Source organism: Budorcas taxicolor, chromosome 13, assembly GCF_023091745.1.
Source record: "Budorcas taxicolor isolate Tak-1 chromosome 13, Takin1.1, whole genome shotgun sequence".
Taxonomy (NCBI): Eukaryota; Metazoa; Chordata; class Mammalia; order Artiodactyla; family Bovidae; genus Budorcas; species Budorcas taxicolor.
Genome location: NC_068922.1, coordinates 900,648 through 1,044,826, shown reverse-complemented (window position 1 = coordinate 1,044,826; position 144,179 = coordinate 900,648). Strand labels below are relative to the sequence as shown.

At 39.9% G+C, this 144,179-nt stretch overlaps 1 protein-coding gene across 1 annotated transcript; it reads left to right on the top strand.

Annotated features, from left to right (window-relative positions):
- The first annotated feature begins 73,485 nt into the window (after positions 1-73,485).
- Positions 73,486-143,661, top strand: TMX4 (thioredoxin related transmembrane protein 4). The gene is made up of 8 exons (XM_052650971.1): positions 73,486-73,734; positions 92,718-92,833; positions 112,149-112,194; positions 113,963-114,091; positions 121,551-121,596; positions 128,647-128,748; positions 137,673-137,736; positions 139,359-143,661. The coding sequence occupies exons 1-8, from the start codon at positions 73,556-73,558 to the stop codon at positions 139,721-139,723; spliced, it is 1,047 nt and encodes a 348-aa protein (XP_052506931.1). The 5' UTR covers positions 73,486-73,555; the 3' UTR covers positions 139,724-143,661.
- The last annotated feature ends 518 nt before the right edge of the window (positions 143,662-144,179 follow it).

The following is a 144,179-nucleotide window of genomic DNA, read 5'->3' as shown; positions in this document are numbered from 1 at the left end:
TACTTTACAATACTGTATTGGTTTTGCCATACATTGACATGAATCTGCCACGGGTGCACATGAGTTCCCAAACCTGAACCCCCCTCCCACCTCCCACCCCATATCATCTCTCTCGATCATCCCCGTGCACCAGCCCCAAGCATCCTGTATCCTGCATCGAACATAGACTGGTGATTCGTTTCTTACATGATATTATACATGTTTCAATCCCATTCTCCCAAACCATCCCACCTTCTCTCTCTCCCTCAGAGTCCAAAAGTCCGCTCTACACATCTGTGTCTCTTTTGCTGTCTCGTGTACATGGTCATCATTACCATCTTTCTAAATTCCACATATATGTGTTAGTATACTGTATTGGTGTTTTTCTTTCTGGCTTACTTCACTCTGTATAATCGGCTCCAGTTTCATCCACCTCATTAGAACTGATTCAAATGTATTCTTTTTAATGGCTGAGTAATACTCCATTGTGTATATGTACCACAGCTTTCTTATCCATTCATCTGCTGATAGATATCATGGTTGTTTCCATGTTCTGGCTATTATAAACAGTGCTGTGATGAGCATTGGGGTACATGTGTCTCTTTCTATTCTGGTATATTTTTGGAATATTCTCCAGGATTGACCACATGCTATGTCACAAGGCAAGGTTAAGAAAATGGAAATCATATCAAGCACGTTTTCTGAATACTACATTATGAGATTAGAAATAAACTACAAGAGAAAAGCTCTAAGAAACACAAACATGTAGTGGTTAAACATTATGCTACTAGACAACCACAGGATCACTAAAGAAATCGAACAATAAATAAGAAAAAATGTCTAGAGACAAATGAAAACAAAAGCACAATGGTCCAAAACTTATGGGATGCAGCAAAAGCAGTTCTAAGAGAGGTTTATAGCAATATAATCTTACCTCAAGAAACAAGAAAAATCTCAAATAAATAATCTAGCCTTACACCTAAAAAATTTAGAGAAAGAAAAACAAATAAAATCTAAAGTCAGTAGAAGGAAGGAAATCATAGAAATCAGAGCAGAAATAAATGACATAGAGACAAGGAAAACAACTGCAAAATCAATGAAACTAAAAGATGGTTCTTTGGAAAGATAAGATTGATAAACCTTTAGCCAGACTCATAAGGAAAAAAAGGGAGAGGATTCAAATCAGTAAAATTAGAAATGGAAAAGGGGAAGTTACAAATGAATCCACAGAAATACCAAGAATCATAAGAGACTACTATGAACAACTGTGGGCTTCCCTGGTGTCTCAGATGATAAAAAGTCTGCCTGCAGTGCAGGAGACCCAGGTTTGATCCCTGGGTCAGGAAGATCCCCTGGAGAAGGAAATGGCAACCCACTCCAGGATTCTTGCCTGGAAAATCCCATGGATGGAGGAGCCTGGCAAGCTACAGTCCATGGGGTCGCAAAGAGTTGGACACAACTGAGTGACTTCGCTTTCACTATAAACAACTCTATGCCAATAAAATGGACAACCTAGAAGAAATGGACAAATTATTAGAAAGGTACAGTCTCCCTAGACTGAACCAGGAAGAATAGAAAATATGTACAGACCAATCACAAGCACTGAAATTGAAACCGTGATTAAAAACCTCCTAACAAACCAAGGTCCAGTGCCCGACGGCATCACAGGCAAATTTTATTAAACATGTAGAGAAGAGTTAACACCTATCTGCCTGAAACTGTTCCAAAAAGTCGCATGCCAAGGAAAACTTCCCAATTCATTTTATGAGGCCACCATCACCTTGACAGAAAAACCAGACAAAGATACCAAAAAAAGAAAACTGCAGACCAACATCACTGATAAACATAGATGCAAACGTCCTCAACTAAACACTAGCCATCTGTATCCAACAATACAGTAAAAAGATCATACATCCCAAGGATGCGAGTATTTTTCAGCATCTTCCAGTCAATGTAATACACCATACCAACAAATTGAAGAATAAAAACCATATAATCATTTCAATAGATGCAGAAATAGCTTCTCACAAAATTCAGCACATATTTATGAGAAGGGGAAAAAAAAAAAAAAAAACACTCACCAGAAAGTGGGCAGAGAGAGTACAAACCTCAACATAATAAAAGCCATATATGATAAACCTAGAGCCAGCATCATAATCAATTGTGAAAAGCTGAAAGTGTTCTCTCTAAGATCAGGAAAAAGACAAGGATGTCCACTCTCACCACTTTTATTCAGCATAGTTTTGGAAATCCTAAAAACAACAATCAGAAAAAAAAAAAAAAAGAAGAAGAAAAGGGAAACCAAATTTTAAAAAGTTAAACTGTCACTTTTTGCAGATGACATGATACTACACATAATGTAATTAGCCTCCGATTAAAATAAACTAATTTAAGAAATAAAAATTAAAAAAAAGAAGATCTTAAAGATGCTACCAGAAAACTACTAGAACTTACCAATGAATTTGGTAAATTTGCAGATTAGAAAATTAATACACAGAAGCCTGTTGTATTTCTACACACTGACAATGAAAGATCAGAAAGAGAAATTCAAGAAGCAATTCCACTTACCATTGCATCAAAAAGAACAAAATATCTAGGAATAAACCTACCTAAGGAGACAAAAGAAGTGTACTCTGAAAACTATAAGATGCTGATGACAGAAATCAAAGAAGACATAAACAGATGAAAAGATATATCATGTTCATGGATTGGAAGACTCAATATTGTAAAAATGACTGTATTACCCAAGGCAATCTGCTGATTCAATGCAATCCTTATCAAATTACCAATGACATTTCTCACAAAGCTACAACAAAAAATCTCAAAATTTGTATGGATATACAAAAGACCCCAAATAGCCAAAGCAATCTTGAAAAAGAAAAATAGAGCTGGAGGAATGAGGCTCCATGACTTTAGACTATACTAAAAACCTACAGTCATCAAAACAGTATGGAACTGGCACAAAAACAGAAATTAGATCAATGGAGCAGGACAGAAACCCCAAGAATAAGCCCATGCACCTGTGGTCAATAATCTATGACCAAGGAGGCAAGACTACACAATGGTGGAAAGATGGTCTCTTCAATAAGTGATGCTGAGAAAATGGGGCAGCACATGTAAAAAAAAGAAAGTAGATTATTCCTTAACTCCATACACAAAATAAGCTCAAAATGGATTAAAGATCTAAATGTTAAACCAGACACTATAAAACTCTTAGAGGAAAACTTAGGCAGAACACACTCGGACATAAATCACAGCAAGATCTTTTTAAATCCATCTCCCAGAATAATGGAAATAAAAACAAAAATAAATGAATGGGACCTACTTAAAGTCAAACGCTTTTGCACAGCATAGGAAACAATAAACATAGCAAAAAGATAACCAACAAGTTGGGAGAAAATATTTGCAAATGATCTGACTGATAAGGGATTGTGAAGTCACTCAGTTGTGTCTGACTCTTTGCGACCCAATGTGACTCCAAAGACTACCAGGCTCCTTAATCCGTGCAATTTTCCAGGCAAGAGTACTGGAGTGGGTTTCCATTTCCTTCTCCAGGGGATATTCCCAACCCAGGGATCGAACCCGGGTCTCCTGCACTGCAGGCAGACGCTTTACCATTTGAGCCACCCGGCTCAGCCAGTAAAGAATCCACCTGCAATACAGGAGACCTGGGTTCGATCCCTGGGTTAGGAAGATCCCCTGGAGAAGGGAAAGGCTACCCACTCCAGTATTCTGGCCTGGAGAATTTCATGGATTGTATACTCCATTGGATTGCAAAGAGTTGGACACGACTGAGTGACTTTCACTTCATCACATTGATTTGCAGATATTGAACCAAACCTGGGATGAATCCCACTTGATCTTGGTATATGATAAGGGATTAGTCACCAAAATTTGCAAATAGCTTATGATACCTAATAGAACCAAATGAACAACCCACTCAAAAAATGGACAGATGATCTGAGTAGACATTTCTCTAAAGAAAATAGATTTCTTTATGGCCAAAAAGCACTTGAAAAGATGCTCAACATAGCTAGTTGTTAGAGAAATGCAAATCAGAACTACAATGAGATATCACCTCACACTGGTTAGAATGGCATCATCAAAAAAGCCACAATAAATGCTGGAGAGGGTGTTGAGAGAATGGAACCCTCCTGCACTGGTGGTGAGAATGTAAATTGGTACACTCAGGAAGCAACAGTTAGAACTGGACATGGAACAACAGACTGGTTCCAAATAGGAAAAGGAATACGTCAAGGCTGTATATTGTCACTCTGTTTATTTAACTTATATGCAGAGTACATCATGAGAAACGCTGTGCTGGAGGAAGCACAAGCTGGAATCAAAATTGCCAGGAGAAATATCAATAACCTCGGGTATGCAGATGACCCCACCCTTGTGGCAGAAAGTGAAGAGGAACTAAAGAGCCTCTTGATGAAAGTGAAAGAGGAGATTGAAAAAGTTGGCTTAAAGCTCAACATTCAGAAAATGAAGATCATGGCATCCGGCCCCATCACTTCATGGCAGATAGATGGGGAAACAGTGGAAACAGTGGCAGACTTTATTTTTCTGGACTCCAAAATCAGTGCAGATGGTGATTGCAGCCATGAAATTAAAAGACACTTACTCCTTGGAAGGAAAGTTATGACCAACCTAGATAGCATATTAAAAAGCACAGACATTACTTTGCCAACAAATGTCCGTCTAGTCAAGGCTATGGTTTTTCCAGTAGTCATGTATGGATGTGAGAGTTGAACTATAAAGAAAGCTGAGTGCAGAAGAATTGGTGCTTTTGAACTGTGGTGTTGGAGAAGACTCTTGAGAGTCCCTTGGACTGCAAGGAGATCCAACTAGTCCATCCTAAAGGAGATCAGTCCTGGATGTTCATTGGAAGGACTGATGTTGAAGCTGAAACTCCAATACTTTGTCCATCTGATGCAAAGAGCTGACTCCTTGGAAAAGACCCTGATGCTGGAAAAGATTGAGGGCAGGAGGAGAAAGTGATGGCAGAGGATGAGATAGTTGGATGGCATCACCAACTCGATGGACATGGGTTTGGGTGAACTCCGTGAGTTTATGATGGACAGGAAGGCCTGGCATGCTGCGATTCATGGGATCACAAAGAGTTGGACACGACTGAGTGACTGTACTGAACTGAACACTCACTATGGAGAACAGTATGGAGGTTACTTTAAAAACTCAAAAGAGAGCTACCATATGACCCTGCAGACCCGCTCCTGGGCAGAGAAAACATGGCCTGGAAAGATCCATGCACCCCAATATTCATTGCAGTACTGTTTACAATGGCAGCAACTAAATGTTGGAAACATTGGAAACAACCTAAACGTCTATTGACAGAAGAATGGACAAAGAAGATGTGGTGTATATATATACAATGAAATATTACTCAGCCATTGGAAAGAATGAAATAAGGCCATTTGCAGCAACATGAATGGACCTAGAGAGGGTCATAGAATGAAATAAGTCAGACAGAGAAGGAGAAATATCATACAATATCCCTTTTATGTGGAATCTAAAAAGAAATGATACAAATGAACTTGTAAAACAGAAAGAGACACAAATACTTAGAAAATCAATTCATGGTTTGCCGGGGGGCAGGGATAGCTAAGGACTCTGTGAAGATCATGTACACTGCTATATTTAAAATGGATAACCAACAAAAGTCTATTGTATAGCACATGGAACTCAGGTTAGTGTTATATTCCAGCCTGGATGGGAGGGGTGTTTGGGGGAGAAAGGATGCTTGTGTATGTATAGCTGAATCCCTTCCCTGTTCACCTGAAACTATCACAACGTTATTAATTGGCTATATCCCAATACAAAATGTTTTTCTGTTATAAAAAACAAAATTTAAATAAAATAAAATAAGATACAAAGATATACTACAAAGATATGTATACTACAGAGAATATAGCCAATATTTTATAACTTTAAATGGAGTATAATCTATAAAAATATTGAATCACCATGCTATAGACCTGAAACATAATATTGTGAATCAACTACACTTTAATTATAAAAATAAAATGTATGTAGTTATACTACATAATACTCAATGAGCTATAACAAATTAAAGAATTATAGGAAAATTAGACTATATGAAAAGTTAGTCTATAGAGGAAAAAAGACAAATGTGCAATAAACATGTGGAAATAATGCTCAACTTTCCCAGTCCCTTAGAGAGTAGAATTATCAGTAAACAGCAGATAAAACTTTTTATCTTTCAGACTGGAAAAGAATCATGACACCTGCTTCTGGCATAGTCGTGGAGGAAGGGTATCCTCTCCATTGGCCGATGAGAATGTGTACTGTATAAGGGACTTTTGGAATGCAATCTGCAATACTTGTTCAAATTCAAAATATGCATGTTCATACTTCCTAAAGTCTTTCGAAAATATATCCCATTGAAATGAAAAGTTTGGTACATCTGTGTATATACAATGTGCATTATATATACAAGTATTTTCATTGCAGCAGTCTTTGAAATGCTAAATGATTGAAAACAAAAATTCGCATAACAGGAGCAACTGATCAACTGAGGGACATCTATGCCAGCAAATGTTGTGCAGCCGTTAAAATAACAAGTTAAATCTCTAAGGTGGACCTGGAGCCAGAGCCACACTATCTTAAGTGGCAGAAGCAAATGAATAGAATTATATGTGATACCATCATAGTTTTTAAACAATACTAAACTTTCTAATGTGTGCCTTTGTATAAAATTAGGTGAGTTGGAAAAAATAGATATTTTTGTTCTGTCCACTGGGAAAGAGATATTGAGATGGGCTAAGAGTGCAAGAAGTTTTGTGGTGGCTAGTGTCTGTGAAAGATTGAAGTGGGGGAAATGCAGGATAGGATAAAGCAAGCCATGGATTATAATTCAGCTCTGTCAAAGCCTTGACCAGTCCAATGGGAAACCCTGAAACTAAAATTGCCCACTGAGGAAGTCCCACATAGGACACAAATGGCCAGTCATTGGCTGACTTCTGTCCCAAGCTGTACAGCATCAACTCAAAAGCTGAGGGGGAGCTTGAAGTTCATGGCTTTTAACTAACTATTCCTTGCAGCTCAATGTCCAATTTTTTCTTGAAAGGAGACCCAAGCAGCACATGTCCAAGGCTGCACATATACTGGGATTTTGGTAGGGGTAAAAACATAAGACTAGAGGGTGAAGATGAGGTAGAGGTGATGAAACAAGAAGACTGTGGTGCTTTATCGTTCTCTTGCTTTTGTTCACGGATTAACCACATATCCCTAGATAAAGTTGAGTTTGTTTGTTTATTATCTTTATAAGAATGGAATTATGTGCATTCTTTTCTAACTTACATTTTTTTCTTTAAAAATTATATTCTAAAATTTATGCATATGAGGAGTCTAGTCTATTCATTTTCACTGCTACATAATCTCCTAGTTATGATTATACCACAATTTCTTTTTTCTATCTCTGCAATGAACAATTGTGCTGCTTTCTCTCTTTGGGAGTCTATTGCAATCATCCCAGTCTATGTCTGCTGAATTTCCCCATCATGTATACACCTTAAAGCTTGAATTGCCAGGCTATGCATATGGTTAGCTTCATAAGATAATGACAAATAATTTTATAAAATGGTATATAAAAAGTTCTTATCATAGATTTTACATAAAAGTATGTAAATTAATAGTGAGGCAGAGTGGTGAGATTTCAGATGATCTTTATTTTTCTCCATGTAATTTGATGTATCTTCTGAATTTTTCTAAAGCAAGCATTATTTATGTAATCTGGGGGGAAAGCTCAATAAAGGTATCTGTTTGAGAAAAACCTTAAATCTTCAAAAATATAGTAGCCATGGTAACACATACTGTAATAAGAAAAGCAAGCCAGGACATCTCATTAAGAAAACTAAACAAAACTGAACCAGCTCTCCTAGTCTGTTATCTGGGAAATGTTACAGATAAACAAAAGCTATCAAAACAGATAAGAAATCATAATCCTTGCATCTTAATCCAGCTCATTTAACTTTCCTTTGACAGAATTCCTTCCCCATTAAACTGGGGCTGCCCTTTGAGAAAGGCATGCTGTTGAATAAAAATGAAATATCTGAATGGTTTCTTTTGACTCTGAGAAGCAAGATGTATAAAACACAATGGGTTGAGGTAGCTTTGTAGACAATGTAAAAGCCAGAATTACAAACATATCCAGTTTTCTTTTACTGTTTTATGGATACAGATGTTTCTGTTTCCTGGTCAAAGTGCCTTTCCCATTTTTGAAGTTGTTGAACTATAATTTTCCAGTCAGTTTAAGTAATAATTGCATTTTCAAAGATGCTTTTGTTGTAGAATCCAAGTATACACTTTGCAAAAGTAGCATTGCTAGATGCCTCTTTGGATTTTTTTCTATATTGCCATAAGCAATATCTCTCATTTTCATTTTAGGATACAGATGAAAGTTTGCTAAGTGTTACTTCACGCCTCATTACCCTGGATGAGAAATTTACCAAATTTTCAACAGGGAAGATTTGAAATATGCTTCCAACTGACAAAGGGGTTATTGGTCAGTGTCTATTCCGGGGACAGAAATCATGCCAGTTTTGTTGACAGTGAGAAATCAGTACAAAGAATGATTAATGTGGCACAGAGAAAAGGAAAAAAAAACTATTACTCAACTGAAAATTGCAGGAAACAACTAGCACTCATAGGGCTAAGGGAAGAAAAAGAAAGTGTTGGACTAATCGAAACTAGACATTTAAAGAAGGGGTTCTGTAGACCTAATCCTTGGGTCTCTGCATAGAAGATGCTGGTGAATTGCACTTGGAGGAGGGGTCCTGTGGGCCTGCCACTCAGACTTGTGTGGAGGAACAGGGCAGCTGGTGGTGGGGTCTCTGGGCTCAGAAGAAGGGCCCCAGAAAGTGACAAAAACTTGGGTGCATATTAAAGTTCACTCTAAAATTCAGGACTGGATCAAAAATGACCTGGTCTCTGGGGTGGAAGACAATGTAGGGAAAATATAGCCGAGCAGATGTGGAATTCACTCTGTCTTTCGTTTATAGTCACGTGGTCCGTTTCAGCTGCATTTGATTTTAGACCCTCAAAGAAGGATAGTTTTTTTTTCCCCTCTCCCTGTGTGTTGATTACTGTAACAGGAAAACTTTTAAAATAAGCAAAGGAAAATACGATTTTTTAAGGAGATGCAACGAAGTGTTGTTTCACTGTAGTAACTGCCCACTGTCAAATTCAATAGTCATTTAATTGTGGTTTTAAAGAAATAGCATATTTTTGAAGTGATATTTATTAGTGTAGGTAGAATGCAGAAGATGAGAGCCAAGCGACTACATTCATTCATTCAACAAATATTTATTAGGTTCTCGCTGTTTTCAGACTCAATAAATAGTGTGAACAAAAAATTTCTTCTTCAAATATGAAAGCCAGCAAGTCCTTATTTATATGACGGTAACAAAGGAGTGTGTGCTTCTCTGGTGGCTCAGTAGTAAAGAATCTGTCTGCCAATGCAGGAGAGGCTGGTTTGATCTCTGGGTCGGGAATTTCCCTTGGAGAAGGAAATGGCAACCCACTCCAGTATTTTTCCATAGGAAATGCCATGGACAGAGAAGTCTGATGGGCTACAGTCCATGGGGTCACAAAAGGGTTGGACATGACGTACAACTGAAAAAACACAACAAGGGAGCATATATTGCTATTTAACACCTGCCTTTATGTTACAGATTATATATTTATATAATATATGGCATATATAATTTACATACTAAATATTTTGTTTTGTTTGTTTAATCACACAGTCACGTCTGACTCTTTGCAACCCCATGGATTGTAGCCCACCAGGCTTCTCTGTCCATGGCATTTCCTATGGAAAAATACTGGAGTGGGCTGCCATTTCTTTCTCCAAGGAAATCTTCCTGGACCAGGGATGGAATCCAAATGTTCTGCATTGGAGCTGGATTATTTACTCCTGGGCCACCAGGAAAGCCCATAGTAAATATTGTTGTTCAGTTGCTCAGTCATATCCGGCTCTTTGTGGCCCCATGGACTGAAGCACACCAGGCTTCCCTGTCCTTCACCATCTCCTGGAGCTTGCTCAAACTCATGTCCATTGAGTTGGACTGCAAGGAGATCAAACCAGCCAATCCTAAAGAAAATCAATCCTGAATATTCATTGGAGGGACGATGCTGCCACTGAAGCTCCAATACATTGACCACCTGATTCGAAGGGCTGACTCATCAATCTGATTTTGGTATTGAGATTCTGGTAATATTCATACGTACAGTCATCTCTTGTGTTGTTGGAAAAAGGTGCTTACTATGACCAGTGTGTTCTCCTGGCAAAACTCTGTTAGCCTTTGCTCTGCTTCATTTTGTTCTCCAAGGCCAAATTTGCCTGTTACTTCAGGTATCTCTTGACTTTCTAGATTCCAGCCCCCTAAGATGAAAAGGACATCTTTTTTGCTATTAGTTCCAGAAGCTCCTGTAGGTCTTCATAGAACCGTTCAACTTCTACTTCTTCGGCATTAGTGGTTGGGGCACAGACTTGTATTACAGTGATGTTGAATGGTTTGCCTTGGAATCGAACTGAGATTATCCTGTTGTTTTTAAGATTGTACCCATGTACTGCATTTCAGACTCTTTTGTTGACTATGAGAGCTACTCCATTTCTTCTAATGGATTCCTACTAAATATATCTTATTTAAAAAAATATGTACTACCCAGGTGAAGTATTAAAGATTACACAAAGCTATAGAGACAAGGCTTCTGTCATCTAGAAATTCAAGTATCTGAGTAACAATTATGTTTGTATTATAAAGAATAATCTAAAATAAGTAAATCAAATGCATGAATAATGGAGCTTTGTAAAGATCCCACAGCAAAGAAAGGACTGTATACTTATAGACTCTATTGCCATCTTGTGGTGCAAATCTTAAAAGCTAGCTAGAACCAATCTACAGAACAGTCAGGTTGCCACCTGCCTGGGAGCACAGGGCATTGTTCTCAAGAACCAAATGCCCTAGAATATGATCTTCTTTTTTGCTCCCAGCCAGTATGCAGGTTTGGAGAGTTACCATATGAACTATCGGTTCCTTATTTAGATTCTAAAAGAAGGGTTCAGAAGGAAATTGTATCAATGGAATACAAAACACATTTGCAACATTTCACTTAGCATAAAAGCTAAGTCATCATTTTAGGAAAATTTTTACTTTTCCTCTTATATGAAAAGTACATGTGGCTTCAGAAATACTGCTTATAGTATTTTCTTTTAAATAAAGATATGAGAATTATCCATGATTTTTATTTAAACTGTTTGAAGGTATGACTTTTTTCTAAACTTTGTTTTCCTGATTTTGATAACAGATGAAAATCAGATTCAAGGAAATGATCAACTTGAAAAAATAAAGGTAAACTCTTTGTTTAAAAGGTTAGTGTAGCATTATATTAAGAAAACAAACCAATTAAGCTTTGGAAGACCCATAACTTGACCTTGGGGGAAAGACCATGTGTGTAACTGAATAAATATGTCTCAACCTGGGTTTCCTGATTTATGTAAAAATGGCAAGCACTTGGATCAATGATTATAGTAAAAATAATTTAAACTTTTTTCTGAGTGTAAAAACAGGAGATGTATAAGATATAAATTTGTTCGGGTTGGGATATGGCTTTAATGTTTATCTATCATGTGGTGGTGGTGAGTCACTTCTAATTCATGTCCGGGTCGTGGACACGACTCTAAGTGCTGTCCCAAGGACTCTAGCCCACCAGGTTCCTCTATCCAAGGGATTTCCCAAGCAAGAATACTGGAATGGGTTGCCATTTCCTTCTCCGGGGGATCTTTCCAATCCTAGGATTGATCCCAAGTCTCCTGCATTGCAGGCAGATTTTTAAACCAACTGAACCCCAGAGAAGCCTGTTGTCTATCAATTATGTAGTGGAGAAAACTTCAGAAATGTTTGCTTTTGCTTAGCTAGTTGCCCAAGCACACAGTTCTTAGGATGCTATCATTATTTCATGCAAAACTTCTTTCTCATTTTATTTTACTTTCCCCTCTCTTCATACCACAAGTATCGTGCTCCAGATATCATCCAGTTCTTCTTTTCATGCCAACCTCTTTTTAGAATCCTCCTTTTGCTTTTTCTGCTATAGCTCTTTGCATCTAATTACACAGTATCCACCACTTTTTTGTCTCCCTGTGTGTCTAATGGTAGCCAATAGGATTGCCTCAATGCTTGGTACCACAAATAAGACATCACTGAGACCTTAGATAAGCATCCTTTCATATGACCTTTATGCAGGTTTTTCTCTGATTTATATTTGCAAAGGTATTTCATAAGGATATTGCAAGAATAATTTCAGAAAATTATCTTTCTTCTGAATGTTGCACTGTCCAAAGTTGTACCTGAAGTCAAATATGACTCAGATTTTCCTGTAGCTTTGCTATCACTTGGTATATCACTGGTGTTTTTTTCTTCTTTTTTTTCAAAAAGATAGGGTCGTTATTGTAACATTCCATTAATCTGATCTTTAGGGTGATAAACTATCTCTTCATAGTCTTTCTAGTCATTTTTGTTTTTACTAAGAATGGCTCAGTCTTATTTTTTGCCTATTTTTCTATGGGTTGCTCATTCTTTTTCTAGTGTCCTTGTATATTATTGATATTAATAACTTATAGATTTTAGTGCATTTCACTTCCCTGACTGTGTTTATGATTCCTACACTGAACAGGAATTCTGAATTGTGTTTGTAAGTCTAACCCATCCATAGTTTCGCCTTATGATTTGTGCTTTTTTTTTAGTGTGTTTTTAAAGACATTTTTACCCACCCAAACACTTGTTGAAGGTATAGTGTGAGGAAGGTTTATTTTTATTTGTTTATCCAGTTTTCTCAACACTACACCTTCTAGTAAACAAGTCACCATTTCCCTACTGATTAGAAGTGCCACATCTATATTATGCCAAGTCTCCATATACACATGTGTTTGTTTTCTGACTTTTCTATATGGTTCCAGAATTTTGCCTTCAGTACAATGGCTTTGTAGCATTTCTTCATTTCTGGTGAAACAGCATTTTGCTCACAGACCGGAGTCCTAGCCCTTGGGAGGCCTTTGGTCTAGAATGGGACCCTTTTTGAAGCTTGACATATGGCTAGTTTAGCAAACTCTCCCTCATATATCATATCAACATAATCATTTATATGTGTCCTTTCCCAAGGCTGGGAAGAGAATGTCAACATCTGTGTCATTAGTTCTTGGTGACAGGGGATCAATACCAGCTCCAGAGCTTAGAACTAGAACTTCAAGGAGAGACTGAAAGAGAAATGGGGAGGGTGACAGCTAACCAGGCTTAGCTTTGCAACTGATAAGGAAAAAATTTTGTCCCCTCCATCATGTTTTTATGAAAAAAATTTAAAAGGAAAAAAAGGGATCAAAGTATGTTCTATCTCAGAGAAGAAACTACACAAATGTAATAAATCTTATACCAAAAGAGCTTGAGCAATAAAAGACTGGAAATTGAGTTTTGTAAATTTTCATAAGAATTTTATGTAAAGTATTTAATTTTTTTAAAACTGCAGATTTTCTATTTTATTGTGTAAGATAATGATGTTTAAGTATTTAATTTTAATATTATAAAGTGACAAAATGTTATATAAAGTCAAATATGAATTGCTTTTTTAAAAAAAAACATCATTACACCTCTTGTTTTCATTTACTTTCTCCACATTTACTGTGCTTTTTTTAAAATTTTTTATTTTACTTTACAATACTATATTGGTTTTGCCATACATCAACATGAATCTGCCATGGGTGTACATGAGTTCCCAATCCTGAACCCCCTTCCCACTTCTCTCCCCATATCATCTCTCTGGGTCATTCCAGTGCATCAGCCCCAAGCATCCTGTATCCTGTATTGAACCTAGACTGGCGATTCGTTTATTACATGATAGTATACATGTTTCAACGCCATTCTCCCAAATCATCCCACCCCCTCCCTCTCCCACAGAGTCCAAAAGTCTATTCTATACATCTGTGTCTCTTTTGCTATCTCGCATAAAGGGTTATCATTACCATCTTTCTAAATTCCATATATATGCATTAGTATACTGTATTGGTGTTTTTCTTTCTGGCTTACTTCACTCTGTATAATACACTCCAGTTTCATCCACTTAGTTAGAATGGATTTAAATATATTCTTTTTAATGGCTGAGTAATATTCCATTGTGTATATGTACCACAGCTTTTTTATCCATTCATCTGCTGATGGACATCTAGGTTGTTTCCATGTCTTGGCTATTATAAATAGTGCTGTGATGAACATTGGGGTACAGGTGTCTCTTTCAACTCTGGTTTCCTCAGTGTGTATGCCCAGCAGTGGGATTGCTGGGTCATAAGGTAGTTCAATTTCCAGTTTTTAAAGGAATTGCCACACTGTTCTCCATAGTGGCTGTACTAGTTTGCATTCCCACCAACAGTGTAGGAGGGTTCCCTTTTCTCCACACCCTCTCCAGCATTGATTGCTTGTAGACTTTTGGATCGCAGCCATTCTAACTGGTGTGAAATGGTATCTCATTTTGGTCTTGATTTGCATTTCTCTGATAATGTGTGATGTTGAGCATCTTTTCATGTGCTTGTTAGCCATCCATGTGTCTTCTTTGGAGAAATGTCTATTTAGTTCTTTGGCCCATTTTTTGATTGGGTCGTTTATTTTTCTGGAATTGAGCTGCATAAGTTGCTTGTATATTTTTGAGATTAGTTGTTTGTCAGTTGCTTTATTTGCTATTATTTCCTCCCATTCCAAAGGCTGTCTTTTCACCTTGCTTCTAGTTTCCTTTATTGTGCAGAAGCTTTTAATTTTAATTAGATCCCATTTGTTTATTTTTCCTTTTATTTCCAGTATTCTGGGAAGTGGATCATAGAGGATTCTGCTGTGCTTTATGTTGGAGAGTGTTTTGCCTATGTTCTCCTCTAGGAGTTTTATAGTTTCTGGTCTTATGTTTAGATCTTTAATCCATTTTGAGTTTATTTTTGTGTATGGTGTTAGAAAGTGTTCTAGTTTCATTCCTTTGCAAGTGGTTGACCAGTTTTCCCAGCACCACTTGTTAAAGAGGTTTTCTTTTCTTAATTGTATATTCTTGCCTCCGTTGTCAAAGATAAGGTGTCCGTAGGTGTGTGGATTTATCTCTGGGCTTTCTATTTTGTTCCATTGATCTATATTTCTGTCTTTGTGCCAGTACCATATTGTCTTGATGACTGTGGCTTTGTAGTAGAGCCTGAAGTCAGGCAGGTTGATTCCTCCAGTTCCATTCTTCTTTCTCAAGATTGCTTTGGCTATTTGAGTTTTTTTTTTGTATTTCCATACAAATTGTGAAATTATTTGTTCTAACTCTGTGAAAAATACCGCTAGTAGCTTGATAGGGATTGCATTGAATCTATAGATTGCATTGGGTAGTATCCTCATTTTCCATATATTGATTCTTCCGATCCATGAACATGGTATATTTCTCCATCTATTAGTGTCCTCTTTGATTTCTTTCACCAGTGTTTTATAGTTTTCTATACATAGCTCTTTAGTTTCTTTAGGAAGATATATTCCTAAGTATTTTATTCTTTTCATTGCAATGGTGAATGGAATTGTTTCTTTAATTTCTCTTTCTACTTTCTCATTATTAATGTATAGGAATGCAAGGGATTTCTTTGTGTTGATTTTATATCCTGCAACTTTACTGTATTCATTGATTAGCTCTAGTAATTTTCTGGTGGAGTCTTTAGAGTTTTCTATGTTTTAGAGTCATTTAAAATTTTTAAAAAGTCTTTCTCTTTTTTCCACTCACTCTTTTTCTCTTCTCAAGTTTATCTGTTTTCTTAAGTATCATTTGCATTTCTCTTCTGTATTTTCCTTCCTTCCTTTTCTCTTACAACCTACCATCTTTTTACTGTATGGAAATTAAATCACTTTTCTTCCAGGATAATTATTTGGCTTTTGTAAATCCCAGTCATTTTTATTAACTGCATGAAAATTTTTTTTTATTTTAAATAAAAAAAAGGAGAAGTTCTCATTTTAAAATTACAAAAGGAGCTAAGAATCTCCTTTGGTGCCAAAAAATTAGAAAGTGATCAGAAAAGGATGTGGACATGTTGAGAGGACATAGGCCTCAACTGAAAGAGGCCAAAAGTTACATCATTTTGAGCAAAAAAGTAAATAATGAGAATATGTATTGGCTTCTAATCCACAGAATAAAGGAAATATCCCTGTATTCCTCCTGATAGAACAAATAGATAAATAAATAAATATGTGGGAGAGAACAGAAAGCTCTATCTATAGAAAGACTCTAATATAGAAGGAATGAGGGAATAGGTCATGACAAGGCAAACACCGGAGAAATAATTTTTGCAGGCAAGAGTCACCAACATAAATTCTGAAAATAGTAGCCAAAGTTTGACAAGCAGGTTTTGTGCATAGTTTCAAAGAGTCTTCCCCAGGATATTAATTTTAAAAGGAAAATGGTAATTGTATGGAGCAGAAGCATAGCAGACAACACCTCAACCAAGAGAACAGGGATAACTGATAATAATACATATTTTCGTTTCACCCTCCTGATAAGATGCCCTGAGCAGGGTACAGCATCTCTTGTGTGCTGTTCTAGATACAGATGCAGAACTTCAAGATAACCCTGAGAAAATACCAAGTCAATCCAAATCAAGAAATATTCTGCCTGCCAAGGTCATGAAAAACAAGGAGAGACTGTAGTATGGTTACAGACTGGAGAACAAGCAGACACGGCAGCTAAATAAATATATTCTAGTGATTTCAATTAGATCTTGCAACAGAAGAATGGACATAAGTGGGAAAAGTGGTGAACTTCAAATAAAGCAGCATAGCCAATAATATTGCACCAATTGTTTATATCCTGGTTTTGATGGAGGCCCAGGGGAGAGCTTGCTTGCCTCCCATGTCCACAAGTGTCAATGTCTGCAAGTTTACAGCCCCTGGTCTTGATGCTGCCAAAGTCAGGGTATCTGGAGTCCCATCAGCTCTTGAGGTGGTGAGGACAGAATCATTTACGATGGGCTTCACGTATGAAAAGCCAAGGGATGGGAGGACCCATTCAGATCTGGGAGCTCAGGGATGTCACAGGCTCAGTGCCCCTCTCCACCTCTGTTTCGGCTTTCCTGGAGTGATCTTCTTCTCAGGGTACCCCAGAACCTTTAGACTCCTTCCCTTCTTCCCCCGGCTCAGCTGCAGAAAAGAATTGTCTCATAACCAAGTTCCATCCAAGGGGCTTCGCTGGTAGCTCAGATGGCAAAAAATCTGCTTGAAATGCAGGCTACAGTCCATGGGGTCACAAGGAGTCAGACATGACTGAGTGACTAACACAAGTTTGATCATTGTTAGGTGTTAACATCAGGGAAATCTGGATAAAGGGTGAATGGGAACTGTCTTCTTTTTATAATTTTTCTGCAAATCTAAAATCTTTTCAAAATTAAAAGTTATAAATTTTGATGTACTATATGTATGTGTCTATATTAAACATTAGTTTCCTCTTTCTTGGACTTACATTCTGTGCTTGTGTTAGCTCGTATTATTTTTTATTTACTAAAAAGAAAAGACTTCTCAGTTTTTTATGTACCTTAAGCTGAACTCCACATTTGTACTTTAAAAGCAACAGCAACAAAACACAGACTTTCTAAATAGCTTATATATTACCCATAAATGCACAATATGTTTTCTTGCTTACACCAGAAAACCAAGAGGTTATTATTTCAAATTTTTATGACTGCCTTGACGTTCTATTGACTTCTCAGAAACTGATAAGAAAAATAATGAAAGAAATTTCCCATCTCTTCCTGAGCAGGGCAAACTGCATTCTCTTCCCAGGGTGATTTATTCTATGACAGTGGTACTGTTGCGCTGGTTGGTATGATGGGAGAGGGATGGGACTAAGAAAGTGAAGCTAGAAATTAGAGTACAAAAGCCTCCAGGGAGGAGGGAAATTCTTCACCTAATCACTATTCAGTGGCTATGCTTGGTGGCTCCAAAGACTACCTGTGTTTTCAGGCACCTGCTATCTACTGCTGCACTTAGGATAACAACTCCTTTGCTCCGAGTAGTTAAGCATTTCTCCTTAGCATTTCTCAAAGGCAGTAGTTCAATTATGTAATATGAGAGCTCTAGTTTGAATACTATGTATATTTATTATTATAAATGAGTTAAGATGTACATACCTGTATTACAAGCAGGGGTTCTCAAGCAGAGGCAATTTTGGCTCCCAGGGAACATTTGGCAAATTTGGAAATATTAATAATTGTCAGCACTGGGGGAGATGGTACCCTCCTCTAGTGGATAGAGGCTGTGGATGTTGCTAAATGACCTGCAGTGTACAGGACAACACTGCCTCCCACCCCAAAAGAATTGTCTGGTCCAAAATGTCAATGCTGTTGAATATGCTAAATGTATGTTTTTTAAGGAACTATTTTAAGTACCAAATCAGAGTTTTTAAGTCATAAACCCAGCTGGCTTTACACACACACACACACAAAAAATCATCATACTTCTTCCTTCTTAACATGTTTATGCTAATGACGTAAGCTAATCAACTACTCAGCCTTATTGTATAATAATAATGATAATAATGAATAATTTTTATACAGAACTTTAAACTATTCTCAAGATTTTTTTCACACATTACACCATTTGGATCTTGGCTGCGGGGTTTTATAATGTGAAGTCATTCCAGGATAGAGTCTATTAATCTTTGCTTCAAATTCATATATCTAAGGGGTCTTAGCAACAGTCTGTACTACCACAGAGGGCAAGGGGGTATCTAAGTAAGATAGTTCCAGAATCAACCTTCAAAAGCCCATGGTTCTAGAATAAAGACTATTAATGATCATGGATTATGTATCTAATTAAACTTTTGGCAGTAATCAAAAGAAGATCAAATTAGGTTGTTGCTATGAAGTAGTATAATAATATTTACTCTGATTTTTTCCATTCTGAGAACAGTTGAGAAAAGAATTATGATTGTCATTAAGAAGGAAGCTGTTTTCTATTAGTTTTTTTTCCCAGTAAAATGTAGTAATATTTATGAGACTAGAAGAGAAGCTTACGTTTTCCTGAAACTGTCTCACGTATTAATTATCATGTTATTTTTGTCAGCTACCACTAAATGATAATGATTTCCAAATAGTCATTTCTCCACTGTACCATCTCAAATTCAGCATCATCAAAATGCCAGATTCTTTGTCATTTCCACAATTCCATCCCTCTTCTTTCTATGGGTTCAGTTTTGATAGCATGAGTAGCCTCACATCCCACGAAATCTTAGGGTGGTCACCAATTCCTTCCCTTCCTTCACTTCCTAAAAACCAATTTTAAGAACTGTATTAATACTTTTTTTTGTTTTTTTTAATATATTTTAAAATTATACTAAAATATATTTTAAAAATTTTTCTACTTTTTTTAAAGTGTATAATTCTATGCTATTAGTAACACCAACAATGTTGTACAATCACTACCATTATCTATTTCCAAAACTTCATCATCAGAAATAGAAACTCTACACATTAAACAGAAGGTAATGCACAAAATCCTCCAAGCTAGGCTTCAACAGTATGTGAATCGAGAACTTCCAGATGTATAAGCTGGATTTAGAAAAGGCAGAGGAACTGGAGATCAAATTGCCAACATCCGTTGGATCATAGAAAAAGCAAGGGAATTCCAGAAAACATCCACTTCTGCTTCATTGACTACACTAAAGCCTTTGACTGTGTGGATCACAGCAAAATGTGGAAAATTCTTAAATAGATGAGAATACCAGACCACCCTACCTGCCTCCTGAGAAACCTGTATGCAGCTCAAGAAGCAACAGTTAGAATTGAACATAGCCAACAGACTGATTAAAAACTGGGAAAGGAATATATCAAGGATGTATATTGTCACCCTGTGTATTTTACTTATAAGCAGAGTACATCATGTGAAATGCTGGGCTGGATGAAGTACAAGCTGGAATCAAGATTGCCAGGAGAAATGTCAATAACCTCAGATAATGCAGATAACACCACCCTTATGGCAGAACATGAAGAGGAATGAAAGAGCCTCTTAATGAAGGTGAAAGGAGAGAGTGAAAAAGCTGGCTTAAAACTCAACATTTGGGGGGAGCAAGATGGCAGAGGAGTAGGTGGATATTGAGTACATCTTTCTCCACAGATACATCAGGAATACACCTTCAGGCACAGAAGTGCATGCAGAACACCAGCTGAGAGCAGACAGGAATACCTGACCAGTGGAAAAGAATACATAGAATCACGCAAAACTCAGTAGGATAAAGGAACTAGGGGTAAAACAAGAGTGTTAGTAGGACTGGACCTGCCCTCAGTGGGTTGGGGGAACTGAAGCAGAAGTCTGATCCCCACATCAGGGGAGTTGTCTAAGTCAGAGGAGAAGTCATTTAAGACTGAGAGTGAAACAGCCGATTTGTGGGAGCCTAAATGTAATGAGAATCAGATAGCCCTTGCCGCAGCCCTACATACCCCAGACAGGGATGCAGGTCCCCTGGAAGGTGCAGCAACTTGGAGCTGGAGTTTGGGGATTGTGGAGTGATCCCAGGGAGAGGGCTGCTGTTGACTGTGAAGAGACAGATCGAGGGGATGTGAGGGAGGAGACTGTGATGGGAAATGCCTGTGGAGGAAAGCCAGGCAGCCATGGAAGCAAGGCTGCTGAGTCACATGTAGGAGGTGGAGCCATCACCATAGCCTTTCTCCCTACACGCCAGCATTGGCAGCTGAACAATAGAGAGGCTGGCCCTTCAAACGCCTGATGCACTGAACCAGAGAGTAGGACCCCACCCAGGGTGCTCCTTTAAGTGACTGATGCATCGATCTGAAGGGTAGAACCCCACCCAGAGAGTAGGTCTCTATGTTCCCAATGGACTGAACAATAGAAAAGGACACCAAGCAAGGGAGCCCTTTAAGTGCCCGAACTGGCAGAGTTATGGAGAAAGACTGGCCAAAGAGGCCTTCTGATTGCCAGCTACAAGAGGCTCAAAAAAAGACCCTGATAGGGGCATAACTCCTGTGGCAGAGGCAGTCCGTGTCCCTGCACACTAGATTCCGCCAGGGTCCCCACAAGCTAAGCAGCTGTGCCACCTTCAAACTCAACCCTCACTGGGGCAGAGCTGCCACAGGCAAAAAATGTCTTGCATCTATGTGCACAGGGTCGCTTCAGTCATGTCTGACTCTTTGCGACCCTGTAGACTGTGGCCTGTCAGGATTCTCTGTCAGAGACGGAGTTCTTCAGGCAAGAATACTAGAAAGTATTGGCCAATACTGGTTGCCATACCCTTCTAGAGCACTGTATTTTCTGCTGCCCTAGCCCCCAACTCCCCTGAGTACCTGGTGCTGCCAGAAATGCTGCAACCCAAGCAGCTGCACCACCTCCACACCTAGCCCTCACAGGGGCAACCCAAGTCCTCCAGGGCAGCCTCAGGAGCAAACCCCAGTGGATGACCCACATGAAGAGGTGGAAATAAAACCACAATTGAAACCCACTTCCATGGTCGTGCTGTGGGAGGCCCCCCCAAAACCTGGCCAAGGCCAGGGGACACCCGCGCATCCCCATGGGGAATGCCCCTTCACAGGAGTGCCCCAGCAGCGGTAGGCGCTGGGAGGAGGGCGAGTGTGGCAACAGGTCTGGCTCTCTTAGCCCCAAGATTAGGGGAGCACTGCTGATGGGGGCTGTAACACTCGGGGGTGGGCCTGCCCCCACAGTACCCCACCCCCCACTCCAGAGAGAGAAGGGGACAAGGGGACAATGAGGCCCCTAAGCCACCCTCCCTGCTGGCTTTCCCAGCCGTCCCGGACTGTGGCTAAGGAAGAAGACCCAAAACCTTCCAACCAGCTGCACAAGCTGCAGATTAAATTCACATGATCAACTAGGCAGACTCTGTGTCTATGGAATATATAAAAGGTCATTGAGAGCTCCCACAAAAGAAAACACAGTAGTTCTGATTGCTAGAACACAGAGGAGTAGGACCTGATTAGAATCTGAGCTGCCCCCACACAGCAGGTCCTGAGACCAGAACAGTGGTGGAGGACATCCTAGGGAGGTGAGGTCGACTATGACTCCCAGAGAAGGAAAGGACTCTGAGAGCAGTGACTCAAGAAAAACCTTTATTATTCTTATGTTTTGACTTGTTCTGTATATCCTTATGCATTTTTTCCTTTTTCCCCCCTATTATTCCCCCTTTGTTGTAGTTGTCGATTTTATTGGCACTGTGAAATCCAATTAAGTTTTAAGCTTTTTTTTTCCCCCTCAGTCACATTTTTAAAAAATTTTTTAATATAAATTTATGTATTTTAATTGGAGGCTAATTACTTTACAATATTTTATTGGTTTTGCCATACATCAACATAAATCTGCCACGGATGTACATGTGTTCTGCATCCTGAGCCCCCCTCCCACCACCTTCCTGATACCATCCCTCTGGGTCATCCCAGTGCATCAGCCCCAAGCATTCTGCATCATGCATCGAACCTGGTCTGGCAATTCGTTTCACATATGATATTATACATGTTTCAATGCCATTCCCCAAGCCATCCCACCCTCGCCCTGTCCCACAGAGTCCAAAAGACGGTTCTATATATCTGTGTCTCTTTTGCTGTCTCGCATACAAGGTTATCATTACCATCTTTCTAAATTCCATATATATGTGTTAGTATACTGTATTGGTGTTTTTCTTTCTGGCTCTGTGTAATAGGCTCCAGTTTCATCCACCTCATTAGAACTGATTCAAATGTATTCTTTCTAATGGCTGAGTAATATTCCATTGTGTATATGTACCACAGCTTTCTTATCCATTCGTCTGCTAATGGACATCTAGGTTGCTTCCATGTCCTGGCTATTATAAACAGTGCTGTGATGAACATTGGGGTACATGTGTCTCTTTCAGTTCTGGTTTCTTCGGGGTGTATGCCCAGCAGTGGGATTGCTGGGTCATATGGTAGTTCTATTTCCAGTTTTCTAAGGAAAAAAAAAAAAAAAAAAACAACTCCATAGTGTTCTCCATAGTGGCTGTACTAATTTGCATTCCCACCAACAGTGTAAGAGGGTTCCCTTTTCTCCACACCCTCTCCAGCATTTATTGCTTGTAGACTTTTGGATCGCAGCCATTCTGACTGGTATGAAATGGTACCTCATAGTGGTTTTGATTTGCATTTCTCTAATAATGAGTGATGTTGAGCATCTTTTCATGTGTTTGTTAGCCATCTGTATCTCTTCTTTGGAGAAACGTCTGTTTAGTTCTTTGGCCCATTTTTTGTTGGGTCCTTTATTTTTCTGGAATTGAGCTGCATAAGTTGCTTGTATATTTTTGAGATTAATTCTTTGTCAGTTGCTTTATTTGCTATTATTTTTTCCCATTCTGAAGGCTGTCTTTTCACCTTGCTTCTAGTTTCTTTTGTTGTGCAGAAGCTTTTAATTTTAATTAGGTCCCATTTGTTTATTTTTGCTTTTATTTCCAATATTCTGGGAGGTGGATCATAGAGGATCCTGCTGTGATTTATGTCGGAGAGTGTTTTGTCTATGTTCTCTAGGAGTTTTAAAGTTTCTGGTCTTACGTTTATATCTTTAATCCATTTTGAGTTTATTTTTGTGTATGGTGTTAGAAAGTGTTCTAGTTTCATTCTTTTACAAGTGATTGACCAGTTTTTCATCACCACTTGTTAAAGAGATTGTCTTTTCTCCATTGTATATTCTTACCTCCTTTGTCCGTAGGTGTGTGGATTTATCTCTGGGCTTTCTATTTTGTTCCATTGATTTATATTTCTGTCTTTGTGCCAGTACCATACTGTCTTGATGACTGTGGCTTTGTAGTAGAGCCTGAAGTCAGGCAAGTTGATTCCTCCAGTTCCATTCTTTCTCAAGATTGCTTTGGCTGTTCGAGGCCTTTTGTATTTCCATACAAATTGTGAAATTATTTCTTCTAACTCTGTGAAGAATACCGTTGATAGCTTGATAGGGATTGCATTGAATCTATAAATTGCTTTGGGTAGTATACTCATTTTCCATATATTGATTCTTCTGATCCATGAATATGGTATATTTCTCCATCTATTTGTGTCCTTTTTGATTTCTTTCACCAGTGTTTTATAGTATTCTCTACATAGCTCTTTAGTTTCTTTAGGTAGATATATTCCTAAGTATTTTATTCTTTTCATTGCAATGGTGAATGGAATTGTTTCCTTTATTTCTCTTTCTACTTTCTCATTATTAGTGTATAGGAATGCAGGGGATTTCTGTGTGTTGATTTTATATCCTGCAACTTTACTATATTCATTGATTAGCTCTAGTAATTTTCTGATGGAGTCTTTAGGGTTTTCTATGTAGAGGATCATGTCACCTGCAAACAGTGAGTTTTACTTCTTTTCCAATTTGGATTCTTTTATTTCTTTTTCTGCTCTGATTGCTGTGGCCAAAACTTCCAGAACTATGTTGAATAGTAGTGATGAAAGTGGGCACCCTTGTCTTCTTCCTGACTTTAGGGGAAATGCTTTCAATTTTTCACCATTGAGGATAATGTTTGCTGTGGGTTTGTCATATATAGCTTTTATTATGTTGAGGTATGTTCCTTCTATTCCTGCTTTCTGGGGAGATTTTATCATAAATGGATGTTGAATTTTGTCAAAGGCCTCCTCTGCATCTATTGAGATAATCATATGTCTTTTAATTTTCAATTTGTTAATGTGGTGAATTACATTGATTGATTTGCATATATTGAAGAATCCTTGCATCCCTGGGATAAAGCCTACTTCATGATGGTGTATGATCTTTTTAATGTGTTGTTGGATTCTGATTGCTAGAATTTTGTTGATGATTTTTGCATCTATGTTCATCAGTGATATTGGCCTGTAGTTTTCTTTTTTTGTGACATCTTTGTCAGGTTTTGGTATTAGGTTGGTGGAGGCCTCATAGAATGAGTTGGGAAGTTGACCTTTCTCTGCAATTTTCTGGAAAAGCTTGAGTAGGATAGGTATTAGCTCTTCTCTAAATTTTGGTAGAATTCAGCTATGAAACAGTCTGGACCTGGGCTTTTGTTTGCTGGAAGATATCTGATTACAGTTTCGATTTCTGTGCTTGTGATGGGTCTGTTAAGATTTTCTATTTCTTCCTGGTTCAGTTTTGGAAAGTTGTACTATTCTAAGAATTTGTCCATTTCTTCCACGTTGTCCATTTTATTGGCATTTAGTTGCTGATAGTAGTCTTTTATGATCCTTTGTATTTCTGCGTTGTCTGTTGTGATCTCTCCATTTTCATTTCTAATTTTATTGATTTGATTTTTCTCCCTTTGTTTCTTGATGAGTCTGGCTAATGGTTTGTCAATTTTATTCATCCTCTCAAAGAACCAGCTTTTGGCTTTGTTGATTTTTGCTATGGTCTCTTTCGTTTCTTTTGCATTTATTTCTGCCTTAATTTTTAAGATTTCTTTCCTTCTACTAACCCTGGGGTTCTTCATTTCTTCCTTTTCTAGTTGCTTTAGGTGTAGAGTTAGGTTATTTATTTGACTTTTTTTCTTGTTTCTTGAGGTATGCCTATATTCCTATGAACTTTCCCCTTAGCACTGCTTTTACAGTGTCCCACAGGTTTTGGGTTGTTGTGTTTTCATTTTCATTCATTTCTATGCATATTTTGATTTCTTCTGTGATCTGTTGGTTATTCAGCAGCATGTTGTTCAGCCTCCATATATTGGAATTTTTAATAGTTTTTCTCCTGTAATTGAGATCTAATCTCACCGCATTGTGGTCAGAAAAGATGCTTGGAATTATTTCAATTTTTTGAATTTACGAAGGTTAGATTTATGGCGCAGGATGTGATCTATCCTGGAGAAGGTTCCATGTGTGCTTTAAAAAAAGGTGAAATTCATTGTTTTGGGGTGGAATGTCCTATAGATATCAATTAGGTCTAACTTGTCTATTGTATCATTTAAAGTTTGTGTTTCCTTGTTAATTTTCTGTTTAATTGATCTATCCATAGGTGTGAGTGGGGTATTAAAGTCTTCCACTATTATTGTGTTATTGTTAATTTCCCCTCTCATACTTGTTAGCATTTGTCTTACATATTGTGGTGCTCTTATGTTGGGTGCATATATATTTATAATTGTTATATCTTCTTCTTGCATTGATCCTTTTTCCTTCTTTGTCTCTTTTCACAGCCTTTGTTTTAAAGTCTATTTTATCTGATATAAGTATTGCTACTCCTGCTTTATTTTGGTCTCTATTTGTGTGGTATATCTTTTTCCAGCCCTTCACTTTCAGTCTGTATGTGTCCCTTGTTTTGAGGTGGGTCTCTTGTAGACAACATATATAGGGGTCTTGTTTTTGTATCCATTCAGCCAGTCTTTGTCTTTTCGTTGGGACATTCAACCCATTTACGTTTAAGGTAATTATTGATAAGTATGACCCACTCCAGTGTTCTTGCCTGGAGAATCCCAGGGACAGGGGAGCCTGGTGGGTTGCCATCCATGGGGTCACACACAGTTGGACACGACTGAAGCAACTTAGCAGCAGCAGTATCAGCATGATCCCGTTGCCATTTACTTTATTGTTTTGGGTTCGAGTTTATACACCCTTCTTGTGTTTCCTGTCTAGAGTGTATCCTTTAGCATTTGTTGGAGAGCTGGTTTGGTGGTGCTGAATTCTCTCAGCTTTTGCTTGTCTGTAAAGTTTTTGATTTCTCCTTCATACTTCAATAAGATCCTTGCTGGGTACAGTAATCTGGCCTGTAGGTTACTTTCTTTCATCACTTTAAGTATGTCCTGCCATTCCCTCCTGGCCTGAAGAGTTTCTATTGAAAGATCAGCTGTTACCCTTAAGGGAATCCACTTGTGTTATTTGTTGTTTTTCTCTTGCTGCTTTTAATATTTGTTCTTTGTGTTTGATCTTTGTTAATTTGATTAATATGTGTCTTGGGGTGTTTCACCTTGGGTTTATCCTGTTTGGAACTCTCTGGGTTTCTTGGACTTGGGTGATTATTCCTTTCCCCATTTTAGGGAAGTTTTCAACTATTATCTCCTCAAGTATTTTCTCATGGTCTTTCTTTTTGTCCTCTTCTTCTGGGACTCCTATAATTCTAATGTTGGAGCATTTAACATTGTCCCAGAGGTCTCTGAAATTGTCCTCACTTCCTTTAATTCATTTTTCTTTTTTCCTCTCTGATTTATTTATTTCTACCATCCTATCTTCTACCTCACTAATCCTATCTTCTGCCTCCATTATTCTACTATTTATTTCCTCCAGAGTGTTTTTGATATCATTTATTGCATTATTCATTATATACTGACTCTTTTTTATTTCTTCTAGGTCCTCGTTAAACCTTTCTTGAACTTCTCAATCCTTGTCTCCAGGCTATTTATCTGTGATTCCATTTTGTTTTCAAGATTTTGGAACATTTTCACTATCATTATTCAGAATTGTTTATCAGGTAGATTCCCTATCTCTTCCTCTTTTGTTTGGTTTGGTGGGCATTTACTGTGTTCCTTTACCTGCTGGGTATTCCTCTGTCTCTTCATCTTGTTTATATTGCTGTGTTTGGGGTGGCCTTTCTGTATTCTGGCCGTTTGTGGAGTTCTCTTTATAGTGGAGTTTCCTCGCTGTGGGTAGGGTTGGAGAGGTGGCTTGTCAAGGTTTCCCGGTTAGGGAAGCTTGTGTCGGTGTTCTGGTGGGTGGAGCTGGATTTCTTCTCTGTGGAGTGCAATGAAGTGTCCAGTAATGAGTTATGAGATGTCAATGGGTTTGGAGTGACTTTGGGCTGCCTGTGTTGCTGGAGAATTCGTGTGGTATGTCTTGCTTTGGAACTTGTTGGCCCTTGGGTGGTACTTGGTTTCAGTGTAGGTATGGAGGCATTTGATGAGCTCCTGTTGATTAATGTTCCCTGGAGTCAGGAGTTCTTTGGTGTTCTCAGGATTTGGACTTAAGCCTCCTGCTTCTGGTTTTCAGCCTTATTTTTACAGTAGCCTCAAGACTTCTCCATCTATACAGCACCACTGATAAAACATCTAGGTTAAAGATGAAAAATTTATCCACAGTGAAGGACACCTTAGAGGTTCACAGAGTTACATGGAGAAGAGAAGAGGGACGAGAGACATAGAGGTGACCCAAATGAGATGAGGTGGAATCAAAAGAGAAGAGAGCAAGCTAGCCAGTAATCACTTCCTCATGTATGCTCCACAGTCTGGACCGCTCAGAGATGTTCATGGAGTTACACAGAGAAGAGAAGAGGGAGGAAGGAGACAGAGATGGCCAGGAGGATAAGGGGGTGGAATCAAAAGGAGAGAGACAGATCCAGCCGATAATCAGTTCCCTAAGTGTTCTCCACTGTCCAGAACACACAGAGATTCACAGAGTTGGGTAGAGAAGAGAAGGGGGAGGGAGGAGATAGAGGCGACCTGGTGGAGAAAAAGGAGAGTCCAAAGGGGGAAAGAGCAGTCAAGCCAGTAATCTCACTCCCAATTAAAAATGGGTACTGAAGATTGGGTTCTTAAAGGTACAAAATTGATAACAAATACCAAAAAGCAAAGATTAAAAATCTAGAGTAGAGGTTGGATTTTCAAAAATACAATATTAGAGGGAAAAAAGTCACAAAAATTATAAAATATATATATATATATGAATTTTGCTTTGAAAAATAGGGTCTCTCTTTTTTTTTGAAAAGTAATACTAGGTTATAAAAATGAAAATTAAAGGATTAATAGAGGACTTAAAATTAAGAAAAATCAAGAATGATAGTAAAATTAGTAAAAAAAAAAAATATATCTAGGACTTTCTCTGGTGGTGTTGTGGGCAGTTGTGGGATCAGTTCATTTTTGGATAATTCCTTGATCCAGCTTATATTTCTCAAGATCTGTAGGCCCCTTCCTACATAGTAGGTACTAACTACAGGGTTTTAATCTATTGCACCTGTCACTTCCAAGGATGTTCCCTCTGTTTTAGCTTCTTCTGTTTGCTGGTCTCTTCAGTGTCTAATTTCAGCCCTGACACAAGAGGGTGGTGATGGACACTTTTTTAGGCTCACTTGTTCAGTCATGCTGTGGGGAGTGAGGGATGCCGCCAACAGATAAAACTAGCATGTGCTCACAGTGACTTGGGCACCCTGGGTTTGCTCCTGCTTGTGGTGTGTGTGCTTTCCCTGTCTACACTGCTTAGGCTCTAGGTTGCTCTGCTGGGAACCATCCGAGGCCAGCTCTGGGTTGTATGCACTTTCCAAGTCTAAGCCGCTCAGGTTCGGGTACTCAGGTACTCCTCAGAGGCACAGACTCCGTTGGCCCCGCGTTTTGTGCCCTTCCCAGGTCTGAGCAGCTCAGGTGACCAGGTGTTTGGCAAGCATGGTCGCTGCGACTTATCGACTCCTTGCTGCTCAGTTTTCTGGGTGTACAACTGGCGCACCTTCTCAGGCAGATGTTGACTGTCCAGAATCCCAAGAAGTCTTAGTTAGCAATGAAGTCTGCTTGTGGTTTGGTAGATAATGCCGCATAGATAACCTCTGGGGCCACGATTGCCCTCTTCTGGCTCTGGCTGCCTGTCACCAGAGGGGGATGGTCTGCAGCTGGCTAGCTCTGCTCAGTCCTTTGTTCTGTGAGCAGGCCTGGCGCTTTTCGCGTGGTAGATATCCCACAGTCTGGCTTGCTAGCCCAAGTTAGTGCCCTCAGATTTCCATCAGGGCATTCAGACCCAGTCCTTACTCTAAGCAATGCAGCACGTGCCTCCCTGCCCAGCCCCTGCTTGCTAGTGGTGGGTGCAGGCGGGTGCAGGCATCTGCGCTTCTTCTCTGCTAGGGGAGCTACCGTTGGGCTCCTAATCTGTGGGTTTTAATTATTTATTTATTTTTCTTCCCTGTTATGTTGCCCTCTGTGGTTCCAAGGTTCGCCACAGACTCGGCAGTGAGAGTGTTTCCTGGTGTTTGGAAACTTCTCTCTTTTGTAAGACTCCTTTCCCAGGACAGAGCTCCGTCCCTACCTCTTTTGTCTCTCTTTTTGTCTTTTATATTTTTTCCTACCTCCTTTCAAAGACAATGGGCTGCTTTTCTCGGTGCTTGATGTCCTCTGCTAGCGTTCAGAAGTTGTTTTGTGGAATTTACTCAGTGGTCAAATGTTCTTTTGATGAATATATGGGGGAGAAAGTGGTCTCCCCATCCTATTCCTCCACCATCTTAAGACCGCCTCTCAGTCACATTTTGTATTGTTGTTATAAACCTCTGCCTCTACGTTGAGCTTTTGCAGTTCTGTGGAGTTTTCCTTTTCTTTCTTTTAACTTTAATTTTTTAAACCTATTATTATTTTTTCTACATTTATTCCTTTGTTTGCTTTTCCTAATGTTCTTTTCCCCTTGCAGTTAATTTTTAATGGATACAAATCTTCTTTATCTACCTCTAAATTTGCATATCTATTCTTTCTTTCATTTGTTTCCTTTCCTTTCAACATATTTGTTAGTTTTATTTTCATTGCTTTATTGCCCAATTGGCACCTTGCTTTAGTTTTCTTTTCCAGTTTGTGTTTTACTTATTCTTGTTCTGGTAGGTACAATTTTTCTCTCCTTTGTTCACTGGGTCAATATAGTGTACTTTATTTTTGTTTGACTGTTTTGATTTTGCTTATGGGTGTATATGTATATGTATATATTCAGTCACACTTTCTATTCTTGTTATAAACCTCTGCCTCTACATTAGGCTTTGGCAGATCTGTGGCTTTTTTTTTTTTTCTTTCTTCCATTTTTTCTTTTCTCCTTTTTATTATTTTAATTTTTAAAATTCTGTTATTCTTCTACATTTACTCTTTGTTTGCTTTTCTTACTGTTCCCCTTAGAGTTAATTTTTAATGCATATAAATCTTCTTCATCTAACTCTATTTAACTTTGCATATCTACTCTTTCTCTCTTTTCTTTCTTTCCTTTGCTCTCAACGTATTTGTTAGTTTTGTTTTCAGTGCTTTATATCCCACTTGGTACTTTGCTTCAGGTTTGCTTTCCCATTTGTGCTTTAGTTAGTTTTGTTCTTAACTGGTAAATATAATTTTTGATTTCCTTCATTCACTGAATCAATCTACTGTACTTTATTTTTGTTGGACTGTTTTTACTTTGCTCATTGGTGTATACGTATTTGTGTATATTCCATTATTTTAATTATTATTTGCCTGATTTTGTAACTGCTATTTGTCTGGGGTTCATCTTTGATTATTTGCTTTAATCTCATTTAATGCCAAAACAAACCACTTGTAGAATCTTCGTTTTTGACCAGAGATCAAGCCCTGAAACTTTGGAGTGGGAGCACTGACTCCAAGACCCTAGACTACCAGAGAACTAACCCTGGGGTGTATCAAATAGTGAGAACTCACACAAGAGAAACCACTTGAATACAAAACCCAGCATCACACAACCACCAGTAGTACCTTGTGCAGGATGCCTCACCTGAACAACAAACAAAATAAAAATACAAGTCCAATCATCAGCAGACATGATTACCAGCTCACTCAGCCTTGCCCATCAGAGGAAAAGCAAACAAAAACTCAGCACAAATCTCACCCTATACAAAGCTTACACAAATCACTGAACCAACCTTAAGAAGGCAGAAACCAAAAGGAAGAAGGAATTCAACTTTCCTTGAAGCCTGGGAAAAGGAGACCTCAAACACAATAAGTTAAAAACAAACAAACAAACAAACAAAAAAGGCAGAGAAATACTACACAAATGAAGAAACAAACTAAAAACATAGAAGTTCAAGTAAATAGAGAGGAAATAGGTAAACTACCTGGAAAAGGACTCAGAATGATAATAATGATGATCAAAAACAATGAAAACAAAATGGAGAAAAAGCAAGAGTCAAATAACAAAGACCTAGAAGGATTAATGGAGAAGGCAATGGCACCCCACTCCATACTCTTGCTTGGAAAATCCCATGGATGGAGGAGCCTGGAAGGCTGCAGTCCATGGGGTCCCTGAGAGTCAGACACAACTGAGCGATGTCACTTTCACTTTTCACTTTCATGCACTGGAGAAGGAAATGGCAACCCACTCCAGTGTTCTTGCCTGGAGAATCCCAGGGACAGGGGAGCCTGATGGGCTGCCCTCTATGGGGTCACACAGAGTCAGACCTGACTGAAATGACTTAGCAACAGCAGCAGAAGAAGAATTTAAAAATAAACATACAAGCAACACAATTACTAAAATTAAAAATACTCTAGAAGTAATCAATAGCAGAATATCTGAAGCAGAAGAATGAATCAGTGAGCTGTAAGATAAAATGGTGGAAATGACTTCTAAGAGCAGAATAAAGTAAAAAGAATGAAAAGAACAGGATAGCCTCAGAGACCTCTTGGAAAATATCAAGTGCACCAATATTTGAATTATAGGCCTTCCCTTGTGGCTCAGATAGTAAAGAATCTGCCTGCAATGCAGGAGACCTGGGTTCGATCCCTGGGTTGGGAAGTTCCCCTGGAGAAGGAAAAGGCTACCCACTCTGGTATTCTGGTCTAGAGAATTACATGGACTGTATAGTCAGTCCAACTGAGTCAGGCACAACTGAGTGACTTTCTCTTTCCTTTCACTTTCAGAAGAAGAGATGAAAAACAAAAGGTATGAGAAAAATTTTGAAGAGATTATAGTTGAAAATTTCCCCAGCATGGAACAGGAAATAGTCAATCAAGTCCAAGAGGCACAAAGAGTCCTATACAGGATAAACCCAAGGAGAAACACACATACTAATCAAACTAACTAAACATAAAGAAAGAATATTAAAAGCAACAAGTAACATACAAGGGAAACTCCATATGCTTAACAGCTGATCTTTCAGCAGAAACTTTGCAGGGCAGAAGGGAATGGCAGGATATAATTAAAGTAGTGAAAGGGAAAAATCTGCAACCAATATTACTGTACCCAGCAAGGACATCATTCAAAATTGATGGAGAAATAAAAAGCTTTTCAGACAAGCAAAAGTTAAGAGAATTCAGTACCACCAAACCAGCCTTACAACAAATGTTAAAGGGACTTATATAGTCAAGAAATACAAGAGAAGAAAAATAATCTACAAAATCAACCCGAAACAATTAAGATAATGGCAATAGGAACATATATAACAATGATTACTTGAAATGTAAATGGAGTAAATACTCCAACCAAAAGACACACACCGGCTGACCTGATGCAAAAACAAGACCCATATATATGCTGTCTACAAGAAATCTACTTCAGACCTAAAGGCACATAGACTGAAACTGAGAGGATAGAAAGATATATTCCATGCAAATGGGAAGCAAAAGAAAGCTGGTGTAGCAATCGTCATATCAGACAAAATAGACTTTAAAATAAAGAATATTACAAGAGATAAGGAAGGACGCTACATAATGATCAAGGGATCAATCCAAGAGGAAGACATAACAACTGTCAATATCTATGCACCCAACATAGGATCACCTTAATACATAAGACAAACACTAACAGACATAAAAGGAGAAACTGATAGTAAAACAATAATAGTAGGAGAATTTAACACCCAACTCACACCAATGGACAGGTCATCAAAACAGAAAATTAAAAAGGAAATATAAATCTTAAATGATACATTGGATGAGATGGATCTCATTGATATCTTCAGAACATTCCATCCAAATGCAGAAGAATACACCTTCTTTCAAGTGTGCATGAAACATTCCCCAGGATAGACCATATCTTGGGTCATAAATCAAACCTCAATAAATTTAAGAAAATTGAAATTGTGTCAAGCATCTCCTCTAACCACAATGCTATGAGACTAGATATCAATTACAAGGAAAAACTGTAAGAAACACAAACACATGGAGATTAAACATGTTTCTAAATAACTGATAGGTTACTGAAGAAATCAAAAGGGAAATTTAAAAAATTTATAGAAACAAATGACAACAAAAATATGACAACTCAAAACCTATGGGATGCAGCAAAAGCAGTTCTAAGAGGGAAGTTTATAGCAATACAATCCTACCTCAAGAAACAAGAAAAACGTCAGATAGACAAACTAACTTTACACCTAAAACAATCGGAAAAAGAACAAAAATCCCCAAAATTAGTAGAAGGAAAGAAATCATAAAGATCTGAGCAAAAATAATGAAAAAGGAATGAAAGAAACAATATTAAAGATTAATAAAACTAAAAGCTGGTTCTTTGAGAAGATAAACAAACTGACAAATCTATAGCCAGACTCATCAAGGGAAAAAATGAGAAGAATCAAATTAAAAAAATTAAAAATGAAAAGAGAATGGTTACAACAGGCAATGCAGAAATAGGATTAGAAGAGACTATTATGAACAACTATATGGTGATTAAATAGATCACCTTGAAGGGATGAACAGATTCTTAGAAAAGTTCATTCTTCCAAGACTGAACCAAGATAAAATAGAAATTATAAACCAAAAAAAAAAAAAAATCAGAAAGGGAGAGAAATTAAGGAATCAATCCCATTTACCATTGCAACAAACAGAATTAAATATCTAGGAATAAACTTACCTAAAGAGACAAAAGAACTGTACACAGAAAATTATAAGATACTAATGAAAGAAATCAAAAATGACATAAACAGATGGAGAGATATTTCATATTCCTGAGTTGGAAGAATCAATATTGTGAAAATGACTATACTATCAAATGCAAACTACAGATTCAGTGTGATCCCTATCAAATTGCCAGTGGCATTTTTCACAGAACTAGAACAACAAAAAAAAAAATTCACAGTTCTTTTGGAAACACAAAGACCGTGAATAGCCAAAGCAGTCTTGAGAAAGAAAAATGAAGCTGGAGGAATGAACCTTCCTGACTTCAGATTATACTACAAAGATACACTCATCAAGACAGTATGATACTGGCACAAAAGCAGAAATATAGACCAATGGAACAAGATAGAAGGCCCAGAAATAAACCCATGCACCTAATGGGAATCTTATTTTTGACAAAGGAGGCAAGAATATGAATGGGGTAAAAACAGCCTCTTCAATAAATGATGATGGGAAAACTGGACAATTATGGCACCCCACTCCAGTATTCTTGCCTGGAAAATCCCATGGATGGAGGAGCCTGGTAGGCTGCAGTCCATGGGGTCGCTAAAAGTCAGACACAACAGAGCAACTTCACTTTCACTTTTCACTTTCATGCATTGGAGAAGTAATTGGCAACCCACTCTGGAGAATCCCAAGGACAGGGGAGCCTAGTGGGCTGCCGTCTATGGGGTCGACCAGAGTCAGACACGACTGAAGTGACTTAGCAGCACATGTAAAAAAAATGAAATTAGAACACGTCCTAACACGATACACAAAGCAAACTCAAAATGGATTAAAGACCTAAATGTAATACCAGAAACTATGAAACTCTTAAAGGAAAACATAGGCAGGGCATTCGATGACATAAATCAAAGCAAGATAATCTATGACCCACATCCTAGAGTAATGGAAATAAAAACAAAAGTAAACAAGTGGGACCTGTTAAACAGAAAGCTTTTGCACCACAAAGGAAACTGCAAGCAAGGTGAAAAGACAACCCTCAGAAGGGGAGAAAATAATGCCAAATAAAACAACTGACAAATAATTAAATTCAAAATATACAAGCAGCTCATACAACCAGGAAAACAAACAACCCAATCAAAAAGTGGGGAAAACACCTAACAGACATTTTTTCAAAGACATACAGATGGCTAACAAACACAGGAAAAGATGCTCAACATCACTCTTTATTAGAGAAGTGCAAATCAAAACTATCATGAGATATCACCTCACACCAGTCAGAATGCCCATCATCAAACAATAAATGTTGGAGAGAAAGGAATGCTGTTGCACTGTTGACGGGAATGTAAATTGATACAGCCACTATGGAAGACTGTATCAGTCAGTTCAGTTCAGTTCAGTCGCTCAGTTGTGTCCAACTCTTTGAGACCCCAATGAATTGCAACACGCCAGGCCTCCCTGTCCATCACCAACTTCTGGAGTTCACTTAAACTCACGTCCATCGAGTCGATGATGCCATCCAGCCATCTCATCCTCGGTCCTCCCTTTCTTCTCCTGCCCCCAATACCTCCCAGCATCAGAGTCTTTTCCAATGAGTCAACTCTTCGCATGAGGTGACCAAAGTACTGGAGTTTCAGCTTTAGCATCATTCCTTCCAAAGGAATCCCAGGGTTGATCTCCTTCAGAATGGACTGGTTGGATTTCCTTGCAATCCAAGGGACTCTCAGGAGTCTTCTCCAACACCACAGTTCAAAAGCATCAATTCTTTGGCACTCAGCTTTCTTCACTGTATGGAGATTCCTTAAAAACTGAGAATAAAACCACCATATGACCCAGCGATCCCACTCCTAGGCATATACCCTGAGGAAACCAAAATTGAAAAAGACAGATGTATCCCATTGTTCATTGCAGCACTATTTGCAATAGCTAGAACATGGAAGCAAACTAGATGTCCATCGACAGATGAATGGATAAAGAAGTTATGGTACATATACACAATGGAATATTACTCAGCCATAAAAAGGAATGTATTTGAGTCAGTTTTAACGAGGTGGATGAACCTAGAACCTATTATACAAAGTGAAGTAAGTCAGAAAGAGAAAGATAAATATCGCAATCTAACGCATATATATGGAATCTAGAAAATTGGTACTGAAGAATTTAATTACAGGACAGTATTGGAGAAACTGTTTCACTGTTTCCCCATCTATTTCCCATAAAGTGATGGGACCAGATGCCATGATCTTAGACTTTCACTTTCATCAAGAGCCATTTTAGTTCCTCTTCACTTTCTGCCATAAGGGTGGTGTCATCTGCATATCTGAGATTATTGATATTTCTCCTGGCAATCTTGATTCCAGCTTGTGCTTCTTCCAGCCCAGCATTTCTCATGATGTACTCTGCATATAAGTTAAATAAGCAGGGTGACAATATACAGCCTTTTCCTATTTGGAACCAGTCTGTTGTTCCATGTCCAGTTCTCACTGTTGCTTCCTGACCTGCATATAGGTTTCTCAAGAGGCAGGTCAGGTGGTCTGGTATGCCCATCTCTTGAAGAATTTTCCACAGTTTGTGTGATCCACACAGTCAAAGGCTTTGGCATAGTCAATAAAGCAGAAATAGATGTTTTTCTGGAACTCTCTTGATTGTTTGATGATCCAGTGGATGTTGGCAATTTGATCTCTGGTTTTTCTACCATTTCTAAAACCAGCTTGAACATCTGGAAGTTCACAGTTCACGTATTGCTGAAGCCTGGCTTGGAGAATTTTGAGCATTACTTTACTAGTGTGTGAGATGAGTGCAATTGTGTGGTAGTTTGAGCATTCTTTGGCATTGCCAAAGGGTTTGGAATGGATTGGAATGAAAACTGGCCTTTTCCAGTCCTGTGGCCACTGCTGAGTTTTCCAAGTTTGTGCATATTGAGTGCAGCACTTTCACAGTATCATCTTTCAGGGAAATAGATGGGAAACAGTGGAAACAGTGTCAGACTTTATTTTTAGGGGCTCCAAAATCACTGCAGATGGTAATTGCAGCCATGAAATTAAAGGACGCTTACTCCTTGGAAAGAAAGTTATGACCAACCTAGACAGCATATTAAAAAGCAGAGACATTACTTTGCCAACAAAGGTCCGTCTAGTCAAGGCTATGGTTTTTCCTGTGGTCATGTATGGATGTGAGAGTTGGACTGTGAAGAAAGCTGAGCACTGAAGAATTGATGCTTTTGAACTGTGGTGTTGGAGAAGACTCTTGAGAGTCCCTTGGACTGCAAGGAGGTCCAACCAGTCCATCCTAAAGGAGATCAGTCCTGGGTGTTCATTGAAAGGACTGATGCTAAAGCTGAAACTCCAATACTTTGGCCACCTGACGCGAAGAGCTGACTCATTGGAAAAGACTCTGATGCTGGGAGGGATTGGGGGCAGGAGGAGAAGGGGACGACAGAGGATGAGATGGCTGGATGGCATCACTGACTCGATGGACATGAGTTTGAGTAGACTCTGGGAGTTGGTGATGGACAGGGAGGCCTGGCATGCTGCGATTCATGGGGTTGCAAAGAGTCAGACACGACTGAGCAACTGAACTGAACTGAACTGAACTGAACTGAATGGAGAAACAGACTTAGAGAATAGATTTATGAACATGAGGAGAAGAGAGGAGAGGGTGAGATGTATGGAAAGAGCAACATGGAAACTTTTGGAAACATGGAAATCTATTTCACATTATCATATATAAAATAGAGAAGCAACAGGATTTTGCTGATGGTTCAGGAAACTGAAACAGGGGCTCTGTATCAACCTAGGGGTTGGGATGGGGAAGGAGATAGGAGGTCACTTCAAAAGGGAGGGGATATATGTGTAAATATGGCTGATTCATGTTGAGGTTTGATAGAAAACAAAAAAATCCTGTAAATCAATTATACTTCAATAAAAAAATACTTAATTAAAAATTTAAAAAAACCCTCAACATTCAAAGCCTAAGATCATGGCATCCAGTCTGAATACTTCATGGCATATAGATGGGGAAACAATGGAAACAGTGAAAAACATTATTTTCTTGGGCTCCAAAATCACTGAGGACTGTGACTGCAGCCATGAAATTAAACGATACTTGCGCCTTGTAAGAAAAGTTATGACAAACCTAGGAGTGAAAGTCACTCAGTCGTGTCCGACTGTTTGCAACTTTATAGACTATACAGTCCATGGAATTCTCCAGGCTAAAATACTGGAGTGAATAGCCTTTCCCTTCTCCAGGGGATCTTCCCAACCCAGGGATTGAACCCAGGTCTCCCACATTGCAGGCGGATTCATTACCAGCTGAGCCACCAAGGAGGCCCAATGACAAACTTAAACAGTTTATTAAAAAGCAGAGACATTACTTTGCCAGCCAAGTAGTCACATATTGATGTGGGAACTGAACCTCAGAAGGATAAACACCATAGAATTTATGCTTTTGAATTATGGTGTTGGAGAAAACTCTTGAGAGTCCCTTGAACTGCAAGATCAAACCCAGTAAATCCTAAAGGAAATAAACAGTGAATACTATAGTAAGGACTGTTGCTGAAGCTGAAGCTCCAATACTTTGGCTACCTTATGTTAAGAGTCAACTCATTGGAAAAGACCGTGATGCTGGGAAAGATAGAAGGCAGGAGGAGATGGGGACGACAGATTACAAGATGGTTGGATGGCATCATTGACTCAATGAACACGAGTTTGAGCTATCATTGGGAGATGGTGAAGGACAGGGAAGCCTGGCATTCTGCAATCCATGGGGTTGCAAAGAGTCGGACATACTGAGTGACTGAAAAACAACAGCAACCCATTAAACAATTACTCCCTTCCTTCCTCCTCTGCTTCTGGTAACTTCTAATCATTTCTGTCCTTATGAATTTTCCGATGTAGATATTTCATAAAAGTGAAATCATTCAATATTTGTCCTTTTGTGTTTGGGTTATTTCACTTGTGTATCCATGCTCAGTTGGTCAATCACGTCTGACTCTTTACAACACCATTTACTGTACCCTGCCAGGCTCTTCTGTCCCTGGGATTTTCCAGGCAAGAATACTGGACTGGGTTGCCATTTCCTTCTCCTGGAGATCTTCCCAACACAGGGATCCAAGAGCCATCTCTTGCATCTCCTGCATTGGCAGACAGATTTTTTTTTTTTTTTAAACCGCTGAGCCACTTGGGATGTTTATTGCTTTTAAAGTTCACAGAACTGCATTCCTTTTATGGCTGGAGAATATTTTATGGCATGTTAATGCCATCTTTTGGTTATATATTCATCTGTTGATGGACAGTTGGGTTGTTTCCATCTGTGATTCTTTGAATAATGATTTTGTGATAATTTGCATAAATATCTATTTTAGTCCCTGTTTTAAAATCTTTTAAGTATATACCTATAAGTGCAATTGAGTCATCTGATAATTTTCTATTTAACTTACTGAGAAACCATCCAGCTGTTTCTCACAGCAACTGCATTATTTTACATTTTCAACCACAATGTACATGTGTTCCAATTTCTTGGAAATTGCATTTGTATTTATTTCATATAATTATTTAAATTGTAATAAAATACATAAAACATGAAAGTCATCATTTAAAAATTTTAAGTGTGCAGCCCTGTGCATTAAGTAGAGAATTTTCATCTAGCAAGACTGAAACTATGCAGCCTTAAACAATAACCTCTGTTTTCATTCTCCCCCAGCATGGACAATCACCATTCTACTTTTTTACTCTATGAATTTTACTGCTCTAGGTACCTCATATAACTAGAATCATACTAATTTGCATTTTTGTGACTATTATTATCACCCCCACTGACCTAGAGCCAGACATCCCAGAATGTGAAGTCAAGTGGGCCTTAGGAAGCATCACTATGAACAAAGCTAGTGGAGGTGATAGAATTCCAGATGAGATATTTCATATCCTAAAAGATGATGCTGTGAAAGTGCTGCACTCAATATGCCAGCGAATTTGGAAACAGTGGAAGCAGTGTCAGACTTTATTTGCTGGGCTCCAAAATCACTGCAGATGGTGATTACAGCCATGAATTAAAAGACGCATACTCCTTGGAAGGAAAGTTATGACCAATTTAGACAGCATATTGAAAAGCAGAGACATTACTTTGTTAACAAAGGTCCATCTAGTCAAGGCTATAGTTTTTTCAGTAGTCATGTATGGATATGAGAGTTGGACTATAAAGAAAGCTGAGCACCGAAGAATTGATTCTTTCGAACTGTGGTGTTAGAGAAGATCCTTGAGAGTCCCTTGGACTGCAAGGAGGTCCAACCAGTCCATCCTAAAGGAGATCAGTCCTGGGTGTTCATTGGAAGGACTGATGTTGAAGCTGAAACTCCAGTACTTTGGCCACCAGATACAAAGAGCTGACTCACTTGAAAAGACCCTGATGCTGGAAAGATTGAGGACAGGAGGAGAAGGGGAAGAGAGAAGTCACTCAGTCATGTCCGACTCTTCACGACCCCATGGACTGCAGCCTACCAGGCTCCTCCATCCATGGGATTTTCCAAGCAAGAGTCCTAGTGTAGGGTGCTATTGCCTTCTCCAGAGTTAGTCTTGAAACATAGCTATATGACTTGGGCTACCTCAAATGTTTAGAAAGAAATGCTATGTATACATATAAATGGTATGTATGTATGTATATATATATATTTAGAGACAGAGATTGAACTTTTCAGCATTCTAATGGGATGAAATCTATTTTAGAGAAACAAGAAAAAGTGTGTATTCAGTCAGCTATTTCGAAATAGCTTGAAAATATAGCAAAGTATTTATGAACTGTTGAGAATTATTTTTAAATGATTTTACTGTTTTAAAATAAATCATAGCAGACATTTCTTATTCTTCAGAGATAACTAAGTTAATGTATAGACAAATAATTGAAAGAATTACATCAAAGGCCTACAGAAAAACTTGATGGATATAGTCATTTTCATTATTAATAGCTTATTTTTATAGAACACAGCTGGGCCGTGAAAATGTATAGATATTGGGCTTAATTATGATGGTAAAGCCATAGGTTTTTTGATATAATCTAATAATATTTCTCTCACAAAACACTGAATTTCATATCTTATCTGACTTGATGTAGGAGAATGGAGAATAGATATCTCCGAAAAATATAACCTGTGATGAAATATATAATTTGTAGCCAGGCAGGCCATCTAAAGTTCTGATTCCTCCAGACACTTGAGGATTTTGATAAAATATTACACGACAGGACTTGGGCTACAGCATCCCAAGAGGCAGCTGAAAGGGCCAAATGATGCCACTTGGCAGTGAAGGGCATTGAAGTCCATTTTATAGGAACTTTTTCCAGTGGGAAAGAGGAGATATGTGACACCTAGCCAAAACATCCCTCTTTTTCCTCCTTCTGAAGAACTCATCTGGTGCAAGGGTACTCTTTCCTATTATCCAAGATATCTGTGCCAGGTGGACTCATCTGCTAATGACTCTGTACCTCCTGACTTTGTACTGTCTCAGACTTTCATGCACCCAACACATTAAGCATCATTGCTTTTGATCTGGCCTCAGGCTTTGTTTTCTAGGGATCTGGGATGAGACAGTTGTCATTGACTTTCCCATTTTACAGATGGGAAGAATATTAGTGAAACCTGTAGAAGCTGAATAACTTTGAAGTCATATAAATAAGAAGTGGCCCAAATTCTAGGTCTGTAACATATTACATCTGCATCTAAGGCAAAAAGTTATGCCTTGCTAAGGCAATAAAGTTACAAGGACAGGGCTAGTAGAATGTCCTGAAGCCTCACCATTACTTAAGAAAGCACAATAAAATACAATGGTCACCCTTAAAAATTGAAATGTCATTAATCCACCAGAGCGCCCATAAAATCCACTAATATAGTTTAGGATGAAAATATAAGTTATTAGGCAAAGCTTCATATCCAAACACAAGGATCTGTACTGTTCTTAGCCAAAAGAATTTAATCTTGTGACACTTTCTTTCTCATTCTCAAAGTTGCCTGTGTCAAATATTCCATTACCAGAATTAAATTAGCGATGTTTAAACATAACATAGAAATATTTTCCAAGAGTACAGACAAAATAAAGATCCAGAAATATCATATTCTCATGGTTATAAACTGGATGTTTCTAATTTACTATTTTTGCTATTTGTATTTATATGATCATTTAATAGGTAATACATTTATATGGACAAAAAAGATATTCATTTTAAAACCTCCTATTCCCAGCTGTTCAACTTTTTAAAGGCACGGTACTGTATCCTTCAGGAAGAAAGAGTTAAATCAATTGCCTGAGATCCGCTCATGCCTTTACAGAGGATTTACCCCCATGGGAAAGGCAAATAAGGGACCTACTTTCCTGGACCTCCATGTAAGCAGAGTTACTGATTCCTATTGGAAGGCAGAGGCACTGTTTCTTAAAGGCCCTTGGTGGATGGTCCTGGCTAAGGAAAGCCTATAGTAAATGTAACCCAGCTTCATAGCGATGGGCATTTAGGCAGAATGTCAGGTGGGCTATATCTAGGTATAAAATGAAGATGCTTTCTAATTAAATGCTCCCACTGTGGGAGGGGATCCCACAGTGAGAATGAAGCTCCAGCTGATGTGAAGTAGAAGGGGAGGCTCCATAACTTCACAGACCTCTGTCTGCTTCATCTCAGCGTTTCGGTTGTATATGCCCTTGACATCCTTAACAAAGCTCAGGACTAGGAAATAACTCTTTGATTCATGGGAATTTATGAACTATTTCAACTTCTAGAGAACTTCTCTGAACATGCATAAATACATACTAATATAATTTTTTAATATTTTTATACACATGGTAGTATATTATGCATACTCTTCTGTAGCTTGATTTTTTTCTTGTTAATTTGAAAATCTAAGAAAAAAGGAAAGCAAAAATTGGGGGGTAGGTGATCATTTATAATACCATCCAAAGTATTTATTTGTTGTGTAGCTTTAATATTTTCTGCATTAAGCAAATTTTGGGGAGTGGAGAACAGAATACAAACAAATGGCACTTACAGGAAAGTATTTTCGTACATAGTGTGATTGTGTATCACTTATGGGAGCATAAAATTGAAACTATCTCTTTGAAAGACTATTGGGCCATGGCTGTTAAAGATACAAATGCATATATCCTTACGTCAGCAATTCTATTTCTAGGAAACTCTTCTATAGATAGACTTGCACTCAGGCAATACATTATGTGTAAAAGATTATTCATTGCAACAGTGTTAAGCGGGTAAAGTTTAGAAATAAACTAAATGTCATCAACAGAAAACTGAAACTATACATAAATACTGAAGTGGTAAAAAATCAAGGAACTCTTGATTGTTCCTATATACTAATGTAGCACTATCTATATAACTAGACTAGTTGGAGCTACACACTATTCACTAACAGCTAGAAAATCATTGGTGAATATATATTCAGTTTTTTATGAGTGCACGGACATGCTTGCGTATTTTTCCAACATGGTATTATGCTACTCTGGTATTTTATAACCTACCTAATGTATTGATTTTCCAACATGATCAACATTGTTATATGTTAAACAAACTTAAGAATATGAAAATTTCCAATACTTCAGGCACAGTAATACATGCATATATAAAAGTATACAGGGACTTCCCTGGAGGTCCAGTGGTTAAGTTTCTGCATTTCCAATGCAGGAGCATGAGTTTGATTCCTGGTCAGGAAATTGAGATCCTGCATGCCACATGGCATGGCCTAAAAATAAACAAACAAATAAATAAATAAAACAACAACAATGCAACAAATATATATATATATATATATAAAGCATATGAAACAGAAGAGTATAACCCAATGAATTATCACAAAATGAACAAACTCACTTTACAAAGCCTGTGGGAATCTCTACATCCTTTCTCCTGACTTGCTTATGAATTCACAGTTGGTCATTCCGGAATAAAATCCCATTTTAACAAATAGAAGTGTTTGTACATCTTACAAATTTTGTATTTTAAATATTCAAAAACAGTTCCCATCTGCAATATAGGGTCAGGGATAACTTTCTGATAACAAATTAACTGAAAATTACTTCACTGTGTCTTTCTTACTAAAATATCAGCTGCTCACTTACAAATCTGAGCTTGTGAAGGGTTTATAATGTAATATGTGTGAGGTTGAAACTATTCTATAAATGCACATGGCTCAATGTGACAATGGCCTCTAATAAATTAAAGCCACAAACTCTTTCTAAGTGTCTTTCAGATGGTTGACAACAGGCTATATGCCACACCTACTGATTTTAGTATTTAGTACAGTTTAAACAAGAACATGCCCTTCATGGAACACAGTCTTGTCATGGCAAAGTGAAGTTTGTCATAGTTTGTCATAGTTTCATAACTCAATGAAACTATGAGCCATGCCTTGCAGAGCCACCCAAGATGGATAGGTGATAGTTAAGAGTTCTGACAAAATGTGGTCTACTGGGGGAGGGAATGGAAAATCACTCCAGCATTCTTGCCTTGAGAACGCCATGAAGTATGATAAGGCAAAAATATATGGCACCAGAAGACCTGCCTTCCAGGTCCAAAAGTGTTTAATATACTACTGGGGAAGAGCTGAGGGCAGCTACTAACAGCTCCAGAAAAATAAAGCAGCTGGGCCAAAGTGGAAACAATGCTCAGTTGTGGATGTCTCTGGTGGTGAAAGTAAAGTCTGATGCTGTAAAAAACAGTATTTCACAGGAACCTGCAGTGTTAGCTCCATGAATCAAGGTAAAATGGACATGGTCAAGCAGGAGATGGCAAGAATGAACATCAATATCATAAGAATCAGTGAACTAAAATGGACAGGAATGGGAGAATTTAATTCAGATGACCTTTATATTTGCTACTGTGGGCAAGAATCCTTAGGAAGAAATGGAGAAGCTCTTATAGTCAACAAAAGAGTCTGAAATGCACTTTAGTTCAGTTCAGTCGCTCAGTCGTGTCCGACTCTTTGTGACCCCATGAATCGCAGCATGCCAGGCCTCCCTGTTCATCACCATCTCCCGGAGTTCATTCAGACTCACGTCCATCGAGTCCGTGATACCATCCAGCCATCTCATCCTCTGTCGCCCCCTTCTCCTCCTACCCCCAATCCCTCCCAGCATCAGAGTCTTTTCCAATGAGTCAACTCTTCGCATGAGGTGGCCAAAATACTGGAGTTTCAGCGTTAGCATCATTCCTTCCAAAGAAATCCCAGGGTTGATCTCCTTCAGAATGGACTGGTTGGATCTCCTTGCACTCCAAGGGACTCTCAAGAATCTTCTTCAACACCACATTTCAAAAGCATCAATTCTTTGGCGCTCAGCCTTCTTCACAGTCCCACTCTCACATCCATACATGACCACAGGAAAAACCATAGCCTTGATTAGACGGACCTTAGCTGGCAAAGTAATGTCTCTGCTTTTGAATATACTATCTAGGTTGGTCATAACTTTTCTTCCTAGGAGTAAGCGTCTTTTAATTTCATGGCTGCAGTCACCATCTGCAGTGATTTTGGAGCTCCCCAATAAAGTCTGACACTGTTTCCACTGTTTCCCCATGTATTTCCCATGAAGTGATGGGACCGGATGCCATGATCTTCGTTTTCTGAATGTTGAGCTTTGAACCAACTTTTTCACTCTCCTGTTTCACTTTCACCAAGAGGCTTTTTAGCTCCTCTTCACTTTCTGCCATAAGGGTAGTATCATCTGCATATCTGAGGTTATTGATATTTCTCCCAGCAATCTTGATTCCAGCTTGTGTTTCTTCCAGTCCAGCATTTCTCATGATGTACTCTGCATAGAAGTTAAATAAGTGCAATTTCAAAAATGAGAGAATGATTGTAGTTTGTTTCCAAGGCAAACCGTTCAACATCACAATAATCCAGGTCTATACCCCAACCACTGATGCTGAAGAAGCTGAAGTTGAATGGTTCTATGAAGACCTACAAGATCTTCTAGAACTAATACCAAAAACAGATATCCTTTTCATCATAGGGAACTGGAATGGAAAAGCAGGAAGTCAAGGGATACCTGGAGTAACAGGCAGGTTTGGCCTTGGAGTACAAAATGACTCAGGGCAAAGAGTTTTGTCATGAGAACATACCGCTCACAGAAAACACCTCTTCCCAACAGCACACGAGACTACTGTACACATGAACATCACCAAATTGTCAATATTAAAATCAGATTGATTATATTCTTTGTACCTGAAGATGAAGAAGCTCATACAGAAAAATCAAGACATGGAGCTGACTGTGGCTCAGAGCATGAACTCCTTATTGCAAAATTCAGGCTTAAGCTGAAGAAAGTAGGCAAAATCACTAGGCCATTCCAGTATGACCTAAATAAAATCCCTTATGATTATAGAGTAGGTGTGACAAATAGTAAGATATTAAAGAAATACGAACACAGCTTCATAACATTATACAGAAGTCAGTGATGAAAACCATGCCAATGAAAAAGAAATGCAAGTGGTTGTCTGAGGAGGCTTTACACATAGCTGAGCAAAGAAGAGAAGCAAAAAGCAAGGGAGAAAGGGAAAGATACACCCAAATGAATGCAGAGTTCCAGAGACAGCAAGGAGAGATAAGAAGGCCTTCTTAAACAGTGCAAAGAAATAGAGTAAAATAATAGAATAGGAAAACTTAGAGATCTCTTCAAGAAAATTGGAGATACCAAGGGAACATTTGATGCAAAGATGAGCATGATAGAGGACAGAAATTTAAAGGACCTAACAGAAGCAGAGAGATTAAAAAGAGATGTCAAGAATACACAAAAGCACAATACGAGAAAGATCTTAATGACCCAGATTATCATGATAGTGTGATCACTCACTTAAAGCTTGGCATACTGGAGTCTGAAGTCAAGAGGGCCTTAGGAAGCAGTAATAGCTCTAAGCCTAATGGAAGTGATATAATTCCAGCTGAGCTCTTTCAAATTCTAAAAGATGATGCTGTTAAGGTTATGCACTCAATATTCCAGTAAATTTAGAAAACTCAGAAATGGCCACAGGACTGGAAAGGCTCAGTTTTCATTCCAGTACCAAAGATGAGCAACGTAAAAAAATGTTCAAACTACCTGTATAGTTGCTCTCATTTTGCATGTTAGTAAGGTTATGCTCAAAATCCTTCAAGCTAGGCTTCAGCACTACATGAACTGAAACTTCAAGATGTTCAAGGTGGACTTAGAAAAAGCAGAGGAACCAGAAATAAAATTGCCAACATTTGTTGGATAATAGAGAAAGCAAAGGAATTCCAGAAATACATCTACTTCTGCTTCACTGACTACACTAAAGCCTTTGATTGTGTGGATCACAATAAAATATGGAAAATTATTAAAGACATGGGAATAACAGACCAACTTACCTGTCTCCTGAGAAACCTGTATGTGGGTCGAGAAACAACAGTGAGAAACTTACATGGAACAATGGACTGATTCAAAATTGGGAAAGAAATATGACATGGCTGTATATTGTCACCCTGTTTATTAAGCATATATGCAGAGTCCATCATGACAAATGATGGGCTGGCTGAATCATCAACTGGAATCAACACAACCTCAGATATGCAGATGATACCACTCTTAGCAAAAAGTGAAGAGGAACTAAAGAACCTCTTGATGAGGGTGAAAGAGGACAGTGAAAAAGCTGGCTTAAAACAACTTTCAAAAAACTAAGATCATGGCATCCAGTCCCATCATTTCATGGCTAATAGATGAGGAAAAAGTGGAAGCAGTGACAGATTATTTTCTTGGCCTCCAAAATCACTGCAGACAGTGACTGCAACCATGAAATTAAAAGAAGCTTGCTCTTTAGAAGAAAAACTATGGCAAACCAAAACAGAGTATTAAAAAGCAGAGATATCACTTTCCTGACAAAGTTACATATAGTCAAAGCTATGGTTTTCCAGTAGTCATGTATGTATGTGAGAATTGGACCATAAAGGAGACTGAGTGCCAAAGAATTGATGCCTTCAAATTATAGTGCTAGAGAAAATTCTCAACAGTCCCTTGGACTACAAGGATATCAAACTAGTCAATCCTAAAGACAATCAACCCTGAATATTCATTGAAAAGACTGATGCAGAAGCTGAAGCTCCAATACTTTGGCCACCTTATGCAAAGGGATGTCTCAATGGACAAGACCCTGATACTGGAAAAGATTGAGGGCAAGAGAAGTGGATGACAGAGGATGAGATGATTGGATGGCATCAACGACTCAATGGACATGAGTTTGAGCAAACTCTGGGAGATGGTGAAGGACAGGGAAGCCTGGGGTGCTGCAGTCCATGGAGTCAGTCACAAGGAGTCAGACAGGACTTGGCCTCTGATAAATAACAACAACAGGCAAGGACACCTGTAAGTCACTCAAAGGTGGTGATTGAAAAAAAAAAAAATATATATATATATATATATAAGAAAGGTATTTAAATACTAAATTATACTTTAAAAAACCAGTATATTTTGAAAAAATCCCATAGAAAAGTACTCCATAGAAAACTGAGAGGTATACCACTGAAAGAAAACAAATCAAACAGGAAATTTTTCTTAGAAAATTTCAAAAATGTAAATTAAAATTACTACATATGTACATATAGTTGCGCTTGTTAGCAGATTGTCATTGGCTTTTAAAATGGGAGGGTCTCTCAACGCATATCAGAAAGCTCACAGTTTATCACTGACTTTCTATTTTTCTCCCCTTTTTTTGCTCTCTGAAGTCAGCCATGTCTCCTTCAGTCTCACTTTCTTTCTCATCTACAACTGAATCTGTAACTGGAGGGGCCCTTGTTGAAGGAAGAGAGGAAGCAAACACCCTCTTCCAACAACAAAGAGAAGACTCTACACATGGATATCACCAGATGGTGAGCACTGAAATCAGATTGATTATATTCTTTGCAGCCAAAGGTGGAGAAGCTCTATAAACTCAGCAAATAAAAGACCAGTAGTTGACTGTGGCTCAGATCATGAACTCCTTATTGCCAAATTCAGACTTAAATTGAAGAAAGTGGGGAAAACCACTAGACCATTCAGGTATGACCTCAATCAAATCCCTTATGATTATACAGCGGAAGGGAGAAATAGATTGAAGGGGCTAGATCTGATAGACAGAGTGCCTGAAGAACTATGGACTGTGGTTCATGACATTGTACAGGAGACAGGGATCAAGATCATCTCCATAGAAAAGAAACACAAAAAAGCAAAATGGCTGTCTGAGGAGGCCTTACAAGTAGCTATAAAAAGAAGAGAAGACAAAAGCAAAGGAAAAAAGAAAAGCTATAAGCATCTGAATGCAGAGTTCCAAAGAATAGCAAGAAGAGATAAGAAAGCCTTCCTCAATGATCAATGCAAAGAAATAGAGGAAAACAATAGAATGGGAAAAACTAGAGATTTCTTCAAGAAAATTAGAGATACCAAGGGAACATTTCATGCAAAGATGGGCTCGATAAAGGACAGAAATGGTATGGACCTAACAGAAGCAGAAGATATTAAGAAGAGGTGACAAGAATACACAGAACTGTACAAAAAAGAGCTTCACAACCCGGATCAACATGATGGTGTGATTACTCACCTAGAGCCAGACATCCTGGAATGTGAAGTCAAGTGGGCTTTAGAAAGCATCACTACGAACAAAGCTAATGGAGGCGATGGAATTCCAGTTGAGCTCTTTCAAATCCTGAAAGATGATGCTGTGAAAATGCTATACTCAATATGCCAGCAAGTTTGGAAAACTCAGCAGTGGCCACAGGACTGGAAAAGTCAGTTTTCCTTACAATTCCAAAGAAAGGCAGTGCCAAAGAATGCTCAAGTTCAGTTCAGTTCAGTTCAGTTCAGTACCTCAGTCATGTTCGACTCTTTGCGACCCCATGAATTGCAGCACACCAGGCCTCCCTGTCCATCACCAACTCCCGGAGCTCAGTCAAACTCACGTCCATTGATTACGTGATTCCATCTAGCTATCTCATCCCCTGTCGTCCCCTTCTCCTCCTGCCCTCAATCCCTCCCAGCATCAGGGTCTTTTCCAATGAGTCAACACTTCACATGAAGTGGCCAGAGTACTGGAGTTTCAGCTTTAGCATCATTCCTTCCAAAGAAAACCCAGGACTGATATCCTTTCGGATGGACTGGTTGGATCTCCTTGCAGTCCAAGGGACTCTCAAGAGTCTTCTCCAACACCACAGTTCAAAAGCATCAATTCTTCGGTGCTCACCTTTGTTCACAGCCAAACTCTCACATCCATACATAACCACTAGAAAAACCATAGCCTTGACTAGACGGACCGTGTTGGCAAAGTAATGTCTCTGCTTTTGAATATGCTATCTAGGCTGGTCATAACTTTCCTTCCAAGGAGTAAGCATCTTTTAATTTCATTGCTGCAATCACCATCTGCAGTTATTTTGGAGCACCCCAAAATAAAGTCTGACACTGTTTCCACTGTTTCCCTATCTGTTTCCCATGAAGTGATGGGACCAGATGCCATGATCTTAGTTTTCTGAATGTTGAGCTTTAAGCCAACTTTTTCACTCTCTTCTTTCACTTTCATCAAGAGGCTTTTAAGTTCCTCTTTACTTTCTGCCATAAGGGTGGTGTCATCTGCATATCCCAGGTTATTGATATTTCTCCTGGCAATCTTGATTCCAACTTGTGCTTCTTCCAGCCCAGGGTTTCTCATGATGTACTCTGCATAGAAGTTAAATAAGCAGGGTGACAATATACAGCCTTGACGTACTCTTTTTCCTATTTGGAACCAGTCTGTTGTTCCATGTCCAGTTGTAACTGTTGCTTCCTGACCTGCATATAGGTTTCTCGAGAGGCAGGTCAGGTGCTCTGGTATTCCCATCTCTTTCAGAATTTTCCACAGTTTATTGTGAACCACACAGTCAAAGGCTTTGGCATAGTCAATAAAGCAGAAATAGATGTTTTTCTGGAACTCTCTTGTTTTTTTGATGATCCAGCGGATGTTGGCAATTTGATCTCTGATTTTTCTACCATTTCTAAAACCAGCTTGAACATCTGGAAGTTCACGTTCATATATTGCTGAAGCCTGGCTTGGAGAATTTTGAGCATTACTTTACTAGCATATGAGATGAGTGCAATTGTGCGGTAGTTTGAGCATTCTTTGGCACAGCCTTTTTTGGGGATTGGAATGAAAACTGACTTTTCCAGTCCTGTGGCCACTGCTGAGCTTTCCAAATTCGCTAGCATACTGAGTGTAGCACTTTCACAGCATCATCTTTCAGGATTTGAAATAGCTCTTGGAATTCCATCACCTCCACTAGCTTTGTAGTGATGATTTCTAAGGTCCACTTGACTTCACATTCCAGGATGTCTGGGTCTAGGAGAGTGATCACACCATCGTGATTACCTTGGTCATGAAGATGTTTTTTGTACAGTTCTTCTGTGTATTCTTGCCACCTCTTAATATATTTTGCTTCTATTAGGTCCATACCATTTCTGTCCTTTATCGAGCCCATCTTTGCATGAAATGTTCCCTTGGTATCTCCAATTTTCTTGAAGAGATCTCTAGTCTTTCCCATTCTGTTGTTTTCCTCTATTTCTTTGCATTGATCACTGAAGAAGGCTTTCTTATCTCTTCTTGCTATTCTTTGGGACTCTGCATTCAGATGCTTATATCTTTCCTTTTCTCCTTTTCTTTCGCTTCTCTTCTTTTCACGTCAACATTTTAGGAATCAGTGAAATAAAATGGGTGAATTTAACTCAGATGACCATTATATCTACTACTGCAGGCAAGAATCCCTTAGAAGAAATGGAGTAGCCATCATGGTAAACAAAAGAGTTCAAAATGCAGTACTTGGATGCAATCTCAAAAATGACAGAATGATCTCTGTTCGTTTCCAATGCAAACCATTCAATATCACAGTAATCCGAGTCTATGCCCCAACCAGTAATGCTGAAGAAGTGGAAGTTGAATGGTTCTATGAAGATCTACAAGACCTTTTAGAACTAACACCCAAAAGATGTCCTTTTCATTATAAGGGACTGGAATGCAAAAGTAGGAAGTCAAGAAACACCTGGAGTAACAGGCAAATTTGGCCTTGGAATATGGAATGAAGCACAGCAAAGGATAATAGAGTTTTGCCAAGAGAACACACTGGTTGTAGCAAACACCCTCATCCAAAAACACAAGAGAAGACACTACACATGGACATCACCAGATGGTCAACACCGAAATCAGATAGATTATATTCTTTGCAGCCAAAGATGGAGAAGCTCTGTACAGTCAGCGAAAAAAAGACTGGGAGCTGACTGTGGCTCAGATCATGAACTCCTTATTGCCAAATTCAGACTTAAATAGAAGAAAGTAGGGAAAACCACTAGACCATTCAGGTATGACCTAAATCAAACCCCTTATGATTATACAGTGGAAGTGAGAAATAGATTGAAGGGACTAGATCTGATAGATAGAGTGCCTGAAGAACTATGGACTGTGGTTCATGACATTGTACAGGAGACAGTGATCAAGACCATCCCCATGGAAAAGAAATGCAAAAAAGCAAAATGGCTGTCTGGGGAGGCCTTACAAATATCTGTGAAAAGAAGAACGCTCAGACTACAGCACAATTGCACTCATATCACACGCTAGTAAAGTAATGCTCAAAATTCTCCAAGTCAGGCTTCAGCGATACGTGAACCATGAACTTCCAGGCGTTGAAGCTGGTTTTAGAAAAGGCAGAGGAACCAGAGATCAAATTGCCAACATCTGATGGATCATCGAAAAACCAAGAGAGTTCCAGAAAAACATCTATTTCTGCTTTATTGACTATGCTAAAGCCTTTGACTGTGTGGATCACAATAAACTGTGGAAAATTCTGAAAGAGATGGGAATACCAGACCACCTGACCTGCCTCTTGAGAAACCTATATGCAGGTCAGGAAGCAACAGTGAGAACTGGACATGGAACAACAGACTGGTTTCAAATAGAAAAAGGAGTACGTCAAGGCTGTATATTGTCACCCTGCTTATCTAACTTATATGCAGAGTACATCATGAGAAACACTGGGCTGGAAGAAGCACAAGCTGGAATCAAGATTGCTGGGAGAAATATCAATAATCTCACATATGCACATGACACCACCCTTATGGGAGAAAGTGAAGAGGAACTAAAAAGTCTCTTGATGAAAGTGAAAGAGGAGAGTGAAAAAGTTGGCTCAAAGCTCAACATTCAGAAAACTAAGATCATGGCATCTGGTCCCATCACTTCATGGGAAACAGTTGGGGAAACAGTGGAAACAGTGTCAGACTTTATTTTGGGGGGCTCCAAAATCACTGCAGATGGTGACTGCAGCCATGAAATTAAAAGATGCTTACTCCTTGGAAGGAAAGTTATGACAAATCTATATAGCATATTGAAAAGCAGAGATATTACTTTGCCATCAAAGTTCCATCTAGTCAAGGCTATGGTTTTTTTCAGTGGTCATGTATGGATGTGAGAGTTGGACTGTGAAGAAAGCTGAGTGCCGAAGAATTGATGCTTTTGAACTGTGGTGTTGGAGAAGACTCTTGAGAGTCCCTTGGACTGCAAGGAGATGCAAATAGTCCATCCTAAAGGAGACCAGTCCTGGATGTTCATTGGAAGGACTGATGCTGAAGGTGAAACTCCAATACTTTGGCCACCTCATGAGGAGTTGACTCATTGGAAAAGACCCTGATGCTGGGAGAGATGGAGGCAGGAGGAGAAGGGGACGACAGAAGATGAGATGGCTGGATGGCATCACCGACTCAATGCACATGAGTTTAGGTGAACTCCGAGTGTTGGTGATGAGCAGAGAGGCCTGGTGTGCTGCGATTCATGGGGTCGCAAAGAGTTGGACACGACTGATGACTGAACTGAACTGAAGAGTTCACTTAAAAACATTTTTTAAGAGCTTTCACAGTTCACCTAAAAACATGTGTTCTTTAGTTATGTTTTAAAATAATTGAAAAAAAAAAAACAAATTTAATAAATGCTCCAAAGCACAGACTTGAATCCTGTGTAGTATTATAAGTTCACAAATCTGCAAAACATATATTCATGTGTTCTCACATTCACATACCTATATTCATTTATATCCGCCTCTATAGTATTCAGAACAACAAAGGATAAGCATTGTATTAAGTGGTAGCATAGTATTGTCAGTGCTTCTAGTGGGCTTCTGAAGGCGTCTTGCACGAGATTGTAAGAGCCAATTGATCAGTTTTCCGAAATGCGACTAGTTCTTGGGCATCAAGTCGGCAATTTGAAATGAATCATGTGGGAGTAGTTACCACACAGAAATTGGCAAACTCAACTAATCTGAGCTTCCCAGCCTCAGGAATGTGGGTTGTTAATCCCACAAGTGATTAGCAGTGTCAGTGATCCAGCAAATCACTGACAACTGAGCTAAATGGTGTTACACAGAATCTATCATACCAAGTCTGTAATTCTGAAGTATCTCCCTCCTGCTCGCTGGTGGGGAACATCTGAACGCTGGCAGGCCGAGGTCGGAGGGTTGGAAAGCGCTGTGCCTGCTGCACAGTTTGATTTGAGGATTGATGTGGGCATCATCCGGCGTGACTCTGTCTCAGGTGGGAGGTGCCTTTGTGCTTGGCCCTGTTCTCACCAACAAACTGCTGGGGCTCCCGGTACCGCATAGGTGTATCTGATTCAGAGTTGACATATAAGTGATATCACATGATATTTGTCTTTCTCTGTTTGACTTACTTCAATCTACATGACAATCTCTAGGTCCATCCTTGTTGTTATAAATGGTATTATTTTGTTCTTTTTATATAGCTAATAGTCCACTGTATCAGTTCAATCACTCATTCGGTCCGACTCTTTGTAATTCTATGGACTGCAGCACTCCAGGCTTCCCTGTCCATCACCAGTTCCCAGACCTTGCTCAATCTCATGTCCAACGAGTCAGTGATGCCATCCAACCATCTCATCCTCTGCCTTCCCCTTCTCCTCCTGGCTTCAGTCTTTCCCAGCATCAGGATCTTTTCCAGTGAGTCAGTTCTTGGCATCAGGTGGCCAAAGTATTGGAGTTTCAGCTTCAGCATCAGTCTTTCTGATAAATATTCAGTACTCATTTCCTTTAGGATTGACTGGTTTGATCTCGTTGCAGTCCAAGGGACTATCAAGAGTCTTCTCCCAACACCATAGTTGAAAAGCATCAATTCTTCGGGGGTCAGCTTTCTTTATGGTCTAGCTCTCCCGTTCATACATGACCACTGGGAAAACCGTAGCTTTGACTTGAGCAGGCCTCTGTCAGCAAAGCAATGTTTCTGTTTTTTAATATGCTGTCTATGTTGATCATAACTTTTCTTCCAAGGAACAAATGTCTTAATTTCATGGATTTTGGAGCCCAAGAATATAAAGTCTGTCACTATTTCCATTGTTTCTTCATTTACTTGCCATGGAGTGATGGGAACAGATACCATGATCTTCATTTATTTTTTTCAGATTTATGTAAGATATAATGAGAAGCTTAGTTGATAAAGACATTCTTTTAAAAAGGATAATTTTAAATATCAAGCTTATATTTGAAATATAAAATACAGTATGAAGTTAATGTCTAGATGTGTGCTTTTGTTTTTTTAATATAAATTTATTTATTTTAATTGGAGATTAATTACTTTACAATATTGTATTGGTTTTGCCATACATCAACATGAATCCGCCACAGGTATACACATGTTCCTTATCCTGAACCCCCCTCTCTTCTCCCTCCCCATACCATCCCTCTGGGTCATCCCAGTGAACCAGTCCATTTTCTGAATGTTGAGTTTTAAGCCAGCTTTTTGCCTCTCCTCTTTCACTTTCATCAAGAGGCTCTTTTGTTCCTCTTCAGTTTCTGCCATAAGGCTGGTGTCATCTGCATATCTGAGGTTATTGATATTTCTCCTGTCAATCTTGATTCCAGCTTGTGTTTCATCCAGCCTGGCATTTCGCATGATGTACTCTGCATATAAGTTAAATAAGCAGGGTGAAAATATACAGCCTTGATATACTCCTTTCCTGATTGGGAACAAGTCTGTTGTTCCATGTCTGGATTTAACTGTTGCTTCTTGACCTGCATACAGATTTCTCAGAAGGCAGGTAAGGAGGTCTGGTTTTCCCATCTCTTTAAGAATTTTCCACAGTTTGTTGTGATCTACACAGTCAAAGTATTTGACATAGTCAATAAAGCAGAAGTAGATGCTTTTCTGGAACTTGCTTGCTTTTTTGATGATCCATTGGATATTGGCAATTTGATCTCTGGTTCCTCTGCCTTTTCTAAATCCAGCTTGAACATCTGGAATTTCACAGTTCATGTACTGTTGAAGCCTGGCTTGGAGAATTTTGAGCATTACTTTGCTAGCGTGTGAGATGAGTGCAATTCTATGGTACTTAGAACATTCTTTGGCATTGCTCTTATTTGGGATTGGAATGAAAAATGACCTTTTCCAGTCCTGTGGCCACTGCTGAGTTTTCCAAATTTGCTGGCATATTGAGTACAGCACTTGTAGAGCATCATCTTTTAGGATTTGAAATAGCTCAACTGGAATTCCATCACCTCCACTAGCTTTGTTCATAGTGATGTTTCCCAGGGCCTTCTTGACTTCGCATTCCAGGATGTCTGGCAGTAGGTGAGTGATCACACCACAATAGTTATCTGGGTCATTAGGATCTTTTTTTGTGCTCCCCTGGTGGCTCAGACAGCAAAAAGTCTGCCTGCAATGTGGTCCCTGGGTTGGGAAGAGCCCCTGGAGAAGGAAATGGCAACCTTCTCCAGTATCATTGCCTGGAAAATTCCATGGATGGTGAAGTCTGGAAGGCTACAGTCCATGGGGTTAAAAAGAGTCAGACATGACTGAACGACTTCACTTTCTTTCTTTATGTTAATGCTTTAGTGGTACTACTACTAATTTTTGTGAAATGTGAACTTTTGCTTTAGTCAAATTTCAGTTGTATTTTCTCCTTTATAGAATGTACCCTGTTTCCTCAGCTCTTATCAGTAACATATAAATTACTGCCTAGTAAATATCCTAGGGGCTTCCCTGATGGCTCAGTTGGTAAAGAATCTGCCTGCAGTGCAGGAGACCTCAGTTCGATTCTGGGGTTGGGAAGTTTCTCTGGAGAAGGGAAAGGCTACCCACTCCAGTATTCTGGCCTGGAGAACTCTATGGACTGTATATTCCATGGGGATGCAAAGAGTCAGACACAACTGACTGACTTTCACTATCATCTTTCAAATATCTTAGATTATTTTGTTAGGTAAAAAGCAAAACATTCAACACTTGGCCTGCATTATCTAATACTTTAATGCCTGTCTGTATCTAATTTTAAAAATATTTAGTAATTTATTTAGCTGTACCTGATCTTAGTTGTGGATAAGATCACAATAAACTGTGAAAGATTCTTCAAGAGATGGGAATACCAGACCACCTGACCTGCCTCTTGAGAAACTTATATGCGGATCAGGAAGCAACAGTTACAACTGGACATGGAACAACAGACTGGTTCCAAATAGGAAAAGGAGTACATCAAGGCTGTATATTGTTACCCTGCTTATTTAACTTATATGCAGAGTACATCATGAGAAACGCTGGGCTGAAAGAAACACAAGCTGGAATCAAGATTGCTGGAAGAAATATCAATAACCTGAGATATGCAGATGACACTACCCTTATGGCAGAAAGTGAAAAGGAACTTAAAATCCTCTTGATAAAAGTGAAAGAGGAGAGTGAAAAAGTTGGCTTAAAGCGCAACATTCAGAAAACTAAGATCATGGCATCTGGTCCCATCACTTCATGGGAAATAGATGGGGAAACAGTGGAAACAGTGTCAGACTTTATTTTTTTGAGGCTCCAAAATCACTGCAGATGGTGATTGCAGCAATGAAATTAAAAGATGCTTACTCCTTGAAAGAAAAGTTATGACCAACCTAGATAGCATATTGAAAAGCAGAGACATTACTTTGCAGTCTAGTCAAGGTCCATCTAGTCAAGGCTATGGTTTATCCTGTGGGCATGTATGGATGTGAGAGTTGGACTGTGAAGAAAGCTGAGAGCTGAAGAATTGATGCTTTTGAACTGTGGTGTTGGAGAAGACTCTTGAGAGTCCCTTGGAGTGCAAGGAGATCCAACCAGTCCATTCTGAAGGAGATCAGCTCTGGGATTTCTTTGCAGGGAATGATGCTGAAGCTGAAACTCCAATACTTTGGCCACCTCATGCGAAGAGTTGACTCATTGGAAAAGCCTCTGATGCTGGGAGGGTTTGGGGGCAGGAGGAGAAGGGGACGACAGAGGATGAGGTGGCTGGATGGCATCACTGACTCAATGGATGCGAGTTTGAGTGAACTCCAGGAGTTGGTGATGGACAGGGAGGCCTGGTGTGCTGTGATTCATGGGGTCGCAAAGAGTCGGACACGACTGAGTGACTGAGTTGAACTGAACTGAACTGAACTGAACTGATCTTAGTTGTGGCACATGGGATCTCTTTCCCTGACCAGGGACTGAAGCCGGACTCTAGATTACCAGGAAAGTCCCTATCTGTTTCTAATTTTGGATTTTGGAATTGTGCATAATGACAGACAGAGACGAGTTTGAAATAAGGGCAAAAATTATGCTTAGGAATATAAAGTTTATTAAATGGTGAGCAGTTGTCTCTTTACCTTCACTGAAATGTAAACAAAACAAAAGGAAACACTTTCTAAATACATGAATTAAGCCTTTGGGAAATATCTGGTTCAAATATCAAAAATATTCACCAAAATTAAATCTGTAAAGTGAATTCTTGTATCGATACCAAGAACTGATGATTTAGTTAACGGGTTTTCTTGCCTTGGAGCTGAAAAATAAAGTCAAAGGACATCTTTGCTGCTTTCCAATTTCTTCTTTAGAAAAAAAAAGCATATCTTGACTAAATGTGTTAAGTGCATGCATATAATTAGTTCCTGGTTTCCCAGGTTTCAAATACAAAAGACAACAGATATTTGTTCATAATAAACATGGCTTAGATTTTTAGCTTTTCTCTTTAAGGTTGAGAGTTTGGAGGCTCTAATATTTTCTTATTATCAGGACATTATCTCCATCTGGGATTTTCTGTTTCTCTTCTTTATCTGTTCTATTCCTGTCTTCATATCCGAGTAGCTCTAAAGTGCAATATGGCATATTCTTAAGTCTTCCTATTACAAAATGCTCCCAATTCAGTTCAGTTCAGCCACTCAGTTGTGTCTGACTCTTTGTGACCCCATGGTCTGCAGCACACCAGGTCCTTTGCTCCAACTGATGTTAATCAGGTTGGTGATAACATCCAACCATCTCACCCTCTATCGTCCCCTTCTCTTCCTGCCTTCAATCTTTCCCAGCATCAGGGTCTTTTCCAATGAGTCAGTTATTTGCATGAGGTGGCCAAAGTATTGAAAGTTCAGCTTCCTTCCAGTGAATATTCAGGACTGATTTCATTTAAGATTGATTGGTTGCATCTCCCTGCAGTGCAAGGGACTTTTAAGAGTCTTCTCCAACAACATAGTTTAAAAGCACCAATTCTTTGGCACTCAGCCTTCTTTATGCTCCAACCCTCACATGCATTCATGATTACTGGAAAAACCATAGTTTTGACTAGACAGATGTTTGTCAGCAAAGTAACAGCTTTGCTTTTTAATATGCTGTCTAGGTTGGTCATAGCTTTTCCTCCAAGGAGCAAGCGTCTTTTCATTTCCTGGCTGCAATCACCATCTACAGTGATTTTGGAGCCCCCAAAATAAAGTCTCCCACTCTTTCCATTGTTTCCACATCTGCGTTGAAGTGATGGGAGAAGATACAATGATATTTGTTTCTTGAATGTTGAGTTTTAAGCCAGCTTTCTCACTCTCCTCTTTCACTTTCATCAAGATGCTCTTCAGTTCCTCTTTGCTTTCTACCATAAGGTGGTGTCATCTGCACATTTTAGGTTATTGATATTTCTCCTAGCAATCTTGATTCCAGTTTGTGCTTCATCCAGCCTGGCAGTTCTCATGATGTGTTCTGCATAGAATTTAAAAAGCAACGTGGCAATATACAGACTTGATGTACTCCTTTCCCAATTTGAAACCAGTTCATTGTTCCATATCTGGTTCTAACTGCTGCTTCTTGACCCCCATACAAATTTCTCAGGAGGCAGGTAAGTGGTCTGGTATTCCAATTTCTTTAAGAATTTTCCACTTTGTTGTGATCTAGACAGTCAAAAGCTTTGGCATGGTCAATAAAGCAGAAGTAGGTGTTTTTCTGGAACTCCCTTGCATTTTCGATGATCCAGTGGGTGTTGGCAGTTTGATCTCTGGTTCCTCTGCCTTTTCTAAATCCAGCTTGAACATCTGGAAGTTCTTGGCTTACATACTGTTGAAGCCTGTCTTGGAGGATTTTGAACATTACTTTGCTAGCATGTGAGATGAGTGCATTTGTGTGGTAGTTTGAACATTCTTTGGCATTACCTTTCTTTGGATTTGGAATGAAAACTGACCTTTTCCAGTCCTGTGGCCACTGCTGAGTTTTCCATATTTGCTGGCATATTGAATGTAACACTTTCACAGCATCATCTTTTAGGATTTGAAATAGCTCAGTTGGAGTTCCATTACCTCCACTAGCTTTGTTTGTACTGATGCTTCCTAAGTCCTACTAGACCTCACATGTCAGGATGTCTGGCTCTAGGTGACGGATCACATCATCATGGTTGTCTGGGTCATTAGAGAGGAGAGTGAAAAAGCTGACTTAAAACTCAAAATTTAAAAAAACAAAGATCATGGCATCTGGCCCCATCACTTCACGGCAAATAGATGGGGAAACAATGGAAACTGTGACAGCTTTTATTTTCTTGGGAAAATTGAATGTTGAGTTTTAAGCCAGCTTTCTCACTCTCCTCTTTCTCAATGATCCATAATCATTGCAGATGGTGACTGCAGCCATGAAATGAAAGGTTGCTTGCTCCTTGGATGAAAAGGTATGATCAACTTAGACAGCATATTTAAAGAAAAAAAGAGACATTATTTTGCCAATAAATGTCTGTCTAGTCAAAGCCACGGTTTTTCCAGTAGTCATGTATGGATGTGAGAATTGGACTAAAGAAAGCTGAGCTCTGAAGAATTGATGCTTTTGACCTGTGGTATTGGAGAAGACTCTTGAGAGTTCCTTGGACTGCAAGGAGATCCAACCAGTCAATCCTAAGGGAAATCAGTGTGGAATATTCATTGGAGGGACTGATGCTGAAGCTGAAGCTCCAATAATTTGGCCACCTGATATGAAGAACTGAATCACTGAAAAAGACACTGATGCTGGGAAAGATTGAAGGCAGGAGGAGAAGTCTGGTTAGCAGAGGATGAGATCATTGGATGGCATCACTGACTCAATGGACATGAGTTTGTGTAGGCTCTGGGGGTTGATGATGAACAGGGAAGCCTGGTTTGCCACAGCCCATGTGGTTGCAAAGAGTCAGACACAACTGAGTGACTGAACCGATAAGATCTTTTTTTGTATAGTTCATCTGTTTATTCTTGCCCCTCTTCTTAATATCTTCTGCTTTTTTTAGATCCACGCCATTTCTGAGAAGAAAGACTTGCACTCATCTCCTCTTGGGAGAACTCCGAAATTGCAGCTCTCTGCTGAAAAACCATTGACAGGGGCAAAATCACCTTTAGAATCTAATCCCATTCCCTCCAGAGATGCTCAGGGGGCTTAAAAAAATAAAAAAGCCTTGTGCACACCAGGACCCAGAGACCCCACAGAGACTGAGCCAGACCTGCCTTTGAGTGTTTGAATGTCTCCTGCAGAGGCATGGATCAGCAGTGGTCTGCTACAGGGACAGAGCCTCTGGCTGTAGCAGACCTGGTACATACAGTGTGGCATAAACCTTCTTGCAGAAGGTAGCCATTAGCCCCTCCACAGAGGTGCTAAGCAGATGACCCACTAACTGCTGAACAATTATACCAAAGAAATTCTCACACTGTTCAGAAATTTCTAGATCCCACAACAGATTTCCAAACCCTGGGATCCAGAAAAGGGACTGAGAACCCCCAGGGATTTGACTTTGGAAGCCAGGGGGATTTGATTACAGAATTTAGACAGGACTGGGGAAACAGACTCTTGGAGGGCACAAAGAAAATCTTGTGTGCACCAGGAGCTGGAAGAAAGGAGCAGTGTCCCCACAAGAGATTGAGCCAGACTTGCCTGTGAGCCAGACTCCAAGAGTCTCCAGAGGAGGCGTGTGTCAACTGTGGCCTCCTGTGAGGTCAGGGGCACTGAATACAACAGTGCATTGTATTCAAATGGATAAGTCCATTTGAAGGAGGTCGCCATTACCAACATTAACTCTACCATAGTTAAGCCTCAGGACAAACAACATAGAGGAACAGAGTCCTCCCCCGACTCCCACCAACAGAATATTGGATTAAAGATTTACTGAGCATGACATCACCCATCAGAACAAGACCCCTACCATCAGTCTCTCATCAGAAAACTTCCATAAGCCTCTTGTCCTTATACATCAGAGGGCAGACAGAATGAAAACCATAATCACAGAAAACTAACCAAACTCATCACATGAATCAAAGCCTTCTCTAACTCAATGAAACTATGAGTCATGCCATGTAGGGACACCCAGTAAGGACGGGTCATGGTGGAGAGTTCTGACAATACGTGGTCCGCTGGAAAGCCACTTCAGTATTCTTGCCTTGAGAACCCCAGGAACAGTATGAAAAGTCAAGAAGATATGACACTGAAAGATGAACTCCCCAAGTCAGCAAGTGCCAGTATGCTACTGGAGAAGGGTAGAGAAATAATGCCAGAAAGAATGAAGAGATGGAATCAAAGTGAAAAGAACACCCAGCTGTGGATGTGACTGGTGATGGAAGTAAAGTGTGATGCTGTAAAGAGCAGTATTGCATAGGAACCTGGAATGTTAGGTCCATGGATCAAGGTAAATTGGACGTGGTCAGTCAGAAGATGGCTAGAGTGAACATCAACATTTTAGGAATCAGTGAACTAAAATGGACTGGAATGGGCAAATTTATTTCAGATGATCATTTTATCTATTACTATGGGCAAGAATCCCTTAGAAAAAATGGAGTAGTCCTCATAGTCAACAAGAGTCCAAAATGCAGTCCTTGGGTGCAATCTCAAAAACTACAGAATGATCTCTCTTCGTTTCCAAGGTAAATCACAAGGTAATTCACTATCATAGTAATCCAAGTATATGCTCCAACCACTAATGCTGAAGAAGCTGAATTTGAACGGTTCTATGATGACCTACAAGCCCTTCTAGAACTAATACCCAACAAAGATGTCCTTTTCATCATAGGGGACTGAAATGCAAAAAGTAGGAAGTCAAGTGATACCTAGAGTAACAGGCAAGTTTGGTCTTGGAGAACAAAATGAAGCAAGGCAAAGGCTAACAGAGTTTTGCCAAGAGAAGGCACTGGTCATAGCAAACACCCTCTTCCAGCAACACAAGAGATGACTCTACACATGGATGTCACCAGATGGTCAATATCAAAATCAGATTGATTATATTTGCATCTGAAGATGGAAAAGTTTATATTGAGTCAGCAAAAACAAGACTGGGAGCTGACTGTGGCTCAGACCATGAATTCCTCTCTCTCTCTGGCTATCCCACAATTTGGGTTGCTATTTCACATTGGTTCCCTCAGATTGACCTAAGGGCATTTGGGCCCAGTCCTTACCCTAAGCAATGCAGCCCACACCTTCCTGTTCAGCCCCAGCTTGCTGGTGGTGGCTGCGAGTTCTGGGATTTGCTGTTAGGCACATAATCTGTGGGTTTTATTTATTTTTCTTCCCGGTTATGTTGCCCTCTGAGATTCCAAAACTCTTCCACAGACCCACTGGTGACTATGTTTCCTGGTGTTTGGAAACTTCTCCTCTTTTAAGACTCCCTTCCCAGGACGAATCTCCATCCCTACCTCTTTTGTCTCTCTTTTTATCTTTTATATTTTGTCCTCCCTCCTTTTGAAGACAATGGGCTGCCTTTCTGGGTGCCTGCTGTCTTCTGCCAGCATTCAGAGGTTGTTTTGTGGAATTTGCTCAGTGTTCATATGTTCTTTCGATGAATTTGTGGGGGAGAAAGTGGTCTCCCCATCCTATTTCTCTGCCATCTTAGGACTACCTCCAGATAATGAACTCCTTATTGCCAAATTCAGACTTAAAGAAAGTAGGGAAACCACTAGGCCACTAGGTATGACCTAAATCAAATCCCTTATGATTATACAGTGGAAGTGACAAAATAGATTCAAGGCATTAGATCTGATAGACAGGGTACCTGAAGAACTATGGATAAAGGTTTGTGACATTGTACAGGAGGCAGTGATCAAGACCGACTTCAAGAAAAAGAAATGCAAAAAGGCAAAATGGTTGTCTGAGGAGGCCTTACAAATAGCTGAGAAAAGAGGAGACACTAAAGGCAAAGGAGAAAAGGAAAGATATACTCAAAATGCTCTAGACTGTTGAATATTTAATATTTTCTGAGCATTATTTCAATCATTACCATTTAATGTTATTAATACCTCGCTCCTTAAGAGTGGTGGCACACTTTTACTGATCTCGTGGAACCTAGCACAAGGCCTGCACACAATACATGCTCCACAAAATTTGTTGACTGAAATGAAGACATCAGCTGGTATACTCCAATATCTAGGGCCTGATTATTATTAGAGACTACCCAACATCACACATAATATCTAAACTTGATTCATGACAGTTTTGTTTTTCCTTTTCATGTACAATTTGCCAGATTTGTAGGACACAATTGCTTTGACTAAAATTTACGCCCCTCTCTTTTCCAGTTTCCACTTAACCTTACTTTAAAACTGACATGCTTGCCAGGTTCCAAAATAGCATGTAATCAGAGAATATATTCATACAGTGAGGGGACAAGTAGTTATAGAAAGGGAGCTATTGTATTTAGAGTTCACTGAAGATATTTTTAATAATTTTGGGGTGGCTGGTCTTCATCACAGCAGTCTGACTCCAAGGGAAGTCACAGGAAATCATCAAATAAACTGCATTTGCAACTCTTTTTCTGACTTGCAGTATGTATCTACGTTTTTCATATTCATCTGGCATTTGGATTTCTTCTCTGCATTTATATTCTTTTCTGTTTTCCTTATTGAGCTATATATCCTTTTCTTAATTATTTATAGAGTTTGTTGAATTTCAGGGATACTAAACCTTTATGTGTTGTAAATATTTCAGGTCAATTTACAGTTTGGCTTTACTTAAAATTGTCTAACTGGGTAGCAAATTTACCAGAATTCCTTTATGGATTCAGTGTTTCTTTTGTTAATCAGGAAGGCTTTCCCCATCAGATGATCATAAAATATCATCCCAAAACTTTTCCAGGAACATTTATTATAGTATGCTTTTTTACTAGTGGATCTGAAAATTATTTTGGTATATAGATTGAGTCAGAGGTATTTATTTTTTTCTTGAAGGAGAGGAAATTGTCCTAACACTATTGTGAATTCATCCAATTGCTCCCACAGATTTGAGATGCCATTTCTGGACATTATTAGTGTGCATCAATATTCAAACTCTCATGCATGACCACCCTTAGTATAAGTGCATGCTGAGATGCTTCAGTCGTGTCTGACTCTATGTGACCCTACGGACTATAGCCCAAAAGGCTCCTCTGTCCGTGGGGTTCCCCAGGCAAGAATACTGGCGTGGGTTACCATGCCCTCCTCAAGGGCATCTTCCTGATCCAGGGATCGAACTTGCAGTCTCTTACATGTCTTGCATTGGCAGGCAGGTTCTTTACCACTAGCACCACCTGGGAAGGACATCCTACAAGTGAGGCAGTGATAATTAATTCTGGCCAGTGAATCATCAGCTGAACCAGGATGTGCTACTTCTGGACTAAGGAAGCCAGAAGCTCCTTGCAGCTTTTTCTTTTCCCTTTCCCTGCTGTAATCACGGAGAAGGCCTTGCATCGAGATGGCAGAGCTGTGAGAGTGAAGCAGCCTGGATTGTGTAGAGCCTGTGTAATGTTCAGTTTCCCCAGAGTCTCTTAGACAGAAGTGGATTTTACACGACATAGAAAGGAGCTTTTTGAGTCAAACCTCCGAAATTTGGGAGGCTTGTTGTTTGTTAAGGCAACCTAAGTCTACCTTATCCTGTTAACTATACCACCTTTAACATATATAAATATCCATATACATACAGTTTCATTTTTTGAGTCTTCACTCTGATCCGTTTATCTGTTTGCTTTTTCTTATACCAATACCTCCCTGCTTTACTGTAACTTTATAGTAGATTTAATACTCAGGCAACACCTACATCAGTTTTTTAAAAAAAATTCTGTTAGTTTGACTTAAGCATTAGCTTTTTAATATAAATTTTTAGAATGCTATGTAAAAGAACTTGGTTGCATTTTGAATCCTATTACGTTGGATTTATAGATTAATTTGGGAAAATTGACATCACCATACAAAATCCTCTGCTGCTGCTGCTGCTGCTAAGTCGCTTCAGTCGTGTCTGACTCTGTGCGACCCCATAGACGGCAGCCCACCAGGCTCTGCCGTCTCTGGGATTCTCCAGGCAAGAACACTGGAGTGGGTTGCCATTTCCTTCTCCACTGCATGAAAGTGAAAAGTGAAAGTGAAGTCATTCAGTCGTGCCCGACTCTAGCGACCCCATGGACTGCAGCCAACCAGGCTTCTCTGTCCATGGGATTTTCCAGGCAAGAGTATTGGAGTGGGCTGCCATTGCCTTCTCTGACAAAATCCTCTAGCTTTCTTCGTATGTCTTGCATGTTTCTCTCCTTCTTTCTTTAGGTAGTTTTATAGATTTTGTTGATGAGATGTTTGTCCATATTACATTTTAAAACTAATTCTTACTGGTATAGAAGAAGAGAATTGATCTGTGTCTGTTTCTGTTGTATGCAGCTTTCCCTGAAGTCACTTATTAGTTCTGAAAAAAATTAATTGATTTCCCCAAGAGGTCATCCAGGAGTTGCTGTTTCTTAGAGGCCTATCAAGGCTCCTTATGGGTTCATTTCTAGTCACTAGCTTGGGACAACTCAGTTTATTTGAATCATCTATGGCTTCTTCTACTATCTGTTCTAGGAAGTGTCCTATTTAATAATTCTCCCTCTTGTTCCTATAAGGCATTTAGCAAATCTGTTTGTGTAATTAAATTCCTGTGTTATTATCACTTTATGGACTAATTTTTACAGCACTGTGTAGCTTATTTAATATCTCCATGCCAGTTTCCCCATCCTCTTATGAAAACCACTGTGCATTACTTCTATGCTCTATTATTACAGAGTTTACAATCTGAATACAATCTCCTCAACCCTCGTTGATTATCTTCATAATATTAAGCCGTATATTACCAATTTTACCTTTTACCAAGGTCTTTGTTCATTACCATGTATTTGAACTTTCTACTATTGGACTATTTGTTACTTCACTTTCTTTTCCTATTAGGAACCATGTGTTTTTGTGTAAGCATAGCTGCCTCATAGTGCCATCATTGGAAACTACCCTAGGGACAAAAACTCTTTTCCCCATTACCATGTACCAATCTTCTATAAACTGTGATCCCATGCTTTAAATGCAAAGAAGGATTGAACCCTGGCATTTATTTATCTCATTTAATCTTACAGCCACCATCTACAGTAGGCTCTATTATTACCTGCATTTAAACAGAAAATTGGTGTTAAATGATTTTAGCTCCAAGTCACAAAGGTAAGAAGGGTCAGGCCAGTGCTATCTCTCATCTATGCCACCCCACCACATTCACTTGCCCACACATTCTTGCTAGACACCTTCCTACTGACTCTAGTCTGAAGGTCATTTGTGTTAGAATCAAGGAAGAACTTCAGCCATGATACTCTCTTTCACTTTGCAAATTTTCCAGCCTACACAAGAGTAGAGAGAATAGCAAAAATGAACTTAGATTCAGCTTTGATTGATGTGATGCCACTTTTGTTTCATGCATCTTCCTTCCAACCCCCTGAATTTTATTTCTGGGATATTTTAAAGTGAATTCTAGACATCATATCATTTTACTCATAAATAATTCACTATCTGTAACTACTAAAGACTTCATAAGATATAGTCATAACACTTATCACACCCAACAAAATTAATAGTAATTTCCTAATATCAGATCTTTTTAAGAAAAAAAAAAATTTGCCAATCATGTACATATACAAAAGAAAGAAAGTGAAATCACTCACTCATGTCTGACTCTTTATGACCCCATGGACTATAGCTTGCCAGGCTCCACTCTCTTGTGGATTTTCCAGCAAGAGTACTGGAGTGGGTTCCATTTCCTTATCCAGGGGATCTTCCAAACCCAGGGACTGAATCAGGTCTCCTGCACTGTAAGCAGACTCTTTACCATCTGAGACACCAATGAAGCCCCTTACATATATAAGGGACACTGAAAAGAATAATAGAATTTCTGTGTATGCTATTTCTTTTTAAAAACAAAATATTTTCCACTGAGTTTATAGGATTGATCTGTAAAAGATAGCTGATTTTTGGTAACATTTATTTCAAGGACTTCATCCAAATTTACAATGGTTTGTAAAACTGGATCCTATATTTTGAGAATAAGGACTGATTCCACATAGAATTGAGCAACTACAATTAACACCTAGTTCAGGTATGATCTCTTGACTTCCTACTTTTGCATTCCAGTCCCCTATGATGAAAAGGACATCATTTCTTTGGTGTTAGTTCTAGCAGGTCTTATAAGTCTTCACAGAACCTTTCAACTTCAGCTTCTTCGGCATTAGTACTTGGGGCATAGACTTGGATTACTGTGATATTGAATGGTTTGCCTTGGAAACGAAGAGAGATCATTCTGTCATTTTTGAGATTGCACCCAAATACTGCATTTAGGACTTTTTGTTGACAATGATGGCTACTCCATTTCTTCTAAGGGATTCTTGCCCACTGTAGTAGATATAATGGCCATCTGAATTAAATTCACCCATTTCAGTCCATTTTAGTTCACTGATTCCTAAAATGTTGATGTTCACTCTTGCCACTCCTGTTTGACCACTTTTAATTTACCTTGACCCATGAATCTAACATTCCAGGTTCCTATGCAATACTGCTCTTTACAGCGTCGGACTTTGTTTCCATTACCAGTCACATTCACAAGTGGGTGTTGTTTTCACTTCGGCCCCATCTCTTCATTCTTTCTGGAGTTATTTCTCCACCCTTCTCCAGTAGCATATTGGCACTTGCTGACTTGGGGAATTCATCTTTCAGGTCCTATCTTTTTGCCTTTTCACACTGTTTATGGGGTTCTCAAGGCAAGAATACTGAAGTGGTTTTCCATTCCCTTCTCCAGTGGACCACGTTTTATCAGAAATCTCCACCATGACCCGTCTGTCTTGGGTGGCCCTACACAGCATGGTTCAGAGTTTCACTGAGTTAGACAAGGCTGTGGTACATTTGATCAGTTTGGTTAGTTCTCTGTGATTGCGGTTTTCAGTCTGTCTGCCCTGTAATGAATAAAGATGAGGCTTATGGAAGCTTCCTAATGAGAGAAACTAACTGTGGGGAAAACTGGGTGTTGTTCTGATGGGCGGGACCATACTCAGTAAATCCAAATTTCTTTGATGGGTGGGGCTGTGTTTCCTCCCTGTTTGTTGGCCTGAGGCCAAATAACCCAGATAACCACAATGGTATGATCACTTACCTAAAGCCAGACATCCTGGAGTCTGAAGTCAAGTGGGCCTTAGGAAACATCACTAGGAACAAAGCTAGTGGATGTGATGGAATTCCCATTGAGCTCTTTGAAATCCTAAAAGATAATGCTGTGAAAGTGTTGCACTCAATATATCAGCAAGTTAAATACCACACAATTGCACTCATCTTGAAGAAGAAAAGTTAAAATTTTACATAACCTCCCGCTGCTTCTGCCTCTATAACTCAGCCTGCTCCTTGCAAAGCCTGGATCACATAAGTCTCAGAAAATGGGGACTCACAGTACCAGGAACTAGAGCTTATTTCACTCACCCTTGTCCTGCTCTTTGCAATCACCCAGCCCCTGCAGACCCACAAGCCTGCTTAATTATGCCTGTTCATGTGTAAAAACTGTATAACTCCTTTGTCTGGGGCTCAGAGGTTGGAGTGTGAACTCCTCTGGGCCTGCCGGCATAATAAACCTGAGATCTCTAACTCTCCGAGTGTGGTGCTTGGTTTCTCATAGTACTGGTTTCTGCAGCAATCTCACATGATAGCAAAGTAATTCTCAAAATTCTTCAAGTGAGGCTTCAAAAGTCTGTGAACCAAAAACTTCCAGATGTTCAAGATGGATTTAGAGAAAGCAGAGGAACTAGAGATTAAATCGCCAACATCCATTGGATCATCAAAAATGCAAGAGAGTTCCAGCAAGACATCTACTTCTCCTTTATTGACTACGCCAAAGCCTTTGACCATGTGGATCACAATAAAGTGCAGAAAATTCTTCAAAAGATGGGACTACCAGACAGGCTTACCTGCCTCCTGAAAAATCTGTATGCAAGCCAAGAAGCAACAGTTAGAACCAGACATGGAACAGTGGACTGGTTCCAAATTGAGAAAGAAGTACATCAAGGCTGTATTGTTGCTGTAAGTTTAGTGCAGAGAGAAAAAGAGTGAGTCGGGCAGTCAAGCAAGAAAAGGAAATTTATTAGAGGGAAAAGAGCGGGTGACTGGCTCTTAAGGAGAACCAGCATTCTCCGTTTCTGACAGAGTCCTTCTTATACCCCACCAATGAAAATTCTTTGAAGGAATGGTCACATGACTGGAGGTCTGGAATCTGGTGCTCTCGCAGCTTTGAGAAGTTAGGCACCAGTGCGATAACATGATGCCATTTGGGTAATTTGGTCAGTCTCACAGAACACTGTGATTTATTCTTTGTTTGCGAGGTTGACATAATGAGCTATTTTATCAATGAGACCCCATGTGGGTCCTATCAGTCACCCTGCTTATTTAACTTATATGCAGAGTACATCATGAGAACCACTGGGCAGAATGAAGTACAAGCTGGAATCAAGATTGCCGGAAGAAATATCAATAACCTCAGATATGCAAATAACACCACCCTATGGCAGAAAGTGAAGAGGAACTGAAGATCATCTTGATGAAAAGTGAAAGAAGAGAGTGAAAAACCTGGCTTAAAAATCAACATTCAAAAAATGAAGATGGTGGCATCCAGTCCCATCACTTCATGGCAAACAGATGGGGAAACAACAGAAACAGTGACAGACTTTATTTCTTGGGCTCCAAAATCACTGCAGATGGTAACTGCAGCCATGAAATTAGAAGATGCTTGCTCCTTGGAAGAAAAGCTACGACCAACATAGACAGCATATTAAAAAAAGAGACGTTACTTGACCAACAAAGGTCCGTCTAGTCAAAGCTTTGGTTTTTCCACTAGTCATGTATGGATGTGAGAGTTGGACTATAAATAAAGCTAAGCACTGAAGAATGGATGCTGTTGAAGAAGATTCTTGAGAGTCCTAAGGAGATCAAACCAGTCCATCCTAAATTATATCAGTCCTGAATATTCATTGGAAGGACTAATGTTGAAGCTGAAGCTCCAGTACTTTGGCCACCTAATGTGAAGAATTCACTCATTGGAAAAGATTCTGAGGCTGGGAAAGATTGAAGGCAGGAGAAGGGGATGACAGGGAATGATATGGTTGGATGGCATCACTGATTCGATGGACATGAGTTTGAGCAAGCTCCAGGAATTGGTGATGGACAGGGAAGCCTGGCATGCTGCAGTCCATTGGGTTGCAAAGAGTCAGACACAACTGAACAATTCAGCTGAACTGAACTAGAGTATGACTGTCTCTGCAGGCAAAATTCACCTTTCTTTTTCTCACCTGTAAGTACAGATTGGATACTGATCTCATGTTCCTTGCAGTACTCTTAGTTGTATAGTTGTCTTTAAGCCCAGGACAGAAATTACTGTTTTTCATAATAAGTGGACCACACTATGCTTTACATATGGAATAAATTCTTTTAAACCAAACTTTGTAAAAGCGCTGCTGCTGCTGCTGCTAAGTCGCTTCAGTCGTGACCGACTCTGTGCGACCCCATAGACGGCAGCCCACCAGGCTCCGCCCTCCCTGGGATTCTCCAGGCAAGAACACTGGAGTGGGTTGCCATTTCCTTCTCCAGTGCATGAAAGTGAGAAGTGAAAGTGAAGTCGTACAGTCCTGTCTGACTCTTCGCGACCCCATGGACTGCAGCCTACCAGGCTCCTCCGTCCATGGGATTTTCCAGGCAAGAGTACTGGAGTGGTTTGCCATTGCCTTCTCCGTGTAAAAGCACACCCGGACTCTAATTGTAATTGTCATACATTCTTGGGTGTGGTAATCTCAAGGTACAGATGCATGAAACGTGTATCTGGAAAGAGATCTGCAAATAATTTAAGGTTACTCTCATTTTAGATCTGACAAATGCGTAGCCAAGAGGAGCTCGAGGTCCATTTTATTGCAACTGGCACTATTCCTATAAACTGATTCATTTTATCTGTTAGCATCCATGCTTTAAACAATTCGTAAAAATTAACACTGCACGGTCTGGTTTCATTATTTACTATTAGGCAGTGCTACTTCATTATACACATGCAAAGAGTACTTAAAATTTCCTCTCCTTTTCAGTAAGGGATGCCCAACGCATCCCTTCTTTTTTCATTACAGTAAAACAGTTTACTTGCAGTCCACTGTTGCTATTTTTGCTATCATTGAATAGAGGATGCATATTTTAATTACTGGCCACTTTTCTCTTTAGAAAGAAACCACATGCGCCAACCTGTTACTTGTGGTTACTTGGCACTAGCCTGTCAGGCTCTGATTATGCAACATTGGGTCACAGCTTATCTGCAACACTGCTGTCTGGAAGAAAGGACGGCCGTTGCCAAGGCAACCGACGCCCCGGGCAACGGCGAGTCAAGGCGGAAGGGGCGTGGCCTCGGTGGCCCGGGCCTGTAAGAGGCGGGCCGCCGCCGGCGCAGCGGGCCGAGCAGGCCTTTTGGCGCACCACCTGGGAAGGCCTGGTCGGCGGGCCTGCCGCGTCCTTCTCCGTAGCCCCGGGAAGAGCCCGGCTCCGCGTCCTGGTATGGCGGGAGGGCGCCGCGGCCCGCTGTTCGCGGCGCTCCTGGCCGCTTGGGTCGTGGCAGTGGCAGAGGCGGAGGCCGACCGGGAGCAGGCCGCGCGGCCGCCGGAGCAGAGCCTAGTGCGGCCCATGACAGCTTCCAACTGGACGCTGGTGATGGAGGGCGAGTGGATGCTGAAATTGTGAGTGTACCTGCCCGACCCCGCCGCACGGTCCTTGCAGGCGCCGCTCCCAAGCCAGCACTGCCCATGGTCTCGACCTGGGCTCAGACCCGCGCGGCCAGGGACTTGCCTGGCCTGGCTGAGCCCAACCTCCCTGCTGCGCAGGCCTGTCTGGCCTGCCCCATGAGGGCCCCTGGGTGCAGGGCGTCACCCTGCCTGGCTTCTCCGCTGCTTTGGGAGGAAGTGCTTTGTGGCCGCGGTGGGTAAACGGTTTACCCAGGGGATGAAGGGGACAGAAATCCTAAGGGATTGGATTTAGGTCCTACCTGAGTTGTCTAGTGGTTTTCCCTGCTTTCTTCAATTTAAGTATGAATTTGGCACTAAGGAGTTCATGATCTGAGCCACAGTCAGCTCCCAGTCTTGTTTTTGCTGATTGTGTAGAGTTTCTCTATCTTTGGCTGCAGAGAATATAAGCAGTCTGATTTCTGTATTGACCATCTGGTGATGTCCATGTGTAGAGTCTTCTCTTGTGTTGTTGGGAAGAAGGTGTTTGCTGTGACCAGTGCGTTCTTGGCAGAACTCTATTAGCCTTTGCTCTGCTTCATTCTGTACTCCAAGGCTAAATTTGCCTGTTACTCCATGTATTTCTTGACTTCCTACTTTTGTATTTTTCAGTCCTCTATAATGAAAAGGGCATCTTTTTTGGGTGTTAGTTCTAGAAGGCCTTGTAAGTCTTCGTAGAACCGTTTGACTTTAGCTTCTTCAGGTTGTCAGGGCATAGTCTTGGATTACTGTGATATTGAATGGTTTGCCTTGGAAATGAACAGAGATCATTCTGTTTATTTTTAAGATTGCATCCAAGTACTGCCTTTTGGACTCTTGTTGACTATGAGGGCTACTCCAGTTCTTCTAGGGATTCTTGCCCACAGTACCTGAAGAACTATGGATGGAGGTTTGTGACATTATACAGGAAGCACTGATCAAGCCCATCCCCAAGAAAAAGAGATGCAAAATAGGTGTCTGAGGAGGCCTTATAAATAGATGTGAAGAGAAGTGAAAGACAAAGGAGAAAAGATAAACCCCTTTAAGAATGCAGAGTTCCAAAGGATAGCAAGGAGAGATAAGAAAGCCTTCTTCAATGATCAGTGCAAAGAAAGAGGAAAACAATAGAAAGGGAATGACTAGAGATCTCTTCAAGAAAATTAGAGATACCAAGGGAACATTTCATACACAAATGGTCACAATAAAGGACAGACAAGGTGTGGAGCTAACAGAAGCAGCAAATATTAAAAAGAGGTGGCAAAAATACACAGAAGAACTATACAAAAAAGATGTTCATGGCCCAGATAACCACAATGGTGTGATCACTCACTTAGAACCAGACATCCTGGAATGCGAAGTCAAGAGGGTCTTAAGCATCACTAAGAACAAAGCTTGTGGAGGTGATGGAATTCCAATTGAGCTATTTCAAGTCCTAAAAGATGACGTTGTTAAAGTGCTACACTCAATATACCACCAAACTTGGAAAACTAAGCAGTGGCCACTGGACTGGAAAAGTCCATTGGCATTTAGGATTCCAACCCCAAAGAAAGTGCCAAAGAATGTTCAAACTACCACACAGTTGCACTCATCTCACATGCTAGTAAAATAATGCTCAAAATTCTCCAAGCCAGGCTTCAACAGTACATGAACCATGAACTTCCAGATGTTCAAGCTAGATTTAGAAAAGACAGAGGAACCAGAGATCAACATCTGTTGGTTCATCAAAGCAAGAGAGTTCCAGAAATATATCTGCTGCTGCTGCTAAGTTGCTTCAGTCATGTCCAACTCTGTGTGATCCCATAGACGGCAGCCCACCAGGCTCCCCCATCCCTGGGATTCTCCAGGCAAGAACACTGGAGTGGGTTGCCATTTCCTTCTCCACTGCATGAAAGTGAAAAGTGAAAGTGAAGTCACTCAGTCGTGCCCGACTCTAGCGACCCCATGGACTGCAGCCTACCAGGCTCCTCCGTCCATGGGATTTTCTAGGCAAAAGTACTGGAGTTGGGTGCCAGTGCCTTTTCTGAGAAATATATCTATTTTTTCTTTATTGACTATGCCAAAGCATTTGACTATGAGGATTACAACAAACTCTGGAAAATTCTTCAAGAGATGGGAATACCAGACCACCTGACCTGCCTACTGAGAAATCTGTATGCAGGTCAAGATGCAACAGATAGAGCTGGACATGGAGAATGGGCTCTGATTCAGGATGACACTTGTAAGCTATATGGACACTTGAGATCTTTTTAGAAGTTTTCTTTCCACCAAGTTCACTTCAGAATAGGACAATAAAAAGTGAGGCTATAAAGGAAAGAGGATTTAAACCAATATGTATATCCAAATTCAAGAATCTATGTGCTCATCCTGAAGAAAATTTGGCTCTTTGTGATATTCCTTTGACAAAATTCAACACTTTAAAAAATAAAATTTAACTTCAGTACTATTATAGACCTACTATAAATTTCTAGGAATTTTTTCAAACATCCAATAAGTTAGCACTTTGTTAGCACTATGACCAGATGAACTGGTCATAATAAATGGAGATTGTTAAGTATCCACTGATGATATATTTAATATCTCTAAAGAAGAAAATTAGGAGGCTTTCTGATAATGTTGGGATGGCGAAAAAGTTTGTTCAGAATGGCCCAACCCAGTATTAAAATTTTAACATTACTTTGAATGACAGTTTGTTCATTTGTTTATATGCTACCTCTCCTCTGGGAATTTTTTCTTTTCTGTCCCAATTCATACCAAGCTCCTATAACACAATTCCTGGTTAGATCAGTGTCAATAATGTATTTTTAAGAACTTAGCTTTTTTTTTTTCTCCAAGACCCAAAAACCCCCTATTGTAAAATTTAATTGGTTGTGTTTTCTTTGTCTTTCAAACATTCAATTTTTTCTATCCTTGCAGTTGAATTTTCAGTTTTTAAAAAAGCACTTCTCTGTTAAAGAAAAATATCAACTAAAACTATATTTGTTGTAATTTACCATTTCTGTTCTGAAACCTTTTTTAAAACCTAAACAATTCTCCCACTAAATTTTTTTTTTTTTACTTTACAATATTGTACTGGTTTTGCCATACATCAACATGAATCTGCCTTGGGTGTACATGTGTTCCCCATCCTGAACCCCCCTTCCACCTCCCTCCCCATACCATCCCTCTGCACTGGTCATCCCAGTGCACCAGCGCCGAGCATCCTGTATCATGCATCGAACCTAGTCTGGCGATTCGTTTCACACCCAAATCATCCCACCCTCGCCCTCTCCCACAGAATCCAACAGACTGTTCTATACATCTGTGTCTCTTTTGCTGTCTTGCATACAGGATTATCATTACCATCTTTCTAAATTCCGTATGTATGTGTTAGTATACTGTATTGGTGTTACAGATGGCTAACAATGCATGAAAAGATACTCAACATCACTCATTATCAGAGAAATGCAAATCAAAACCACAGTGAGGTACCATTTCATGCCAGTCAGAATGGCTGCAATCCAAAAGTCTACAAGCAATAAATGCTGGAGAGGGTGTAGAGGAAACGGAACCCTCTTACACTGTTGGTGGGACTGCAAACTAGTACAGCTACTATGGAGAACACTGTGGAGATTCCTTAAAAAACTGGAAATAGAACTGCCATACGACCCAGCAATCCCACTGCTGGGCATACACACTGAGGAAACCAGGATTGAAGGAGACACATATACCCCAATGTTCATCGCAGCACTGTTTATAATAGCCAGGACATGGAAACAACCTAGATGTCCATCAGCAGACGAATGGATAAGAAAGCTGTGGTACATACACACAATGGAGTATTACTCAGCCATTAAAAAGAATACATCTGAATCAGTTCTAATGAGGTAGATGAAACTGGAGCCTATTATAGAGTAAAGTAAGCCAGGAAGAAAAACACCAATACAGTATACTAACATTTTCTTTAATGCTGTGGGCTTTTTGTACATTCAGTTTTTCTGTTTGTATTTAATTTTATATATTCTTTTTTAACATTTCACTCCTGTTTCTGCCGTGTCTCTATGACTGGCTTGCTGTGCTCTCTTTCTCTTAACCTCTTTTGAAGAGTTTGTTCTTTCTTGGGTTAGGGAAGATTATCTAATCTTGAAATGGCCTTCTGATGTTTTCTTTTCTCTATTCCCATTGTTTCATAATATTGTCCTTTCATTTGCCTTGTTCAGTTCAGTTCAGTCACTCAGTCGTGTCCGACTCTTTGCAACCCAATGAATCACAGCACACAAGGCCTCCCTGTCCATCACCAACTCCCGGAGTTCACTCAAACTCATTTCCATCAAGCCCGTGATGCCATGCAGCCATCTCATCCTCTGTCGTCCCCTTTTCCTCCTGCCCCCAATCCCTCCCAACATCAAGATCTTTTCCAATGAGTCAACTCTTTGCATGAGGTGGCCAAAGTATTGGAGTTTCAGCTTTAGCATCAGTCCTTCCAATGAACACCCAGGACTGATCTCCTTTAGGATGGACTGGTTGGATCTCCGTGCAGTCCAAGGGACTCTCAAGAGTCTTCTCTAACACCACAGCTCAAAAGAATCAATTCTTCGGTGCTCAGCTTTCTTCACAGTCCAACTCTCACATCCATACATGACCACTGGAAAAACCATAGCCTTGACTAGATGGACCTTTGTTGGCAAAGTAATATCTCTGCTTTTTAATATGCTATCTAGGTTGGTCATAACTTGCCTTCCAAGGAGTAAGTGTCTTAATTTCGGGGCTGCAATCACCATCTGCAGTGATTTTGGAGCCCAAAAAATAAAGTGTGACTCTGTTTCCACTGTTTCAGCATCTGTTTCCCATGAAGTGATGGGACCAGATGCCATGTTCTTAGTTTTCTGAATGTTGAGCTTTGAGCCAACTCTTTCACTCTCCACTTTCACTTTAGTCAAGAGGCTTTTTAGTTCTTCTTCACTTTCTGCTGTAGGGGTGGTGTCATCTGCATATCTGAAGTTATTGATATTTCTCCTGGCAGTTTTGATTCTAGCTTGTGCTTCTTCCAGCCCTGCATTTCTTGATGTACTCTGCATATAAGTTGAATAAGCAGGGTGACAATATACAGCCTTGACTTACTCCTTTTCCTATTTGGAACCAGTCTGTTGTTCCATATCCAGTTGTAACTGTTGCTTCCTGACCTGCATATAGGTTTCTCAAGAGGCAGGTCAGGTGGTCTGGTATTCCCATCTCTTTCAGAATTTTCCACAGTTTATTGTGATCCACACAGTCAAAGGCTTTGGCATAGTCAATAAAGCAGAGATAAATGTTTTTCTGGAACTCTCTTGCTTTTTCAATGAGCCAGCGGATGTTGGCAGTTTTATCTCTGGTTCCTCTGCCTTCTCTAAAACCAGCTTGAACATCTGGAAGTTCACGGTTCACGTATTGCTGAAGCCTGGCTTGGAGAATTTTGAGCATTACTTTACTAGCGTGTGAGAAGAGTGCAATTGTGTGGTAGTTTGAGCATTCTTTGGCATTGCCTTTCTTTGGGATTGAAATGAATACTGGCCTTTTCTAGTCCTGTGGCCACTGCTGAGTTTTCCAAATTTGCTAGAATATTGAGTGCAGCACTTTACAACCTCATCTTTCAGGATTTGAAATAGCTCAACTGGAATGCCATCACCTCCACTAGCTTTGTTTGTAGTGATGCTTTCTAAGGCCCACTTGACTTCACATTCCAGGATGTCTGGCTCTAGGTGAGTGATCACCCCATCGTAATTATCTAGGTTGTGAAGATCTTTTTTGTACAGTTCTTCCGTGTATTCTTGCCACCTCTTTTTAATATCTTCTGCTTCTGTTAGGTCCATACCATTTCTGTCCTTTATTGAGCACATCTTTGCATGAAATGTTCCCTTGGTATCTCTAATTTTCTTGAAGAGATCTCTAGTCTTTCCCATTCTGTTGTTTTCCTCTATTTCTTTGCATTGATCATTGAGGAAGGCTTTCTTATCTCTTCTTGCTATTCTTTGGAACTCTGCATTCAGATTCTTATATCTTTTCTTTTCTCCTTTGCTTTTCACTTCTTTTCTTTTCACAGCTATTTATAAGGCCTCCTCAGTGAGCCATTTTGCTTTTTTTGCATTTCTTTTCCATGGGGATGGTCTTGATCACTGTCTCGTGTACAGTGTCATGACCCTCCATCCATAGTTCATCAGGCACTCTATCTATCAGCTCTAGTCCCTTAAATCTATTTCTCACTTCCACTGTATAATCCTAAGGAATTTGATGTAAGTCATACCTGAATGGTCTAGTGGTTTCCCTACTTTCTTCAATTTAAGTCTGAATTTGGCAATCAGGAGTTCTTGATCTGAGCCACAGTCAGCTACTGGTCTTGTTTTTGCTGACTGTATAGAGCTTCTCCATTGTAGGGAGCTAGGTATAAGGAAGGTTGAGAAGTGCTTGCAAACGAGACTCTCAACCAGGGCTGAACATTCTTGCAAATGAGATGTTCTGCCCAATGTAGGGAACTAGGTATAAGGAAGGTTGAGAAGTGCTTGCAAACGAGACTCTCAACCAGGGCTGAACATTGTTGCAAACGAGATGTTCAGCTAAGAATCCTCTGTTTGTTCCTGTGGGAAAAGAACATTTCTTGCACACAAGGATGTTTCTCTGATTCCTGAAGTGGAACAGACCCAGGGACAAAACGGATTCTAAGTTGATAAGGAAGTTCCCCAAAACAAAGTCTTAGCTGCAGTAAATAAGTCAAGGTAAAGGTTATCTCGCCCTGCGCCTGCGCACTGTATAGTCTCTGAATCATAGTGTTTGGCAACTTGCCCTGTAGGTTGTTGTGCAAGGGATATAAAATAAAGCAGCTGTAAGAAGCAAGTGTTAAAATATAAAGATTCAAACCACTCTGCAGCGTTGGTGTTTCATTCTGTCGCCAGTACTCCATCTTTGGCTGCAAAGAATATAATCAATCTGATTTCAGTGTTGACCATCTGGTGATGTCCATGTGTAGAGTCTTCTCTCGTGTTGTTGGAAAATGGTGTTTGCTATGAGCAGTGTGTTCTCTTGTAAACACTTGCTTCGTCCCCATCATATAAGTTCTTGAAAATACTACTTTTGTTTTTTTGAAGTATGAAAGTATGCAGTATAATACAATTTTGTATACTCTTCTGGTGGCTTTTTTCCCCGAAGACATCAATAGACATCCGTAAAGCTTAATTTTGACCCATTTACTTTAAACAGATATCCAGAGGAGAAATGAGTCTTTTTGTTAGATTAATTTATGTTCATGTTTCAGAATGGAAACTAGTGAGTCTGGTGATGGAGGAAACCCTCATTTATTTCCGTAGGATCACTTGGATTTACCGTTGTTTCTCCAGTATCCTTCTTATACTTGGTCAGAACATCGTTGCATTAACTTACCCATGTTAGATAGTTATAATTTCTTGCAGTTTCATCGATTGTCATGATTTGTTGATTGAATGTAGAAGAGACAGTCATTAGATGCTTGTTATGTGTCAGATTTAAAGTTGGGGACTTTGGAATGAATTACATTTCTCAGTTTCAGGTGACTGTCAGTCTACTGTGTGTGAAGGAGATAAGTAGCATAGGTGGCGCTTCTTCAGCAAATATTTAATGGGTGCTTCCTTTCTGTTGAGTGTTCCTCAGCAATTCTCTCCAGGTACTATTGACATTTTGGCTTGCACAGCTGTTTGATATGTGAGGATGGCTCACATCTGCAAAACCTTTGGTATCCCTGGTATCCCATGATATCCTAGCAGTCATGTGACATCAACAAAGTTTTAGTCCATCCCCTATACACACTTCTAAGTGCTTCTGGTTAGAAACCACTGCCCTGGGTACTGTTATGGATAAACATGCAAAAGAGAAGCTTATAGGCTAACATAGAAGTATCAGCATTTGATTTCAGATTGTTTCCAAATCATCTCCATTGTCATGATTGTCATTTCAATCACAGTAAACAGCTACATTGTTCACATCACATGTTCAGAATGCCCTGTCTCAGAATTTGAGCATTACAGCAATCTGATGCAGTACCATTATTCTCATTCTCATTAAGCGAGGAATTAAAACTGGGAAGGTTGAAGCTGTAAGCCATATCTTTGATAGGTGGTGGGTATGGCCAGGACTAGAATGTGTGCCTGAGCTTTGCAATCCCTGGTACAAGCAGAGGAGAGTAGCTATGCCGTGGGGAAACCTGGAGGAAGGCACAGAGCCTGGCTGACTTGTGCTTAGGCTCTCAGTACCTGACCCATGTAAGGGGAAGACTTTTCCCTAAAGGATTTAGAGGCCCACCTATGGATTTACCATCTCTCTAAATTCTGCAAATGAAGAGCATTGCTTTGAGCTCATTTCTGACACCTCACCATTCAGACAGGTGCCTACCTTCCCTGTACCCCAACCAATAGGAAAACTTCTCTCTCACTGTGCCTTGTTTGTATCTATTGTGGCCTTATTTCACAATTCATAAATTAATTTATATGTTTTTGTACTTGATTTTTGTCTTATTCCTCCTGTAGATAAGCTTTTAAGTAGAGAAACAGAGTTTTTCTTTTTCCTGTTTATCTACAAAACCTTAATAACTGTCATATTCTAGGTGTTCAGTAAATACTTTTGGCTCAGTGAATGAACAAATAATATACTTTAATCTTTAATCAAGAGCTAGTGTATCACTGAAGAAACAGTGGTTTCCTGGTATCCTTGATACTCACTATCATCTTTCCTTTGTTCATTGATATAATACATATTTGTTGTGACCTGGAGTGTGCCAGGCTCTGTTCTAGGTTACAAGCAAGGCACCAGTTGTTGCCTTTGTGGAGTATTAATTCTAGTTAAATTATTAAATTTCTCTAGCAGGTGTCATGGTTTTCACAGAGCTCTCAATTTTTATTTTTTCTCTACATTTTATGATAGCATGTCTTAGAAATGATCTTCTAAGAAAGAGAATTGAGCATAATACTTTCAACTCTTGGGTAATAAGAGTTTATCCAGATTTTCCAGAAAGAAGAATAGCACTTGTAGTTAAAGCATTATTTGTTGACATTGTGATTTGATTTTATATAGTAAGTCACAGAAAGATGAACCTAGTATACCGATGTTGTCTTCATTGTTACAGATTCTTCTGGGTATGTTGGTCAAAGTAAGTTCTAAGTGAAAATTAACTGTATCTGTCATGGTCCATCTCATGTCTGCAAGGATAAGATACGAGAATGTACTTGGAAACACTGGTAAAGTTTAAGTCAAGACAAAAAAATTGACCATTATTGGGGAATAAAAACTATTTTTCATGAAATTTTATTTCTAGAAAATATATTTAATTCTTTCTAGTATGCTTAATGAAATCTCATACAAAATTCAGTGAGTTCATGCAGTCAGAGACTTGGGGGCCTTCAGCCACCTTACATGTAGCAGATGTACACGTGTGATTTGTACGTGAATACCAGTATAGAGAACAAAGCTTGCTATTGAATTCTGTTTCCCAGTAATGGTTAAAAACACTAGACTAACACCTAAGTTTATGGATTTAGCAATATTTTGCTTTCTGGAAAATAGAATACTTCAAATGTCTTTATGAAGTGTACTAATTTTACATGCCACTGTCACCTTCAAAAAGTTTAAAAATACTCTTTTACAGTTTCCATGACTATAAAGGTACTAATTCCTCTTGGAAATTTTCAAATCAAAGGATTAATTTATATGTAAAAGACAAAATTAGAGCAGGTCAACTCTATTATAGTTCTTAGAAGACTGCCACTATGAGCTGTTTTTTAATATAAATGTGTTCAGTCCATTGTAATTAGTCTTATTCATGTGTATGTAGTTAAACAAATTACATTTATCTATGCACAATGAGGGAGAGGAAGGGAGGGCGGGAACGAGGAAGAGACATAGGAGAGGGGAGGGGAGAAGAGGGAGAGGGAGAGAAGAGAGACGTCATTAGGGTCATGCGCTTTTCCTTCTTTTTATTCATCCGGGCCCTGGAGGTATTTTACTTATACTTCAGTTCAGTCACTTGGGACTTCCCTGGTGGCTCAGACGGTAAAGCATCTGTCTACAATGAGGGAGAACTGAGTTCGAGCCCTGGGTTGGGAAGATCCCCTGGAGAAGGAAATGGCAATCCAATCCAGGACTATTGCCTGGAAAATCCCATGGACAGAGGAGCCTGGTAGGCTACAGTCCATGGGGATGCAAAGAGTTGGACACGACTGAGCAACTTCACTTACTCACTCAGTCAGTTAGTCGTCCCAGAGCTTGCTCAAACTCAAGTCCATGGAGTTGGTGATGCCATCAAACCATCTCATCCTCTGTTATCCCCTTCTCCTCCCGCTTTCAATCTTTCCCAGCATCAGAGTCTTTTCAAATGAGTCAGCTCTTCACAGCAGGTGGCCAAAGTAATGGAGTTTTACCTTCAGCATCAGTCCTGCTAATGAATATTCAGGACTGATCTCCTTTAGGATTGACTGGTTGGATCTCCTTGCAGTCCTAGGGAGTCTCAAGAGTCTTCTCCAACACCGCAGTTCAAAAACATCAATTCTTCGGTGCTCAGCTTTCTTTATGGCCCAACTATCACATTCATACATGACTACTGGAACAACCATAGCTTTGACTAGATGCATCGTTGTTGGCAAAGTAATGTCTCTGCTTTTTAATATGCTGTCTAGGTTCATCATAGCTTTCCTTCCAAGGAGCAAGCCTCTTAATTTCATGGCTGCAGTCACCATCCGCAGTGATTTTAGAGCCCAAGAAAATAAAATCATATAGAATCTTGTAGTAGATTCTAAACTCAGCTTTCAGAAAGCTAAGATGGTAGCATTGAACCCCATCACTCCACGGCAAATAGAAGAGGGAAAAGAGGAAACCATGACAGATTTTACTTTCTTGGGCTCTAAAATCACTACAAATTGTGACTGCAGCCATGAAATTAAAAGTCTCTTGGCTATGACAAACATAGACAGCCGCTTAAAAAGCAGAGACATCACTTTGCCAACAAAGGTCTGTATAATCAAAGCTGTGATTTTTCCAGTAGTCGTGTATGAATTTGAGAGTTGGACCATCAAGAAGGCTGAGCACCAAAGAATTGGTGCTTTAAAATTGCACTAGAGGAGACTCTTGAGAGTCCCTTTGACTGCAAGGACATGAAAACAGTCAATTCTAAAGGAAATCAGTCCTGAGTATTCATTGGAAGGACTGATGCTGAAGTAGAAGCTCCAATACTTTGGCCACTTGATGTGAAGAACTGACTCATTGGAAAAGACCCTAATGCTGGGGAAGACTGAGGGCATGAGGAGAAGGGGACGACAGGGGATGAAATGGTTGGATGGCATCATGGACTCAGTGGACGTGAGTTTGAGCAAGCTCTGGGAGATAGTGAAGGACAGGGAAGCTTGGCGTACTGTAGACTGCACTGTGGTCTTTGGGGTGGCAAAGAGATGGATACGACTTAGCAACTGAACAATGAACAACAGATTCTAAATGGGATCATTTAGATACAAAACAATATTAGTAACTTTAAAAGTTGCAACAACAGTAGACCAGTTCCCTCATCTAAGATTCAGGAATGGTTTATCTCCATTAGCAAAGAACAAACTAGGTTAATGGATGACCTTGGGAAATTCCAACACAATAAACTGATTAAATCTAAGAAATAATAGCATTAAAGTGCCACAAACCACTGGGTAGCAGCTACAAAGAAAATGGAGTATCTAAAATTATCTCAGTGGTATTTGTATATTTGAGGGTCAGTTTCACCCAAATCCTGATTTATATAATAATTTATCTGGAGATTAGGCCCTAGGATTTCATTAGATGATGAAATTTGTTTAATTTAATGATTACTGATATAGGAAAGGTGTCCATGAGTTGTATGCAAAAATAGGTCTAGGGAAACAAAGCAAAAAAAAATCTAGCATTCATTAAATTGTACTTCAGAATTTCATATATATATATATATATATATATATATGTATAATGTGTATATATATAAATGCATATGCTTAGTTGCTCAATCGTGTCCAGCTCTGTGACCCTATGGACTGTATCCTGCCAGACTCCTCTGTAATGGAGTTTCTCAAGCAAGAGTAGTGGACTGGGTAGTCATTCTCTTCTCCAAGGGATCTTCCCAACCCAGGAATCAAACCTGGGTCACCTGCATTGCAGGCAGATTCTTTACTGTCTAAGCCACCAGGTATGTCTTATTCCTGTTGTCTGTGTGTCTGTCTCTCTGTTGGATCTTATTTTTCTTGAACACTTTTATCACAGGAATACCTCCATCTGGGTTCTTGCTCTGTGTGGTCTTAGTGACCTTCAACAAGTCTCTCTGAATCTGTCTTGTGGCCTTACAGTAGTGAGGTTGTAAGGTTCAGTGAGTTCAGTCATTCATTCGTGTCTGACTCTTTGCGACCTCATGGACTGCAGCATGCCAGGCTTCAGAGTCCATCAACAACTCCCGGAGCTTGCTCAAACTCATGTACATCGAGTTGGTGATGCCATCTAACCATTTTATCCTCTGTCATCCCCTTCTCCTCCTGCCTTCAGACTCTAGCAGGATCAGGGTCTTTTCCAGTGAGTCAGGCCTTCACATCAGGTGGCCAAAGTATTGGAGTTTCAGCTTCAACATCAGTCCCTCCAGTGAACACCCAGGACTGATTTCCTTTAGGGTGGACTGGTTGGATCTTCTTGCAGTCCAAGGGACTCTCAAGAGTCTTCTCCAACACCACAGTTGAAAAGCGTCAGTTCGTCAGCCCTCAGCCACCTCTATAGTCCAACTCTCACATCCCTACATGACTACTGGAAAAACCATAGCTTTGACTAGACAGACCTTTGTTGGCAAAGTAACGTCTCTGCTTTTTAATATGCTGTCTAGGGTGGTCATAGCTTTTCTTCCATGGAGTAAGCATCTCTTAATTTCATGTCTGCAGCCACTACAGTGATTTTGGAGCCCCGCAAAATAAAGTCTGTCTCTGTTTCCATTGTTTCCCCATCCACTTGCCATGAAGTGATGAGACCAGATGACATGATCTTAGTTTTTTGAATGTTGAGTTTTCAGCCAGCTTTTTCCCTCATCTCTTTCACTTTTATCAAGAGGCTCTTTATTTCTCTGCTTTCTGTCATAAGGGTGGTACCATCTGTGTATCTGAAGTTATTGATATTTCTTCTGGCAATCTTGATTCCAGCTTGTTCTTCATCCAGCCTGGCAGTTCTCATGATGTACTCTGTGTATCAGTTAAACAAGCAGGGTGACAATATACAGCCTTAACGTACTCCTTTCCCGATTTGGAACCAGTCTGTTGTTCCATGTCTGGTTCTAACTGTTGCTTCTTGACCTCCATACAGATTTCTCAGGAGACAGGTCAGGTGGTGTGGTATTCCCATCCCTTTCAGAATTTTCCATAGTTTGTTGTGATCTACACAGCCAAAGGCTTTGTAGAAGCAGAAGTAGATGTTTTTCTGGAACTCTCTTGCTTTTTCGATGATCTAGCGGATTTTGGCAATTTAATCTCTGGTCCCTCTGCATTTTCTAAATTCAGCTTGAACATCTGGAAGTTCACGGTTCATGTACTGTTGAAGCCTGGCTTGGAGAATTTTGAGCATTACTTTACTAGCGTGTGAGATGAGTGCAATTGTGTGGTAGTTTAAGCATTCTTTGGCATTGACTTTCTTTGGGATTGGAATGAAAACTGACCTTTTCCAGTCCTGTGGCCACTGCTGAGTTTTCCAAATTTGCTGGCATATTGAGTGCAGCACTTTCACCACATTATTTTTCAGGATTTGAAATAGCTCAACTGGAATTCTGTCACCTCCACTAACTTTGTTCGTAGCGATGCTTCCTAAATCCCAGTTGACTTCACATTCTAGGATGTTTGGCTCTAGGTGAGTGATCACAACATCATGGTTATCTGGGTCATGAAGATCTTTTTTGTACAGTTCTTCTGTGTATTCTTGCCACCTCTTCTTAATATCTTCTATTTTTGTTAGGTCCATACCATTTCTGTCCTTTATTGTGCCCATTTTTACATGAAATGTTCTGTTGGTGTCTCAATTTTCTTGACGAGATCTGTAGTCTTTCCCATTCTATTGTTTTTTTTCTTTCTCCTTTTATTGTAAGGTTCAGATGAGCTTGCTAATGCACCATAAAAATGTCTCTGAAACCGAACTGTTTATTACAGATGTCATTTACTCTAATGATTTTCTTCATAGGTATTTGCTTTACATGCATCATCTAATCTCTCAATAACCTAAGGTAGCTGCTGTTACTATCTCATTTAACATTTGAGAAAGCTGAGGCATGGAGGGATTATTAACTTGCTCAAAGTCACATGCTTAATTTATAGTTGGTCTTTCTGATTCCTCCAGCAGAATTCTTATCCAAAATATTGAAATGCCTCTTGAAATGGACTTAATAAAAAAATGTTCCTTTTCACCCTGCTGCTACTGCTAAGTCGCTTCAGTTGCGTCCGACTCTGCGCGACCCCACAGACGGCAGCCCACCAGGCTCCGCCGTCCCTGGGATTCTCCTGGCAAGAACACTGGAGTGGGTTGCCATTTCCTTCTCCAATGCATGAAAGTGAAAAGTGAAAGTGAAGTCACTGAGTCATGTCCAACTCTCAGCAACCCCATGGACTGCAGCCTACCAGGCTCCTACGTCCGTGGGATTTTCCAGGCGAGAGTACTGGAGTGGGGTGCCATTGCCTTCTCCATCACTGACCTAGAGAAATCTAAATTATTTGCTCAGTTTACTTTCCGAAATGCTGAGGAAGGGCTCTGACTGGCTAGCTGGTTGCTCAGATCTGGACAAATAAAATATGGCCATCTTGCACTCAGAAGGTGACTTTGACAGGTCTGTGGTTTAGAAGAAGAAAGTTTCCAGAAGGAGAGAGCTGTTTTATATCTGCATCATTCAGTACAGTAGTCACTAACCACATGTGGCTATTAATCCTTTGAAAGACAGCTACTGCAAGTGAAGAAGCACATTTTAAAATTTTGTTTCACTTTGATTTATATTTAAATAGCCACATGTAACTATTGGCTACTAAAAAGGAGAACACAACTCTGTCTATTGAGAAATTTTAGGGTGCTTGAGGAAAACTGCTGGCACATACTGTGCTTAATATTTGTTGAATTAATGAATGAACAAGAATGAACACAGGTTCTGGAGTGGAAAGGATTATTAGGCAAAGTCAGATGACTCCAGCCATAGGGAAAAATGGAAAATCAGTGACAAAGAATCAGAAAAATGAAATTAATCCAAGTATCCACTGAAAGATGATTAGATAAACAAAATATGGTATATGTGTATTATTCAACAAAAAAGAAAGGAAAATTTGACACATGCTACCACATGAATGAATCTTGAAGACATTATGCCAAGTCACAAAATAACAAATATTAGCTGATTTTACTTATATGAGGTTCCTAGAATTATCAAATTCATGCAGACATTATATAGAGGGAAGTTGATAGGGGCTGGGGGAAAGAAGAAATGGGGTGTTGGTGTTTAATGGGCACAGAATTTCATTTGGGGAAGATGGAAAGTTCTGGGTGATAGTGATGGCTTCACAAAAACATGAATGTCGTTAATGCCACATAAAGAACTATGGATTTATGTATGTGTTGTGCTGTGCTTAGCCGCTCAGTTGTGTCCGACTCTTTGCGACCCTGTGGACTGTAGCCCATCAGGCTCCTCTCTCCAGGCAAGAATACTGGAGTGGGTTGCCATGCCCTCCTCCAGGGGATCTTCCCAACCCAGGGATGGAACCCAGGTCTCCCGCATGGCAGGCGGATTCTTTACTGGCTGAGCCACCAGGGAAGCCCAAGAATACAGGAGTGGGTAGCCTATCCCTTCTCCAGGGGAACTTTCCAACCCAGGAATCGAATTGGGGTCTCCTGCATTGCAGGTGGGTTTCTTACAAATTGAGCTACCCAGGAAGCCCAGATTTATATATATTTTACCACAAAAAAAAAAAAAAAAAAAAAAAAAAAAAGAGAAGGAGGGAGGACAGATGGACGGATGAATGGATGGATGGACCTACAAAACCTAAAAGAGTATGGTGGACTAAACCATGCCTCATGATTCTTCATGCTATCTCTGCATAAAAATTATACATCCATGCCCTTTCCCCTGTACATTTATAGTTTTCTTTTTTCTGATATGGATACAGTATGTTTCCCTGCACCATTAATGCTGGATCTGACCACACGATCTGCTTTGGGCAGGATGACAAGACACAAACAGAGGTTTCCATGTACTTTGCAGTCTGGTTTGCCTTTGCAGTCTGGTTTGCCTTTGCAGTCTGGCTTGCCTTTGCAGTCTGGTGCACTTGATTGATGCACCATCAGAAGAAAATGCCAGAGTAGCTGCTAGTCAAAGAAAGAAGAAATAAACAGAACAGATCCAAACCTAACCCCGTACTCTGAAGCCAAGATCTATTAACCCACAGCCTGACTTAAAACCACTTCAGCAACCTGTGACCGAGAGAAAGACATGTTACTATTGCAGGCTATGAGATATGTGAGCAATTTGTTACACAGCAGTTTAGACCAAAAGCTACCTGATACAAAGAGTTTTAGTGGTCATGGTTTTACCGCCAAGAGAATCATCACCTAGAGTTTACCAGTTGTTTACCCCAATCTAGTCTGCCATTTGGATATTTAGAAAATAACAAAGTTTCTCAGGTGAAGAATATAACTTTCTTTAAAGTTGGCTCATTTGCTTATTCTGTAAACATTTATTGAGCACTAACTGTATGCCAGGATGTATTTTGCCTTGGAAATGTAGGGATAAAAGTGCTTATAGAAAAATCCACCTTCAAAGATGTCCTGTCAGCAGATTGTTCTTTGGACTATGTTCTCTGATCCCTGTTGCCTAAACACGAGGGCTTGGACAGTGAACTGTAATAGCACGATTAGTGACTTTTTAGAATGATCTTGGACTTGGCTCTACTAGTCTTTTTTTAAAGATGGAAATAGGCAGGGCTGGCCTTCTACCTCTTCTCTTTGCTTCCATCTTATTCTTCCCTGATCCATTATCCACAGAACTGCTGGGTGAGTTTTGCAAAATGTAAATCTGATCATAATTCTCTTACCTCCGTAGGGCTAACCAGAGAGCTTCAAATAGAGTGCTGATCCCTTACACAACTCTAAAATGCTCATTTCTCTGCACTTTCACGTATATTGTTTACTCTGCTTAGATGAGGACATTTTTGATCCCTCTCTGGCTGCTAACTCCTACTTTAGCACAGATGTTCTTTTTCTTTGGGCTCTTCTGAGATCACCCAGCTTCTGAGGGTCTCTACAGCATCTTTTCTGTACTCACATTTGCCTCTTGGATTCTAATTACCTCTTTGGGCTGTAAAATCCATAAGGAAAGGAGATGCATTAGTCTTCTTGAGTTGTAGCCTCAGCTTCTAAGGTGGTGCTTGGTTCATGTTTATTGAATGAAAAAAATAAATGTAAATAGCAGAGTTCTAATTAAAGACACGTATTTCTCTAACTTGTTAGTATCAGAGTTGATTTAGCTATAGCTTATACTTTCTTTCTCAAAATGCTTTTCAGAACTGCCACAGAGCTTTGGAAGTGACTCACATTCTGGGGGCCCACTAGCAACAAGTCTTCTGGTCTTTGCTCATCACATTTATAGCTTTGATGGATTTGAAACTGGTTTAGCTAGTTTACAGTTCAGTTCAGTTCAGTCACTCAGTCGTGTCCGACTCTTTGCAACCCCATGAATCGCAGCACGCCAGGCTTCCCTGTTCATCACCAACTCCTGGAGTTCACTCAGACTCAATGTCCATCGAGTCGGTGATGCGATCCAGCCATCTCATCCTCTGTCATCCCCTTCTCCTCCTGCCCCCAATCCCTCCCAGCATCAGAGTCTTTTCCAGTGAGTCAACTCTTTGCATGAGGTGGCCAAAGTATTGGAGTTTCAGCTTTAGCATCATTCCCTTCAAAGAACACCCAGGGCTGATCTCCTTCAGAATGGACTGGTTGGATCTCCTTGCAGTCCAAGGGACTCATGAGTCTTCTCCAACACCACAGTTCAAAAGCATCAATTCTTCTGTGCTCAGCCTTCCTCACAGTCCCACTCTCACATACATACATGACTACTGAAAAAACCATAGCCTTGACTAGATGGACCTTAGTCGGCAAAGTAATATCTCTGCTTTTGAATATGCTATCTAGGTTGGTCATAACTTTTCTTCCAAGGAGTAAGCGTCTTTTAATTTCATGGCTGCAGTCACCATCTGCAGTGATTTTGGAGCCCAAAAAAATAAAGTCTGACACTGTTTCCACTGTTTCCCCATCTATTTCCCATGAAGTGATGGGACCGGATGCCATGATCTTCGTTTTCTGAATGTTGAACTTTAAGCCAACTTTTTCACTCTCCTCTTTCACTTTCATCAAGAGGCTTTTTAGTTCCTCTTTACTTTCTGCCATAAGGGTGGTGTCATCTGCATATCTGAGGTTATTGATATTTCTCCTGGCAATCTTGATTCCAGCTTGTGTTTCTTCCAGTCTTGCGTTTCTCATGATGTAATCTGCATAGAAGTTAAATAAGCAGATGACAATATACAGCCTTGATGTACTCCTTTTCCTATTTGGAACCAGTCTGTTGTCCATGTCCAGTTCTAATTATCCTTCTTTAGTAGCACTTTCAAAACAATGTTCACCCTAAAATATCAAAAAGTATCTGTAAAGTGATAAAATTTGTGTTGATTATAGCAATAACATTGAAATAAAGTATTTTACGTGTATAATAATTGTGAAAAATCTTAAACTTGGTAGATTTTTCCCTAGGAAGTTGATATTCATAACATTAAATTCTAGGGGGGAAATATACTTCTGTATCAAGTAACTTTGGAAAAATTTGCTTTTGTGCCTCCTTTTAGTTAAGAATTTATTTTGTCAGTTTAAATACTCTATTTCTCTATTTTGTTTTATTGATGTTTTATGTATATTGAATAGCTATTATTCTTTTATAGTTATGCCCCTTGGTGTCCATCCTGTCAGCAGACTGATTCAGAATGGGAGACATTTGCAAAGAATGGTGAAATACTTCAGATCAGTGTGGGGAAGGTAGATGTCATTCAAGAACCAGGTACGGTAAATGTTGAACATTAAATAAAAAAGTTTGTTGCTTTTAATTTGAATTTTTTCACACATGCAGAAAAGTTTAAAGACTAGAATATTGATTACCATAAACTGACTACCTAAAATCAACAAGTAATATTTTTGCATATATGTATCTGTTTGTGTATTCATATTTACACATACAGATGTGTCTATATATTTTTATGATTTTTTTTTGCTAAGTCATTTGAATATAAGTTGCAAACATCGTGAGACTTCACCCTTCAATACTTCAGCATATTAATGTATCCTTAATTATTTTCCATGTCTTTTTATAGTTTTCTAAACCAGGATCTAGTCAGGGTTCACCAGTTACATTTCGTTGTTAAGTGTTTTTAGTCTCTATGAATCTAGAATACTCCGTTTTTTCCATGCCGTTGTTATTCTGAAGAGAACAAGCTAGGGATTTTCCTAGATGTTTCTTTATGGTGACATTTAACTTGCTCTTATATTTTCTGCATATTCTGTAAACTTGAACTTCTACCTAAAGGGATGATTTGAGTTAAACACTTACGGAGGAGTGATGCTGTGACTTTACATTGTATCCCATCAGAAGACATGTGCTGTCACTATTAGTGGTGCTGAGTTTGAGCACTTGGTTAAGGTGATGACACTACACATCTCAGTTATAAAGAAAGGCCACACTTTATAGCTTGCAGGTAATCTATGGGGTGATACTTTGGGGTTTTAAGATCTGTGATGATCTTACCTGAACAAGGTGTTTTATTAAGAGTTCCAGAATGGTAAATTTCTGATTCTTTCACCATCTACATTCATTAGTTGTTAATGATGAAAATTAAATAATAATGAAATGATGAATGAATAATGGAAATGAATAATAGTGAAAAAATTATAGTGATACAATTTTTCAAAAGAGGGAGATAGAGACTTGAATTCTGAAAAAATACAATAAATTTGTATTTATTGTTTAAAAATAACTGTAATATATGTAAACTAAGAAAAGTTGGGTTTTTATGATTTAAATATCAAATTTGACAATTTTCAAACTGTATAAGTAATTTTTTTCCTATCTACATTTAATTTCTACCTGTTGCATCCTTTCACAGGAAAGAAAAAGATAGTAGATGTGGAAATATAGCTCTTCCTTCTCTGTAATAGCTGTGAGTCTAACAATCACAAAATAATGAATTACCAGTTACATAGACAACAAAATGAATGGTGTCAGTTAATATCTATGTGTTAACAAACCCATGGAGAGAGATTTCTGCTACAAGCTGTGAGTCCTTAAGCCTCCACATTTTTAAGCATTTAAGCCAAAACCACTAATGTCTATCTGCATTTAGAGATGGACAATTACCATTTTTGGGCTTCCCTGGTGGCTCAGACAGTAAATAATCTGCCTGCAAGGCAGGAGACACGGGTTTGATCCCCTGGAGGAGGGAATGGCTACTCACTCCAGTATTCTTGTCTGGAGAATTCCTTAGATAAATTAGCTTGGCAGGCTATAGTTCATGGGTTTGGAAACAGTTGGCCACAACTGAGGGACTGCTGCTGCTGCTGCTAAGTCGCTTTAATCGTGTCCGATTCTGCGCGACCCCATAGACGGCAGCCCACCAGGCTCCTCCACCCCTGGGATTCTCCAGGCAAGAATACTGGAGTAGGTTGCCATTTCCTTCTCCATTGCATGAAAGTGAAAAGTGAAAGTGAAGTCGCTCAGTCGCATCCGACTCTTAGCGACCCCATGGACTGCAGCCTTCCAGGCTCCTCCACCCATGGGATTTTCTAGGCAAGAGTACTGGAGTGGGTTGCCATTGCCTTCTCTAACAGTTATCATTATTAGTTGATGATTTGGGCTATTATATGGGCTTCCCTGATAGCTCAGTTGGTAAAGAATCCCCCCGTTCCATTCCTGGGTCAGGAAGATCCACTGGAGAAGGGAAAGGCTACCCACTCCAGTAGTTGGGAAGATCCCCTGGAGAAGGGAAAGGCTACCCACTTCAGTATTCTGGCCTGGAGAATTCCATGGACTGTATAATCTATGGGGTCGCAAAGAGTTGGACATGACTTTCACTTTGACTTTCTGCTATTTTAATGAGTTTTTATAGTTGGAGATCAAATCATTACAATTACATATCTGCTGTAAACTTGTTTTTGTGTTTTTAAAAGTTTGAGTCCAGTGAAGTCAGGTGTAAGTCTTATTAGTTTGTGAATACCAGACCCATTTTATGATGAGTTTCTTAGAAATGCAGCATCTGGCATATTCTCATTTCAACCTTTTGGGTTACCTGCTGGAAATTCACAGCATAGTTTGAATTAAACAAATTAAACAGCTTTGTGATGAATTCATAGTTCTAAAATATAATTATTAATAAATAGAGTCTTTCCTTCTAAAATGCAGACTTAACAGCTATTTTTTCCTTGTGAATGGATTAAATGTATAATTAAATAAGAGAAATTGACTATGACAAAATGTTTGAAAAGCAAATTCATCATTGACTCATAGTATTAATATAAATATGATGCATCTTTGGAGAAGGAAAAAAATCACTGGTCTAGTGTTCCATGAAAATAGGGAAGAAATAAAGACCAAAAAAATCAAAATGTGGTTGTTTTATGTCTTAGGATTTTTAAAGTAGAAACTCTAGAATTTTTTTAAATGGTAGCTACTGAACCTGTAATTGATTTAAAAAAAAATTAGGATAAAAAATTCACACACATGACTGTGTAGCCTAGAGAATATTTCACTTTAGATTATATTATTTTATTCTTGTAATTGTACTTTAAATTACAAATGTAATGCTTTCAAATAATATTTTAATAGAGTTTAGAAATAATGTGTTTCTTCAACAAATTTTTGAGTTGGTATCATGCACCAGGCCCTGTTCTGTATACCCGTGATAAGATCAATGATGCAGGTAAATAAAGATGCAAATGAATAAGGAAAAATGTGATTCTGCATTGAGTTTACATTCTAGTGAAGGGGATAAACAGTTACAAAAGTAAAATGGGAAATAATGTCTGGGGGTGGTAAGGGCTGTAATGAAAAAGAAAGCAAGGTAAAAATGTAAAAAATGGTGGGAGCCACTGTTTTAATAGGATGTCCAGGGAAGGACTTTTTAACTGTAGGTCTTGACAGATTAAGGAAATGAATTTCAATGAGGTTTAGGAGAGGAGCATTCCAGATGGAGCAAACTGTGTGCAAGTGGGGGTACTTGGCTTATTTGAGAAACAATATAGCCAGTGGGGTCCTTGAGACAAATGGGACTGGAGAGGTGCTAGAAGCCAGATCATGTAGGCTCTTGTTGGCCATGGCAAAGTGTTTAGGTTTTATATCAAGTATGATAGAAAGGAAGCTAACTGGAAGGTTTTTTGTGGGGGAGTTACATGATTTGATTCATGTTTTTAAAAGTATTCATTTGGCTGCTATGTGAAAATTTGTCTGTAAGAGGTCGGAAGTATAAGCTAGAAGAAAAGTTCAGAGGTCAGTTCAGTAGCCTAGAGTGGAGGGATAAGGGCTTGGATGGAAGCAGCAGTGTTAAGTGGGTGGATTGAAAATATGCATTTGGCTGGAATATCCAGAAGGATTTCCTGATAGACTGGTTGCAACACTTGTGAAAAGAGTGAAGATGGAAGAGACTAAAAGAGAATCAGGTTTGGAACAGGGTTTAGCTTTGAGATGTTTAGTAGAAATCCCAACAGAGGTGAGCTAGAGAAAGACATTTAAGAATTATCAGGTAGATGGTATTTTAAGCAAAGGGACAAATTGAGATTACCTAAGGAATGTGTGCTTCCCTGGTGGCTCAGTGGTAAAGAAGGAAACTCGAGTTTGATCCCTGGGTAGGGAAGAGGCCCTGGAGAAGGAAATGACAACCCACTCCAGTATTCTTGCTTGGGAAATCTCATGAACATAGCAGCCTGGTGGTCTACAGTCCATAGGATCGCAAAGAGTTGGACACGACTGAGTGACTAAACACCAACACCAGGGAATATGTGCAGAGCAGTGATTTCAGAATTGAGAGTTGGGGTACTCTGACATTTAGAAGCTGAAAGGAGAAAAGTTGAAAAGGAGAGGCTAGTAAGGTAGGAAGGAGATAGAGAAGTAGCAGTCCTGGAAGCCGAATGAAGAGAGAGTGTCTTATGTGGTACTGACTCACGGGCAAACCTCCAGGACATCTTGTCTGTATTCTTGGAAGCAAGTATTTGCTTCATTTTTACAAAATCTTATCTCCTGAATAAGTAGTGGGAAACCATTGCAATGATATTATTTTTCCCACATTTGAGATATTCATTGGATATTTCTGTGTACAGTTGAAGGTTTGGATGCAAATCTGCATTACTGTAACTTTCACCAGGGTTGCCATGTGCAGGAATGCTAGTAAGGGATAATTTCATTCTTTTTTAAAACAAGGGAAAGCAAGAATTTTTGAAGTGTTTATGCATACTCTTTAGCTATGCCTGTAACTCAACTGTTAGTGTTTCTAATAAGAGATTTTTTTTTAGGTAGTTTAAGTAGAAAGTAAGACTTCAGGGTTATAAAGACTGGAGATTATAAACACATTGCATTTTTACACCTGAGATGTAGAAGTCAAAGAGAGCACAGGCCTTAGATTACATAATGCTGCCTGTTTAATATTGTGTAGACCAGGTGATGTTTCAGTTGAGTTGACTTTGGAAAATTAAATTCAATGAGTGTCTACTTGAACCTTCTGTTTTATGTGGATGAGCTTAGTAGTCCAAGAGGAAAACAGCAGCTGCTCAGAAAACATCCATGGCTGTTGCACTATATTAGAGGTAAATCCATGGCCAAGAGTAAGCATTGTCCTTAAAGTCACTAATTTATTATAGAAAGTAGTTTAGTTTACTACAATTTAGTCAGTGTTGACATTTTAGTTTTATAATAATAAAACTTAATTATTTATATTCTATTATATTGACAACTTCATTTCAGTTTTGAAAGTAAGATTAGTTTTACTTTAAAAGATTTTTTTCCTTCTAATTCTCTCTTTGGTGATAATGACTAACATTTAGTAAGCATTTACTTCAGTCTGTAATTGTGTTGAGCACTTACATTTTAGCATCATTACAATCCTATGAAGAACAAACTATTTATATATTACTGAGAAATAGGCTCAGCGAAGTTAATTAACAAAAGCTAATGGCTCCCCCATGGACAACAGCCTTCTCTAACTCAATGAAACATGTAGGGACACTCAAGAAGGACGGTCATGGTGGAGAGTTCTGGTAAAATGTGATCCACTGGGGAAGGGAATGGCAAACTACTTCAATATTCTTGCCTTGAGAACCCCATGACAGTATGAAAAGGCAAAAAGATAGGACACTGAAAGGTGAATTCGCCAGTTGGTAGGTGCCCAATATGCTACTGGAGATCAGTGGAGAAATAACTCCAGAAAGAATGAAGAGACGGAGCCAAAGCAAAAACAATACCCAGTTGTGGATGTGACTGGTGATGGAAGTAAGTCCAGTGCTGTAAAGAGCAATATTGCCTAGGAACCTGGAATGTTAGGTCCATGAATCAAGGCAAATTGGAAGTGGTCAAACAGGAGATGGCAAGAGTGATCATCGACATTTTAGAAATCAGCAAACTAAAATGGACTGGAATGGGTGAATTTAACTCAGATGATCATTATATCTACTACTGTGGGCAAGAATAATTTAGAAGAAATGGAGTAGCCATCATAATCAACAAAACAGTCCAAAATGCAGTACTTGGATGCAGTCTCAAAAACGATAGAATGATCTCTGTTCATTTCCAAAACAAACCATTCAATATCACAGTAATCCAGGTCTATGCCCTGACCAGTAATGGTGAAGAAGCTGAAATTGAATGGTTCTATGAAGACCTACAAGACCTTCTAGAACTAGCACCTAGAAAATATGTCCTTTTCATTATAGGGAACTGGAATGCAAAAGTAGGAAGTCAAGAACTACTGGAGTAACAGGAAATTTTGGCCTTGCAATACAGAATGAAGCAGGCCAAAGGCTAACAGAGTTTTGCCCAGAGAATGCACGAGTCATAGCAAACACCCTCTTCCAACAACACAAGAGATGACTCTACACATGGACATCAACAAGTGGTCAATACCGAAATCAGATTGATTATATTCTTTGCAGCCAAAGATGGAAAAGCTCTATACAGTCAGCAAAAACAAGACCAGAAGCTGAATGTGGCTCAGATCATGAAATCTTTATTGCCAAATTCAGACTTAAATTGAAGAAAGTAGGGAAAACCGCTAGACCATTCAGGTATGACCTAAATCAAATCCCTTATGATTATACAATGCAAGTGACAAATAGATTGAAGGGATTAGATCAGATAGACAGAGTGCCTGAAGAGCTATGGACAGAGGTTTATGACATTGTACAGGAGGCAGGGATCAAGTCCACCGCGAGAAAAACAAATGCAAAAAGGCAAAATGGTTATTTGAGGAGGCTTATAAATAGCTGTGAAAAGAAGAAAAGCAAAAGGCAAATGAGACAAGGAAAGATATACTCATTAGAATGCAGAGTTCCAAAGAAGAGCAAGGAGAGATAAGAAAGCCTTCCTCAGTGATCAATGCAAAGAAATAGAGGAAAACAATAGAAAGGGAAAGACTACAGATCTCTTCAAGAAAATCAGAGATACCAAGGGAGATTTTCTTGCAAAGATGGACACAATAAAGAACAGAAATTGTATGGACCTAACAGAAGCAGAAGATATTAAGAAGAGGTGGCACGAATACACAGAAGAAATATGCAAAAAGATCTTCATGATACAGATAATCACGAAGGTGTGATCACTCACCTGGAGTCTTTCATCCTGGAATGAGAAGTCAGGTGAGCCTTAGGAAGCATCACTACCAACAAAGATAGTGGAGGTGACGGAATTCCAGCAGAGCTATTTCAAATCCTAAAAGATGATTCCGTGAAAGTGATGTATTCAATATGCCAGCAAACTTGGAAAACTCAGCAGTGGCCACAGGACTGGAAAAGGTCAGTTTTCATTCCAATCCCAAAGAAAGGCAATGCCAAAGAATGTTCAAATTACCACACAATTGCACTCATCTCACAGGCTAGCAAAGTAATACTCAAAATTCTCCAAGCCAGGCTTCAACAGTACATGAACTGTGAAATTCCAGATGTGCAAGCTGGTTTCAGAAAAGGCAGAGGAACCAGAGACCAAATTACCAATATCAGTTGGACCATTGAAAAAATGAGAGAGTTCCAGAAAAACATCTACTTCTGCTTTATTGACTATGCCAAAGCCGTTGACTGTGTGGATCATAACAAACTGTGGAAAATTCTTCAAGAGATGGGAATACCAGACCACCTGACCTGCCTCTTGAGAAACCTATATGCAGGTCAGGAAGCAACAGTGAAAACTGGACATGGAACAACAGACTGATTCCGAATTGGGAAAGGAGTAAGTCAAGGCTGTATATTGTCACCCTGCTTATTTAACTTATATGCAGATGACATCATGAGAAATGCTGGACTGGATGAACCACAAGCTGGAATCAAGATTGCTGGCAGAAATGTCAGTAACCTCAGATATGCAGATGACACCACCCTTATGGCAGAAAGCGAAGAAGAACTAAAGTGTCTCTTGAGGAAAGTGAAAGAGGAGAGTGAAAAAGGCTTAAAACTCAACATTCAGAAAACTAAGGTCATAACATCTCTTCGTTTCACTTCATGGCACATAGATGGCAGTGGAAACATTGACAGATTTTATATTCTTGGACTCCAAAATCACTGCAGATGGTGACTACAGCCATGATGTTAAAAGACACCTGCTCCTTGGAAGAAAAGTTATGATCAACCTAGAGAGCTTATTAAAAAGCAGAGACCTTTGCCAACAAAGGTCCGTCTAGTCAAAGCTGTGTTTTTTCCAGTAGTCATGTATGGATGTGAGAGTTGGACTATAAAGAAAGCTGAGTGCCAGAGAATTGATGCTTTTGAACTGTGGTGTTGGAGAAAACTCTTGAGAGTTGCTTGGACTGCAAGGAGATCCATCCAGTCCATCCTAAAGGAAATTAGTCCTGAATATTCATTGGAAAGACTGATGCTGAAGCTGAAACTCCATTACTTTGGCCATCTAATGTGAAGAACTGACTCATTAGAAAAGACCCTGATGCTGGGAAAGATTGAAGGTGGGAGTAGAAGGGGATGACAAAAGGATGAGATTGTTGGATGGCATCATCAACTTAATGGGCATGAAGTTTGAGTAAACTCCAGGCGTTGGTGATGGACAGGGAGGCCTTGCATGCTGTAGTTCATGGGGTCGCAAAGAGTCAGACATGACTGAGCAACTGAACTGAAACTGAATAGCTGTCCCAGTTTTCTTCATATTGAATTTAGGTAATTTCTGTTATGTCTTTACCTGTGAAGTTCCCTGCTGTGTTTTTACTTCCCTAATCTTTAATTCCTTTTTTCTTTTGCTCTGTGTGTTTAAAATAAGGTTGCTAATAAGGAATTAATTGTTTAATATTCATTTTAAGGTAAAAGTTGCCTTTAAGGTATAAAATGTATGCCTAAGTTTTGGGACACCTGTGGTCAGACTTTATCTCTTTAAGTATTTAAGAGGTGTATTTGTTTCTTCCATACTTTCTGAAGTTTGTTTCAGTGAACCATTATGCATACTTTCAAATGAGCTGCTTCCCTGTTATAATTCTTTAAAATCATATTTGTTTTCAAATCCTAAAGCTACAACCTGACAGGGTGCTTCTCTATTCCAGAGTGGTTATGGTTTAACTTTTCAGGTGAGGAAAGTCTCCCTTAATGTTTCATAATACAGTATTAATAGATAGAAGACATTCATGTCAAAAACTGTAAATTTTTTATAATCTTTAGTCTAGCCATTTGGGGAACAAGTGTGCTCTTATACCATCTAACCTGAATGAGAAAGATTCAGAAATCTCAGAGACCATCTATCACTGTGTTTCTTTTTTATTTTCTCTGTACTTGTTGATTTCATGACTGCATTTATTTATAAAGTTTTAAGTTATGTTATTCAAAATAATACACAATGTCCAAAGCACTCAACTAAATTAGTGTTTATATATCCTCTTGTTTTATTCTAACTTTGAATCAAAGATTTAAATAAAATAATAGCATTTATTTAGTACTTATTATATGGATTACCCTGGTGACTCAGTAGTAAAGAATCCTCCTGTAGTGCAGGAGCCAAAGGAACCTGGGTTTGATCCCTGGGTCAGGAAGATGCCCTGGAGGAGGAAAGGCAACCCGCTCCAAAAACCACTTAATATTACAGTACTGCATATAGAAATTGTGATGCCCATTTATAATAAAACTAAAGCCTAGAGTGTTTAAATTAACTGTCTCATATTAAAAACTAATAAGAGGCAGAAGTGGAGTTTAGCCCAAGGTAAGCCACAAGATGCTTGTGAATTAGGAAATTCATGTTGTATAATTAAATGTTTTATGAACTACTTATAAGACTTTGTATAATTTATTGTGACTGGTGATAGAAGCAAGGTCTGATGCTGTAAAGAGCAATATTGTATAGGAACCTGGAATGTCAGGTCCATGAATCAAGGCAAATTGGAAGTGGTCAAACAAGAGATGGCAAGAGTGAACGTCGACATTCTAGGAATCAGCAAACTAAAATGGACTGGAGTGGGTGAATTTAACTCAGATGAGCATTATATCTACTACTATGGGCAGGAATCCTTTAGAAGAAATGGAGTAGCCATCATGGTCAGCAAAAGAGTCTGAAATGCAGTACTTGGATGCAATCTCAAAAACGACAGAATGATCTCTGTTCGTCTCCAAGGCAAACCATTCAATATCATGGTAATCCAGGTCTATGCCCCAACCAGTATAACGCTGAAGAAGCTGAAATTGAATGGTTCTATGAAGACATACAAGACCTTTTAGAACTAACACCTAAAAAATATGTCCTTTTCATTATAGGGGACTGGAATGCAAAAGTAGGAAGTCAAGAAACACCTGGAGTAACAAGGAAATTTGGTCTTGGAATGTGGAATGAAGCAGGGCAAAGACTAATAGAGTTTTGCCAAGAAAATGCACTGGTCATAGCAAACACCCTCTTCCAACAACACAAGAGAAGACTCTACACATGGATAACACCAGATGGTCAACACCAAAATCAGATTGATTATATTCTTTGCAGCCAAAGATGGAGAAGCTCTATACAGTCAACTATAACAAGACTAGGAGCTGACTGTGGCTCAGCTCATGCACTCCTTATTACCAAATTCAGACTGAAATTGAAGAAAGTAGGGAAAACCGCTAGACCATTCAGGTATGACCTAAATCAAATCCCTTAGGATTATACAGTGGAAGTGAGAAATAGATATAAGGGCGTAGATCTGATAGATAGAGTGCCTGATAAACTATGGAATGAGGTTCGTGACATTGTACAGGAGACAGGGATCAAGATCATCCCCATCGAAAAGAAATGCAAAAAAGCAAAATGGCTGTCTGGGGAGGCCTTACAAATAGCTGTGAAAAGAAGGGAAGCAAAAAGCAAAGGAGAAAAGGAAAGATATAAGCAACTGAATGCAGAGTTCCAAAGAATAGCAAGAAGAGATAAGAAAGCCTTCTTCAGCGATCAATGCAAAGAAATAGAGGAAAAGAACAGAATGGGAAAGACTAGAGATCTCTTCAAGAAAATTAGAGATACCAAGGGAACATTTCATGCAAAGATGGGCTCGATAAAGGACAGAAATGGTCTGGACCTAACAGAAGCAGAAGATATTAAGAAGAGGTGACAAGAATACACAGAAGAACTGCACAAAAAAGATCTTCACGACCTGGATAATCACAATGGTGTGATCACTCACCTAGAGCTAGACATCCTGGAATGTGAAGTCAAGTGGGCCTTAGAAAGGATCACTACGAACAAAGCTAGTGGAGGTGATGGCATTCCAGTTGAGCTATTTCAAATCCTGAAAGATGATGCTGTGAAAGTGCTGCACTCAATATGCCAGCAAATTTGGAAAACTCAGCAGTGACCACAGGACTGGAAAAGGTCAGTTTTCATTCCAATCCCAAAGAAAGGCAATGCCAAAGAATGCTCAAACTACCACACAATTGCACTCATCTCACATGCTAGTAAAGTAATGCTCAAAATTCTCCAAGCCAGGCTTTAGCAATACGTGAACCGTGAACTTCCTGATGTTCAAGCTGGTTTTAGAAAAGGCAGAGGAACCAGAGATCAAATTGCCAACATCCACTGGATTATGGAAAAAGCAAGAGAGTTTCAGAAAAACATCTCTTTCTGTTTTCTTGACTATGCCAAAGCCTTTGACTGTGTGGATCACAACAAACTGTGGAAAATTCTGAGAGAGATGGGAATACCAGGCCACCTGACCTGCCTCTTGAGAAATCTGTTTGTAGGTCAGGAAGCAACAGTTAGAACTGGACGTAGAACAACAGACTGGTTCCAAATAGGAAAAGGAGTACGTGATGGCTGTATATTGCCACACTGCTTATTTAACTTATATGCAGAGTACATCATGAGAAACACTGGACTGGAAGAAACACAAGCTGGAATCAAGATTGCCGGGAGAAATATCAATAACCTGAGATATGCAGATGACATCACCCTTATGGCCAAAAGTGAAGAGGAACTAAAAAGCCTCTTGATGAAAGTGAAAGAGGAGAGTGAAAAAGTTGGCTTAAAGCTCAACATTCAGAAAACGAAGATCATGGCATCCAGTCCCATCACTTCATGGAAAATAGATGGGGAAACAGTGTCAGACTTTATTTTTTTGGGCTCCAAAATCACTGCAGATGGTGACTGCAGCCATGAAATTAAAAGACGCTTACTCCTTGGAAGGAAAGTTATGACCAACCTAGATAGCATATTCAAAAGCAGAGACATTACTTTGCCGACTAAGGTCCGTCTAGTGAAGGCTATGGTTTTTCCAGTAGTCATGTAGGGATGTGAGAGTTGGACTGTGAAGAAGGCTGAGCTCCGAAGTATTGATGCTTTTGAGCTGTGGTGTTGGAGAAGACTCTTGAGAGTCCCTTGGACTGTAAGGAGATCCAAGCAGTCTATTCTGAAGGAGATCAGCCCTGGGATTTCTTTGGAAGGAATGATGCTAAAGCTGAAACTCCAGTACTTTGGCCACCTCATGTGAAGTGTTGACTCATGGGAAAAGACTTTGATGCTGGGAGGGATTGGGGGCAGGAGTAGAAGGGGACGACAGAGGATGAGATGGCTGGATGGCGTCACTGACTCGATGGATGTGAATCTGAGTGAACTCCGGGAGTTGGTGATGGATAGGGAGGCCTGGCGTGCTGCGATTCATGGGGTTGCAAAGAGTTGGACACGACTGAGTGACTGAACTGAACTGATGAACACATTTTAAGGTTTATATGTATTTTATTAATTGTCATGGCCAGTGAAGACAAAGAGTACATGAAGTATTTTAAAAAACAAGTTAAAAGTATTTATTTCAGTAATACCTAAGATTTTTCAGACTCTGTTTATTCTATAAAGATCGAAATAGAAATGAGGTAGTGAGGGGATGCTGTTTGTTCATTCTGTTTTAAAAGGTCATATATGAAGAAAGCATAATTCCTCAATACAGCAATTCCTTAGAAAAATGTGGATGTTTGTCAGAATCTCTAGCTAGGAGAGAAATGAGATATGAAACTGGAATAATTATTTGAAGCTTAAAGCAATGCTTTTTCCCCTGGTAATTTAGAGTTGGAAAGTCATTAAGAGATATCCTGGTTCCCCTCCTGGGCTGGATTTCCAAACGGTATTTGAGATGAGCATGCTTGTTACAGTCCTCAGTGGACTTCTCAGGTCACCTGAGGTTTTGTAAGTGCCAGTACAGCCTTTATTTTTTTCCTGATGTGTCATGAGAGGAGTTTGTAGTAAATGTTTCCTTTTGTAAATTGATTTTTATTACCTTCAGAATATTTTCTTTTAAATGCCATAGGGATGTTTTAGAGTCTGCATAGTTTGATATCAGAAAATATTTTTGGAAGACTCATCATTAATTAATAAGTTATTTTACTGAATATGGTTTAGTTGCTCAATCGTCTCTGACTCTTGTGACCCCATGGACTGTAGCCTGCCATGCTCCTCTGTCCATGGGATTTTCCCGGCCAGAATACTGGAGTGGATTGCCATTTCCTTCTCCAGGGGATCTTCCCGATCCAGGAATGGAACCCAGGTCTCCTGCATTGCAGGCAGATTCTTTACTGACTGAGCTATAAGGGAAGCTGTTTACTGAACATAGCTTTAACTAATAGAATGGGTATAAGCAAATTTCCCATTTTATTAAAAGTAAAGCTGCAGTGTTTCATATTGCAAGTGAGACCAGAGAGATGTAAAATTTGAGCCACTTTATTTGAATAGATTCTTGATTTTGTTCAGCTAATTCTTCAATGGGAAAAGCATAAGTGATTAGAGCTGGTCAGGGCCATCTTTCAGCATTACTTCACTTTGCCAAAACCAGGCTTACTCACTGTTTGTGCCCACATAAGTTTTGTTTACTTCTCAACATTTAAAGAGCATTCTGCTCATTACTTCTAGTCTCATTCAGGTTTTTGTTGCATGCCCCGTTTCTTGATCCCATTGATCTCTATTTATAGTCATAGTTGTGATTATTTCAGTTTTTCCTTCTGCCATTGGATTGCACACTGTGAGAGCAAAGCCTAGATGTGTTTTTGCTTATCTGTATCTTGAATAGTTATCACAGTTCTCAGAACAAAGAAAGTGCTTGGTAAATATTTCCTGAGTGACTAAGGGTTTTCTTTGTCTTTGTCTTTGCATGTATCTGGCATAACAATTGATGTGTAAGTCAGTTCAGTCAGTTCAGTCGTGTCCACCTCTTTGCGACCCCATGAACTGCAGCACGCCAGGTGTCCCTGTCCGTCACCAACTCCCAGAGTTCACCCAAATTCATGTGCATCGAGTCGGTGATGCCATCCAGCCATCTCATCCTCTGTCCTCCCCTTTTCCTCCTGCCCCCAATCCCTCCCAGCATCAGAGTCTTTTCCAATGAGTCAACTCTTCACATGAGGTGGCCAAAGTATTGGAGTTTCAGCTTTAGCATCAGTCCTTCCAAAGAACACCCAGGACTGATCTCCTTTAGAATGCACTGGTTGGATCTCGTTGCAGTCCAAGGGACTCTTAAGAGTCTTCTCCAACACCACAGCTCAAAAGCATCAATTCTTCGGTGCTCAGCTTTCTTCACAGTCCAACTCTCACATCCATACATGACCACTGGAAAAACCATAGCCTTGACTAGATGGACCTTTGTTGGCAAAGTAATGTCTCTGCTTTTGAATATGCTATCTAGGTTGGTCTTAACTTTCCTTCCAAGGAGTAAGCATCTTTTAATTTCATGGCTGCAGTCACCATCTGCAGTGATTTTGGAGCCCCCAAAAATAAAGTCTGACACTGTTTCCACTGTTTCCCCATCTGTTTCCCATGAAGTGATGGGACCAGATGCCTTGATCTTAGTTTTCTGAATGTGTAAGTAGTGTTCAGTAAAGGTTTACTCAGATAAATTGAAAAAAAAAAAAATCTGTTTAATGTACATAGACAAAACATAGCTCAAACAAAACCTTGTACACACCAGGATCCAGAGACCCCACAGAGACTGAGCCAGACCTGTTTTTGAGTGTTTGAATGTCTCTTGCAGAGAGGCATGGGTCATCTGTAGCCTGGTGCGGGGGCAGGGACTCTGGACTGCAGCAGACCTGGATCATGCAGCCTGTGGCATAACCCGTCTTGGAGGAGGTCGCCATTAGCTCAACCATAGAGCTGCCAAGCAGGAGGCCCACAAACTTAGAACAATTATACCATAGAAATTCTCAGACTATTAAGAAAGTTCTAGGACCCACAACAGATTTCCCAACCTAGGGATCTGGCAAAGGGACTGAGAACCCCCAGGGATTTGACTTTGGAGGCCAGTGGGATTAGATTCAGAACTTTGACAGGACTGGGGAAACAGACTCTTGGAAGGCACAGAGAAGACCTTGTCTGTACCAGGAGCTGGGAGAAAGGAGCAGTGTCCCCACTAGAGCCTGAGCCTGACTTACCTGTGAGTGTCCAGGAGTCTCTAGTGGAGGTGTGGGTTGACAGTGGCCTGCTGCAGTGTCAGGGGCACTGAATACAACAGTTTCTGCACAAATCCTTTGAAGGAGGTTGCCATTATCTTCATTGCCCTTACCATAGTTTGGCCCAAGCCAAGCAACCAGGAGGGATCACAGCCCATTGAAAGAAAATTGGATTAAAGATTTACTGAGCATGGCACTGCCCATCAGAACAAGACCCAGGTTCCCCCACAGTCAGCCCCTCTCATCAGGAGGCTTCCATGAGCCTCTTATCCTTATCCACCAGAGGGCAGACAGAATGAAAACCACAATCACAGAAAACTAATCAAACTCATCACATGGACCACAGCCTTGTCAACTCAATGAAACTATGAGCCATGCCCTGTAGGGCCACCCAAGGCGGACAGGTCATGGTGGAGAGTTCTGACAAAATGTGGTCCACTGGAGAAGGGAATGGCAAGCCACTTCAGTATTTGTGCCTTGAGAACCCCAGGAACAGTATGAAAAGACAAGAAGATATGACACTGAAAGATGAGCTCCCCAAGGCAGCAAGTGCCCATATGCTACTGGAGAAGGGTGGAGAAATAACTCCAGAAAGAATGAAGAGATGGAATCAAAGTGAAAAGAAACACCCAATTGTAGATGTGACTGGTGATGGAAGTAAAGTCCGATGCTATAAAGAGCAATATTGCATAGGAACCTGTAATGTTAGGTCCATGAATCAAGGTAATTGGAAGTGGTCAAACAGGAGATGGCAAGAGTGAGCATTGATATTTTAGGAATCAGTGAACTAAAACGGACTGAAATGGGCAAATTTAATTCAGATGACCATTATATCTACTACTGTGGGCAAGATTCCTTTAGGAAAAATGGAGTAGCCCTCATCGTCAACAAAAAGTCCTAAATGCAGTACTTGGGTACAATGTCAAAAATGACAGAACGATCTCTGTTCGTTTCCAAGGCAAACCATTCAGTATCACAGTAATCCAAGTCTATGCCCCAACCACTAATGCTGAAGAAGCTGAGGTTGATTGGTTCTATGAGGACTTACAAGACCTTTTAGAAGTAACACCAAAAAACATGCCCTTTTCATCATAGGGGACTGGAATGCAAAAGTAGGAAGTCAAGCGATACCCGGAGTAACAGGCAAGTTTGGCCTTGGAGTACAGAATGAAGCAGGGCAAAGGATAACAGAGTTTTGCCAAGAGAGTGCATTGGTCATAGCAAACCCCACCTTCCAATAACACAAGAGATGACTCTACACATGGACATCACCAGATGGTCAATACCAAAATCAGCTCGATTATATTCTTTGCAGCTGAAGATGGAGAAGCTGTATTCAGTCAGCAAAAACAAGATTGGAAGCTGACTGTGGGTCAGATTATGAACTCCTTAGTGCAAAAGAGTTGTGTCCGACTCTTTGCAACCCCATGGACTCTACAGTCCATGGAATTCTCCAGGGCAGAATACTGGAGTGGGTAGCCTTTCCTTTCTCCAGGGGATTTTCCCAACCCAGGGATCAAATCCAGGTCTCCCAGGCGAATTCTTTACCAGCTGAGCTATCAGGAAAGCCCCCTTATTGTGAAGTTCAGACTTAAAATGAAGAAAGTAGTGAAAACCACTGGACCATTCAGTTAGGACCTAAATCAAATCCCTTAAGATTATACAGTGGAAGTGAGAAATAGATTCAAGGTATTAGATTTGATAGAATGCCTGAAGAAGTATGGATGGAGGTTTGTGACACTGTACAGGAGGCAGTGATCAAGACCACCCCAAGAAAAAGAAATGCAAAAAGGCAAAATGATTATGTGAGGAGGCCTTATAATTAGCTGAGAAAAGAAGAGAAGTGAAAGGCAAAGGAGACAAGGAAAGATGTATCCATTTGAATGCAGAGTTCCAAAAATAGCAAGGATAGATAAGAAAGCGTTCCTAAGTGATCAATGCAAAGATATAGAGGAAAACAATAGAATGGGAAAGACTAGAGATCCTTCAAGAAGATTAGATATACCAAGGGAACTTTTTGTGCAAAGATGGGCACAATAAAGGACAGAAATGGTATGGACCTAATAGAAGCAGAAGATATTCAGAAGAGGTGGCAAGAATACACAGAAGAACTGTACAAAAAAGATCTTCATGCCCCAGGTAACAACGATGATCACTCACCCAGAGCCAGACATCCTGCATTGCAAAGGCAAGTGGGCCTTAGGAAGCATCACTACCAACAAAGCTAGTGGCGGTGATGGAGTTCCAGCAGAGCTATTTCAAAATATAAAAGATGATGTTGTGAAAGTGTTGCACTGAATATACCAGCAAATTTGGAAAACTCAGCAGTGGCCACAGGACTGGAAAAGGTCAGTTTTCATTCCAATCCCAAAGAAAGGCAATGCCAAGGAATGTTCAAACTACCACACAATTGCACTCATCTCACACGCTGTCAAAGTAATGCTCAAAATTCTCTTAAGTGAGGTCAACAGTACGTGAACTGAGAACTTTCTGGTGTTCAAGCTGGATTGAGAAAAGGCAGAGGAACCAGAGATTAAATTGCCAACATCCAACGGATCATCAAAAAAGCAAGAGAGATCCAGAAAAGCACCTGCTTCTGCTTTATTGACTATGCCAAAGCCTTTGACTGTGTGGATCACAACAAACTGTGGAAAATTCTGAAAGAGATGGGAATACCAGACCACCTGACCTGCCTCCTGAGAAATCTGTAAGTAGGTCAGGAAGCAACAGTGAGAACTTGACATGAAACAACAGACTGGTTCCAAATCGGGAAAGGAGTACGTCAAGGCTGTATATTGCCACCCTGCTTATTTAACTAATATGCAGAGTACATTGTGCAAACTGCTGGGCTGGATGAAGCACAAGCTGGAATCAAGATTGCTGGTAGAAATATCAATAACCTCAGATACGCAAGTGACACCACCCTTATGGCAGAAAGCAAAGAGAAGCTATAGAGCCTCTTGCTAAAAGTGAAAGAGGAGAATAAAAAAGGTGACTTAAAACTCAACATTCAAAAAATGATCGTGGCATCCGATCCCTTCACTTCATGGCAAATAGATGGGGAAACAGTGACAGACTTTATTTTCTTGGGCTCCAAAACACTGCAGATGGTGACTGCAGCCCTGAAATTAAAAGATGCTGTTCCTTGTAAGAAAAGCTATGACCAACCTAGACAGCATATTCAAAAGCAGAGACATTACTTAGTCAATAAAGGTCCATCTAGTCAAGGCTGTGGTTTTTCCAGAGGTCATGAATGGGTGTGAGTTGGACCATGAAGAAAGCTGAGTGCCAGGAATTGATGCTTTTGAACTGTGATGTTGGAGAAGACTCTTGAGAATCCCTTGGACTGCAAGGATATCCAACCAGTCAATCCTAAAAGAAATCAGTCCTGAGTATTCATTGGAAGGACTGTTGCTGAAGCTAAACTGCAATACTTTGGCCACCTGATACGAATAACTGACTCATTGGAAAAGACCCTGATGCTGGGAAAGATTGAAGGCAGTAGGAGAAGGGACGACAGAGGATGAGATGGTTGAATGGCATCACCGACTCAATGGACATGAGTTTGAGTAAGCTCCAGAAGGTGGTGATGGACAGGGCAGCCTGGCATGCTCTAGTCCATGTGATCACAAAAAGTCAGACACAGCTGAGCAACTGAACTGAACTGAGCTGAACTGTACATAGAATTTCTTGAGTGTACTTGCAAAATTTATGAATGTGCAAAGAATTTTATACATGATTTTATGTCACATTCATTATTATTTTTAAATATATGGCTGATTTAGTATGTATAATTTATTGAATAATTTAATGATCTAAGATAACTTCAGAACAATTCAGCTAGGCTTTTATATCTTCATTTTATCTATGAGGTAATTGATAATCAGAAAGATTAAGTCAGTTATCTAAGGACACAAAGCTAGTAAGTGGAGAATTTAGTTATTTAACCCAGGTTGCATGTCTTTACAACCTATCCTTTCAGCCACCATATGGTTCTTAGTATTATATAAGCCAGAAAACTCCAGTTTAACACAGCGAAGATAAGCAAGTTTTATGTCAGTGACTGGAAAGTATTGAGTAAATAAAGATGGTTAAAATTTTATTTTAAAAAATAGTAAATGTGATTCAGTAATGGGAGCGATTTTACTTATGTGGTTGTAATAACAAGATCAAGGCTGCTTGTTCTTACAACCTAAGTTAGATGCTTGTGTTAGTCTGAGTTTGGCTTATAACTTTTTTTTTTCTGCTTCTTGTAGGTTTGAGTGGCCGCTTCTTTGTCACTACCCTCCCAGCATTTTTCCAGTAAGTTCAAATAATTTTCTGGTCTTGTAATGATTGGAAATTAGTAGGTGTGTGTGTAAAAAGTGTGTCCCGGGATTCTTAAGTTGTTGTCCATATCCTTCATTTGTTCAGCTTACCATTTGAAGGGAGAAAGACTGGTCTGCACTGAATGATAGTGATTAAAAGAGAGGGGGTGTCCAGGTGCTGCAGAGAATTTAATTTCAGGCAGCAAATAGGTGAGGAGGTCAAAGAGAGTTTTTTGATGATATGAAAGATGGGATGATTCTTAATAGATAACAGGAGTATGTGAAGCAGGTAAGGTAGAGAAGATCTTTCCAAATAGACGATGTATCATGGAAAAGCCCAGGAAAAGGAGATGCCTTCTGAGAACTATAGCTATTTCTCTGTGGGTGGCCCGAGAGGTACAGGTGGATCATCCCAGGTGATGGTGCTAGAGAGGCTCAGGTCATGAGGGGGAAGGAGACAGGCAGGGGTGGTTTCCAGAGATGCTGAGGAGGTGGGATCATTGGTGACTGGTTAGCCATAAGAAAGGGAAAGCCTGTGCTGACTTACTGACAGGCCTGTTTAACTAGCAAAGCTATTGAGAAGTTGTTAGAATAAAGTGCAGTTTGTAAGATAGAGACCAGAATGGAAAAGATAGTGTGAAGGGTTTATGCTAATTCCAAATGAGAAGTTTAGGTGATAGTTTAATTTCAGGATCATAAGAAAGGTCTGGACTGGAGGTACATGCCAGGGATTAGATAACAGTTGAAATACATACAGTGAGAGAATAGACACAGTGGGAAAAGAAACATGCTGAGGATCGGTGACCACCATTAGGACATCTGCGAAGGAACACAAGGAGCATGGACCTGAGAAGAGTTGGAGAGCTCATGTCAGAAAAGCTGAGGGAAAGGAGGGAGGAAGGGACAGTGTCCAGGACACACACAGGAGAAATGGCAGAAGAGTGCTCCAGGGACACCACACTGAAGAGTCATTGGAGACCCCTAGTATGAGCAGTTTCCATGCAGTCATGGAAACAGGACCCCCGATGGCAGGAGTAGTGAATGAGTTAATGTAAGAGGAAAAAGTGTAGACTCCTCCCTTAGGAATCTTAGCTAGAGAGAAGGTGAGAGGGAGGGAAGACCGAAGGCATTTGTGGCTTAGTCAGTAAGTCATGTCTGACTCTTCTGCAACCCCATGGACTGTAGCCCACCAGCCTCCTCTGTCCCTGGAATTCTCCAGGCAAGAGTACTGGGGTGGGTTGCCATTTCTTTCTCCAGGGGATCTTCCCGACCCAGGGATCAAATCCAGGTCTCCTGCCTTGACAGGCGAGTTCTTTACCACTGAGCCACCAGGGAGACCCAGTTTTCAGGGGAGGGACTTGGATGATATCAATTTGGAAATGTGGATAGAGTTTTTTAAAACTTAATAACAACTGCTATTTTGCTGATGTAAGAGAAAAATTGAAATAATTTGTAGCAAAAATAATAAAAAGTAATTTGTCAGATTAGCCACTGCCAAGGACTTTGCTTACAGTTGCAAATTGTGTAGTGATAAAATAGAATGTTTACTTCTCTCTGCTTTGGAATTTGTCATTTGTAATAAGTATTTGTGCATGCTTTCTTATTTATGCCTAACTATAATATTTCTTTTTTTTTTTTTTTCATTTGAGTGACATTAAAATTCAGAGTGGAGTTCACATGTAAAACCAGTACTTATTTTCGTTTTTATTATCTGTAACACTTGTTATTTTAATTGGTTCATTTTTTGTTTTTATAATTTATAGTGCAAAAGATGGGATATTCCGCCGTTACCGTGGCCCAGGAGTCTACGAAGACCTGCAGAACTATATCTTGGAAAAGAAGTGGCAATCTGTGGAGCCTCTGACTGGCTGGAAATCCCCAGCTTCTCTAACGTAACTTGTTTTTTTAATGACAGAGTGTTACTAATAGAACAGACAGTCTCAAGTTAACAACCCATAGACCTTGAAAGTCTACATTTCTTTTCATATTCACTTCTGATTTCCCAGATGACGCATGCCCCTGCTTGGCCCATGTTGTGTTTCTGGTTTTGTGACCCCGTGGGTTTCAGCTGGTTGTTAGGATGCTAGGGTTTAGTATCCAGATTCAGGTGGGTTACAGAGAGCTCTCCAACTTTTGCACCATCACCTCTTTTCTCTTTATTAAATATGGTATTGAACACCATTTACCATGCCTCCTTCCTTATAAATTATTGAGAACGTAGAGGAGAACCTTTTTCTTGAACTAGAGTTCATGAAGGAATTGCTAAAGTATCTATCTGTGTGGAGAGTAAGACCTATGGTGTCTTTGGCTGCTTAGCAGAATACTGCAGGGGTAACCTTTGGCCATGATGGTAAATAGTATAATGCTTGGTGAGGCAGATAAGGTCAAGCAATAATTCCTTGTTCACAGTTTTCATTTGGAATGAAATGTGGTATTTGTAATTGATTTTATGTTGGTATATATAAGCATAAGGAATATCCCTGCTGAAATAGGATCAAATCATGTTACATTTTAGAAATAAGTGATCTGATAGCATCTATAAGAAATACACGGCTTATTCTAAAAGCAGCTCACTTCTGACGTTTCATTCTACCAATTTTCATCCTTTAAAATCAGTGAGCATTGATTTTATGCAGATACTATTCTCAGTGCTAGATGTTTAGCAGTCAACATGACAGATGTGACCCCTCTGGTCTCCTAGGGTGACTTACAGTAAGATGACGAAAAAATTAGGGATGTAGAGAATCACAAAACAAAACAAACCCTTACTAAGTCAGGGCTTGACTGTGGGAGCACGGGCTTCTGTTAGATCAGTACTAGGAGAGCTGGCTCTGAGGGGTCACTGTGGATGGGGTCTGCAGGGCCACAGGGCCTGGCCGGGTGAGGAGCAGGTGAGGACCGTTCCAGGAGTGGAGGTAGCATTCTCACACGTCCCTCATTGGAAAGAGCTCGGTGTATTGAGGAAGAGTCAGATGGCCAGGGTTAGGCACAGTGAAAGAAAAGGGGGAGCAGTGTAAACAGAGGACAGAGAGGGCAGGGGCAGATGGTCAGGCCTGTGGCTGGTGAGAAGCCAGGGTGTGAGCAGTGCAGGCCGTGGGCAGAGGCTGAAGGGGACTGTGGAGCAGCCTTGCCCAGGGATGGTGATATGGACCAGGCTGGTGGCAGTGGGGATGCAGAGCATGGGTGGTTTTAAAATAGGTTTAAACCTCAGTCCCACATGCTAGAAGGCAGCTTCTAGCTGGACCCCTGCCACTCTGTGTCCCCCACCTTGGATCCCCACGGGGTCATCGTGAGACCAGCTCGCCTAAACCGTGAGGGAAATTTTGAGTCACTGTATTTTGCAGAACTTGCTGAAAAGCAGCCATGGTGGCCCAAGGTGTTTGGACAGGAATCTGGGCCATCAGCTGAAAAGTGTAGCATGGCAACACAGCTGTTAATTGGAGGTGTCACTGGACGATGTACAGGTTTCATACCGCAGAAGGTTGGAAAGTGAGCTGGAAAAGGAACTGATCCACAGGATTTTTGAGACTTTATGAATTCTGAGGATGCAAAGAACTTAGAATTAATTCTTAAACTTGCAGGTGATCCCTTGTAAAATGTATGGTTTTAAGGCATTCCTTTTAAAATGTTTGTCTTTTAACTTATCTTGGGAGTGATGTATTGAATTTGGAAATTGTAGCTACTAGTGGATGTGTGGAAATTTTAGAAATTCATCCATTTGCATTTTCTCCTTATTACAGTAGTATTTTAAGGCAGCATGTTATTTTGCTTGTAATATATATAAATCATACGAAAATCATAATGGTATGAGTCACTTTGTTCCAAATTTTTGTACAAGAACTCAAATTTTTTTTTCACTTTTTATTACAGAAACTTTCAAATATACATAAAAATACAGAAAATAGTACAGTAAACCTCCATATACATATCACACACCTATTATGACCATCAAATTATAGCTTGTTTTATCAATTGTTTTGAAACAAATAGCAAATGTGTCATTTTATTATTATATTTTGGTATGTGTCTATAAAAGGTAAGAATTCTTTTTAAAAATCATAAATATAATACCCTATTATTATGCAGTCTGACCCTACCCACGCCAATGGAATGAGGGCTGCAAAACCTAGCTGAAGTGCCCTGTGCCCCTCTGCGTTGCAGGTGGAAGGGCGTGGCCTCTCTCGTGCAGTGGGCGTGGCTTTTCTCGATCAGTTCTTCCTGTGATTATTGGTGATGACAACAAAGATTAGAGGTTGCTTTAAGCTGCTTAGCTGGAGAAGAAAATGGCAATCCACTCCAGTACTATTGCCTGGAAAATCTCATGGACAGAGGAGCCTGGTAGGCTACAGTCTGTGGGGTCGCAAAGAGTCGGACACGACTGAGCTACTTCACTTTCACTTTCACTAAGCTGTTTAGAGTGGGTTATAATACTAATATACAGTCTAATACTAGACTGAAATAGGATTCTAGCTTCCTCCTCCGGGACATGGTTGAGGGCAGTAATGCAGATTGGCCTCGTCCTATCGCAGTGAGAGTGGCTTTGCGTTCTGCCTGCTGAGCAGGGCCATTGCTGGTGGCAGTGCAGAGTGGGTGCTGAGTTTAACCGTGGCAGTACTCTGTTGCACAGCACTGGTGACACTTAGGAGAGCTTCCTCAGGCATTAGGGGAGCCTCTTAATGGAGGCCCTGTTGTAGCTTTGCTTCAGGTGGTGAAATGAGAGAGATTCCTCGCAGAACAGTTGCTGCCCTTCCTGCAAAACTGAGATACCAGGAGCAAGCCTTACACCCGTGTGTGCTTCATTCTCCGACTGGAAAGGCATGCATTTAACCAGGAAAGTGTGCATTTCTTTTCCAGTACTGAGAATCCAGTAACATACTGGGCCTCCTTCTTAGTCATGGAGGCTGAAGAGACAGTGACTTTTTTCGGATGGAGGGATTAAGTGTTTTTAGTCCTCACTCTGACTGTGTTCAAGGGGTCAGCTTCCCTTGCTCAGGGCTTTGTACCTGTGGTTCGGCCTGGAGACCTCTGACAGCTTCTTGTCAGAGCACCTGTGAGGCTCTTCTGCATTTTCACTCCTCACCCAGAGCCTCCCTGTGTGGCGCCAGTGCCCTCCCAGCGTCCCTGCCATTCTGAACCCTTGGATCCAGTGTCTCCCCACCACCCTGCCTCGTGATGGCCCTGCTAGGGTGGGGAGCTGTGAGCAGAAGAGTAGAGAGGGATCCAGGGCACTCTCACTTCCCAGCTGCTGCCCACTCAGGCCCACAGGTAGACTCCTGAGGTTTTAATCTTGCTGAGACCAAAACGGTTCACTTGAGCAGTCCCACTGTCGTGAGTGTCACTGTCATTATTGTAACAAACTAGACTTCCCTGCCCCTGCCCTTGTCTGCTCCCACCTCTTACCTCAGCCTCACGTCTCAGCCTCAGGGACGGTTATCAATAGGTTGGGGGTGCAGAGTGTTGACTCTTGCACGTGACCTGCCAGCTGGGCGAGAGTCTTCCCGGCTGGACCTGCAGAACACAGGAATAGTTAAAGGAGTGAGTCTTACAGAATTCTAGTAACATAGCCTTGTGGTATGGTTTTGAAATGCCCAACTATTGTAAAGATATTTGTTTGACATTGGCCAGAAAGATGGGCATGACTAATGCTTTGGCTTTTATTTGAAACTTTTGCATTTGTATAGTTTGGAAAATTTTGTTTTTTTCCAGTTGAAAAAAAAAAATGGTGTAGGGATATATTTGAACTGAGTATCATTAGTGTTTCATGATGATGTCAGTTTTCTCTCTGAGGGAAGTTTACTTAAGGCCAGTTTTAGACCCTGTAGGCCAAATTAGAGCTGTCTCTGCTCCCTCCACAAACTAATCAGCTTTATTTCTTAGTCATGGATTCCAGGTCTGGGGCCTTCTTATTCACTTATACAATATTAGTGTGATCTCTTTGAGAACTGGGCAGAAAATATACCCTATTGTGGATGTGATTTCCCAGAAATCATACAGTATGGCTTACATCTGTGATATTGGATTCTTCTTAAGGAGGCATGAGTATCAAGAGCACTAGTTTTCTAGTGAAAACTGACAGTGTTGCACTTTCTTCACACTTCAGAAATCTGTAAAGTCAGCTTATTGACTCACCAAAACTCTACCTCTCTGAATTTGAAATGGTGTGCATGTGTGCACATGCTGAGTCACTTCAGTCGTGTCCCATTCTTTGCAACCCTATGGACTGTAGCCCACCAGGCTCCTCTATTCATGGGATCCTCCAGGCAAAAATACTGGAGTGGATTGCTGTGCCCTCCTCCAGGGGATCTGCTCAACCCAGGTATCAAACCTGTGTCTTTTATGTCTCCTGCTTGGCAGGCAGGTTCTTTATTACTAGTGCCACCTGGGAAGCCTTTTGAAATGGTTAAGAATTGCCATTGCGATGATTGAGAGCAGTGATTTGCATCCTCACTTGCCCAGGGGAATCACCTGTGGACTTTTGAAAACTACCCACACATGGCTACTGTCCTAGAGACTGCGCTGGTACTGGTCAAGCAGCCTCAGGTGTTTCTGTGAAAGTCACTCAGTCGTTTCCAACTCTTTGAAACCCTATGGGCTATAGCCTGTCAGGTTCCTCTGTCCCTGGAATTCTCTAGGCCAGAATACTGGAGTGGGTAAGCCGTTCTCTTCTCCAGGGGATCCTGTCAACCCAGGGATTGAACCCAGGTCTCCTGCATTGCAGGCAGATTCTTTACCAGCTGAACAAGCTCCTGCTAATAAAACTACAGTTCGGGTGTTAATAAATGACTGCTGAACAGGCCTTTAAAGTTAAATGTCATACAACTTCAGATGCCTTCTGAATACTGAATATAGGCACAGTTTTCCAATTAAGTGTTATAGGAACGGTGTTTAATTGGATGCGTAAGAGTAGCCTGATGGCAGACCAGGGCCTTTGACATTATGGATGTAAAACTCTTAGAAGATTGTGGCTGCTGCTGCTGCTGCTGCTGCTAAATCACTTCAGTTGTGTCCGACTTTGTGCGACCCCATAGACGGCAGCCCACCAGGCTCCCCTGTCCCTGGGATTCTCCAGGCAAGAACACTGGAGTGGGTTGCCATTTCCTTCTCCAATGGATGAAAGTCAAAAGTGAAAGGGAAGTCGCTCAGTCGTGTCCGACTCTTCACAACCCCATGGACTGCAGCCCACCAGGCTCCTCCATCCATGGGACTTTCCAGGCAAGAGTACTGGAGTGGGGTGCCATTGTCTTCTCCAGAAGATTGTGGAGTAATGGGGTATTCACATGGTGCCAGTGTATCACCCCACAAATGACCTAGCCATTATCAAGGGAAAACCACCATCCAGTGGAGAGGTCTGTCTCAATCACTAGTTAACCAAGTGACTTAGCATCACTCAGGCTTCTCAGTCTCTATATGGAGATGAGATCATAGTCCTCACCTTCCCAGCTCTTTCCTGAAGACTGAGATTCAGGGCTAATCATGGCCCCAAATTACCAAAAAAAAAAAAAAAAAAAAAAAACACTTGATAAATGTTAGGCTTCTTTGATGGCTTTTGTTTCAGCTAAGAAGAAAAAAATTGACATCAATGTCTCTTAATAGATGTTGAATTAAACTGAGACAGGACTGAATTTAAAGATAGAAAGGAACAATTGTTTGAAGCTTTAGGAGCCCTAAAGAAAGGAATATACCTAGGGAAAAAATTAAAGCATTCTGAAACTTGAGTAGTTAACTCAATAAAAATAAATTTTGTAATAAAGCACAAGAAAGCAGTCTCTTTGATCATGTAATGATTGCTAATGTGAATCTAACACCACTATCAGTTGATACTTTTAAAAGAAATTTAGATTTGTATATGGTATAAATGTAGTTTAAAATATTTTAATAATTGTTTCACTATTAAAAAATAAAATAGGTTTTAAAGGTAGACTCCACTAAGGTGAAGGAAAGGGAAGATTCATACACAAACAGACACACACTCCAAATATGCAACTCACACACTCAACTCAACTCCTGGGTTTTTGGTTTGAGAACTTGATGGTCTAATTTGAGCAAGAGAAAATAAAGGGTTCAGCATTGGACATATTGGGTTTGAGATGCAGACTTCTTTGTAGAACTTCCAGGTTGGATGCATGGAGATAGGTCTCCATGGAGAATTCTGGAACACAAAAGGCATATAGATGGTATTTTAAGTTTTAGAAGGAAGGGGGTCACCTGGAGAGAGAGAAAAAGAAAAGTGCTTGGGACTGAGCCACAAGACACTCCAAAGTTAAGAAGCTGAGTAGAGAAGGAGTCAGCAGAAGGAAATGGAAATGAGTGCCAGGGAGGCAGGAGGGCAGGCAGGGGTGTGCGATTTCCTAAAAGGCAAGTAGAAGGTACACGAAGGAGAGAGTAGTCCCTTGTGTCTCATGTCTACAAGGGGTTAGGGGAGATGAAGTCTGAGACAGGACATCAAGTGAAGCAATGTGATGTTATTGTGGCCTTAACAGGGAGTCAGGGAGTGCAGCAGTGAGGGCAGAAGCCAGATCTGAGTGGGTTAAAGGTAAGGTGAGGAAGAAGGAGCAGCAAGTGTAGGCTCCTCTTTGGAGATTGAGAAGATGAGTTGGAGGGCCATCTGTGGTCCAGTGATGCTCCTTTCAAAAGATGAGTGAGAGTAGAACGTGTTTTCATGCAGAGAAATGATCCATCAGAGAGGGAGACATTGCTGATGCAGAAAATGGGATGAAAGGAAAAACCAAGTCTTTAGCAAGACAGAAGGGATGGGGTCCAAGGCACAAGTGGAGAGTTTGGACTGTGGTTGGTGGGGTAGTTTCCTCCATCGGAACAGAAGAAGCAGGTGAACTCCAGGCTGGACGTGCTGCTGAGACGGTGAGAAAGGCCTCCTGACAGCTGCTGGTTGTACAGTGACAGATGAGTGTGTGTTAGCTGAGGGCACAGGGTGGAGAGGGTGTGTACAGTTTGGAGGCAGAGAAAGGACATGAGCTCTCATCTCAGGTACGAGCCTAGAGGATTCCAGCCGGACAGCGCCCTCTCAGGTGCCCACTGAGCTTGTGACCGTGAGGGCACAGTGTGCGACTTTTCCCCTGAGACCTGCAGCCGCTCAGTGTTAGGGATGTTGCCAGGCACGCACCATGCAGCAAGAAAGGACCAGCAGACCTGACTGTTCACTCCTGAGTAATCCAGAACCTGGCCCTGGGGTCTAAGCTCTGTCAGAACGGAAGAGAATCCAGGACAGAGCATGATGTCTTGCACAAAGTGGAGGAGGAGTCCTTGTGGCTTGAGGTTTTTTTGTTTGTTTGTTTTTGTTTTTTATTATGCTATCCATCACCAGTGGTTCTCCTTGCCTTTATGTTTTTTTAGGATGTCTGGAATGGCTGGTCTTTTTAGCATCTCTGGCAAGATATGGGTGAGTAAATAAGGCCCTTTATGATTATATCAGTAGAGGGGTTTTTAAGAGTGAGAAGGTTGCTTCTAAATAGTAGGGAAATGAATACTTTAAATGGTTTTATAATTTCACTTTTCTTCTTAAGCCATACAACTACTCTTACCTGGAGTCATAGTGGGAATGTGTCTTTGTGTAGAAGGACTTAAATTGGACAGGGGCCAAAAGACCAAAGTCATATTTTCATAGATCAGTAGTAAATCCCTTTCTCAAAGCTGAAAGGGCTTCTGTGGTTTCACTTCCTCTTATTTCTCATTGTCATAATCTCCCTACAGATCAAAGATCTGTTAAGGATCAGCAGACCAGCTTGTTGGGCGGCCTGGGCTGCCTGTTTTGTTTAATAATGTCTTGTTGGAACATAGTCACATTCACTTATTACCTATTTTCTGTGACTGCTTTCACAGTACAGTGATAGAGATGAGTTGTTGTGGCAGAGATCATATGGCCCACAAGCCTAAATATTCATGATGTAGCCCTTTAAGGAAAAATTTGCAAGCCCCTTTTATGTGGCTCAGTGTTATGTCTGACTCTTTGGGACCCCATGTGCTATAGTCCACCAGGATTCTCTTTCCATGGGATTCTTCCAGCAAGAATACTAGAGTGGGGTTCCATTTCCTCCTCCAGGGGATCTTCCTGACCCAGGGATCGAACATATGTCTCACGTCTCCTGCATTGGCAGGCGGGTTCTTTACCACTAGCGTCACCTGGGAAGCTGCTATGTGTGATTGTATCATTTCACTGAGTCTTCTCAGTAACTTAGAACTGTTATTTAGGTTCAAATGCTGAACTTTTACATAATATTGAATGTATCACGTAACCTTTGCTCCTCTCTACATGTACAGTGATCTAAATCCTGCCAGATTTGACAAAATTGCCAGGGAATTAAGTATATAAATCTATAAAGTATTTCAAAAGATCTTTAGATCTTATTACCTCCTTGTATTTGTCTTTTCTATGTTATGATTATACATCATTTGTCATATTTGGAACTTAATATTCAAGGAAATATTAACAAGACGTGGCAAGAATACACAGAAGAACTATACAAAGAAGATCTTAATGACCCAGATAACCATGACGGTATGATCACTCACCTACAGCCAGACATCCTGGATTGCAAAGTCAAGTGGAACTTAGGAAGCATCACTGCGAACAAAACTAGTGGAGGTGATGGAATTCAAGCTGAGCTATTTCAAATCCTAAATGATGATGCTGTGAAAGTGCTGCACTCAATATGCCAGCAAATTTGGAAAACTCAGCGGTGGCCACAAGACTGGAAAAGGTCAGTTTTCATTCCAGTCCCAAAGAATGGCAGTGCCAAACAATGTTCAAACTACCGCACAATTGCACTCATTTCACATGCTAGCAAAGTAATGCTCAAAATTCTCCAAGCCAGGCTTCAACAGTAAGTGAACCAAGAATTTCCAGATGTTCAAGCTGGATTTAGGAAAGGCAGAAGAACCAGAGATCAAATTGCTAACATCCGTTGTGTCACAGAAAAAGCGAGAGAGTTCCATAAAAACATCTACTTCTGCTTCACTGACTGCTAAAACCTTGAACTGTGTGATCACAGCAAACTGGGGAAAATTCTTAAAGAGATGGGAATACCAAATCACCTTACCTGCCTCCTAAGAAATCTGTATGTAGATCAAGAAGCAACAGTTAAATCCAGACATGGAACAACAGAGTGGTTCCAAATTGGGAAAGGAGTACATCAAGGCTGTATATTGTCACCCTGCTTCTTTAATTTACATGCAGAGTACATCATGCAAAATGCCGGACGGGATGAATCACAAGCTAGAATAAAGATTGCCGGGTTAAATATCAATAACCTGAGATGTGCAGATGATGCCACCCCTTTGGCAGAAAGCAAAGAGGAACTAAAGAGCCTCTTGATGAAGGTGAAAGAGGAGAGTGAAAAAGCTGGCTTAAAACTTAACATTCAAAAAATGAAGATCATGGCATCCGGTCCCATCACTTCATGGCAAATAGACAGGGAAAGAATACAAACAACTACAAAATCACTGCAGATGGTGACTGCAGCCACGAAATTAAAAGACACTTGCTCCTTGGAAGAAAAGCTGTGACCAACTTAGCATATTAAAAAGGAGAGACATTACTTTGCCAACAAAGGTCTGTCTAGTCAAGCCTATGGTATTTCCATACAAAGTCATGTATAGATATGAGAGTTGGACTATAAAGAAAGCTGAGTGCTGAAGAATTGATGCTTTTGAACTGTGGTGTTGGAAAAGACTTGAGAGTCCCTTGGACTGCAAGGAGATCCAACCAGTCCATCCTAAAGGAGATCAGTCCTGGGTGTTCATTAGAAGAACTCATGATGAAGGTGAATATCCAATACTTTGGCCACCTGATGCGAAGAGCCGATTCATTAGAAAAGACCCTGATGCTGGGGAAGTTTGAAAGCATGAGGAGAAGTGGATGACAGAGGATGAGACGGCATCACAAACTCTAAATAGAGATGAGTTTGAGCAAGCTGTAGGACTGGGTTAAAGACACAGAAGCCTGGTGTGCTATAGTTTATGGAGTCACAGAGTCAGACACGACTGAGTGACTGAACAACAACAGTTCATGGAGCTCATGAAAGCTCTGCTTTTTGTGCATATTAGTATATGTTTGGAGAAATTTTAACAAAACTTTTGCATCTCAGTTTTTCAGTTGTATTATAGTTTTTGCTTTTTGAGATATACCTACTTTAGGTTTTTTTTTTTTCTTTTAGCAAGAAAATAAATTGGTAACTTGAACTTAATCTTTTTTGTTTAAATTCTGTTGTCTTTTTTTGACATTTGTATATCATATTAAAAATAACTAGCATTTGTCCTCTTTTCATATAGTTTTGAGTTTCATTTGGTTTTCTTCTGATATTTTCTTTTATTGGTGAGACGTTTACTCACAGGTTGAGAATTTTGCATTGCAAACCAGGAACTGGGAGTAAGGATTCAGCCTGTTGCTATGTTTTGACACTAAATATATTTAGGAGTCATATATTTTGATAGCTATTTGAAAACCTTATAGACATATACTTTCTAAACCAACAGGATAATTGTAATAGGTGTCAGGAATCTTCAGAAGCTTAGCACAGAATCTGCTACAACTGCAGGTCAGGAGAGAATTTGTTCTGAGGGTTAAGAAGAGATTGTGAAAGTTGCTCAGTCGTGTCTGACTCTTTGCAATCTCATGGACTGTACAGTCTGTGGAATTCTCCAGACCAGAATACTGGAGTGGGTAGCCTTTCCCTTCTCCAGGGGATCTTCCCAACCAAAGGATCAAATCCAGGTCTCCAGCATTGCAGGCGGATTCTTTAACAGCTGAGCCACATGGGAAGCCCAAGAATACTGGAACCCCTTCTCCAGTGGATAGTCCTGACCCAGGAATCAAACTGAGGTCTCCCGCACTGCAGGAGGATTCTTTACCAACTGAGCTATCAGGGAAGCCTTAAAAAGAGATTAGATGGAAATTAATTGTGACCCTCACATATTGTTATAAAGTAGTTTTCTTTTCAAAGACAGTACCAGGGAAAATAAATAATTGTTCAAACCTCTTATGGCTTGAGAAGACTCTTGAGAGTCCCTTGGACTGCAAGGAGATCCAACCAGTCCATTCTAAAGGAGATCAGTCCTGGGTGTTCTTTGGAAGGAATGATGCTAAAGCTGAAACTCCAGTACTTTGGCCACCTCATGAGAAGAGCTGACTCATTGGAAAAGACTCTGATGCTGGGAGGGATTGGGGGCAGGAGTAGAAGGGGACTACAGAGGATGAGATGGCTGGATGGCATCACTGACTCGATGGACATGAATCTGAGTGAACTCCGGGAGTTGGTGATGGACAGGGAGGCCTGGCGTGCTGCTATTCATGGGGTCGCAAAGAGTCAGACACAACTGAACAACTGAACTGAAATTACAGCTTGACTGATAACAAGGAGTTGCCATTTTTCACTATGTCATACAAATGATTTCTGTGCTTGACATTTGGAGCACATCAAGGCCAGGAGTTGATGTTTTACTTCTGTAGGCACAGGGCACAACCTTGGGCAGCATGGATGGATTCTGTGTGAATGCATTGGACTGCAGAGAAAAGGCCGTTTGAAGAACAGAACATGATTCATCTCTGAATAACCAGTTAATATATTCTTATTAGTGATTGAGAAGTACAGTATATATGGTATATATATATATGTATATTTGGACTTTGTAGATTTTTTTTTAATGAAAAAAAGTTTAATTTTATAATAGTAAAATTTGACACATAGAAATTGCATTTATATTCTATAAGGTCATTTTTTTCTAATATTAATACTATAATTTTTTTTTTTTCTGGTTAGTGCCTACCTGGAATTGTTTTTTCAACTTTCAACCTTTCTGTTATGTTTTGAGTGAATCTTATAAAAAGCTCCACCTCTGAATGATGGACACCTTATCCTGGCTCCATTCCTCAAATCCATCTGACCACTGGTTGGAATGTCCTCCTTTTTTTCTGCTGTAAACAGTGTCTTCATGTAGTCCTCTCATTCAGATCTGTTTATAGCTAAAAATTAGCTCTAATTCAATCACCTATTACAAAAATATAATAATATGAGGTATTGGGCCCAGCAGGTGACATTTGCATGCATTTTAAGGAAATAATATGATGCTTCCTTGTAATGAGCACATATAATATTGAACTCGGGTCAGTATTTTCCACAAGTGAAAAGTTACTTTCCCTGGCAAAGAAACAAACACAGAAATCTAAAATTGAAATAGGTCGGTTTTAATCAGTTATTACTGGGAAACTTGTATACAAAAAACTTCATGTGCCTAGTACAGGAACCCTAATAGTCTTGAAGGTATTCTGAAACCGTTGTGGACTCAGACAAAGTAAACGATAATGCTTTGTGGCTACAGTTTTGAAAACATAACTTGATTAATGAGGCTTTAGTAATTTTTTAGTAATCACCTAAAAAGACCACAAGATGGCAGAGTTTTTCTAAGAAGCTCAAGCAAATTCCTTAGAGGATGGCAGTACAAGAAAATTGAAGTGGAATCTGTAAGAGGATGTTTTTGAATGCACTGAGAATATGACTCAGTGCAGTGATTCAAAGGCATATCATTTACTGAATTCTAGAAAATAACTTAGAAAATTTCTTAAGCATTTCTTAAATCATTTATTTTGCAAAAGGGCTTAAGACACTGTCCAGATGGACTTATAATGTGTTACTCATTCCAACTATATGGGCAGATACTACTTATAAAGGAAGTTACAGAATTCATATGTCCATGGGTTAGCACAAATGCACACTGGCTTTCCATGTCTTCTAATTCCTTGGCACATTTCAGAGTTTAATTGATGATGAAATTGAATAATCAAGACAAGCATAAATAAGCTATGTTCAATATGCCAAATTTCCTAAAGAACTGTACAATGCATCTTAAAAATTCCACTGACAGAGTTTGAGCAAAACAACCTTTTATAGCCTAAATATCTCTTTTGCCTACTTGGGCTGCAGAGTACTAGATTATTCTTAGATAGTTGCTGTGGCTGAAGATAGAGCAATGACCAGTGCCATCAACAGAATACAGATGACAGTTTTATAAGTCAGTAGTTGTGTGCATTCCTGTGAATAGTTTAAGGATTTGCTAGTGTATTTTATTTATTCAATAAATATTTATTGAACACTTTAATTACATGTGTCAGTATTTAAAACCTTGAGTCTTTAGATATGCCTCTATTGCTGAGTAAACAATTGGAGAAAAGAGATCTCAGACTATTCTAGACCAGTTAACAATCTGTTTTGTTTATTCTAAGTTAAGCCAGAAACAGATATATTATCTAATTGTATTGACAGTTACAAACTGAGAAGCCAATGGGAGATACTTGAGTAACTTCAGTTTTGAGAAATATTTAAATAGACTCTTGGACTAGTTTTCATTAACCTCATCAGTTCTGAGCAAGTCATTATTTCTGTTTGCTGGTGGCATTTAGTTTGGAGCCATTTCATCCTGTGCCCTGTAATTTTGTAGATAAACTATCTATAGACATAAAAATATCATAAAACTATTGGCTTTTTAGTGAATTTTTTTGAAGCTGCTGCTGCTAAGTCACGTCCGTCGTGTCCGACTCTGTGCGACCCCACAGACGGAAGCCCACCAGGCTTCTCTGTCCCTGGGATTCTCCAGGCAAGAACACTTTTTTTGAAGCTAAAAGGGCCTAAAGTAGATGATCACAAAGCCATCATGAGGCAACATGGCTCCTTCAAGTCCATGTCTAAATGGGCTTTGATTCCACACTAGCTAGTTCATATCTGTAATTCCTGTATGATTTAGCATGTGATACTTCTAGCTCAGATTGTATCTCCTCACTCATTTTTTACTGTTTGAGTGAAAGATAGAGTCCCAGAGGATAGTAAACAAGAAGGAATGTGCACTTTCTTCAAAGACTGATGAAATCTTATTTGCTCATAATGAATTAGCTGAAAAATGTCTAAATTTTATGGTGATTAGGAAATTTGTAAAGGATGGCTGGATGTTGAGCAATAAGAATATGACTAGAAAAAGGAAGTTTGGAAATATTTAAATGGTTGATGTTCCATAAGCAGTAATTTAGTTCTACTTAAAAATTTATAAAGGCCCAATTAAAAAACAAAGTTTAATTTTTTATGGATATCATATTATGAGTAAACATTAAGGTATATAAGTTGTTAGGGGATAGTGACCAAAAAAAAATCCCATGATGGAAGAAGGATAAACAATCCTACCAGAGTTCTGTTTGGTCATTAACTTCAAAGAAGTATAACTCTTACTAGATACGACCTTGATTTTTACTCTCAGATTCTCAGTGTTATAAAATCTGACTTGCTCTTGAAAAATAATATAGATGTATAATCCGCTGGATGATCTTTGTGGGAGCTCATATAAATAGAACTGTAGACTTGAGTAAAGTGGTAAAGAGGGAGATTCAAACATTTTTAGTTCTCTTTATAAATATGTATTTTTTTTTTTTACTTTTTTCTTCTGTTCACAGCATCTTCACAACTATTTCACAGTGACCCTTGGAGTTCCTGCTTGGTGTTCTTACTTCTTTTTTGTGGTAGCCACCTTGATTTTTGGCCTTCTCATGGGTCTGGTAAGAGATAACATGAATCTCTTTTCTTGTCTTTAAAGCCAGTTGGTTTCATGCAAAACTAGAAAGCAGCCAAGAAAGAAAAAGCACATAAACAAACATCATTTTGTGTATAATCTAAGCAGTTAAATAACATTTGCTTGTATGATACTACTTTCAATGGAGATTTGAGATATAATGGAAAATTCATTAAATTATTATCCCCCAATCCCCCCCTTAAATATTCTGAAGATACGTGCCACCCAAAATATAGGCAGTGTTGAAGAGAGAAATAGAGACTTAACTTGAGTTGATAAGTTAGTTTCCAAGACAACTGAGTCAGCTGTGAATTCACACATTGCCTACTTGATTAGAACACTGTTGTGATAAGGCCAAAGCTGTGAATTTGTTCCTTGGGTGAGCAAGATGATTTTCCCTATTTGTATCCTCAAATTGAAAATCTAAATATGACCAGCTTCTTATACATATACTCCAGTTTTCCCAAGGTAGATTTTGTAAGATAGTGTGGATTTTAAAAAAATCACAATCATTGTTATGTGAAAAAATGAGATGCAAACCATATCACTACATCTTCTTTGAATTTGAAAATCCCTATCCATCAGGTATCTGTATACTTTCTTCCTAGACTTTTAGATAGGGCTTGGAATAATTTTATACTTTATACTTGATTATATGAGAACTGTAAATGCTTGAGTGTGTTTTTCTCTTGGTTATATATTTTTGAAATCTTTTTCTTTACCTACTCTTGATCAATTTGAGCTTTAAACTCAAGAAGTTCATAAAAGTTATTATACTATATACTGATCACATAGCTCTTAAACACTATATTATAAATAGGAATAATTAATGACTAAAAATTTATAGAAAAAGGATCACCCTTTAGGTAAGTTTGTCTTAGAGTCTGTCCTTACATTTTGTAATGTATTTTAGCTCTTTCGCATGGTCTTTTAAAAAATAAACTTAAGGAAAATATTAGCAGTCACCTTTATAGCAAGCCATAACTTGATGCTACAAAGTCATATTCCAGGGTGCCAAGGAGGCTTGATTTTATTTTGCCATGAGTATGCTTACCTCATATATGGTTTGTATTTGTCATTTGACTGCTGATGTTAATTTCATGGGTAGGGATAGAACTTAAGTAGTCCTGGGTAATTCAGTAGTCCTGAGTATGTTCCATTCTGCTGTATTAATCTTATTGCTAATTAACGTGTCCTTAGTCCTCTGGCCTAAAATAATTTGACTTTGGATATAACTTTGTGGATATCAACGTATTTCTCCCATCTGCTGTCTACTCTGGAGCTGCATGAGTGTGTGGCTTCTGTAGGGGAAACAATATGAGATCCTGGGTGATTCTGAGATCGAGTTATCCTGGATGTAGTTGAGTATGGGCCTATTGGAAGTGAAAGTGAAGTCACTCAGTGGTGTCCGACTCTTTGTGTCCCCAGGGACTGTAGCCTACCAGGCTCCTCCGTCCATGGGATTTTCCAGGCAAGAATACTGGAGTGGGTTGCCATTTCCTTCTCCAGGAGACCTTCCCGACCCAGGGATTGAACCCGGGTCTCCCACATTATAGGCAGACGCTTTCCCGTTTAAGCCACCAGGGAAGTCCAAACATTGAAAACTCTTCTCAGCATAAATAGTTTAGAATTTTATTTTTGAGGTTGACTTTAAGTTGAAAAAGTCAGGCCTGTCTGGGCCCTAAGTTTATTTGGAAACTGAGTCAAATTATCAGTGTAGGAAGGTTATTAGAGACTTGATCTGAAGAAGGGAGTTGATTCTAGACTATTCAAGTGACCAAGTGATACTGTTCCTTTAAAGAAGTTTGGGAAGAGAACGTAATTTAAGGAAATAATAATTTTAAAGCAGTAATAGATTCATACATTTTCTATTAATACATTTCCGTAAAACAGCAAGCATGGATCTCTGCTCAACGTGCATTTTCTGCACCTGTAATGTGTGTTGGAAGTGACACAACAACTAGAAGCTTTGCCTGCAGTGAGGTCTCAGGATCACTGATCCCTGTCACCTTTGCCTTTAACTGGGGACTGAAAGCAAGGCATGGGTGTCGTCATGTGGAGCTTGATCTCGGTGACGTCAGAGGGTCTCCTTCCTTTTGTGAGTCTTCAGTTCAGTTCAGTCGCTCACTCATGTCCCACTCTTTGCAACCCCATGGACTGCAGAACGCCAGGCCTCCTTGTCCATCACCGACTCCCAGAGTTCACTCAAACTCACATCCATCAAGTCGGTGATCCATCCAAACATCTCATCCTCTGTCATCCCCTTCTCCTCCTGCCCTCAATCTTTCCCAGCTTCAAGGGATTTTCTAATGAGACAGTTCTTTGTTTCAAGTGGTGAAAGTATTGGAGTTTCAGCTTCAACATCAGTCCTTCTAATGAATATTCAGGATGATTTCCTTTAGGATGGACTGGTTTGATCTCCTTGCTGTCCAAGGGACTCTCAAGAGTCTTCTCCAACACCACAGTTCAAAAGCATCAATTCTTTGGCACTCAGTTTTCTTTATAGTCCAATTCTCACGTCCATACATGACTACTGGAAAAACCATAGCTTTAACTAGAAGGACCTTTATTGGCAAAGTAATGTCTCTGTTTTTTAATATGCTGTCTAGATTGGTCATAGCTTTTCTTACAAGGAGCAAGCATCTTTTAATTTCATGGCTGTAGTCACCATCTGCAGTGATTTTGGAGCGCAAGAAAATAAACTCTGTCTCTGTTTCCATTGTTTCTCCATCTGTTTGCCATGAAGTGATGGGACCGGATGCTATGATCTTCGTTTTCTGAATGTTGAGTTTCAAGCCAGCTTTTTCACTCTCTTCTTTCACTTTCATCAAGAGGCTCTTTAGTTCCTCTTCACTTTCTGCCATAAGGGTGGTGTCGTCTGCATACCTGAGGTTATTGATATTTCTCCCGGCAATCTTGATTTCAGCTTGTGCTTCATCCAGCCCAACATTTTGTGTGATGCACTCTGCATGTAAGTTAAATAAGCAGGGTGACAATACACAGCCTTGACGTACTCCTTTCCCAATTTGGAGGCAGTCTGTTGTTCCACGTCCGATTCTAGCTGTTGTTTCTTGACCTGCATACAGATTTCTCAGGAGGCAGTTCAGGTGGTCTGGTATTTCCCATCTCTTTCAGAATTTTCCACGGTTTATTGTGATCCACACAGTCAAAGGCTTTGACATAATCAATAAAGCAGAAGTAGATGTTTTTCTGGTATTCTCTTTTTCAATGATCCAGTGGATGTTGGCAATTTGAACTCTGGTTCCTCTGCCTTTTCAAAATCCAGCTTGAACATCTGGATTTTCATGGTTCCTATACTGTTGAAGGCTGGCTTGGAGAATTTTGAGCATTACTCTGCTAGTGTGTGAGATGAGTGCAGTTGTCTGGTAGTTTGAACCTTCTTTGACATTGCCTTTCTTTGAGATTGGAATGAAAACTGACCATTTCTAGTCCTGTGGCCACTGCTGAGTTTTCCAGGTTGCTGGAAACCTTAAATTAATTAATTAAAAAAAAATAATGCTTGATAAAATATTTCAACCATTACTAGTCTCAATAAAGACAGCAAACAAAAACCAAACTAGCAGTCTTGCTTTGACTTCCCATCTTTTAAAATTATGGAAAAAAAGAAAGATGTAATGGTGAGGCTTATGGGAAACAAAGACTTGATCAGGAAATCACTTCTCTATGGGAAACGTAGAGTGCAACACTTTCACAGCATCTTTTAGGATTTGAAATAGCTCAACTGGAATTTCACCTCCACTAGCTTTGTTTGTAGTGATGCTTCCTAAGGCCCTCTTGACTTTGCATTCCAGGATGTCTGGCTCTAGGTGAGTGATCACACCATCGTGGTTATCTTGGTCATGAAGATTTTTTTTTGTATAGTTCTGTGTATTCTTGCCACCTCTTCTTAATGTCTTCTGCTTCTGTTAGGCCCATACCATTTTTGTCCTTTATTGTGCCAATCTTTTCATGAAATGTTAATATGTGCATTGGCCAGGAAGGGCACGACGTTTCCCATAGAGAAGTGATTTCCTGATCAAGTCTTTCTTTCCCATAAGCCTCACCATTACGTCTTTCTTTTTTTCCCATAATTTTAAAAGATGGGAAGTCAAAGCAAGACTGCTAATTTGGTTTTTGTTTGCTGTCTTTATTGAGACTAGTAATGGTTGAAATATTTTATCAAGTGTTATTTTTTTAAATTAATTAATTTAAATGGAGGCTAATTACTTTACAGTATTGTAGTGGTTTTTGACATACATTGACATGAATCAGCCATGGGTGTACATGTATTCTCCAGCCTGAACCCCCGTCCCACCTTCCTTCCCATCCCTCAGGGTCATCCCAGTGCACCAGCTCTGAACGCCCTGTCTCATGCCTCAAACCTGGACTGGTGATCTATTTCAGATATGGTAATAAACATATTTCAATGCTATTCTCTCAAATCACCCCACCCTCACCTCCTAGAGTCCAAAAGTCTGTTCTTTACATCTGTGTCTGTTTTGCTGTCTCACAAATAGCATCATCATTACCATCTTTCTAAAGTCCATATATATGTGTTACTATACTGTACTGGTGTTTTCCTTTCTGACTTACTTCAATTTGTATAATAGGTTCGTTTCATCCAACTCATTAGAACTGATTCAAATGTTGTCTTTTTAATGGCTGAGTAATATTCCATTGTGTATATGTACCACAGCTTTCTTATCCATTTGTCTGCTGATAGACATCTAGGTTGTTTCCATGTCCTGGCTATTATAAACAGTGCTGTGATGAACACTGGGGTACACGCGTCTCTTTCAATTCTGGTTTCCTCGGGGTGTATGCCCAGCAGTGGAATTGCTGGGTCATATGGCAGTTCTATTTCCAGTTTTTTTAAGGAACCTTCACACTGTTCTCCTTAGTGGCTATACTAATTCCATGTTATTTTTCGCATGTAACCCAAGGGCTCAGTTTTAGAAATGAAGTCTATATTCTGCACTTTAAACCCAACATGGGGAAGGCCCGTAAGTGTACATCAGATCGCTCTGGTTGCGTCACTTTCTGACGTCGGCAACTGTGCTTTGAAGGATGGAAAACAGCAAAGCTGCGGACAGGCAGAAAAGCCATGGAATATACGGGCAGCAAACTTTTGCATCTCTTATCTGGTCTCCATTTCAGTTGGTGTAGATACTGTCTGAATTTTGCAACTTGGGTGAACCATTTTTCTATTGAGTTGGCCAGTAGTTCATTTGGGTTTTACCCAAGATCTTGTGGGAAAACTGGAATGAACTTTTTTGGTCAACCCAGTATATGCTGCTGACTGCTTCCTAGCACAGAGCTTCCACAGAGAGGGTCTCCAGTATGAGGAGGTGTAGCTCTCACTCTCTATGAAAGATGGCAAATCTGTCTGCTCTCCTCTTTTAGATGCCTGGCTGGCTGCTAAGCTGAAACCGGAAAATCTAACTGTCGGAGGGAAGAAGGAGAGGAGGGTACCATTCCTGTATAGGCCCTCTTTGTAAACAGTGCCATGTTTAGTGGCTCAGAAAGTGGCCCATCACCAGAGAGTGGTTCTTTAGACTGGAAAATAGATCCTGAACTGATGGAACGAGAGGATTTTCCTCCCAGTTTCTGGGAAGGATGACGGTGTAATGGCGTTATGTAGTATTAGAGACATGAAACAGCCCTTAGTGGTAGACTGACCCCAGACTTATCCTTTTGAGAGAGTAGAGTGCAAGTGAGAAAACAGTTAAGTGACTTGCCCAGGGTCATACAGCTGACAGGGTTGAGGCTGGTGTCCTGTAAGTCTCTTCTAGGTCCCCTTACGTAGCATTCTAGATGGCCCACGTATCTCACAGGTGGGACTTACTCCCTTCCAGGCTTTGTTGTAAATGCCAATTATTTGTCACTGGCAGGTGTTTCTTCTTTCCTTTGCAATGTGACCAAACCAAAAATTTTCGCTTCAGTTGGTATTAAGAAAGGAAAAAGAAAGTCACAAAAAAGCATTATGTTCAGTGAATAGCTCCTATAAGCATGTGGCTATCATTTGGTTTTCAGACTCTGTCTTTTCAGGTGGAAGTGTTTTCCTCTTTGTTGTTCACATCAGTTTAACAGCTTGGAGCTTGCTCCTCTCCAACCCTCGGTGCTTCGTGCATCCCACTGCCCTGCACATGGGTTTCCTCTGTCTGTCATTTAGGCATTTCTCTGGATCCAAGCTCCAATACTTTGGCCGCCTGATGCAAAGAGACGACTAATTGGAAAAGACCCTGATGCTGGGAAAGATTAAAGGCAGGAGGAGAAGGGGACGACAGAGGATAAGATGGTTGAATCGCATCACCGACTCAGTGGACATGAGTTTGAGTAAACTCCGGGAGATAGTGAAGGACAGGAAAGCCTGGTGTGCTGCAGTCCATGGGGTCACAGAGTTGGACATGAGTGAGCGACTGAACAGCAACTGTATCCAAGAGCCTCTGTGTGCAGCGTGGTGCTGCTTACACGAGTCAGACTGCTGGTGGTGCTCGTCCTCTCCTAACCACATCCAGGGCCCCAAAGGCCCTCTCTCTCAAGTGGTAATTCTGGATGGATCCTTCCCCAACCCCAGAACTGGTTGTCGTCTCTATATCTCTGAAGTATCTATCAAAGAGCGTTCTTCATTTTTTATGAGTTCCCTGTTCCATATTGCTTTACAACTTCCTTTTTGTATCTTTTTCTGAACCCTTCCCCCCAGATTTTAACATGATATCTTAAATGTAATGAACCAAATATTAAGTAAAGTAATAAATGAATATGTAGGTGGTAATAGTCAAAGTAAGTTACTCATTTGATGTTTATAAAATTGAATCAAAAGGACATGACTTTGGAGTTTAAAAATTTTTGAACCCCTTAAATTTATGAAGTACTGTTCTGTTTTAAACATTGGGCAGTTGTTCACAGTGAAGGTGAAGCCCAGGAGTTAGTTCAGTACAGGAGGACCAGTGCAGCCCTTCTCAGCGGGTGGCTTCCTCCCACACTGGTCTCTCTCTGCTGCGCGCTACTGTGTGGAGGCCGTGTGGAGGGTGTAGGGAGCGAGGGACCCTGACTACCTCAGCCCTGTTTCACACATCTTCCCATCAGTTTCATCATCGCAGCCCACAGTCCGGGTGTGGAACGTGAGCCAGAATGAACCTTCCTCTAGGATGCTTGTAGTTTATCAAGGGAAACAGCTTATTAGTAGTAAGTAGAAAGTGAGTCAATGCTGCAATCAAGGTTGGAGGTGAAGCCAGTCAATCACTCTTTAAAGTAAGATCTAGTTCACATCATTGATGTGTTTTCTCACAGTTTGTCTCTCTAGTAATTTCTTTTTATTATTATTATTTTCCCACTGCTTTTTTTTTAATTGGAGGCTAATTACTTTACAGTATTCTGGTGGTTTTTGCCATACATTCACATGAATCAGCCATGGGTGTACATGTGTTCCCCATCCTGACCCTCCCTCCCACCTCCCTCCCCATCCCATCCCTCAGGGTCCTGCCGGTGCACCTCTAGTAATTTATTACAACACTCTTAGTAATTCTACACCCTGAAATACTCTTCCAGAAAATCAGGAGTTTCCCACTGGTGAGGGACAACCCATATACAGACTCATTTTATTTATCATACTGTTGTTCAGTCACCAAGTCATGTCCGACTCTACACGACCCCATGGACTGCAGCACTCCAGGCTTCCCTGTCCCTCACCATCTCCTGCAGTTTCCCAGGTTCATGTCCGTTGACTCAGTGATGCTATCCAACCATCTCATCTTCTGTTGCCCTTTTCTCCTTCTGCCTTCAGTCTTTCCCAGCATCAGGGTCTTTTCCAGTGAGTCAGCTGTTCTCATGGGATGGCCACAGTATTGGAGCTTCACCTTCAGCATCAGTCCTTCCAAAGAGTGTTCAGACTGGTTTGACCTCCTTGCCGTCCAAGGGACTCTCAAGAGTCTTCTCCAAGATCATAGTTCAGTTCTTCAGTGCTCTGCCTTCTTTATTGCCCAGCTTTCACATCAGTACATGACTACTGGAAAAACCATAGCCTTGATTATATGCACCTTTGTTGGCAAAATGATGTCTTTGCTTTTTAACACGATTATCTAGGTTTGTCATAGCTTCCCTGCCAAGAAGTAGTTGTCTTCTGATTTCATGGCTGCAGTCACTGTCCTCAGTGGTTTTAGAGCCAAGAAGAGGAAATGTGTCACTGCTTCCACCTTTTCCCCTTCTGTTTGCTGTGTAGTAAAGGGACAGCTCAGAGGTTAAGGCGTCTGCCTACAATGCGGGAGACCTGGGTTCAATCCCTGAGTCGGGAAGATCCCCTGGAGAAGGAAATGGCAACCTGCTCCAGTATTCTTGCCTGGAGAATCCCATGGATGGAGGACCCTGGCGGCCTACAGTCCCCGGGGTCACAAAGAGTCGGACACGACTGAGCGACTTCAGTTCACTTCACTTCACTTCACAAAGGGACCAGATGCCAGGGTCTTAGTTTTCTGAATGTGGAGTTTTAAGCTGGCTCTTTCACTCTCCTCCTCCATCTTCCCTCATCAAGAGGCTCTTTAGTTCCTCTTTGCTTTCTGCCATGACAGTGGTATCATTTGCCATAGTAAGGTTTTTTAAAGGATCACTTCATACTTGGCTGAGAGTGTCTGTTTTCTTATACTTGCTTATTAATTCATCTGTTTTTAGTGGACTGTGTGTATACATTTGACTTTGTGACCTCTGTTTGAAATTAATAGTGTTTTCCAGCATTATATCCACATTTGAAAAATAGAAAATTCTTAATTTTGCCCTTGCCTTGTTTTTGGACTTTTGACCAATTGCTCTGTATTTATATATGAATATCTGGTTATAGAAGCAAGGCCTAACTTTAAGGTTGTTTGGTAATAAATGTCCTATTCACTCACTGTAAAATCACTGTTTTCCCCTCAGGTCTTGGTAGTAATATCTGAATGTTTCTACTTGCCACTTCCAAGGAATATATCTGAACATTCTGGTAAGTATGATAAGTTTATGAGATAGAGTATCTTTAGAAGTCCGTGGTATGGCCTTCTGTGCTCATAGTGAATTTCCCTGTGGTTTGCTGGTGACCAAACCATCACCACCACCAAATTCCTTGAAATGTGTTCTCTAGATAGATTTGAGCAAGAATTCTTTTATTTCCTCTCTTCCATTAAAGAACATTTTATTTTGGCCATTACTTTTTCCCTTGAATTGTATGCCCTTCATTAATCAGTTGACATGTTTTCCTTCATTCAAACTGGGATGAGCAAGGCAGGAGGGGAAGTGGCACTCACTGAGTTTCTCCTGTGTACCAATAATGACTCTGAGCCATAAAAGCAGTCTTCCCAAATCCTTTCACTACTTCACACTGTTTTTGGGACCAAATACCCCTGGATTTCCATGCTTTTATTCCTGTTGTTTGCAGGAAGACTTTGTTTTCTTGGCCATACTTGTGTCCTGTGGGATCTTTCTTTCCTGACCAGGATTGTACCTGCACTTCCTGAAGGGGAAGTGCAGAGTCCTAACCATTGGACCACCAGGGAAGTGTTGAAGACTAATAAGACTTTGTAATTGTTGACTTTTACATGAGTTTAACTAAATAAGCTTATATTTCTTTTTTAATTCTTAAAGTTTTTAAGGCTTTCAGACTTCATATATAATTATAAACTATGTTATATTCCTTAGAATTCTTAAAAGTAACAGAATCCCAGTTTAAAGTAACTTAGGGGAAAAAAGAAACATCTATTAGTTTACAAAGCTGAAAAATCCAAGGATGTTCTGGTTTTATGCTCAGCCCAAAGATGATAGGTTTCTGTCTCTGTGAAGTTGATTCAGTGGCTTTCAACAGCCCCAACTCACATTTCATCAGTTTAACAATCCCTGCAGAAGGAGAGAAAGTTTTCCTCCTCACTCTGGCCAAAAATTCCTGGACAGGACTCCCAACTGGCTCTGCTTAAGTCAGAGTTTGAACCAATCACCATGACCAGTGAGTGTTTAAAAACTGCTGAGCATTCTACAAGGTGCATAACACAGAGTACAGAGGAACCTTTGCCCTCCATGCCCCTGGGCTGTGCCCAAGGCAGCTTGGTCAGAGAGTCTCCAGAGAGAGGTAGAGACACCCTGGATGGGGCTAGGATGCCATCCAGAGATCTGTCCTTTGCAGTAACATGGTGTCAAGATGGAGAAAGCCATCCTCTGCCTCACTGTTTCATTTCACAGCAAAGTGCAATCGACTGCTGAATGACCTTTTTAAAACTGAAGTATAGTTGATGTCCAATGTTGTATTTGTTTCAAATATACAATAGAGTTGATTCATTATTTTTATAGGTTATACTCCATTTTAAGTTATCATACTGGTTATCTTTATGCTGTATATTACATCCTTGTACCTTGTAGATTTTATACCTTGTAGCTTTACCTCTTTTCCCCTTCCTGTCTTGCCCCTCCGGTTGGTAACCACTAGTTTGTTGAGTCGGTAGAAAGCATTAGTTTGTATGAGTCTGTTTCTGTTTTATAATATTCATTCATTTATTTTTTTAGATTCTATGTACTAGTGAAAGCATTTTGAATGCCCATTGTTTAATCAGAGAATGTTCCCCTCTCTTTCTTCTGCAGAGCAGAATCTCAGGTCAGAGGAGGTTCATTTAACTGAACAGTTGCAGGATGTAGAGGAGGAAAAGGATGATTCAAATGAAGAAGAGAACAAGGACAGCCTTGTAGATGACGAGGACGAGAAAGAGGACCTTGGTTACGAAGAGGAAGCAGAGGAGGAAGAGGAAGACGGCCCGGCTGCTGGCGGGGACGTGGAGAAGAGTGATGCCCAGGACCCGGAGCCCCCGAGGGAGGCCCGGGAGGACAAGGGGTCCGGTGAGGTGGGAGATGACAGCCTGGAGCAGCCCTGCCCAGCTGGCACAGAGGCGCTGGGAGACTCACTGAGACAGCGCAAAAGTCAGCATGCTGATAAGGGACCGTCGGCCTAAGGACACTGTTTCCAAGAATACAGACCAAAAGAATACGTTAACTTCCCCTTTTGTCTGCAGTTTAAACCAAATTCTTATTTTCTTTTTGAATGAGCAAGCTTCTCTTAAACAATAATCTTTAGCCATTTTGTCTCATGGCAGTAAGCCTCGTGTATGTTTGAGAATCTTTCAGGCGTGACAATCAGGATGCAGAAAAGCAAACATGGTGCTAGGGTCTGTTTGGGGCCGAGGTGAGCACACATTTTTTACTCGGGGCTACAGAGCTCTGACCAGAGAACGCGGTCCCCAGCGTCAGGAGCACTGTTACGGGCACAGACAGGGCTGCAGGCCCTTACTGTGAGAGCAGGGCAAGCTGAGCACCCTGAGTGTAGCAGACATCTTGCTTCCTCTTGTTTGAGTATTGATTTTTGTCAAACTGTAAGAAACATCAGGTGCCATATACAGGGGTACTTTTTAGAAATAGAAGTAGAGGGCCTTGGAGATTATTGTAGAAAAAAGCTTGGAAATGTTCCTAACTCTGAACCTCCCTTCTTGTGTTTTATTTCTTACCTTTAACATTTCCAGTTTTCCCACCATAGGCCTGTGGGCTCCTCACCCTCTGAGCAACACCTCCTCAGTGAGAGGACTCGGGCAGCAGTCAGCTCGATATTAGCTATATTTGTTCTGCCTTGAGGGTTTAGATAATCAAGCAGCACAGCCCATGAAGCCATGACTGCCAAGCGTCTCAAACACAATGTAACGTTGGAGATTCAAAAGGAAGTAGCAGTTTTACAGGAGAGAGTTTGGTTGTTTTTAGCCAAAACGTTTTCCAAAAGCTCCTTTAGCAATATTCTTTGAAGCCGGAAATCTCCTACGTCTTGCCAGTACAAGGTAATCTTATGATGAAAACTTGAATACTGTGTTGTTTTGCTGCCATTTCAAGGGGTTCCCTGGCTCTTAAACCAGTTTAATAATAACTGAAAAAACATTTCTGACTTTCCTTCACTGATATGCTTTTGATGAAAGAACTAACGAAAGTGTGTATCTGAAAATGAAAGGTTTGATTTCGTTTCCTTCTTCCTTAATCTTGTAAAGAATTTTACTGCTATAAATCTCAATACTTAGTCTGCTAAAAGTACCCAGGGGGCCCAATGTCCTTTAAAAAATCCATCCATCTATCTGATTTATGTCTTAGAATAATTTCATAATATTAGATTCCAAGCTATGAAAGGTGTCTGAAGTTTATTGTACACCCTTTGAGTCCAGATAGTACAGGTTTATGGAATTCAAAAAGCTTCTGTCATTTTTTTTTCTTTTTATTTTTTATTGAAGGATAATTGCTTTACAGAATTTTGTTGTTTTCTGTCAAACCTCAACATGAATCAGCCATGGGTATACATATACCCCCTCCCTTTTCAACCTCCCTCCCATCTCCCTGCCCATCCCACCCCTCTAGGTTGATTCAGAGCCCCTGTTTGAGTTTCCTGAGCTATACAGAAAATTCCCGTTGGCTATCTAGTTTACATATGATAATGTAAATTTCCATGTTACTCTGTCATCTTTAAGAAGAAATATGCAGTACACTGCTATCTGCTGTTTAGATAACCCTTACCTTGTATTAACTTTGAACATGGGCTCACTGGAGGAGGGGGAGATTCTGAAACTCTGCCCTGATGTGGCTGAATGAGCCTATTGCAAGCCTCACACAAAGGGAGTTTTTATTCTGACAGAATCCAGTTTTTAGAGTTGGTTATTTTTCATCTTTCCCACTTAGTCACCTGATAGTCTCATCCCCCCAGTGTGATGACATTAAAAGTTGCTGATAATTTTTCTCTTTAGATAGCAACACAATCTCGAGTTTGAGGCCATCACAGAACTCACAGGCTGGGAAAACCTTGACTTGTGCTCACTTCTCGCCCGACTACCATCTGGGGCTCTGACACCTCACCCAAAGCACCAGTTCCAATGGTACCTCCAGGGAGGCAGCTCCATCTCCCTGATACCAGGAAGCCTTTCTGGAGCAGAGAGAAGCTGAACCTGCCCTCCTGGCACTGGATTCTGTTTCTTTTCTAATCAGCTGAAAAAATTTTTCAAAGATAATTGAATTCAAGTTCAACAGTATGGAGTAAGAAAGGCTTCATAGTTTGGCTTTTCTGTATGATACTTTGCCCCAAGCCCCCTCCCTCATATTGAAATAATTCTTTTTCTGTAAGTGAAGTATTTTACTAAAGGGGACGAAATGAAGAAATAAAATGTACTTTGGCTTTTTATAAATGTAAGGCCAATTTCCAGTTGGACTTCTGATAGTATTTAATTATATAATAAGAAAAATGTATTTTCTTTTTCAACAATACTTTAAAAAAATAGAGGAAGAGGAGAAAACAGTTTGGAGATGTGGATTCATTAAAAGTTGAAGTATTTGCTATGGGGACTGTTTTTACAGTTTGTTTGTTTTTTTTTTAATATTCTGATGAGAGATGTACACAATCAAATTTAATTTCTTTCCACTTGCAACTTTAAAGTTCATTTTAAGTTCCTCCTGAATATAAAACTAAAGGAAAATATCAACCCAAAATAATTTAAAATTAGATTAACATTTCAATAGGAGTTGATAGATTTTTCCTGTAGGTAATATATTTAATCCAGAAGTCAAGTGCATAGAAATGTGGTTTTGATTCAAAAAATAAATTATCATACCTCCCTGTATTGCAATATCAGTTACTTAGTTATAGAATATCAAAGTTAGGTAAATTAAATAAACTTCATTTGGGAATGGGTGCAGAGCCTTCTGTGTGAGAAGTGAGAGCAGACTGTCTGTTCACTGGTTAGAGGGAAAGTTTGAAACCTCCAAGTTATTGTTTCCTTGATTTCTTCCTTTTATTATTTATCTCTTGGCAAATGACCCCAGCTTGCTTAGAGTTCTCATTCTGAAGCAACATGTAGGCAGTCTACTTCTTTCTTTCCCATTAAACTGTAAGTGTGAATGGATGAGAAGCTGGTTCATTCAACTCACATGGCTTGAACCCGTGAGTACAAACCCGCTGCTTTATCTTGGCACAAGGTCCCAGTTAGCCACAAGCCTCTCTGACTACAAGAGGAAATCCAAAATTACCACTGTGATAAAAAGCAAGCAAGCTTTGGTCAGGCTGACACTGATGGTGGAGGAAGCCAAATTTTGACTCTTTTATGGCCCAAATCCTTGTTGATAGCTGTGGCATTTCTACAAGATTTGGGTATGTGTGATTTGGGTAGATGATAGAAGTGTCTTTTAAGGCAAGTACTTGGCATGTGACTTTTTATTACCAAGTCCTTTAAGAGTGGAGCCTGATTTACAGAATGAGAAACATTAAAGAGTCCAAAGAAGAGTAGAGATAATAAGACGTACCTGAGCTTTTAGCCTAAAACCTTAAATTGGCGTGAAGTAAGAAAAGGAAGGGGAGACTGGTGCTTTTTAAAATGTGTATCAGTAGTTTCCTATGTCCTTTATCTCAGTGTTAAAGTGTTATTTCTGCCAGTATTATAAATGTGTGGTTCACCCATCCTTTCAAATACTAACATTTGGGAAAATGGTGATGTAAATCTTCTGTGCCAACAGAAAAGTTTCTTCTTGTTCAGCATCTGTTTACATCAGTCTACATTATGATCCCCTTTAGAAGATTATAGCTCATCTTGAAAACTGAAAGTGGAGTCAAGTCAGATCGATCTGGATGGGGCAGCTTTTTGAACATCTTTCTGAGCCATGAGGTTTGCTTGAAAGGCCTTTGATAGTTTCAGATCAGGACACATGGCCTTCAGATGGCTTATTCTCAGTGAAACTTCATGTGAACTGTGACATATATATGTGACTCATACAACTTTAACATGTTTCTGGTGTATTTTAATCATATTTGTTACTAAGCAGTGCAAATGTAGCTTCTTCCTGCAAATGTAGCTTTATACTAAAAATACTATTTATTTGTATTGCAATCCATTATAAATTTGTTATTTATATTCTTGTAATTGTCTAATTTTTTAGCCTAGTGATACTTATTTTTCTCTTCATCTGTATTTTCTTCAAATGGCATCAGCAGCAGCTGGAGTAAGAAATCAAGATATGAGCCTCAAGCAGTTCATTGCCTGAATTACAGATCACCTTATCACAGAATTGTATGTGATCCTTGATGCTATTTGTTTTCATTTTATTGTAAATTTCCACTTGCATCAAAACCTAATGATGGTGATAACTAAGTAAAAAGAAAACAAAAGTTCTTTTTCATACAAGAAATTCACAGAAGTCATTTGCCTAGGCAGTGAAAAATATTACTTTGTTAAAAGTAATATGTGTCCATCCTCCATCCTGTCTGTTCATTGTTCCTCTCTTCCTCTTTGACTTGATGAATCCCGAACCCTTGCTTTAGCTTCTTTGAGAGGTTCACAAAAACTCAGGAATGAGTGTAAAGATCCAAGGCTTTCTCCTCATCATAGTTGTTGTGTTGCC

What these genes read in the sequence shown, in the direction of transcription:
- TMX4 (XM_052650971.1), top strand. Translation starts at nt 73,556, where the DNA reads ATGGCGGGAGGGCGCCGCGGCCCGCTGTTCGCGGCGCTCCTGGCCGCT. An exon ending in AGATGTCATTCAAGAACCAG is followed by an intron (nt 92,834 to 112,148) that starts GTACGGTAAATG and finishes TGCTTCTTGTAG; the next exon opens with GTTTGAGTGGCCGCTTCTTT. An exon ending in TTGGCCTTCTCATGGGTCTG is followed by an intron (nt 128,749 to 137,672) that starts GTAAGAGATAAC and finishes TTTTCCCCTCAG; the next exon opens with GTCTTGGTAGTAATATCTGA.